Consider the following 125,564-nt stretch of genomic DNA (forward strand, 5'->3'; position numbering starts at 1 on the left):
TTCTGCTTCAACACTGTGTGACTATTGAGGAGCGGTATACTACTGTTACCTCCATTTAATTATTTTTGTCAAATCATAATACAAAATAAAACAAACAAATTGTATCCAATATTTGAGTATTTCTAAAACAATATTGGATCGATACATATACAGGTAATAAATACTAACAGTTAGAAATAAACAAATAACACAGTATAACTTTATGCATCAAAATCGCTTTCCTTGATATCGTACATCAGGAACCTTGAAAACCAAATGTTAAGACGTGAAAGATGTATAAGAATCAACAAACGTACTGCGAAAGAGATAAAAGGAACACAAGATAATTGCGAAACCAGTCAACTTCACCAGTGATAAACACATTAAGATGCAAGCAGCACGAAAAAACGCATAAATAAATATTCATAATAAGCTTGTGATTCATAAATAAAAACTGTAGCAAAATTAAACAATCATCAAAGACCGAATATGTCCTATTTAATACCCAATGTACAATATAAAGGAATATAAATGATGCACAAAACATGAAATGTATGTTGACTAGTATATGTTAAAATGTTTCAGTGACACCATGCCACAATGAACCTTGTAAGCATAATGGTACATGTTCAATTAAAGAGGATTCGTATGTTTGTGATTGTACTGATGGATTCGGTGGACGACAATGTGAAGGTAAGTATTGCATAATTTTTGAAAAATTAAACATTTAAAAACTAGAAAACGTGTTTAGGGAAGATTCAATTTAAACTATCATTTCGTATGATTTGTCTTGAATTTCGGAAGACGTCAACTGAAGGACAATTTTGGTATATGGTCATTTCGCTCGTTATAATACGCCAACCAAGTGTTTGGGTCATAGTCTTTAAAAAAATAACACAATTAACCAAAATCCGCGATCAATTCAAAACGTCCCTATCAAATTACAAAATCAAAAGCACAGCAAACGAATAGATAACAACTGTCAGTCATATTTAGACTCTCATGAAGAAAGTGGTGCATTGAACCTGGTTGTATAGCTAGCAAACACTCTTACTTGTATGACATGCAAAATGAATTCGACTATACTGACAACAACTATGAAGAAAATAAGGATACAGCATTGTGTTGTTAAAATACTGATCAATATGTAAAAAAAATATGTTAATAAAAAAAGGCACAATTGAAAAATCAAATTTACAAAAACAAACAAGTAAAAATTATAAATAAAGATAATGTTTAAGGTTTGAGGGTTTTTACTCTCAACCAATCTCGATGAAAAATACCTAGAAGAGGGACGAAAGATACAAGAGGGACCGTTAAACTCATAAATCGAGGATAAACTGACAACGCCATGGCTAAAAATGAAAAGGACAAACAGACAAACAATAGTACACATGATACAACATAGAAAACTAAAGAATGAACAACAAGAACCTCAACAAAAACTAGGGGTCATCTCAGGTGCTACGGAAGGATAAACATATCCTGCTCCACATGTAGCACCCGTCGTGTTGCTTATGATATCAAACAGGAAAAACATGGAATTTAACAAGCTTATACAATTACAGGTTCATAGGATTCAAAATATCAAAGGTTAAATAAATAAATGTCTCATGCAAATATATTTTTAGTTACTCCATGTAGTAACAACCCTTGTTTGTATGATGGTACATGTACAGTAACTGGGAATTCGTACGTCTGTGTTTGCTCTGAGGGATACACTGGAATACGATGTGAAGGTAATCATTTCAGTGCTATTTCATTATAATTTGGTTAAGTGATCAGGTGTGTTTAACATATTTTTACGATACGACCATTATTAGTACAAAAATGACAGGTTTATTGCTCCGAAACAAGACAAACAGACACATTACAAATTGCAAAGTACTGAATACAAAAGCTAAACAGTGAACAACGTTGAGTCATAGAGTAAATATTTGATTAAAACCCAACACTGAAAAAGTGTATTTATAAAATTTGGACAGGTAAATTATATCCTCTTATTTAGTGTCTGAGTAGAAAGTTGATGAACCAGGGGTATGTCAAAGAACGTCTCGTCCTTTTTCTAAAAAAGTTCATCTGAAGGTACCAAGACCTTGTTGATAAATATTCTGTATCAACTTCTCAAATAATACACGATGGTTATGATGTATAGATTCTGCGTACTGGTATTGTTTACCATCTTAACAACGTGTTTTATTGTTCTTTCACTTGTCTTTGTTCTATTATTAATATTACTTTTACTGTTGAATGGTTTTATGTGATATCCGTTTGACGTGGCTCGGTACTTATACATCTCGTCAATGTGTTTGTATTGGCTTTTATTTTTTGGTGGTTTGTTTTGTATATGCGACTTTTTGTATTTCTTTTGTTCTTATAACGTGACTCTGTACTTTAAAAGATCCCGTCGGTATGATATTGGTCTATTATAAGTCATTATGATATATTTCTATTATGAATTACTATATACGTTGAACCACAAACGTCGAAATCATTCAATCGCATAGTGGAATTAAATATTTTTGGATTCTTATAAATTCTATCTATAACTTTTAGACTAGTTTAAATCTCGGTCTATTTCTGAAATTTATTCTTATATACTTTTAATTTTTTAACCCTGTATGCTTACATTGCCTATGTAAATTTCAAAATTGTTTGTATGCACATTGAACGACAAATTTATGTGACGTATAATTTGTTTCTGGCGTCAGACACTCAAATCAATCAATGTGTTCGTAGATAGTAGATGTTTTTGTGTTCTGTTAAATTGTTCCTTTTAAAATTGTTATACGATGATGACTGATGTACCAATATTTTGACTATTTTATTTATTGTGTCTGTTTATTTAACGCATCGATGTAAATGTAACGGAATGTGACAAGACTGTTATTAAAGTGAGAGGGTTAGCGCTATAGAACCAGGTTTAATCCACCATTTTCTACATTTGAAAATGCCTGTACCAAGTCAGGAATATGACAGTTCTTGTCCATTCGTTTTTGATTCGTTTTGTTATTTGATTTTGCCATGTGGTTATGGACTTTCCGAATTGAGTTTCCTCTAAGTTCAGTATTTTTGTGATTTTACTGTTTAATTGTTGTTTTGTACATGAATCTGGTTCCTTTTTTATGATGCAATACCCTTTTTTTCGGTAATGTCTTTGGAAGGATGCCTCTTGTAGTGTTTAATAAAGACACACAATGAGGACATATTATGTGGGGAATTCATTAAAAACAGGTTGAATATAGCTCAGGACGTTGGCTTTGTTTTCAGAATTAATAATGAAAGACTGCATCGACCTACCATATAATAGTAGTAGTGGAGTGTATAACCTTTATCTTACAAACAATACGAAAATATCGGTATTCTGTGAAATGTCTGTAGACAATGGAGGATGGACAGTAAGCAATGTTTATTTAGAAATATTTTTCGGAAAGAAACCTTCTGTACTGTGAAGTTTTTATCTAGAATGGCCATATTTCTCGATTTCTTAGCTCATTATACTCAAATACTAATAAAAATATTTTCCCTTTATTAAGTTTTATCAAATGGAAACCGTGATTTTCTATCCATTCAAAAATACGTATCATATTGCTCAGAGTTTCCAGCGCGTTACACTTATATATGTATTTCCGTCATTTCCGTCAGTTTAAGAGTTCTGAGTAATAAATTGCCTATACTTAAGAAGCTGCAAAAGACGGGATATGTACAGCTTACAACATGTTTGTACCCTGTCACATGTTTAACATAATTACGAATCTGCACAGAACTGCATACGTTACATATATTAAATCCCATAAAACTTTATTCTAGAATTTTTAAAAATCATTTAACAAAACCCTGCATTTTGACGTATCTAAATCAATCAAAACAACCCTGCACTGTGACGTTTCGAAATCACTCAAAACAACCCTGCAATGTGACGTGTCGAATTCACTCAACACAAACCTGCAATGTGCCGTACCATATCACTCAAAATAACCCTGTACTATGACGTATCACATTCACTCAAAACAACTCCGCACTGTGTCGTTATTGGCATATACAAAAAAATCAAACTATATGATCGTCACTGATGTAGATGTAGACATAAAGCGCGTCTGAATTACATACATTTAAACCTGGTTTATCAGGTGATTTTATTTGATCGTTTGTGAACATGCTATGTATTTTTCTTTATTAAAACACAGTCTTTGAAATATTAAGTTATTTAAACGATTTCTCTGGATTATGAATAACGAATACTGTTTAAGGCGAACGCATGGCAGTCTAACACAGTTTTACATTGCTACACATTACATGTATTTGACTTTATATTGACTTTTACAGGTCGTGCAAAGAAGAACAGATGGAAAATTGGATTTCTTTAGGTTTTGGGACGATTACAAGACCGGTTTTGGTGACCTTAATGGGGATCATTGGCTAGGTTGTTAATAAGTTATATTTAAATTTAGAAATTGATACCCTCATATTCAGTCTAAATATAAACGATTAAAGAGATTGGAACCATAGATACAAATATCTAGTTTAAGTTTACGACTAATCTTCTTTTTTTAAATCCAACAGGTACCAGCAAGAAATATACATTAGACAATGAATTCAAAACGCTAGCCTTTTTGAGTGACATTACTTTAGTGTATCTGATTCATTGATATTTTAATTAACAGTCAATCTAACTATGGGAAGGATATTTGAAATATTCTGGGCATTTTTTGTTTCGGTGGTATTGATATGAATATTCGAGTTATATAATTGCTTCCATTTTTTTCACCGTTATTCCGGCTTAACCTGCCTACAGAATATGTACTCTGTCAAATTCAACTACAGGTTTATAACGAGAAAGGACACACATAGTTACTGCACAGAAATAAAGTCATATAAGAAAAACAAAATAATCAGAAAAAAAGTTTGTTTCTTTTTTGTTTAGGTAAAAACATATTGTCTCTTTCATATTTTTCTAAGTTGTTACAATCAAACATGTATGTTATTGGCGAAGTCTGTCATATTCTATCTTCATACCCTATTGCAGCAGTGTTTTTTCGTGATTATCACAACCTATTTTGTGAAGTACATATAACGTGAACATGCATATGCATAGTGTATTATATGTGTTATGTAAACGCATAACAAAGCGGGTAAATAACTACCGTTGAATGAGAAGATGATAAAAGAAAAACTAAAATGTACACGTTTATCCGATATAATTTTCCTCTTGTTCGGCAGTTTTGTTATAATGCTTTTAATCAAACCATGATTTATAGTCGTCCATCTGTGTCATATCTTGAATAAATTTAAGGGAGCTGGCTTCTCAGTTCAAAGTAATTAACCTTTCAAAACACTAGCATATATTGTAAGGGGATCAATAAAGGAATCAAAAGAGCAAACAAAATGTAAAGGTCACCGTGCTTGTTTTCGAGATCTAAGCCGTTGAAATTTTGGCGGGAAAATTTTCTCTCTTGACTTTTCATAGCTTTATCATTGACAAGTATAAGTCCTCAAACACTATTAAAAAGTAATTAAATTTTATAAGACTTTGACAGACAGCTTATCATTATACATGTAAAAAAAATATTTTCTAGACAAAAAAATATGAACCTAAGATAAAAGGAATTAAACATTTGCACAATGAAAAAGCCAGTAAAATAAGATGTTACATTATATGCATTGCCAATAATTTACAATGCGAAATTAATATACAGCAAATAATTAGATACGTATATAACAACGATTCCGTGTGTGTTACAATTCTCATTTATATACCCAGCGTGTAGAACGCCACATAAGAGGTTTTGACTATGTTTTATACAGGGTGGCAATTTTACAGTTAGTAAAATGATCAATTTAAGAAAAGTGTCAAATTTCTCCCTGTTTATGACGTAGGGTTATGATCTCTAAGATATGTCCAATCAATAAAAGCATACTTCCACAGAGTTCTGTTTTCTCAATCATTTCTCCTCTTTCCATGTCCCAGATTGTGTGATTAAAGTGTCAGGATTAATATAGTTAACCGTAAGTCAAAGGTATTACTACATTTATATAATAAGAAGTTAACATTTTGTAAGCAATACAGTAAAACTGTGTTGTCTTCTTTCAATTAAAACAAATTTATTAATGCAATTTGCGTTTTGTTTTAAGAAATAAATTCAAACGCATCCTCTCGGGAGATTCAGTTCTTTTGTAAATTTACTTTTTTTTTTTAAAACAAAACTGTTCTTATTTCATTGCTATTTGAATACAATGTCTTATCAGGAAATAACAACCTCCATGCCATCATGCAAGAAAAATCTTATACGGTACGGTTTGACCTTGAGGGTTTTGATGGAACTTCAGTGTATGCCATATATGATCATTTTAGTATAAACAGTGAAGAGACGAACTACGCCTTGAGTATATCTGGTTATCATGGAACAGCCGGTAAGATTATTTGTTTGGTTTGATGCATAATGTTTAAAAAAGAAGTCCCTGTATAACATTCGTGAAAAAATATAACATTGTGGAAATTGATATACATATTGTAGATTATGTATTTCCCACAATGTATCGTCAATATATTCCATCAGCGATTTGGATTTAAATGAGGAGGGTTTGAATGGACACTTTCATGTTAACTATATGAATATCGGTAGAATCAGAATAATTGCTTTTTCTGCATGCATCCTACAAATATTTTTTCTTTCTTACTTTGAATCTTAATTTATGATATTTTAATGATATAAAGCTTATCTTTAAAAATGTTTTGTAAAAGGTATCAATATTGTTTTAATTAGCAATAAATCAAAACAAAACTAAATATTACTGTTTGAAACATATCTACATTTGAGAAAGGAAATGGGGAATGTGTCAAAGCGACAACAACCCGCCCATAGAGCAGACAAAAGCCGAAGGCCACCAATGAGTCTTCAATGTAGCGAGAATTCCCGCATACGGAGTCGTGATTCAGCTGGCCCCCAAAAAATATGTATACCAGTACAGTGACAACGGACGTCATACGAAACTCCGAAATATACACAAGAAACCAAAATTAGAAATCATACAAGACTTACAAAGGCCAGAGGCTCCTGACTTGGGACAGGCGCAAAATTGCGGCGGGGTTAAACATGTTAATGAGATCTCAATCATCCCCCTATACCTCTAGCCAACGTAAAAAAGTAAATGCAGAACAATACGCACATTAAAACTCAGTTAAAGAGAAGTCCGAGTCCGATGTCAAAAGATGTAACAAAGAATGAAATAAAATGACAATAATACATAAATAACAACAGACTACTAGCAGTTAACTGACATGCCAGCTCCAGACCTCAATTAAACTGTTTGAAAGGTTATGTCTTCTTCATCATAAGAATATCAGGCACAATCCCTCCCGTTAGGGGTTGAGTAACATACTTTCATGTAGGCTTTTTTACCTGTTTAAATCAAACATGTGATAAAAAGGAAATTAAAAAACTTCATGTGCCACTTTTGGAGTAAAATGAGGTTCAAACTTCAGTTTTTTCCTCAAAATAATGATTTGTTGACATATTTTTCCTTTCGATAGAAAATCATAACTTTTTGTTTTCATAGATAAACACGATCTGTTTTATGTTAAATTATTTGTAATTTATGTGTTATATAAATATTGCATGAATTTGTACATTTTAGTTTTACAAATAACTCAGACGTTCATAAATGTAGGAAAAAAACCATCACTTTTTAAAAAAAAATAATTCCAAATTAATCATTTGTTTTAAAAAATGCACTTTTAACGTTTTCATGAAAATTGGTACACATAATCTTTTTACGTAATTAAACCAATCTTAATTTTAAAAAACAGGGGTCCATCAGTTTGAATTATAAAAATCAGCCGAAAACTGCATCTTTTTCCGATAAGTCATCGTTTGACGTCGCGAAAATAACAATTTACATTACCAACGCCATTACTTCCCCTGTTACTGTATCGTATGCCCTTAAGGGTTTCCTTTTCGTTATAGACAAAAATGCTGAAGATCTGAACAAAGATGGTTTAATACATTAGAAGCTTTTTTCAACATATTCGGCCATATAGGTCTGTGGTTAACAAATATTGGTGCTTTTAATCATTGAAGGGTTTGCGAAAAGATCCACGATTTTTATTGTTTATTTTAGTGGAACAACTGCACACAAACTTTCTTATCACAGGTGATTCGATACAAATATATATGGTAAAAATTTTATGTTCTCATCTTTTCACACAGGTGATTTTATGACAGATATATATGGTAAAAATGTCATGTTTTCGATTTATTTGTGGTGTGATTCGAACACAGATGTGTATGGTTAAAATGATTTTCTCTCAATCTCTTCACAGGTGATCCGATGACAGTTATGTATGGTGAAAATGTTATGTTTTCGACTCGCGACCGTCATGAAATTACAAATAAGATTTGTGCTCACGTTAAGTTGAGTGGTTGGTGGTTTCTTGTATGTACTCAAGCTAATATTAATGGCGTATATGGTGTCGGTTCAAATGCATACAGCAACTATTGGAAACCTTGGAAAGGAATTGATGGACTGAAATCTACTAAAATGATGATCAAACCGAACTGAATAAAGAGTAATAAATTAAGGAGGAGACCGACATCATAATGATAGTTTCTGACTTAAATCTAGAAATCGACAATCAGGGTTGATTGTGAACTGCATTTGATATTTTTAACTATCATGTTTTGTTTGTTCACTCATTGTTGTAAATTTTATTGAATTTTATACGAATGTCATACTATTATTTTACTTTTAAACCCTAGTTGGAAGTCGTCCGTCTGTTTCATTTCTTCGAATAAGATCCAGATATGGTGCAGATCTTTTATCTTCATTTACTTTCTCACTTTCACTTTCATTGACAGTCACTTAATTGTGAAACATATGATGATAAAAGTTCTTAATATACATGAATTAGAAATTAAAGAACTAAACAAGATGTTTATGTTTTGTTGAAAAGGGTTTGTATGAATATTGCTTTACATGAATACAAACAATAAATGGTCCAGTATGTATTGATAAGAAGAAGTCATTAGAGGTTACGACTTTAAAGCAAGCAAAATTAAAAGTAACACCGTAACACAACGATCTTTGTTTGAAATGAAGTTTGTCTAGACAAAAATATAATCTCAAGATAAAAAGAAAAAAATATTTGCACATTGAAATAGCCAGTAAAATAAGATATTACTTTATATTCATTGCCAATAATTTACAATGCGACTTAAAGTACAGGAAATAATTAAATACGTATATACCATCGATTTCGTATGTATTACAATTAATTCTAATGTATACACCTACCGCGTACAACGCCACATTAAGGGTGTTAGCTATGTTTGATACAGGATGCCGATTTTAAAGTAAATAAAAAGGTTCATTTTATTAAAAGTAGAATTTCTCCCTTATTAGAGGTTTCCCGATTTGCTACGGTAACAACCGCAGTACGAACTGTGAGCCGTCATTGAACTTTGAAAATAATTCATATATGTCCTTTTAAATGTCAATGTATGTTTCATATTGTTATAAATGTGAAAAGAAATATAAATAATCTAGAACCCACGAAGGTCATCATTCCACAACAACAATATGCGCAATATGATTGGAAAAAATAAAAACAAGACTAAAATATTTCTATCATGTTATGTAGTCTTATGTAGACGAAACGCGCGTATGGCGTACTAAATTATAATCCTTGTACCTTTGATAACTAATTATGAACAGAGCCTTACACACCGTGTGATTAATAAAATTATGACAACATATCTCATAATAATCAAATATCATTTATATATTTTGTTTCCACCTTCATCTCATATCTAAACACTGAATAAAATCGTTAGGCACATAAAAATGCTCATTTGTGAACAGTCAGACATATGTCACAGTTGATCATTGTGTAATTCTTTAAAATTAGTACAAAAATAGTTTACTATAACCATTAATAATTTTCTTTGTTCGTTCTATAAAGGACAACTAACTGTAACATGGGACTCATCTTCAATAGATTTTGATATATGCAATGTAAATATACAGGACGCCCGACGCGTACGATGCGTTCAAAATTTGTACACCGAATGTTCAAAATGTTAACGTCATGTATTCCTGCTTAGAGACGTGTTCAAAGTTTTAACGTTTGTGTTTCAAATATTAACATTTGTGTCCAGACCGTTGGACACCGGTGTTCAAATTCTGTTCTCGAAAAGAACATAGTCGTTTATCCAATTTTCTATCCTTTCAATTGGCAAATTCATCAAGGAATTCTTTTAAAGAATATAAACAGTGGGATTTCCAGTGACACCAGAACAATAGAAAAGTCACTCTTCTTATGAAAGAGATAGAAAAGGTCTAAAAACAGGAGAGACAATTTACGCATAAAACCCGATATGCATAGGGATGAATATCTCTTAAAACACAAAACCATTATATAACTTTTATACAACCACTATAAATAAAGTATATGTTAAAGCTAAATTTGTTACTATATGATTTTTTAATTGCCAAACATGCTGTAAATTGAACCACCTATTGTTCAACATTGGGGTATGTAAAAAACTGCCACATTTGACTGCATATTTTTCTTTTTTTTTGAAAAAAATATATATCAAACCTTAATAATGTAGCTCTCTGTGTATCCAATTTTTAACGTGTTCCGAAATGTAGTTTCGTCACAAGAATTTTTCAAAGTTGTGTCATTTTGTCTATATGAATGTCGGTAAATTCGTATGATCGAGCACACCGACAAGTATATCGTTGGGACAACTCGATATAATGTAATCAATATACGATTACCTAATGTGAAGTTTATCAAAATCATCATAACATAATTGATCAGCACATTATGTTTGAACAACATGAGTCCTACAATATAAGATTTTAAAGGTGCATATCATTTACATTCAACGTTTTTATTGGATTTTTTTTTACTACAATGTAACCTCGAGGTTCAATGTTGATTGTAAAAAAAAAATCCCAGAAAATGTTTGAATGATATTGTAAATGATATTAACCTTCAAATTCTTATAATATCGGAATAGAAAATATGTGATCCGAATTAACCATGCACGTGTGTTACAGAAGATTATGAACTTTTATGATGAACAGGGGTTTTTCTTAAACAATATTATTATCCCAAATTTAATGAATTTTGTTTGGCAATATTTTAATATAAACACTACATATAGCAAAGTATATATTAAATCTCAATGTATTATTATTAGGAAAAATGTTTGACTCGGTAAAAAAAAATCTCCCCCCTCCCCCCGTATTGCATGTAAAGGTTGAAACCTAAAGAATTCGCACTAACTGCCTAAAAGGGGTCCGCTCCAGTCTTGAATCATTAATTGTGTTTGTCATAAACAAAATATTGTCTCACACTGAAAGGGGCAGCCGGGCAACCTGTACAGCCCAGCTTGTCAAAACAACTAAGATTTACAAAACATTACAGACAAAAACCATCAGTTGGACAATCTTACTGGAATCTGATTATCTCTACTGATAAATAATGCAACACTTATGACACATTTAAGTTTTGGAATGATTTTATTCACAAAGAATGTTTCTCATTGGTAAACATTTCTATGCTCTTGTCTTTTCGGAGTTTATATTGGAAATTAAAAATTGCTGCATGAAAGACACAAGCTCCACATTCCTATGCATATGATTGTCATATGTATGAGAATCATTCTATAAAATATCCGTTTGATATCCTTTCAATGCATGACACTGTCTAGTGATTTTTCTACCACAATTACAAGGAAAACCTGGCTAAACTTGTGCCAAATCAACCACTTGAAGGCATCGCTATTGATGTTAAGCAAATATTTAAAGGGCCTTCCGGAACTGTTGGGTTTTATGACAGTCTTCCTTCCATACAGACCATCGCTGCAAAATAATTTGAACATTCAATTATATGATTATAATATTATTTGGCAATCCAAAGAGAACCTGAAAATATCAGACCACAATTAACAGACCCCCCCCCCCAAAAAAGCCAATTTTACTTTACAATGAAATTGAAAAAGTAGTTAGTTGCATGTCAAATCATCTTTTGGCTATCGACAACAAATAAATAAAATCTATTTTTCGTAGCATTTAACCCCCCCCCCTTTTTTTTACTGAATTTGTTCAAGGTGTGATGGTTTTACCCATTTTCAAATTTCAGTATGTCATGTTGTATATCTTTTATAAATTAGATGGATTTCTAGCAAGTTTCTACGATATTCTTTATCATTTGACAAAATACTATGCATCTGAATAAAATTGTTTACTATTTGAAAAAGCCCGCCTTCTTTCACTTTAATTTACTCCCCTTTATTTCACATAGCAACAAATATTAAAAACTGCCACATTTGACTGCATATCAATTTTTTTCCCCAAAAAAAATATATGTCAAGCGGCATAGTTAACTTTACAAATTGGAAGAAAATCAAGATGTTCCGACTATAGGTTAGTATTAAAAAAAAATAATGAAAGGATGGCAAGATTACAGGTTTGAGCCCTGACGACACTTAAAATCGAAAATTCACTTATTTACCTATCATATGAAAATACGATGATATGGTAAACTTAACAATTAATAATTTACCTGGTGCATTATCATATTCACATTACGTTGACACGTCTTAGTTCGTCTGTGTTAGCTCATTTCAAGCTCGTAAACAATGTACAACATTTTCCGCTGATCTTTACCGATTACCTCTAGTCATAAGAGCGCACTGTTTACAGGGGAGGTAATATTTTGTCACCGGTTCACGCACTGTAAATTGATACGCAGGGTGTTGATCTTATAATATTTTAGTAATTGTCAAATGTTAAACTTCCATGCTGGCATATATGTACAGTTTATGAATTTATTTCATTATTACTAGTTTTACTTATGAGTGAAATAATTATGCATATCAATGAGGACTGTTATGATAATAATGTGAAAAAAATTTGTCGATGTCATACATGTGAGGGGTATAGCTATCAACCAGTTTTAACTCTCTATTTTCATCATTGGAAAATGCATGTACCAAGTCCGGAGTATGATAGTTGTTTGACAGTGGTTTGGTGTGTATGAGCTTTTGATCTTGCTTTTGTTTAAGAGCCTTTCGGTTTTTGTTTTATTTTTATTTTACTATTCACTAAAAAGACAGAAGATTTGAAAATGTGGGCAATAAGTACATGAAAAAGCCAAAAGAAACTTCGAAAGACCTACAATTTTCAAATTTCAAAAACATATGCTCGACGTCACACTGAATTGCCAGAATTTTATTGGAAGTACATTTATAAGATACTTAGTGTAAATTAAATAATTTAGTGTATACACTTTTTTATTATGAAATTGAATACATATTATACAATATAAATCCACATTTTTACTAATAGGAATCAAAAGCAACCATTACGTGTTTATATTAATCTGTCTCCGATTGAGACAAAAAAAATATATTAACATATACGTCTGGGATTTTTAATAGTTTAAACGTTTGAGAACAGTCTCATGAAGCACGATTTATATTTTTGTTTCAACTGAACAGCAACATACAAAATTTCTTATCACAGGTGATGCAATGACAGATATGTATAGGAAAAATGTCATGTTTTAGACTCGCTACCGAGATAATGATAACTCAAAAGACTTTTGTGCTAAGGAAAAGTTGAGTGGTTGGTGGCATGCTTCATGTACGATTTCTAATTTCAATGGCATGTATGGTGTCGTTTTAAAAGAGGGACGAAAGATACCAAAGGGACAGTCAAACTCATAAATCTAAAACAAACTGACAACGCCATGGCTAAAACTGAAAAAGAGAAACAGACAAACAATAGTACACATGACACAACATAGAAAACCAAAGAATAAACAACACGAACCCCACCAAAAACTAGGGGTGATCTCAGGTGCTCTGGAAGGGTAAGCAGATCCTGCTCCACATGTTGCACCCGTCGTGTTGCTTATGTTATATCAAATCCGGTAAATAGTATAATTTGGTAGGTCACATTCATGAAAGGGAAGGGGGTAGTAGTTACGACGTAAGGAACACATCCGATATCATTTGTGGAACGGTTATTCCATAACGGTCAACTAACCGGTGATGGCGTCCGTAAAATTTACGAAGGGATGATTTCAACTGCACCATTTGAAACTCTTGGTTTAATAGCTTCCTTGTGAGCAGCAACCCTCTATCAAAAAAATCATGATTGGAAATGCAAGCACGGAAATATCTTATCAATTGGGAGATATATACCCCGTATGCAGGTGCTGCTGGAATGTGGCTACTTAGATATGTAAAGTTCACAATTGGAAAGCTGAAATCATCTCTTTTGTCGTAAAGTTTTGTTTTCAACCGACCCTCATTGTCAATTTCTAGATGTAAGTCAAGATATGAAGCCAACTGAACTGTATCTGTAGTATCTTTTTTCTCTAGTTTAATGGAATAGATGCGTTCCACATAGTTACCAAATTTTGAATTATTTAGTGAAAGAACATCATCTATATAGCGGAAAGTAGAGTTAAAGGGATACAGCAACCTTTGGAAAAGAATTATATGGACTGAGACGTAATAGAATAATGATCAAACCAAACTGAATAAAGAGGAATACGTAACGAAGAAGACCGATATCATAATGATGGTCACATTATTGATGTATACCTCTTAGGAGTCAAACATTTCTTGAATTTAACTTTTTTCTTAACCTGATTTGAAGGTAGTGTGGGAGTCTAAAATAAAAAAGATAAAATGTGTTCATACTTTGCCAAACCGTAGTATCTATTAATAAAAAAATATGTTCAAAAATAGTTTAAAAACGATAGGTCACAGCGCATTTACTCAAGCTACAGGTTGTGACAAAATGACGCATTTTGTTTGGATTATACAGAAAAAACACCATTTCTTGATTAGAAACATAACAAAACGATAGTAAAATAAATTAGGAAAAAAATGCTTTTAGACAATGTTTTGAGCATATCAAAAGAGAAGATAGGGTCACCTTTCGGTTGTTTTTTTTTACTAAAATACAAAATAGGAAATTCTATGAATAATCCTTTCAAAAAATGTACTGTTTTAGAATTACCTCCCCAGAAAATGCCAATTTAAAAACATTTAAAACAACCAAAAATAATCAATGCTTGTAAAAATAATAATATCTATAAGTTATATTTTTATAAATTTGTTCTTTTAAATTAAAATCCACATTGAATATCTGCATTCCTGCTAGACAATCTGGAACTTAGTTTCTGTGTTTTTTACAATCCAAGATGGCAGAAGACACCCAAACCACCTTAAAGTTGATGTTACTTACTGTGAGAAAGGTATTGATGAAGAAAGTTCATATAAGGTTGCACTTATCATTTAACTATTTGAAAGTATCCTGTTTTAATGACTTTGCCAATTTTCATCAGATGTTTAATGATTATGTTTTTGTCTTTAGTTTTTCGTTGTTCTTTAATGTTTCTGTTGTTTCGTTGTTTTTCTTTTATAGTTGATGTGTTTATCAAAGTTTTAGTTTGTTTACCGAATTGTTTTTCTCTCAATCGATTAATGAACTCCGAACAGCGATATTTGGCTATTCTCATGAAAAAGATTACAGTTTCACAATTTAACTTTTTTTCACTAAAGAATTTAGAGATCCAATATCATTAAATTCAACTTAAAAAAGCTATTGGTAGGCGTCAATATTAGAAATTTTAAACAAATATTTCTGTCATTTTGTCAAAATTGTGGCAGCATATTGCACTCATAACAAATGAATAACAAACAGCATGTGTACCATTTAAAAGTCTAGAAGTGTTTTAGATAAATGAAATATATTAAATGCATGACAATATGATAACATTCATTATTCTGCAGTAGTCAATATACGCATGTGAAAACAAATTTTATTGGATTAAGAGCATGGGTCTATTATTCCCAAAGCCAAAACACGTCATATTAGAATTGGTCATAAAATTGTAATACTCAAAATGTGATAGTGTTTGTGTTTTTCAGTCTATATCTCATCCGATTTCTAAGTACAGAATATTGAGTCATTGTTTATATATAGTCTCGTATGTTTTTTTTCTTCCAATTGTGGTTCATTTATATTTTAGCTGTACATTGTGTCGTCAATATTTGCTGAACTATTGAACATTATTGTTTAGGGGTCATCTGAAGCCCGCGTCCGGTGCGGCTTTTTCTCAGTGTTGGAGACCAATGTGTTGCCATTAGCTGATGTCTGCTCTTTGTTCTGGTTGGTGTCTCTTTGACTCATTCCATGTTTCGATTCTCTTTTTATCTAGTTTTCTATGTAATATTTAATCTATGTCTTTAGTTTATTTAATACAAATGAAATATATTTACAAGAATCAAAATTATTAATAGAAAATTTGATTTGTCCAAGGACAATAACTTAAACACTACTGGTATGTCCTTAACAATATTTTGTAAATATCATGAATAAATGATGGCTTGAGACCAAATGCTATCCAATTTGAGATATTATTTGTGTTTACAGTCACATATTTTTTTTAAACATATTTAATCGAACTTAATCGACACTGAGTTTCAAAATTATCCAAATGTTGTTGATATGAATAAAGGAAAATGTAGTAGACCGTTGTTCAATTGTCATAAATCCATTAAGCAAAACCAAATCCGACTAACAAACTATAACAAAAGGAAACACATCAACCAAAAATATCTAAAAAAAATATACGCCATTGGTGAGTCCTATGCAGACAGAACGCGCGTCTGGCGTACAACATTTTAAGTTTTCGATCTATGATGAGTCTATACACAGACGTACAACACAACTGACAAATAGAACAATTGTACAAAAAAGTATAACAAAAATACCGAAGTCCAGGGAAAATAAGCTGATGTTAATAAAAACTGACAAAATCAAACGATGTCCATATTCCTAACTCGGTACAGGAATTTTCAAAAAAATACTGGTGGAACAAATCTTGTTTGATAGCTAGCTTAACTTTCCACTGGTATTGTAGTAATGTACATTGCCAATATTTGGTGACCAACTACACATACTTAAAAGGTTTATAACACAATAATTGGGAGCCGCCCCAAAACAGTGTAAACATATATTACAGACATACAACACAAACAGAAGGGTAAACAAAATAGAAGAAAAAAACCACTGTAAAAACATGTTTGTCCGAATTGCATCTCAGGACCAACCTGTAACAGGAAAGATAAAAGGTCAATATTCCACCAGTAGGAAGGGAAATGAAAAAAATCACTTCAAATGTCATACAACCAATATAAACACAAAAACACTTAGACAAATAATGGGAAAACTATGACAAAACACTTGCTCATACAAATAAATCTAAAACAGACGCCAACCTCTTTTTAAGTTGTTGATTGTGCATAAAGTATGAAGAATACACTCTCTTTATTTATCAAATATAAAATTAGAAATATATATAAAGTCAAGGGTAAAAATAATGAAAAAAACACTATAAATTGCATATGAAATGTGTTTACTATTACTGGACGAGCAGTTTATGCTTTTCTCAAATAAAAGGAACGGTGATTTTTAGTAAAGTTACAGGAATTCTAAGAAGAACACATTGATGATAATACGCTATGACAGTACGAACTTCTGTCTGAACACCGATATTCATTTTTGTATGTTGTCGACCAATAGTTTAAATCTCGCAATTGTTCTTTGAATTTTGGTACACATATTATCCTAAACTTATACAAAATTCGATCGGTTATGTCTTAAAAAAGTGAAAAGAATATATTTGTTAATTAGATAAAAAAAAATTAACGCACTATAAATCAAATTTCTATTGGTCTTAATTATCTTAACTCGTTATCCTAAAATGCAATGCATTATATATGTTATATAAGATGATTAATTCTTTACAATAACATTACATAACAGATTCATAAGATTCCATAATATCGATTGACTAGGGCATTATATATATAATGTCGACATACAAGTGTGAGGTTTAGCACTATAAAACCAGGTTTAGTCAACATTTTTTTTTAAATGCCTGTACAAAGTCAGGGATATGACTGTTGTTGACCATTCGTTTGATGTGTTTGCCATGTGAATATGCCATTGGATTTGGGACTTTCAATTTTGAATTTTCCTCGAAGTTCAGTATATTTGTGATTTTACTTTTTCTTTTACTGCACGTACTTCCGTGACTACATCAAAACATATATATAGATTAATAAAACTTTATTTCAAAAGCAATACAACTCATAAGCATTACAGAATATTCATTAAGTGATAATACACATATACATAAACAGTATTAGATAACGAATAATGCCAACATACAATAGTTTAATAAATAAATAACAGTAGTATACCGATGTATTAAATTCATACATCGATAGAGAAAAAATAAATCCGGGTTACAAACTAAAACTGAGGGAAACATATCAAATCTAAGAGAACTACGACACAACAGAAACACATTATAATGTAAAACACACAGAAACGAAATATTTTATAACAATGGCCATTTTCCTGACTTGGTTCAGGGCATTTTAAGAAAAACAATGGTGGGTTGAACCTGGTTAATAACAGTGGCGGATCATGGTTCAAACCATTAATATATTTCGATGTTTCGGCAACAAACCAAATTTACCTTAATTATTGGTTTCTTTTACATTTTGTACTGTAAATAACTGAAGTTTTCAGACTGAAGGGTTTCTCTAATGGTATTGTTTTATATATCTTTCACGTACATCTTCATATTTCCTACATTTGAAATAAAACGATTCGCACCTTCAATTAATTTATCGTTGCGCTTTGAACGATAAAAAAACAAGCAAAAGGCTCGTTTTAAATTAAGACATATCATTCTATGTGTCTCTGATGTAACTCGGTTTTTCATGGTAGTAGCCTTTTTTGGGGGTAGTTTTGTAGGGTGCAAAAGTGTTGAGCATTCCCACATTATTAGTATGAAGCGATTTCTAGTTTCAAATTAAATGTGTGTTCGTCCCGCCTTTACACACAAAAATACCGCAAGCATTCAATTCTTTACAACTTACTTTAGTCTCTACTGTCATTAACTTACAGGTTGATAAAAATAACTTTAAATTACAGAGATGGTAAAATTATTTTTTTATTGGAACGGACTGTTTCATTTACGTTGTAACTAATTTATCCTTGTAGTCTCAATATAGGTAGAACACCAGATGATGAATGTCTAAAATCATCTAATTTTCTTTACCTTATTAGTCAACATTTGACATGAATTTAGTGACAGGAATATCTCTGTTTAAGTGTTATATCCATCGCTTTACCTGTCAAACTTCATCTGGTTACCAAATATTGAATTAGCCATACCAACAAATCGATCGTGATCAAATTTTTCACCCACTTATATGTTTGGGTAAATAATGTCTTGTTTGTATTATTATATAACCTATGTATGTTTCTTGAGTAATATATCACTGTTATTTTCGGACATGACATGAAACAAATGAGTTAATGGCGTGTGTCTGGTTAGTCTAATCAATTAGAGATACGTCCTTGTCTTTATCTAGTGCAAAACGGAGATTGGTATTGCAGGTAGTAGATACCCTGAAATATAGTAACAGTACAGTACTATATACTTAGACAATATATAGATATGCTTCTAAAAACATATTTTCGAAGGTCATAGTTGATGAATAAAGATTAATTTGGCAAAACTTTTAGGAATTTTGGTACACAATGCTCTTCAACTTCGTACTTTATTTAGCATTTTTAAGGTTTTGGTATTCGAGCGTCACTGATGAGTCTTTTGTAGACGAAACGCGCGTCTGGCGTATATACTAAATTTAGTCCTGGTATCTATGATGAGTTTATTGTTATACCTTTTATGGGTCAGACAGCATCTTGGGTTTTTATACTTCCCTTGAATATCTTTATATTTGAAACGTTCCGTGAAATTTAGAGTCATAATCTTTAGATTTTTTTTAATCTTTTCCTTATATGATCTGCACATATACTCTGATGAGCTTTATTCAACCTTTACTGCCAGTATGATATGATATGACATTTGAAAGATCTACAGCAAATCAGTATAATATTTTAGCGATATAAAACTTTATTTCTCTCCTATAAACTTCTATTTCTAAGACTCTTTTAAAAAATCAAAAACACTATCTCGTCAATCGAAGCTTACAATAAGGGGTTTGTAAGGGCATATTTTTTATATTTAGCTTCTAAAATACTGATCAAAATCCAAAGATGAATACGCAAGGTTTGAATTCATCCAATTGTCGGATATTTTGACCAACAACATATCTGTTGAGTTTAGTTGAATTATTTGAGCTGACAGTCTGTATTTTTATTAGCATTAGTTGTTCATCCATAAAAGCTGTATAACTTAAACGCAACATAGAGCAACATTCAAACAAAATATATTCAAAGACAAGACATCTTGAAAAGGTTTGTTTTTACCTTCCGATATATTTTTGATATTCTGTTACTCAATAACATCATGGTTTTTGGCGCTTACATTTCATATACTAGTTTTGCAGCGAACGCGAAAAGGAAGATACTTACAAAACGAAAATAGAAGGACTGCTTCATTACTTTATAACTCTAGATATTGAAGCAGATGGCCTATTTCAAAGAAAACAGTTTTTAATTACGGCAATAGCAGTTTAATAATAGTCAAATCTCATTTATTGATTAATCAAGTTAATGAAATAATCATGAAGGTACAATAAAATGGCTGTGTCGACAGACTTATCCGTATTATTAGTTACATAGTGTGTTAGTGACCTAATATGATATAAACAGGGTCACCCCAGCTTTACGTACAATGGGCGTTTTTCTTCTTTGCGTGCAATTTATCAACGTTGACAAACGCTAGACATACGACAACATTTGTTATTTTAACGCCCAATAAACGCGTATATAAACTTCTCGTACGCCCTAAATACGCTGAAAGCTCGTTGTGAACACAATATAGAGATGACTGACTTGTTAGTTGAAAGCGTCTAAAACTTCTGGCGTATTGGAAGTGTACATGTGTTTGACCACGCTCTGCGTACGTCGGTGCTATACGCTGATGTGTGACGCCGACGGGAAAAGACTCATCAGTGACGCTCAGATCAAAATAGAAAGAAGTAAAACAAATACAAAGTTGAATGAATACGCTTTAAATTTGTTTTTTTATAACGGGGTTTTCCGTTTTGAATTGTTCTCGGAGTTCAGTATTTTAAGAACAAAGAATGAACGTATTTTAGAGCATATTTTACAAGTTTTAGATGCTTTACTAGTAGACATATAATTCAAGTACATGCAACAATTAAACAATATTCACAATTACGAGTCCAGATATTTTTTGTTTGTCAAATTCTTTTCTATTTACTTTATCTTGGTATCAATAACATATATATAGAGACGGCCATCTTATAACAAGTGCATTGACACAATAAAACCTTTGTTTTCGGGAATTAATGCACCTTTTAGCTCTGTTAAATAAAGATTTTCAATTTTATCCTTTTTTGCAATCCTTAGTACATTATGTATACTAAAAGGAGTTTTCTTTGTCGTAAAACACTGAGGGGTTGTCAGAGTTGGTGAAATAAAAGACCGACCATAGGGAACTCTTATGGGCAACCCTGACCCTCAAAATTTTGTATGTAACAAGAAAACCTTTAAACATGCGTTATCTGACAGAAATATCGGCAACATATATAATGCTATGCAATATGAAAAAGAAGATATGGTATGATTGCCAATGAGACAACTATCCACAAAAGACCAAAATGACACAAACATTAACAATTATAGGTCACCGTACGGCCTTCAACAATGAGCAAAGCCCATACCGCATATAGTCAGCTATAAAAGGCCCGATAAGACAATGTAAAACAATTCAAGCGAGAAAACTAACGGCCTTATTTATGTAAAAAAAGGAACGAAAAACAAATATGTAACACATAAACAAACGACAACCACTGAATTACAGGTAAACATTTTCTATATCCTATTTTACCGCTCACATTAACATTCTTTTCTCAAGTAACGAGTACATGCCAATTATAATGTGAAATAATCTAGCTTATTATAACGTTAGTCATTACTTTCCAATGACGTTCAAGTTATTACTTTAAATGTGTGAACCAAGAAACAAATGAAATTTGTACGTTGTTTAAAAAACAGAAGTCACTTGGGAAGTTCTTTAGCATAATTATTCACTTGATAAAAGAAAGTGCTAAGTAACAGATAACATTTTAAAAATTTTCAACAAATTATTACTATTAACTATTTTGTTTTATCATTTCTTCGACTTTAAGAATATTATAAAGTTCACGTGTAACAAAAATAAATATTTGGTTATCATATAGTGTAGAAAAATGTTAAAAATAAAAATTATATACAATCTTAATGTTAATGTAGCATGGGAAAGGAAATCCACATATATATCATAGTACGATTTCAAACATAGTGTAAATCTACAACACTGTACTACCATGCCGAACAAGTATGACTTTTGATATCAAGTTGTAAATACTAGTATTTCAGTCTAATTCGCAGAGAAAAGGGCTATTGCGAAACCTTTAATGATGAAAATACAGTAAAAATCACAATTGTAAAAACACATGGTAATTATCAAATCAAGAAATTGTTAACAAACAGGTTTGTTTTGTAATTAGGGTTTAAAATAAAATTACACAGGACATAGTTATGCCTTCAAGTAAATTTAAATGAAAGATCGTATAGTCCAAGTTGTTTCTTCTATAGAACGACTTATCACACTTATCTGAAAGGAAAACTCTTTTAACATAATAATTTTTTCAAATAGTTCATGATTCTGCACCTGATCTTAACAATTATTGGGAGTTCGTGCAAATATGTCACTATGTGAATAAAATGAAATTGCACAAATATCTATCGGAATCAACAAATGTCTATCCATCGTCAATATATCTTAATTCAGTTCAAACTATGTATATGTTACAGGCGTTTTCTAAATTTAGGCATTTTGTAAAATGACTGAATTTTCAGGCAGTTTACAAAATGCCTAATCTTGACAGGCATTATACAAAATGACTAAAATTACCTAGTCATTTTGTAAAATGACTGAAATTTTTAAACAATATTCCACAAATTGCCTGTTCAGTTTTGTATAAAAAAGATATCATATCTGTATTAAGTTACTGAGCGTCACTGATGAGTCTTGTGTATACGAAACGCGCGTCTGGCGTACTAAATTATAATTCTGGTACTTTTGATAACCATTTACTAGTAGTAAACTTATCATTATGTTGTCAAAACGACAGAAGGACAAATTGTTCTTTTAATAGAATAGCATTTACAATGAATTTTTAGAACATCTAGATTTAAAATAGTGATTTGAAACATATGAAGCAGGGAAAACGTTTGTTTATATTTGACTGATTGATGTTTGTTTGTTTCAGTGGCGAATATTTCATGCATTTTTAAAGAAGAAAACCGTTTGGTTATAATTCATATTGACTATTTCTGCAGTGGATTGACATGGGTAAAGAACATGAAATCTAACTGCCGCTTGCTTTTGAAATAACGGTGTTTTGGATAGGGACAAAAAATCCAATTGAAAATGGTCTTAGAGTTCTCAATGTGCAGAGCGTGCTGCAATTTACTGACATGCGGCAATATATTTAATGTTCCCATTCAGAAAGAATGAGAATTTATACCTCCACAAACAAACTTATTCATCTCTTTAGCATGGGTTTTGCCATTCAAGGTCCTTTTTTTTGTTGTGATTCAAATATAAGTATCTGAGTTTCAATAAAAAGAACATATTATTTGTCAGACTTACTACCGGAAGGAAATTTGTGGGTCTTTGCAATCTGATAAATTAACAAAACAGTAGTTAACTGTCAAAAATCTTAAAATTCGCAAAAAAAACCCAGATTTTACGACAAAAAAAGTATTTGCCAAAAATCAGGACAAATATTGTGTAACAGTTCAGTTCTGTCATCCATTTTTTCAACATTTTATTTTATTAAACAAATTTCAGGCATTTTGTGAAATGCCTTTCAATTTTTCTAGGCATTTTGTAAAATGCCTAGAAAAATTAGGCATTATGTAAAATGACTGAATCTTGCAGGCATTTTAGAAAATGCCTAAAATTCTCAGGCATTTTACAAAATGCCTAAATTTAGAAAATGCCTGTAACATATACAGAAACTTTTCTTAATAGGAAAGGACATGAAGAAGAAAAATTAGCATTGCTTCTTTAATACTAGTATATAGACATACGCGAATGTTTTATAATTTGACAATATTAAAAGAACATCAAACCCGTCGTTCTTTATCGGCATGTAAACCAAACAACTTCAGAAAAAACATATAAAAATGTTGAACAACCGATAAAACCAAAAAGAAAAATCCCTACCGGACAATAATTCAGACCTTTGTATGAAAGAGACACATCCCTTTTTAAAAATGATTTAAAAAAAAATATTATATAATATCAATTTATATGTATTATAATGCCAGCAGCAAGTACATTGAACGGTGTTTTTACTGAATACAACCTAAGATTCGACTTAAATCACGGGACTGTTGATTTATCTAGTATGCATTCTTTTTAAAATTTCTCTTTTTGATGTATTCAGAATCATTTAAAATGTTCCATAGTTTATAAATTTATTTTTTGTGTCACAGTCAATAAAAGAGAAATTGACTAAAATTCGATTTGCAATTGATGAAAACAGTCTATTGTATGCAAGGAATATTGCAACTTGTATAAATAAAGGTAGCTTTTTATTCAATATTACTGAATATTATATCTATTTTTAACAGTTTTTATTGTAATTCCTCATTTGATGTTTACAAATATATGATAAAACATCTGAAATTTGATTATTTGAGGATTGAAATCAATGTCAATACCTTTGAATCATTTTAACTTACGTCGGTAACGGCTGTTATTTGAGGCTAAATGTTGAAAGTGTTATTTATTTATTTTATTTACTACAAATTCTTGTTCGGCATGGCAGCCCAGAATAACTTTATAATGTTTTAATTGGCAAACATACAAACACTTTTTCTTAAAGTATTATTTGACAACATTATGATCAGGATTAATCTATGCAGTATCTATTGGGAATACATCTATGAAACTTAAAATTCACATAATTAATTTTTTTTCAATTTATTAGAGCCAGGTTTTCCAACAGAAATGCTTGATGTTATTGAACATGTTTTGTTTTATTGTTTTTCTTCAAGAAAATTATTCAATGCTTCAATATTTATTTCAAAATTTATGTCTCTAGTTTTCTTTGTTATCTTTTGTGTACTGTTGCTTGTCTGTTTGTCTTTGTTTTTTTAAGTCATGTGTTTTTCTGTTTATTTTAGACTTAAGAGTTTGAATGTCCCTTTGATATATTTGGTCTCTCATTTATCTGCATAACATTTTTACCATAATAGTTTGAACTGTCTTATGAGGTTTTTTTTATAATTTTTATTTTTTTATCTATTTGGCAGCATACAATTTTCAATTTATGCATTAAACATAAAATTATCGTCATTTGCTTAAGGTTTATAATTTTAATGCAATGATACTAGTAATTAAATTTCTGCAGGTTTCTAAAACTATTGAATTATATACTATTGCAGGAATTAAGTATAAAAGTTTTAATAAGTCAATCACCTAGAAAGATCAGGGGAGATAATATCAGATTATTACATGGCATTTTTCATATCGCATGTATTATCAGCCCTAGGTTTAATATCAGCCCAAGAGCCGCATGGCTCGAGAGCTGATATCGACCGAGGGCTGATAATACATACGATATGAAAAATGACATGTTATGATCTTTTTATCATATGCTTCAACAGTAAAGAAAAATGACAGACAAAGGTATAAATCCTTTCACGTGTTTCCCGAAGTTTAACTGAGAGTAAAAACGTTCACGGACGTCGGACCCAAAATTTGATACATTCAATATGAAAATTTTCTATCATATGCCTCAACAGAGAGAAAAACAAAACAACAGTTTAATATATACGAATCGACAAAAAGAATTAATTCAACAATATACATAATTATGAACATTAATTGGATAAGTATTTTTTTTAAAGAAACTTTCTAAATTATGTTTCAGAAAAAAATAAAAAATGCATTTATTTAAATTTTTTTTATTTTTTATTTTTTTTTTATTATTTTTATTATTTTACACGATATACTTTCCATTATAATTGTTTTATACACTGCTTTGTACTGTTTTCACTGAAAACGTAGCATTGAAGTGTATTTTCCGGAATTGGCCGAGTATCACCGGAATGACATGTGATAACGTTACGGAAGGGCATGTGATAACAATCGAAGCATGTGATAAACTTTTCATATCAGCCCGCTAAGCACCAATTCGAAAAATATGAAATTTACGTCAATTTAATGCTTTTATCATACGGAAAAATTTATATGTTATTTAGTCTAAGTATATGATAAATAACTATATCAAACTGTTTAACGTGTGTATGCCAGCTAACCATTTTCTATTTAGCACTTCTTTTATCTAAACAACTTTGAATTATGCGGCAATAAAAAGTTTCGATAAATATTTTGTTTGTATAAATAAACATTATTATTGTTTATTATGAATCCGTGTGATTTTTTCATTTCAATAAATATGACCAATAACCTTTGGTAACAGCAAGAAGGAATGATGTTTTCTTAGGGGATTGGAGTGATAATTTGCCGGTGAGGAAATCGAAAGTAAAACCACAAAAGTTGGTGTCATTCTGAAAAGTAATATAAAGAAAAAGGAATCAACATGTCGCTTCTTAGTGGTCATTCCCTACAACTACAGTTTCTATTATGAGCAACTATTGTAGTATTCACATAGCTTGGTATATCTTATTGTTATCCTGCTTCTTCTTTGTAGGTTTTAATTTTTTCGGTTAGGGTAAGTGATTTTGCAAGTTCTTATATCAATACTTAGTATTTGTCATTCGTTAAGAGAGGGACGAAAGATACCAACAAGACATCCAAACTCATCATTTGTAAACAAAATGAAAACGCCATGGCAAGAAACAAAACAAAAACGTTAAAAAAAACAGCATACGAAACACAATATAGAAAACTAAATTTTGAGCATCTCGAACCCTACTAAAAACGGTGGTGGTTTCTGGTTTTCCAGAGGGGAAAGCAGTTTTAATCTACATACAACACATATCGCTTTCCTCCTATAAAATACATTGATAAGTTCAATTGATAATGCATGACATTATAGTTGATTGATTTTTACGCTTATCTAAACCCTAGACATCACAAAATTAATAAACTATCGGTAAAGTTAAAAGCCGTAAAAAGTCATACCTTGAAACTTGACAGACTATAAAAAAAATTAGGATAGAAACACAGTTTTTTGATAAACAAATGTCGAATAAACAAAGATTTTAGAAAACGACATACAAAAATGAAACCGAACTTATAAGTCCACACATCATGGATTCAAATAATATCACTAGCAAATATATGCCAGGCATCCATTATGAGTTTTGACATATATGTTTGGTCTATGAATGTATGTTACATTTATGTTTATGTCAATAACGGAGGAAAATATATCATCTTATTCCGTTTGTCGTTTAAAATGAACATCAAATTTTCGCTACGATCGCAGTGAATTTTATTTTTTAAGTCAAATAAGAGTTTTTGATAAAAAAAAAATTACAAAAACGTGTTAACGCATATCATACATAATTAATGAAATACACGTAGTTGACTTGCCAAACAAAGTAAAGTGTCTCTAAAGTTTAAGCAATGTATGTAAATCGATACGTTTGAGTTGGGTATCTGAATAAGGTTAAGGTAAAGGAATTGAGATAAGAATATACTCAATAACTAAGGAAACATGCATTAATTAACAGTAATGATGACAATATAAATAGTCCATATTTCAGATGTATGAAAAAAGGCGTTGGATTATTTACTAGGTACGCAAAAAATAAATACACTCGCATACTTTTTTATTGATCTTGATCAAAATACTTAATAAATGTTAAGATTGTCTATCAACACAAACAGAAAACGTAATTGTTAAAATAAAAAAACAACTTTCAAAAGGGTGATCAAATTCAAATTCAATCTTTTCCATCACTTGATTGGTATTAATATACTGATATACTACGGAAACTGTACGAAATGGGTTTCGAATACAAAAGAAAAGAAACATTTCCTTTTCTTGTGCGATTCCCTCAGTGTTGTGTGTGTTACTTTGAGTTGTCTCAGTTGTAAACAATCATAAACTACTACTGCCATACATTTCATTAACAAAATGTGTAAATGCCTACACAAGCATCTCACTTCTTGTCATGTTTAGTTGCCAAATTTTTTTTTAAATGATGAAGTAAATGACTCGTACAATTTTAAAGTACACGTAATCTTTTTTGATACTACCTGCATATAATTGTTAACTTTATTTCTGCATTTGTCGTTTTGATACGTCTATAACTAAAACATAAAAGACTTCAACTCAAGTAGTTAAAGAACTTGTTTTATACAATATCATACAACAACGAAAAGCAATATTAGAATCATAAAAATCATATTTTAAGTCATGTAATTTGAATGTTACCGAAATTATCAAAGCAATGCAGGCGTATATTCTTAACTAAGTCGTGTATTGATTTTGTTATATTTAGTTATCAGTTATCATTTTGAATTTTTGAAATTCTAAGACTTTTCTACCTCAGGCATAGATTACCGTAGCTTTATTTGGCAAATCTTTTTAGTTCTCAATGCTTTTCAACTTTGTACTATATTTGGCCTTTCTAACTTTTTTGGATTCGAGCGTCACTGATGAGTCTTTTGTAGACGAAACTCGCGACTGGCGTATATACAAAATTTAGTCCTGGTTTCTATTATGAGTTAATTTACTGCTATTTAATTTTCATTGCACGTTTGTTCATTTCCTTCCATTGCGGTTATATCTAGCAATTGTATTGTGCGGTGACCGACGTTTCAAGGATTTGTAGTTAACAATTGAACAGATACCTGCCAAGATTTCACTCTCATTAAAACACTGGCAATGTTTACACGGCAATAAGCATGCATGTGTTTTCTTTATACATATTTGTGATTGATGAGGTGTGCCAACAACAAATGCCAAATTGCGAGGCAGCCTATTGAATATATGACAAAACAATGTTTATGTGTCTTATCATGTTTTATCCTTTTTTACACGGATCCTGTTGTATTGATAGAACACAAAGAGAGTATTTCATCATTAAATAATTAAACTAGGTGTCAATAGTTTCTAATTCAATGGTTGTCTTTTGAGCAAGTCTTATTGTATTGTTTAAAGTTAGAGATGGTTAGTTTTTCATGTTTGTATTGTTTCACATTTTCTATATGTGAGCCTTTTATTGCTAAGTTTAAGTTTGTAGTTTTCTCATTGTTGAAGACCAAAAAGTAACATCTAAATCCCTCTATTTTCGTAATTCATTTAAACTCTGGTATGTTCCTATTGGCAATCAAACCGCTTCTTATAATTTACATAGATAAATTTCTGATGTTGTTTATGTGAGAGTGACCGTGATTTTGTACACGTATTTTGCTTATTTAGACTAAGTTGACATCTAATTAAAATATCTCACTATTTCATATTTTAATCTAATTTATATATTTTAACAGTTCACATCTAATTAAAATATCTCACTATTTCATATTTTAATCTAATTTATATATTTTAACAGTTCATTTGCATTTTATAATACTTTTTATTATCTGATTAGATAGTTCCTACGTATATAGATATTTCCTACTGTGGTTTTCAAAATATAATCGTACGAAAACTTTAATAGTCAAAGTAGGTAAAGAAATCAACATTTGAATGCTGCACATGTTTTAACATAGATTTTGTTTTCATAAAATAGAGGGCATTTCTATACTCCAATTTCATTACAGGACCAATTTCCTAAACGTAATTTTCAAAAGACGGTTTTGTTTCTTGTAATTTTTTTAATATGATATAATTTAATCAACGAAAGAGCATTACAAAACTAAACACATAAGAATTATCTAGAAAGCGAACACAAAGAAGAGTAGGCAAATAGAAAAGACAAACCAATCTGAATCACTATTGGTTTTCAGTTTTTTCGTGTTTCTTAGTCTTTAATTTGTACGCAAAGTTTGTACAAAACAAGTACAAAGTCGAAGAGGACTGAGGACCAAAAGTTTTAAAGAGTTGTGCCAATACAGCTAAAGTTATCTGTATTGTATAAGAAAATCCTTAGTATCAAGGATAATTCATACATTTTCAAACAGTAAATTTATAAAAATGACTATATACTAAATATAAATGTTAACACAGAAGTACATCGACAATTGTGTAAATTGCATTCAACGAAAACACTGTAATATTAGATTGATTTTACAAGAGACAACAAAAAAGGTATACCCATGAATGTTCGGCTCTCATTTAGCAACCCACTCCCTTCCCACGATCCCCTACCCCCAAAACCACACACACACACACCGTAAACAACAAAAAGATGCAAGTTTCAAAGTAAAACAAAATTGTATAACAGATCATTAGATGAAGTTATTGTATTACAGTCATTCTAGTCATACAATGTAGTAAAATTTCATCAATTATACCAAACGTACATTTGATACCTCAGATGATAGTTTCTCCTACATAAAACCCATTAGTTTTGCTAAAATCAGTACAATCTAATAGTTTACACGAGACAGCTTTTAAAAAAAAATAACAATGTGGCGTTACGGGCAACATCATGATATTTGCTATATATTCTACGAAGAACAATCAGGCAAAAAACATTTTACACGGTACACATGTAAGAACTTTCAAATGGATAAACAGTATTCGCTGACTCGAAAAAAGGACTGCGGAGGAGCCGTTTTTTTGACTGCCGGAGAACTCGAGCAAGACTTTTTGTGATAAGATAAAGATGGTATGAATCCATTATTATATGACCAAACTAAGTAAGTTGAAAATGAGGCCCTTGTATACATTAAGTATCCCCAAAATTATTCCGAGACAGAGATAGTGCGTGAAATATAATGAAGTATAAACAGTATTGTTTTTTTTGTTGCTACGACTTGTACACCACAAAGTATCAGATGTTAACATCTGAATGTATTCTAAACACCAGTGACTAAACGGCAACCTCTAGATATTTTCGTGTGTGTAATGTGAGAACAGTGATATAATATTGTATATAACAGTATCTAAAAGAAGTCAAACCACCAAAATACTGAACTCTAAGCAAAATTCAAAACTGACTGTCTTTCAATGCCTTCATTTGATGATTTGACTACGTATAGTACAAGTTGTATCATCGGAATACTAGAATCAGAGATACCTATGATTTTTAAATACGTAGATATAACTGTTTTAAATGATAGGAGTACTGATTTAAACACATATATAAAAACTTGTCATTGAAGAGAAATACACAAGTAAAATGTATTATAACAATATAAACGAACTTTTTTAAAATGTCATCTCTTCTTGCTATTTATAATATCTATACCTCTAATAAGCATTAGTATGCCGATTATTGTTTCACTTCTGTATTCGTACTGTGAAACACAAATGTATTAATGCTGTAATAAAAGATGAGTAAAATGCATTTGCATAGGTTTCGAAAAACAAAATAATGCAATGATTCGATGGATTTAACGAAATGTCAAATAGAAGGTTATTTTTCATTTTCCGAATCAGACAAAGTGTTCGTTTTTAAATGTAGATATGCATTAAAAGGTCATCTCGCCAATTTAAGTTTAAGGGTTATTTTTGTTTATTTATTATTTGTATTCCTTTTTCTTCTTTTTGATGTATCCAGATGTTTTTAAAGGTTTCTCTTGTGTTCTTAAACTGTATCAATGTTGGAAAATTTAATAATCTAGAAGATGATTAAACTGTCTCTGTTTTGAAATGATTCTATTCTCCAGAAAATGAATGCAATAGTAAAATTTCATTCAAATTATGTAGACGTTTAGTTAATATTTTTTCATGATTTAATTATTTAAAAAGTCATCATTGTAAATCCTTATTTGATTTTTACAATTATTTAAAGTATACATTTAAAGTTTGGTAGTCATGCTGTTATCGTAAATGATCGTAAATCATATGAAAAGAAATTGATAAATGTGAAAAATTTGTTTCCATAAAATGATATTTTAATTAACCTCTAGCAGTAAAGAGTGCAACTTTCTAACTAAGTTTCCTTTAGTAACTGACTATTTTTTGAGTAATATGAAATCAAATTTAAAAAAACCTATACATATGTCTTTTATAGGCTAGTTTTTAATATAAAACTTATGTATATATATTATTTTCTCAAGAAAACTATGATTTGTCCAAATTAAGAAGAATTTACTTTTTTGTTTAATTTGTATGCTTCCAGTAAACAATTCGCCGATATGTTTTACGTATGCAGTGAACTCAGTGTGACCTTTCACGTAAAATTCAGGTGAACGCTATACGCATGGATCTGTCATTGCACACTTCTATTATCATATTGTACATGTTATACGCGTTCTCAATATACATGCTACATTGTTGATAGTTTACAATAAGATGACAATCGGTAAACAACGGCTTTAAAACACGACAATTAATTAGCTACCATATTTTCACATCATAACAGACCGAGAGATTTATTTCTTTTACGCTCATACAATTTGAATGCGTAAAAAAATGAGCAAATCGTGTGTATAAGACTAAGTTAATGATATATTCATTCATCGATTCAAGAATTTGATAAACATTATTTTTCACTAGTCACTCGTTTCATATGACTTACGTATTTTATTTTTTGTTTAATCCCCGCATTTTATGTAGTTGTGATTATAACAGCATCATGAATAAAGATGGCTCAACGTACGTTTATTTTATTAATTGCGCATTTGTTTTTCTATCAACAAATATGAAGTATTAAATAGTAAGATGATGTTGTATGATTGTATAAGAGACAATTGTGCAACATAGACTAAAATTGGCATTCCTTCTAAAGCACAATGAAATGCTTTCAGAGTAAAAGTCATAGTTTAAGTCTGGAATTTCAAATTTGTTTGATACTACAGTTAATCTAGGTGTTACAAAGCGTGTGAAAATTTGTTATGTGTAGAATATCGTTTGGAAATACTTACTTTTATAACCCCTTCAGAATGGAAGTGGAGAATATGCCAAAGAGAAAACAACCCTACCAGTGAGAAGATAACAGCCAAAGGCCGTCAATGGGTCTTAAAGCCTTGAGTAAATCCTGCACCAGAAGGTGGGCCTCATCAGGCCCTTCAGTGAAAATGTGTACTAGTTCAGTGAAAATGTGTACTAGTTCAGTGAAATGAACGTCATACTAAACTCTATAACATATAACTGAACTAAAATTATAAAACTTCCAAAACTAACGAAGGCCAGAGGATCCTGACAGATGATGTCGATACGGTTTAAATTGTTGATTTGTATTTACCTTAAACCGTTGTATAGATGTAGACTGTTTTGCACTTATTTGAGTGGGTTTATTTTAAGCATTTATAAAGTATATGACATGTTGATTTGAATATTGATTAATCACGTGTATGAAAAGTTAAATACCTGTCATCTATTTAAAGACTGTCGATTTACATATTTACTCTTCCGGAAAAAAGTGGGATGAGGTATAACTATATCAAACGGTTTAAAGTGTCATTGCCAATCAAATATGTATTTTAAAAATCACCTATATTTGTGAGGGTTGATGAAAAACGATATATTTTAGAAGCTTCTAATCATAAAACTTTGATTTTTATGTTATTTGGACATATATTGTAAGTATTTTTTCAAGTAGTTTTTTTAATGAAGATGAACAATATATATTTTTTTTAACAATGAAATATTTTTAACTAAGTTAAATATCAAAATTTTGTTAGTTGAAAGTGTCTTCTTGATATTTATATCTTGGTTAATTTCAAAAACATTAATCACCGGTAAATTTTTGTTTTTTGTTTTGTTTTATAATCATTTGGATTCACAATCACTGAGTTCTTATTATTGAAATGCTATAATATTATCCTTGTTTTATCTTTAATATCAGGTTAGTTATAATTAGTAAAAGCATTAATACATGATATTTGTTGATAACTGAATCATTAGTCCTTTCATTTGACGTTCTAGAGTAGTTTGAATGGTACTTCATTATGCTCTCTGAAACAACATTTTAACAATAACAAATTAAAATAGAATCTTTTAAAAAAAAATAAACGTTATATCAAACAACATAGTTTGTTAAGATGGCCGACCTGTTAAAAGCAAGAAAATTAAAATGACACAAGCAAAAATACATTTTATAGGAAAGTAAATCAATCTAGAAGTCATTAAAATAAAGGAATATATCACAATAAAACTCCTAAACCCTTGTTTCGGCTTTATTTTATTTTTGCCTCATAAGCACTTAACCGTGTTTTGATTATTAAATATTTAGACCTCTAGCATCGGTCAAGAAACATATAATTTCTTGAAATTGGAATACACTGCAGTAAAAAATGAACGATTAGTTTGGGAAAAATAGGAATAGACATACGGTTAATTTTGCTATTGTTGTTTAAATATTCTAAATATATTGAAAACAACACGTTATTAATTTCTTGCGTCCGAAGCGCTTTTCTGGATTTACCTTCATCAGGAACGCTCAAAGCCAAACATAAGTGCCCACAATTTGTTTCTCATTTATTTTTCGACTTTTAAAAAAAAAATTAACAGAGTTTTTTTTTTTCTTATTCATAAACTTTTTGAAATTCACCAACGTCTTCAGTTCACAAAATGTGAACACTTTCCAAAATTATTTTGCTCTTTCGAAAATGTATGTTCAGTAAAGAGGGCAAATGCAGTGAGAGATATGTAACATTTTACTCAGACTAATCAATTAGACATTTTACAGTTATCAATACGAATCTTAATTTGAAATATTATTTAACCTTCAATGGATCTTGATTACAAATGCCTATTGAATATTTTTTTAAATTAAAGTATTAAAATTTTAACCACTAAATACCAATCCCGTTGTGAATTTACATTCTTTATGGGTTTTTTTCATCATTTTCCCCATGTCATCATGGCAAATTATGCTTTTTTAATTTAACCTTGGTATTTTTATTCTCTTTACAATAAACGTCTGAGATTTTGATAAATGAGCATAAGGTTAAAATCTACGTGTTTCAATATCGGTGATTAATACTGAGAATTGACAATACAGGAGTGTAAATGATATTGTTGTTTTTAAAAAGCATTGTTCAAAATAGGATAAAGGCAATTAGTTGATTGTACTTTCAATAATCTTTGTGTATACAAATATAAATAAACACACACGAAACCTTCTTTAATGAAGCATTGCATTAAGATTACAGTTTCTCAAAATATGTCATTGTGTGAACCAATAAGTTTGTTTTTTGTGTATTTAAAAAAGGATCAAACAAATGGACTGCGTTTAATGTTGAAATGATTACTGTTGGGATATTTGCACGAATCAGGATTTAAGATAACATTATAAATATTCATATTTCGTAAGTATGCAAACGACGTGGGATTATTGATATGGTGTGGAAAATTAATATACCGGCTATCAAATATGTTTACATAACAGAGAATATCAAACTTTATAGATGTGGTTTTAAAAAGTTAAATAGTTTGAAAAATAATCCATCATAAGAAGTAGACGGTTTTAATTGTAAAAATAAACATTGGTCCTGTGGGTGAAGAATTCTTCACTTACTACAACTTTAAAATAAGGATTAAGCGGCTGTCGTCTCGAAGTGAGTTTATACGGAAGGGATGTTTAGTTCAAAGGTCTAGGAATATAACCCCACATATCTTCCCTGTAATTAACGATGACTACGTTATGTACTTACTGGACTCCTGTCGCAATGACATTTTTCGTTACTTTTTTCAAAAAGAGTAACGACACTTCAAATGCAAAAAAATATCATTAACTAATGCTCGATGTTCCAGCCTTAATTTTCTGATATCCTGACAGTAGATTTGATATTTATGACACATTTACGAAAAGCCAAATGCTAATGATACTCTTTAGATACTTTTAATTTGTGTACCTCAAAATCACATTGTAAAATTTTGATAAAAAAGTGATTACAAAAATATCGAATCACTAGTTAAATTCAAAAAGGGTAGCAAATAAAAACTAACATAATCAGACAACTGTCATATTACCGAATTAGTATAGACATTTTTCATTGACGTTTAGTTAGTTAGCTAGATAAACTTCCTATTTGTATTTAAGTTATATATTACAAAACAAAAACATGATAGCTAGATGCATAAATCCCGAACTATGGCAAAAGACATAGGACACAAAGGAATATTATAACACACAGAGAAAGCTGTTTAGTAGATACAATATGCACATTTTTGAATAAAAGGCCTTCTAATAAGATGTTTTCTTAACCAAAATTATAGAATCATAAGTATCAATTTATCAATCAATATTTGATATTTCATTGCTTATTTGAAAGTTAAAATTGGACGATAATTTTTTGATTGGATTGAAATCGCCAACATTTTTTTTTAAATTTTCCAATAACGTTCATATATAGATGTGTATACTTGGGGGGAATTATCAATTGTTATCTTGTTTTATTTCCTAGTTTTTTTTTGTTTGTTTTTTTATGTTAGAATGAATCTAAATTACGTTTGTTTTTTTATTTATGATTTCCTATTATTGTTTCATTTTTACAATATTTTATGAAATAATGATAACACTTTACAAATTTGGTATGGCTAAGTTCTTTTCTTGATTACCTACATCAAAAAAGTGAAAACCAATGTTGTATGAAAACATAGATACTTGAGGACCTAAATGGCAAAAGGGGACGAACATACAAAGAATGGATAAAGCAATCGACGTTTGTCGTGGGAGCTGAAAACTCTGATAGTTTCCAAAATTATCGACATAGTTGTTTATGGATATATTATGAAATAGAGAATGGACGCGAGGAATGTTTCAAAGAGTCAACAATCCTACCAAGGAACAGAAAACATCCCAAGATCACCAGGTTCAACATAGCGAAAAATCCCCCGCATACTTTTTAAAATACTTTCACCTTGTTTGAACATTGTATTGGTACTTCGGTCCAACACATATATTATGCAATACCAAGACTTTTTATAGTAGTATGATTTATGTCGTGTTTTAATATAGATATAGCCATACAATCCAGTTGATAACGATAGTTCTGCACTCGAGACAGTTCAATTTTCAAACTCCATATTTGACTATCGGGAGTATATAAATATTGTAGTAAACGGGGTCAAGTGGTAGAAACGTTATCTCTTTTGATCTTATGGAAAATGCTGAGTGGATTGCTCCGAATTGATACGGCGGCAAAAAAAAATCGAGACAAAATTAATTAACGTGTGGTTGATCAAAAATTATATAACACTTCAGCATCGGTTTTAGTTTCAGTCAAAATTACATAATTTCATGTCGATTTGAAATGATAGATATTATTCAACATTTTTCGAAAATGAAACATAATTTTGGTATTTGTACGACATCTGTTTAGTTTAGGTACAAGACATAATGTTTGAAATCAAATATTAATTTAAATAATCATTTAAAACCAGTTGCTCATACAATAATTAAAAGTGTATAATATCAAAATAACAAAAATTTAATACAAATATTACCGAGTAGCAAACATTTCGAAGTAAAACTTAATGTGATATCTTGTACTGTTTTATAAGAGAATTGATAACAAGAAAACAAGTATACAAAGATACAACTCCTATGTGATAAACGGTTTAGTTAAACACAGTACGGAATGGCATATGATGGTTTTGAAAAAGTTTCACCCAATCAGGAGATAAATTGCACCTAACTTATTTTTGAAAGTTACTTCTGTGTCATGTTACAACTTATTTCATATCGATTAAAACCAATACACTTTTGTTTATATTAATAGGGAATAAAGTTTGCTATTTCAGGTGTAAAAACAATCAGAAGGTGTCATATGCTACTTAACTAAACAATGATTATAAAAATACATTGTGTTTATGCACTTGGAATGAACTAAGAATATAATTTGATACGTCTCGTTTAAAAAGTTACTTTCGGTATCATGTACTAAGTTATACATTGCACAACATTTAACAAAAAATAAAAACAAAATATTTATTTTCTATGTTTTTCTGCTTGACGTTTTGCCAAAGATTGTATCTACTTGTTAGTTGTAAAAACAATCTACGACAATGGATATCAATAAAAAAAAATCCAAGTTATGAAAATGTATGCTTTTAAAAGAAGTTATGGTTATATGATTTAGAGAAAACTCATACATAAAATCACCAGAACTCTTCGATTAAAATGTATTGGCATTGCGTTAAGTAAAAAAAAATGCCTGTACCAAGTCGGTAATTTGACAACGCGTCTGGCGTGCTAAGTTATTATCTTGGTACTTTTGATAACTATTATTCGTCGGAGTTCAATATTTTTGTGATATTGCTTTTTACAATAAGCCTAAAACATAACTGAAATTAAGAAACTATTGAGTGTTATTCTTGTTGCTTTTTTTGCCCAGTGAACAAAAAATGAGATTATTTGTTGTGCTTTCAGGAAAAGCTTTATACTTAATACGATATCAGAATATAAGTTCTTATTATTGCGATACCCAACGTTTTGCATTATTTGCACTTATAAAACCTCGCAATAATTTGTGAATTTGCAGTATTGGATAACTTATTAATACGTATCATTACCTTGAAGATATTACAGGTTTACATAATCGAGACATATCTTGGTATAATGCAGACATATATTAAACACGATTAAAATTCATCTGATATTATCAACTAAACTTATCCTTATCGTAATATATGTATGTTTAGTAAATTATAAGGTTAGATTTTTTTTACCACAATTACTACAATTTTATTTCTTTTCTTTTAATTTTCTTTTAATTTTTTTAATTTTTTATATACTCCAGGGGCAAATGATTAATTCATCAAATGCAACTAGCTATGAAATGTTTTCAATATCTATCTTTACGATATTGATATTAGTCTTTGACTGAGGTTACATGATTGTATATTATTGCTTATATCCAAGTCCTTTGGTCTCTGATTGATAGTTATGTCATTGACAATCATTAATTACATAACTTTATATTTCTATACCAGGATTATAACTTAATACGCCAGCCGCGCGTTTCGTCTACATAAGACGTGACGTTTAGATCAAAAAAGTTATAAAGCCGAACAAGCACAAAGTTGAAGAGCATTGAGGATAAAAATTAAATTCCAAAATTCAAAGTTGTGCCTATCTATATTAGATTTATGTTATCATTATAAAGTGGATTAGGTTGATTATATTTCAGAGATGCACTGTTAAAACGATGACGTAGAACACGGTCGTCATCTGAATATGAAATGGAGAAGAAATTTATGGAAGTTGAAATTCGTAAAAGAAGAAAAATTAAATTCTGGAAGCTGTGTACACTATTCCTGATAATTTCAACTGTGCTGTGTTTCGTTTTATGTATCTACTATTCCCTTAAAAAAGATAAAGGTATAATACTTAGAATTTAAAAAAAAAAATCTTGTTGTACACTTGGCATTTTTAACATCCACTAACAAAAAATATTTTATTGTTACCTATATTACTTACACTTAAGATTTATTAAACTATGGATGTGTTTAGGTTTCCTTTGTGTGGAAATATATAAATTTGTCATTAATGTATCTAATTTGATAAAATCTGCGAGAGTATTTCCTCTTTATTGCAATTTCCAAACAGAAGTGTAATATTTACTAAAAGGGGAAGACTAAATGGAATCATCTCATGGAGGTTTTGGTTGTAACTAGTTGCAGTTCCATCCTCTTTCCGCCATTGTGGCGTCCCTGAATGAGAATTATCACAAAATTGTAACTTTCAATGAAAAAAACGTTAAACACATAATATGTTATCCCCTCATGAGTTTAATTAGATTTCCGTTGAAGTCTTCAACCTTTTTGGCTTTACACCACACGATTCCAAAAATCACGCTCTATTTGCTATTATTAATGCGATGTGAATTATTTTTACAACCATAAGTTCTGTTCGTACCTGTATTTCTGACTTCTGGTAAATTCTTTTATTTCTAATAAGTAAATTTCAAGTGCTGTCAAAATACAATTAATAAACGTTATTCTTATTCACGATCTCGTAATATTTTATTCTCTCAAAATACTAAATGAAAGAACACTGATAAACATGTTCAACAGATTCATCAAAGACGAGAAAGGTAAAGGTTACAGAAGTATACCGCTGTTCGAAATTCATAAATCGATTGAGAAAAAAAAACAAATCCGGGTTACAAACGAAAACTGCGGGATAAGAGGAGAACTACAACACAACAGAAACACAACATTTATAATAACACACAGTGAAACGAACATTCTCGACATAATACTTAAAATTGCCAAATGCAGATGTGTATTTTTATACCGTTTCAATCACATCTATTCTATATAGGCATAATCTGTATCGGATATGCTGTCTCGAATAGAAAAAGAAATTGTTAGGTCTGAAATTAAGACAATTATCCAAACGAAACGATGAATTATATCAGAGTTTCAACGTTAGATATTCAATTCAATGTGAATCGGGGTTTTACAAAATTTTGACTGTAAATCAGCCTCCAAAATATTTGATTGGATGTCGTGTTAATTAATCGGGGTTTTACATAATTGAAGAGTAATAACTAAACTTTCCGCTACCCGGTTTATATGTTACTGAAGATAAAAAAAATAGCAATATGCATATCACAGGATAATTTTAAATGTTTGTTTTTCCTTTAAACATGTATGTCGTTATATTACAAAATTCACAAGTAAAGTTCAAAGCAATTGTAACAAAATATTCAAATGCTCAAGGGTCATTGACCAAAATGAATGAAAAAGGAAATGCAGGAAGAAGTCAGTACAATAAGTACATTTGTATCTATGATATCTACGTTCTAGTATACAGTAATGCACTATACTGAATACAATAACGTATTTATAAAAAAAATACATAGATCCAATACTTTATATTTCAGAAGATTGCAGTTTACAAAATAAAGGTAAGAAAAGCTGTTTAAAGGTTAAGTTTCAAGTGACACCAAAGTGCATATTCTATATAATTGGCACCTTAGATCACCCCAGATTTTGATAGTATGTGTGTTGCTCAGACTTTAGTTTTCTATGTTGCATAATAAAATTGAGAATGGAAATGGGGAATGTGTCAAAGAGACAACAACCCGACCAAAAAAAAACAACAGCAGAAGGTCACCAACAGGTCTTCAATGTAGCGAGAAATTCCCGCACCTGGAAGCTACTAATGCAATTTTATAGTATTCATTGTAAAACGTGTGCCTTTATCCTGAAATACTGCTATTATAATAGATGAAAAGAATGTAACAAACTGTATGATAAACTTATCGTTCTTATTAATATTAACAAAATCCCTCTGCAATGTTTGGTTGGTGGATAATCAGATATAGAAAATGTTTTATTTATTCACAATTTGAACTACTATATTTGTTTGTGTGTGTCTGAGATATCATGTTGTGAGTCCTAGACCTTGCATACGGTGTTTTTTTCACAATGGGTCTGTTTGATAATTCAGATAAAAGTCAGTAAATATGCATTTTGATTAGGTATATAAATATTGCTTTTTATAATGATATCGACAGAAAAGTTTAAATATTGATAATTCTATATTATTGAACAGTACTTTTGTGGGTCAAGAAATAATGAGTGTATTCGAATGTTACAGATTCACCATGTTCCAGCAATCCTTGTTATTACAACAGCACATGCGCTGTAGTGGACGATGCTCTCTTCTGTATATGCCCTGCTGGATATATGGGAACTCATTGTGAAGGTTTTTATCTTAATGCTTGTTAAATAGTTTTGTTTCTTGTATATCTACTTATGTTATTAAATGGAAGTTGTTAATTGCATTATTAACTGACAATAAAAAATCTACGCTGAAATCAAATGTCTCAAATTTTATTTTTTGTTGTTCAATACTTTAGGTCTTGAAATGATGAAACAAGAATGTAGGATCAGAGCTATTTTTGCCCCTAATATGTGTAGCAAGTACCAAGCAAAATGCAAAAGCTCACCACTTCATACGATATATACATTATTATCATATTAATGTTTAGCTTTTTTCAAATTTTAGAATATTTTAAACCTAACTTTGGTTTCAGTTGTTATTTCAAAGAATTTTTGGAGGCGAATAGTTTTTTGCTGATGGATACAGAAAACTATTCCCGCCTTTCCAAATTATGTTAGCTTTCTTTCACAAATGAATATACTCTGGACACATCATTGCAGAAAGGTCACTTGTGATGTCATAAATGTTTCCATCCTACATAGTTCTAGGGCATGAAAGATATGAGCCAAGGTCTTGCCCATTAAGGCATTTCACAAGCAATAATATCTTTGTATATCTTTTGGGATATTTTTGTTGGGTTAAAACCCTGGCTCATATCTTATTACTAATATCAAGACCACAAAATGAGTCAATTTTGTCAGTGCTACAGTTTTGCACAAAAGAGAAAGGTTTAAGCATCAATGCAGATGTGTAAGACAGAATTTAAAAATAAACAGACGAATTACTTATAAAAAATAGAATATTACGGTTACATTATGGAATCAAAAGGTATAGAATATGATAAAAATATCGTTGTGGATATCTGGAACACAATCCGAATTTTAAAAAAAATGTGAAACAATACGAATCAAGCCAGATCAACTTTTTCTCATCTTGTGGTTCACATAATGTTGTGAAAACTACAAGATAAGAAAAGGAATGAGGGTCTTCTAATAAGACGTACATATTGCACTTTAAAGCGAGAAATAACATGATGATACCTATACACTGTTTCATTTTAACATATATAAAATTTTAACAGCCACCCCATGTACAACCGAACCTTGTTTGAATAATGGTACCTGTACAGTTGTAGAGGAGTCCTATATTTGTGTTTGCCCTGATATATATGGTGGAACGACATGTGCAGGTCAGAATTTTATGTTTTTTACATAATATATTTTGTTTAAGATTAAACATGCATAATAGAGTTTGGTTTTAAATCAAATCAACGTCTCTTTAACATATATGTTTACATTTAGTTCCTTGTTGGTATTTGAGGTTCTTGAACTTTGAAAGATTTTTTGTTTTCAAAATTAATTTTTTTCGTGAGCCTCATAACTTTTTTTCCCGAGTGTGATTACTACATTATTCTTTTTCCCTTGTTTCGTCAAATATTACCGAAACGGCGGGTGCCACGCGTGACTAAGTATCATCTTATTCTCCTGGAGAACTTGAAATTACCCCAAATTTTGCTTGGGTTTGTGTTGCTTGTTTTCTATGTTGTGTGCTGTGTGTTTCTGTTTGTCTGTTTTTCTTTTTCATCCATGGTGTTGTCAGTTTATAATCGACTTATGATTAAGGTATCGTGAATAAGTTGTCATGCGCTTTTCAAATCGTTATAAATGGGGAATATTTTTATCGTGTCATTCTAGTTATCGTTCTTTTAGTTGGGAAAGATAAAAAAAAATAACACGAATTTTGATGTTTCACAAAGCGAACATTTTCTTCTGGCTAGTATATTAACTATAGAAAAAAACAAGAAAAATCATTTTTTCATCATTCCATAAATAATATATAGACGACAATAAAAAAAAATCATAGTATCATTGCCGCGATAACACTACTAGAAGACTTCAAAGGGTAACAATAAGCAAACTAGACATTACGTCAATGAATGCTTTAAATTATCCATACAAATAGCCTATTTATTAGCACTAATGTGAAATATTCTTAATAAGACAATTTTTATAAAAAAAATATGACACGATTAATGGTTAAAAAAAAGGTTCTAAAATTAATTTGATTATTCATTTTAAAATCAGAAAACCCTTGATTTGTATCCCTTTCATAAATTTCTTAGATTTGAACATCGGTATACTACTTTTGGAACTTTATTCCACATGTACAAGTATGACCTTTTGTTTCAGATAGAAAAATAAAAGACTGCAATGACCTGCCCCTAAATAGTAGTAGTGGAGTGTATACACTTTACCTAGATAATAATATGGAAATATCAGTATTCTGTGAAATGTCTGTAGACGATGGAGGATGGACAGTAAGCAAAATTCTTTATAATGAACATTGGTCGGGAAGCCATTTTGCCTTCACAATAAACATTGATTAAGACTACATTGTCTTATCAACTTATCACTGCTACACTCTTTACACAATTATTTTTTTTATGAAATATCTGTTATAACATCAACGTTAACAATTTTCTCATCAGATGCGCATTTTAACAGTAAATATTTCAAAATTTAATACTTGAAAAGTTTATAAACCACAAAGGACACACAAGAAAAGCAAGGTTTTTGCTCAAATAATCAATGTGGTTCAAGAACCTGCAATAAATCAATTTTGAATAAATTATTTTGAATTGACTTTTTTTCAGGTTGTACAAAGAAGATTAGATGGAAAAACGAATTTCCTAAGGTTTTGGGACGACTACAAAATTGGTTTTGGTAACCTCACTGGTGAACATTGGTTAGGTAGTTTATATACTATCAAGATAATGGAATTCTTATACTGTTAGTCCCGGAGCTTGTAAACAGCTCATGAGTCATTATTCATAGCAACTACTGGGCTCATGATACCCTCAGGACTAACAGTTAAAAGCCTTAAATTGATAAATTGTTTTAATTGTAACACTATTTTGTTCGTACCGCAAAAATGATGAAATGGTACGAGATGAATATATTGAGGGACAAAACATACCTTTGAGAAGAACTGCACGAATTGTAACAACAAATAACATGAAAACGATATCGCAAAAAGGCTACACTTTTTATTATGTAACATTGGGTTGATTATGTTTTAGTTCATAAAAAATGAATAGCCAACGTAGATACAAGTAGGTTGTCTTAGGGGGGATAAATCCTACATTTTAAAAAAAATCACTCTGATTCAAACAAAACATTCTCTGAAACTGGCATTTTCATGATGCATCGATAATGTATTTTTTTACGGTTGAAGGACGTGTTTTCCAACAAACAATCACTTTTCCCATCGGATTGAACTGTGGTCCTCCTCTTGTCGACTATTTCCTTTATTCATTGGGGTGGGTTCATAAAGGAACTTCTTAATGAGAAAGAAAAGAAGTTAGCAGTATCCTTTAACTTTACTTTCCCCTATATAGATAATGTTCTCTCAATTAATATTTCAAAATTTGTTGACAATTTTGAACGGTTCTACCCATCGAACTTGAGATAAAGGATTCAACAGTTACAGTTAAGTCTGCCTCATATCTTGATCTCTGGACAACAAATAAAAATTGAAAATGATGGTGGGTTGGAAAAAAATCATTACGATAAAAGAACTTGCCATTTCCATGCAGCAACCTTCCAATAGCGCCCGCATAAAATTTCGTCCCCTTTTGACGAATTTGGCCTACCGAATTAGATTTATTGCCGGGTTTGTAAAAACATGATCAACATGACACATATGTAGCAGGATCTGATGACCTTTCTCGAGCAGAAACATCACCCCATTTTTTGGTGGGGTTCGTGTTGCTCAGTTTTATATGTTGTGTTTTAGTAACTATTATTTACCTACTGTTAAATTGTTCCTCGCCCTGCTCGTCCGAACTTATAAGTATCTAATAGACTAATACTTAAATTCAATAGGCTATACACAAGACAAACAAAGATATAGTATTAGGTGCTCGCAGTAACATATTGTTTTCTCTTTCGATACAATATTTCATTTTACTTTATGTTACAGATTTCTTCAATTCAAACAACATATGAATACACGACATTTGTTCTCTTTCGCATCGTTTCTTTTTGCTCGGCTAATACATCCAACGCCTATATGTACAATAAACATTGAGGCAATTGTAAATATACCAATGTGACCAACTTCTTTTCGACGCAACTGCGAGCATCGTCGATACTATAGATTTAAATGCCAAACTTTATATAGTACCATTAAACCCCACACGTAGAAACCGACAAAACTTTCCTCGTGCCTTAGGCACTTAACATCAAACTTTAAAGATAGTACATTTTATTTTCCACTTATGACTTTGAATATATCTCTGGTGTCGTTGCATCTCTTCAAGATTTGACGATTTTTTTTATAAACTCTCTATTCTTTCTGATAACCAACATGTCAACGAATGAAAAAATAATCAAATATGATATCAACAAGGATCTGAAATTAATGAGATACAGATTTTTTAAAAAAACGGTCTACTACACATTTAAATATTAGACATACATTTTATGTTACAAGTACTTATTTTGTTTTAGGTAATGACCATCTTCATTACATCTTGCTACAAAATGCTTACAAAGTTCGATTTGATCTCGAAGACTTTAATGGAAATACAGCGTATGCTTTATATAATACTTTCAATGTCAGCAACGAGGAAAGTGGCTACACATTGAGTATATCTGGTTACAGTGGAACTGCTGGTAAGATAGTAGCATGCCGCTGTACACTAGTCATAAATCGATTATACTGATTCAAAGCCGGGTCACAAACCAAAAGTGAGGGAAACACAATCAATCATAAAAGGACATTACAGCTCTTCTATAACATGCAAAACAAAATTTTGATCAACTTGCGTTCTATATTTGCTTGGATGTTTGAAAACAATAGATAGGCGGAGTTTCAATTTATACTGGAATTTAATTGGACTTGAAGTGAAATTAATGTTTATTCCAGTATATAGTACAAACTACCTACCTGTTGTTTACAAACAACCAAAAAAATATAGCAAGCAAGTTGATCAATGGTTTGCTTTGCATGCTTTTATAGAAGAACTGTAAAAGGGTGTCCGAATTACAAAAAGTCGAAAAGAAACAATCAACCATGCATGGTCTCGCTAATGTGTATCATCATTTCGTGTGCAATTTAGTATAGACGATATCTAATTAAACATTGAGATGGCCTCTGAAAACTGACGACGGTCAAATGACCCGATATAAACATAGATATCACTGTATTAGAATGCGATCACGTACAACTGGATTTTTCAAGGACGTTTTGATTTTATATTATAAGTTAAATGGATTATAGCTCTTTATCTTTTATTTAAGCTTTGGATTTCAAATATTTTGGCCACGAGCATCACTGAAGAGACATGTATTGTCGAAATGCGCATCTGGTGCAAGAAAATTGGTACCGTTAATTTTATTAAACATATCGCCTCTCCCTTGTTGCACTTTAAGTATTAACACTCGTTTTTTTAAACACTCCTAGTGCAGGCGAAACCCATCTCTAGCTAGAGTTACATTGAAGGTCACATAAATAAAGGCAATAGTAGTATAATGCTGTTCGAAAGTAAAACATCAATTGAGAGAAATTTAATTCAGGTTACAATCTTAAACCGAGGGAAACACTTCAACTATAAGGGGGAAACAACGAAACAACAGAGACACTGAAGTGCAACAAAAAACAAAAGATAATGCAACACACACAGAAACTATAAGATAACGTACTAAATTATAATCCTGGTACCTATAACAACTGCCATTTTCCTAACTGAATACCGATGCAATGAGGTTAAACTTAACTTTTAATTTGCAAGTAAATAATACATCAGCGATGATTTATTTTTTTTAGTTTATTTAACAAATTTGGGCCAAAGTAACTTCTTATAACGTAATATTTTTCAAGTTCTGCTTTTATAACTTCTTCAAACAAAAAACAATTGGTTTTTTTTCTGTTTTTGTTTTGTATAAATAGTTATCAAAAGTACCATGAATATAATTTAGTATGCCAGACGCGCGATTCGTCTTCATAAGTGACACTCATATCAAAATAGTTATACCTTAAGCCAAACAAGTACAAAGTTTAAGAGCATTCAAGATCCAAAATTCCAAGAAGTTGTGCCAAATATGGCTAAGGTAATCTATACCTGGGATAAGAAAATCCTTAGTTTTTCCGAAAAATTCAAAGTTTTGTTAACAAGAAATTTATAAAAATGACCACATAATTGATATTAATGTCAACACCGAAGTACTGACTACTGGTGATACCCTCGGGGACGAAACGTCCATCAGCAGTGGCATCGACCGTATAAATCGTAGCCAAATCCCCTTTAAGTATCTCATAGATTTTGTCAACTGATAGTCGATAACAACACTTAACGGTACAAGTTGTAACAATTTTCTGACAGCTTATTTTATGTTGATTACTCGAAGGATACGTTTTGATATTGGTCGATGTTCTTGAATATATCATACAATCTTAGTCATATCTTAAAACAAAATGCCTACTAACTTCAATTTGATCACTAAGACTTATATGAAATATTGGTGGAACATTAATATTAAACAACAACAACAACAACAAACAAAATCATAATTCGATGAATTTAAAAAAAAAAAAAGATTAACGGTACCGGTGCGCATTTCGACAATTTATGTATATTCGGGGCAATAATATTTGAAAATTTCAAACCTTATACAAATGTTTATGTTTATCGGGTGAAATTTCAATTTGAACTTATTATTCTCCTGCATAGTATTTATGTTTCAACAGGTGATTCTATGAAAGATTCCCAAGGTAACACTCATGACAATTTCATGTTTACCACTATTGACAGAGATAACGATGTAACCAGTAGTAATTGTGCTATTAATAAATTGAGCCCCTGGTGGCATGCTAGATGTACGTGGTCAAATATCAACGGACTTTATCTCGAAGGTTCTAGTGAAACCAACATGCATTGGAATAGCTGGAAAGGAAAATCTGGGCTCAAAACGACCAGAATGATGTTCAAGCCGAGTTGATATAATTGTATAATTGTAATGTATGACTGGTGAAGTGCAAATTTGAACCAAAAAGCTATGTTTCTTCAGATTGAACATGTTAATTTTTTCGAACATTTACACTAAAATCAATTTCCGAGATTAAAATCGAAATGAATTGGTGCAGTCAAAATATGACAATAATTTAAACTAGTTGCAAGGATTAGAAATAACAGAAAACAGTTTTTTCCTAAAATATAAAAACAATAGTTGTCGATGTAAAACTTAATAAATATACATAGAAAGCAGATAAATACTGTTGAGTAATAAGATATTTAACCAAGTAAAGAGGAAACTGATTTGTCTTAGTGGCAGTATATATACAATATATTAATATAAACATCGTTACGAAAAATGTGTGCAACTGAATACCATAAGAGGTTAAATTTCTTCGTAATTATTTCTTATCCTCGGAGAAATGCAATGTTCATATTATTTCCTTACTGCGTCCAGTTTATCTACGAATTTTGTGAAGTTGAGAGAGAAAAGGTTGTTTTTAAAGAGAATGGCAGGCTTAATAAAGTTATACGGAAGCACTACCGAAACTGTACTAAATCAGTTTTACGGCGTCATCGCTTTTTTTTTATTAATAGATACGATTTGTAGGTGTCTCAACTGACAAGCAAAATGTCTTTAAACTTTAATGTATATTGATTTGCATTTATAGCAGCCAGGAGATGCTTATCCTGTCTAAACAGGTTGGTTTGCTGATGTTTGAGTCATACAATTCCATCAGTTTTTTGGGTTTTTTTCTCCATTTGTCTCTTCTTAATCGGTTTGCGAGATTTAAACAACAGTAAACTACTCTTAAATTGATTCAATGAAAGTATACTTTCTCATGAGTTGATAACCTGCTGCCAATACAATGACAAAAAAGACCAAAAGACAAGACACTATACAAAAAACATTGAATCTAAAGATTGAGCAACTGAACACGATTCCACCAAAAACTGGGTTGATCGGATGTGCTACGGAATGGTAGGCAGATCAAACTCCATCATGTGACACCATCTGTGTTGTCCAAATAAGTTCAAACACGTTGATAAGTCTAATTCGGTTGGTAAATACATGAATCGAATAGATAACAACTGTCACATTCCTGACTTGATACACTTGTTTGACAGTCTGATTTTTATTCTGCATTATGTGCATCTTTTTATTGCCATCATGAAAAAAACGGCCTATATCAATCTTTGTCGATTATTTGATGTCGGGTATGTTAGTTCTACTAAACGTAACTTTCCTCAGTTTTCTAACGTTCACAATTTTAATGTGTCCGTGTGGTATATTTCACTTTGTTTCATGATAACCCTTGCCCTTGGGATACATATTGCTGATATTATTCTATACCACATCCTCATACCCTTCCATCGATAAAAACTGTCCAGTGTGTGAAATTGCAGATTCTACGGTGCTGGCAGAAGCTTTTGTCAGTTGATCAAGTCATTCACATAATTTTTCGTTGATAAAACGTTTTTGCATTACTGACAATGACCACCATGAAAAAAAACCAGATTAAATCCATCATTTTCTACATAAGAGGAACATGGCAGTTGTGTGTTATCCATTTTTTTGATGTATTTGAGCTTTTGATTTTGCCATTTAATTAGGCTTTCCATTTTGAATTTTCCTCGGAGTTCAGTATTTTGGCATTTCATTTCTTCTCCTCCTTTTAAACCAGAATGGTATTCAAGCATATCCAAGTGTTATTATATTCATATGTAAATGGTCAATATATATTTATAGACTAATGTCCAATATCACATTGCTACACAATTTTCTGTAGTTTGAAATGCATTTATGTCAAAATCACCAAAAACAATGATTTTGAAGTAACGATTAGTGAAAGCTTCGAAGCAAATTGTAATGTAGATTCAAAGTTTTAAATGCAAAATAACAATTAACAATACATTTTATGCAGATGTGACTGACTTAAATGTAGGTCCTAAGAGCTCATCACCCTCCCTTTAGACTAATTTGTCGATTCCCCGCAGTATGTTAGACTGACTCGGCTAATATAATGGGGACTAGTTCGTTTGAAGATCAGCAATATAGTTAAGTTGGTATTGTTTATCCATCAGGAAGACTGCTCAAAATAAGTATTCCTCTCATGATATATTCATAATTGTATGCTTCAATATTTATTTTAAATCACTTATGACATTATAAACACTTGGTAAATATATGTAGGTAGAATTTGCAAATATTAAATTTGACACTGATACTCGAAATATCAAGAAAAACTACAGATCATTGTGTGTGCAGATTTTATTATGCCTAGATATTTGATTGATTTAATATTGAAATCTATTTTTAACAACTGTCGTATTCAGATATGGGATATGGTACTTCCGAGATTACTCTGACGTCCAACGGACAAGGCCCCAGCTTGTCTGGCGAAACAGCTGTTGGACGTCAGAGTAATATCGGACTAGTGATATGGTTGCCAATGAGACAACACTCCATCAAATTTCAAATGTAGTGGATGTAAGTAATTATAGGCAACCGTACGACCTTCAGATGCGACAAACCTAAACCGTTTAATAGGCTATTTAAAAGACCCCGACATGAAAAATAGGAAAAAAATACCTGAGAATATAAAAGGCCTAATCTGTAACAAAACGAATTAGCGAATCAGATTCTGTGATAATCACAAACATAAACGAACGACAACAATGGAAACTACAGGCTCCTGACCTGGGACGGGCACGTAAGGTGTTTGGCAGGGTTTATCATATTTGAATGCGCCGACCTTCCCCTATCCAGGGACAGTGCTTTTTGATTTTGTCTCCATTGAAAATTGTCTTCTGTGTGTTTAATGTGTTTTCCTAAAGTATTGGGTATTCACTTATTTTCGTGGGTAATAATTCTCGTGGATTGTTGAAAACTTGCATTTTCGTGGATATCTAAGTTTGTGGTTTTGCAAAAGTCTTCATAAACCCTTAACGAAAATATGTAATTCATTGAATTTTTAATTTCTTGGTTTACCTGTAACCACGAAATTCAAGGAAATTGATATCCAACGAATAATAATGAATCCACAGTATCTATGGAAATAATGTGCATAGTGTATAAATGCTTTGTGTAGAAAATAAGATCACAAAAATACTGAACTCCGAGGAAAATTTAAAACGAAAATACTCTAATCAAACACATTTTTGTCATTCAACTTGTTAAATGTTTTCCGGGATTTCAATCTGATTGAAATAAAAATCATGTGTCTTAGCTAGGAACACAGGTGCTTTTGGTCAGATTTCCAGATTTTTATATATATTACTTGTGAATACATTTTAAAAACAAACTTTATATATAATATATTTAGTTTATAAAATCAACCTGTACGTCATTTGAATCTGATTGATAGGTGTCTCATTTGTAAGCGAATCACATTTTTTATTTGTAAATTAAATGAATTAATTCAATCAGTCCGATAAATGGTATCATCACTTTGCTCTATGTTGACTAATGGAAGCGTTTGGAAACGGATCTTTATTTGAGGACGAATTTGTTTAATGATCCTTATGTTAATATGTAGGTGTTCACGTGAAAAACTTATAATAAAATCTATATAGAGGTGCTATTTTAAACATATTATTATAGGTCATTCAACTGGAAACACTCCATTAAAGTTTAAAATAACTGTCGGAAATTTGGAAGGGAAATTTCAAATATTTTATACTATTTATGGCCAGGATTGAACCTTCGTAATATGTCACTTGGAAAACAATACAATACACTTATGAAATATACACACAAAGTCCGGGAAAGTTTTACTTCAGGGTAGACATATTAAATTCATAACCAATAATAATGAATAATATAGGAAGTAGATATAAAGGTGTATACTGTGTCGCGGTCAGGATTACCTACATATAAACATGTGTATTTGATGTACAACGATGTAGATGTGTTGTGACAACAAGGACCAAACAAAGGTTAGTATCTAATTTTACTATTTTATCTTTAAAATCATGGTCAAAAAAGTGTGAAATATTCAGGGTTAAATAATTCATATTAAGTGTTTTACAATGTACTTCATGCGACCTACATTTTATTGATAAGTTCATTTTCAAGTGGTATACTTGTATTTGTATTGTCATTTTCTTTTTCTCGTGCCCTTTCATATGAAGAGTTTTATAAAATTATGTTAATTTCACGAAAATATCTCTTCGTGACGGTTATGTACGTTGTAGATAAAGCTTAAATAATTATTGCTGATTTCAAGCTTCTTTTTATTTTTTGCATTTGACCAACACAAACGATAGACATTACAGTTGCTGTACAAAAAAAAAATACAATTTAGTGTGACTTTTTGGTACTTGGTACCTTTGATAACTATTTGACTCGGAAGAAACCAAATACTAACCTAGATGTTTCATTGTCTGATTTTTAAACTTCAAATGCATTTGAGATACTTGTATTTTTTAAAACCTTGTTGCAATGTTACAACCTTTCTTTCATTTTGAGTATATCAAGAGGTCTAGCAAGTTTTCCAAAAAGCGGGTCCGGTCCATCCTATGAAATGCCTTAACATGGTGTATGTTTTCTCCAATCGAGATAACATAGATTATGAGTTAATCTAGTACCTACAAATGTTGGCTGTCATCATGACTATTGAGTTTTCTGTGCTCATAATGTTTTCAAAAAGCTCAAAAAGTTAAATACGTTTTAAAGCATAAACATATTTTTTGCAAGGTATAAAACCAAATTAATTGCAAGTTTGGATAAAGAGAAATGTAGACTATACCGGATCTGTTCCTTATTTCTTTTTAGTTCAATCATATAAGGATAAGGAAATACGGTATAAATGCAACCAAACTTTCGTTCAATCATATAAGGATAAGTAAATATGGTATAATTGCCTCCGCATGCCCAAGGACAAGGACATGTGTTAAATCATGGTTTCTAAAGTATTCCCGCACTTTTACAGTTACGGAAGACAGAAACGTCAAGTCGATTTGGAGGACTGTTTCACATAAACTGTCAAAAATAAAAAATAAAGAATAATTTTATTTTGAAATATTGCTGGAGCTCATTCTTAAATTCCTGTCAAAACTTCGAACTATAATGTAAATTTTGTTGTAAATTGTAAATTTATGTGGCTTAGTTATGATTTTTCCTGTTTAGAATTGTTTTTATCTTATTGATCAGTATATCGTAAAATGATATTCTTGGTTGTCACATGATTATTGGAATTTGACAAATATATAGTTATGGACAATAATGACATCAAGGTCAAACTCTAGCATTTGGTATGCTAGTATATCCTAGTGGTGGCCTCAAATATCATGTCGTCACTGGAAAACCTAACTTTTCCTTATCAGAGCTGTTCGGTGCTAGTTCTGTGAATCAATATGGACACGTTTATAGTGCTTATATTATGTTTTGCTCGAGGTAAGACTTATTTTTAAAGGATATTGTATCTTAGATATTAATTCCATGAGATAGCCTTCAGTTAACTCAATCATTTTCTGTTGGTGCAGAAAAGACAAACTTCAGAAAACAGTTGGGACATTGCTATATTTTATTTACGTCGTATTTATTGAGAATGTCCTTGTATGCAAACCTTTGCCACACTTCGGCAAATGGAACTTGTTTTAGCTGCTTTGATGTTCCTATATTCCGTATGTTAAACAAGGATGATATCCGGCTCTGTTTACAATGGCTTCGTCAATTTGATAAGTTAATAAACTGTTACGTCGTGGTCCCATTTGTTAAAACCCGGCAACAAATCAGCGCCTCAAAAAATCACAGTATTTGATATATTTATTTCCAAATTTATACATTTTGTATATAAGAAATCTGTTTTGCCGCAGATCGCTGGCAATTAAACTGTCACTAATATAGCTGAAAATATGAGGTTAGCGGCAGATCGCCAATTATGGCAACTGTAGATTACAATGACTACCACAGCTTGTGGTAGTTGTGGTAGTTGGAGATAAGATAAGAACATTTAGATCACCGTTACCGTGGAAACACAGGTAAAGGGTCAAACCTTTACAGTGTTCATCTGTTGTGAAAGATACTTTTTATGAAACAGAATGTTTTGCGATGCAGCGAATTCTGCAACATCGAGGCATAGTTAATTCAGTCTTTGAGGAAAGTTATTTTACATCAATCAGAATTTTTCACGTGTTCATTTATTTAAATACACGTAGGTGTCCAGAAATGTCAACTCAAAAAGTCACCTAAAATTATAACATAAACCAAAGCAGTAGCTAACTCGTAAAATATTTATAAGACAGACAAGATATCAGTATAAAAGTTTTACTAATTTTCACAAGTTTTGACTCTTTTTTTATTTCTTGCATTTCATTCATATCTCAATGATTCGATCATATTTCTTTTCTTATTTTTATTCAGATCCTTCAAATTCAGTTTGATAATGAGAGTCTAGGCACTACTTGATTAAATAGCAACATATTTGTAAAACAATACCAGTCATGGAAATTTCAAGCAATGGTGTTTCTTCTGTGACATGTCCTTAGTTTTAAGTGTTTTGTTACTTCCTTACGTTACTGATTTTAGTATTCCAATGTTAACATTGTCCACATTCGTCGACCAAACAACACAACAGAATGTTAGACTTTAAATGGCATCTGCACCTGCAGGCACAAATCATTATAAAAATAGGACAATCAAACAACACAATTATGTGTCCACACTTGCTATGCTTACGACTGGGAGGGACTGTGTGCTTTTGGTTTAATGCTAAGTTCAATTGTGTTCTGCTTTTTCTTAGATCCAAAATCAGAAGTAATTTTACGTCAGAATTTAAAGTTCAGTAACCACCAATGAGATAAGGGTCTCATTAAACTCAATAATAACCAACATAGCACTTATAGGTGAAAGGTGATTTTCGAATGTAATAGTTTTTACTTTTTTTCATTTTATCTAAGTCACATGGGGGACTATTTGTACACTGTAGGTATATACACGCAAAACATTGTACTTTTGAATAAAAACACAGTTTTTATTATATTGTGTAGTTGTCATGTCCTGTGATAATGTGGTAACCAGAGACCAATGGGGAGCCAGACCTTCGAAGAGCATTAACCTGATGTCAACGCCTGTTGGTTTTGTATTCATCCATCACACAGCCATGAGTTACTGCTTTGACCAGAACGCATGCTCACAGCAACTTAAAGTCATTCAGAATTTTCATATGGACAATCGCAGTAAGTTTGTTTTAACCCCCTGTCCTTTAAAAGATAAGTTTTATGTCTTATTTTTCAGTTTAAAAAACATGGTTATTTGGCTGTTGTTCGGTGGATTGGGATACAAAGTACACTACTAAAATTATGCAAAAAAGCTTCTTTTTTTTTTAAATATACACAAATCCCCCTTGGTGTTTACGTGGTAATGTGCTCTCCTCGAATACAGGGGTAAGTAGGTTTAATACCTGGTCGGGTCTCACCAAAGATTTAATTTATTTATATACTGCATTTCTGCAAAACAGCATTTAGGGTCAGCAAACGAACTATGTATGCAAGTTTGGCGACATGGATTAATGCACACTACATTACCACCACGAAACCATTCCCAGTAAAACAAATATTGATATTACTTTATATATTCTCGTCCTGAATTGCAGACATTAGACTTAAAACACATGCGTATCGGCATCGCCATCGTAATACAATATTGGGGAATGGATATACTTTGACAAGCAGCAGATTTAAAAAAAACATGCAGTAGTCAGTACTTCGGTACTGCCGTACTGGTATGAAAATACGGATTTTTTTGTGTTATTAGAATTTGCTGTTACAAAGTATTAGAAATTATTAGAAATTAAGGAATGTATCTCCCTCATGCAAAGCTCTGATTCCTTTCACGAATTTGGCTATACTTTTTGGACCTTTTGGATTATAGCTCTTCATCTTTTATGTATGCTTTGGATTTCAAATATTTAGGCCACGAGCATCACTGAGGAGACATGTATTGTCGAAATGCGCATCTGGTGTAACAAAATTGGTACCGTTGATTTTATTACTTCCACTGGGTCGATGCCTCTGCTTGTGGACTATTAGTCCCCGAGGGTATCACCAGCCCAGTAGCCAGTACTTCGGTACTGGCATGAAAATACGGATTTTTTGTGTTATTAAAATTTGCTGTTACAAAATATTAGAAATTATTAGAAATTAAGGAATGTATCTCCCTCATGCAAAGCTCTGATTCCTTTCACAAATTTGGCTATACTTTTTGGACCTTTTGGATTATAGCTCTTCATCTTTTATGTATGCAAATGGATTTCAAATATTTAGGCCACGAGCATCACTGAGGAGACATGTATTGTCGAAATGCGCATCTGGTGTAACAAAATTGGTACCGTTGATTCTATTGGACAATGTTATAAAATACTGTCGTGGTGTATTTTTTTAAAAATTTTACTATTTAGATTTTATATTACATTTTTACTACAAATAAAGAAACTGTAACAGCTAATTTGAATTACAACATTATTTTTCAGCATGGGACGATATTGGATACAACTTTCTGATAGGAGAGGACGGTCAAGTATATGAAGCACGAGGATGGGACAGAGTCGGGGCACATACGTACGGCTGGAATGACATTGCAGTTGCGTTTTCTATCATGGGAAATTTTAATGATCGTGTGCCCAACGACAAGGCTTTGACTGCACTTAAGAATGTTATTGAATGTGGTATCAGAATGGGAAAGATAACTCATAATTATAAGATGTACGGACATAGGGATGTAAGACAGACTGAGTGTCCAGGGAACAGTTTATACGCTTTGATACAGACTTGGCCTCACTTTGGTCATACAAAACCAGTAAAACCAACCAGTTCATCACATCACCAGACTCAAACAAGCGACTGATACCGTCATTGGTTGTGTTTGGGAATATTAAAATAATCATGTTTGTCTGTTTGTGTAGTTTTGATGTGTGTATGTGTATGTTTTTGTTTTCAGAAAATTAATCAATGTTATAAAAAAAAATATGTGTCCTTGTGTCTATATGGTAAGTTCAGAAAAATATGTGTAGAGGCTTTTAAAAGCAGAAATGTCATGTTTATGCTCTGACTCTCAAATATACAAGAATTCGTCTAGAAAATACTCATAATATATATGTTACAGGCATTTTCTAAATTTAGGCATTTTGTAAAATGACTGAATTTTCAGGCAATTTATAAAATGGCTTAACTTGACAGGCATTATACAAAATGACTAAAAATACCTAGTCATTTTGTAAAATGACTGAAATTTTGAAGCAAAATACCAAAAATTGCCTGTTCAGTTTCAGGCAATTTATAGAAGAAGGATGTCATTGACAAATGTGAACAAAAACATGATATTTTGCAAACAAATGGTTCCGTAGAATTATTTATTTTCCAAAACCATTCTGGGAAGGTTTGTTTGTCATATGATATGTTCTTTTTAGTAAAGAAAAGTACGTACAATTTTTGTCATATTGTCTTATTTGTAGACTGTAATTTTCTGAATTTTAATACGGTTTACAGTTTATCTCTTGATATGAAAGATAATAACCAAAACTTCAAAAATTCCTTAAAACTGAATTCAAAAGACAAATGACAGTGCTTTGAGAAGATAAGCGTCTCATGTGAAAGAAGAATCACCCATCATGGGCAGACCTGCTTCGCGGTCAGTGAAAAGCTATAAGCCAAAAGATACAAGTCAAACTAATGCTTTGAACTAGCTGTTAGATAACTGCGAAAACTCTCAGATCTGTTCATTGTGTCTTTTTGTGTCGGGATGTATAAGTACCCGGTCACGCCCACTTGTATTTTTTGTCTATCTGATGAGTTAAGCCTTTTTCAACTGATTTTTATAGTTCGTTCTTATGTTGTACTGTTATACCACTGTTCCAGATTAGGGGAGGGTTGGGATCCCGCTATAACATGTTTAACCCCGCCACATTATTTATGTATGTGCCTGTCCCAAGTCAGGAGCCTGTAATTCAGTGGTTGTCGTTTGTTTATGTGTTACATATTTGTTTTTCGTTCATTTTTTTACATAAATAAGGCCGTTAGTTCAAGGCTTTTCTCGTTTGAATTGTTTTACATTGTCTTATCGGGGCCTTTTATAGCTGACTATATGCGGTATGGGCTTTGCTCATTGTTGAAGGCCGTACGGTGACCTATAGTTGTTAATGTTTGTGTCAATTTGGTCTTTTGTGGATAGTTGTCTCATTGGCAATCATACCACATCTTCTTTTTTATAATCACTATATTATGTACTTTGATTTTTGGAACCTATGATAAAGAAGATATTCATGTGTGACGCATGTCCTTATTGCAAACAACAATGGTGTCGAACGTTAAGGGTTTTTCAGTAAAGGTAATGAAACAGCAAAATAATTATGATTCAGGTTTCTCAATCTTTGGTTGAAGTGCTAAGACTAGATTTTACGCCAAACAATGTATTTCGAAAAATCAGGACAAATATTGTGTAACAGTTCTGTCATCCAAACATTTCGAGAAATGATAAATAATTGTAAATTTTTTTGGTATAATTCAGTAAAATTTATTCTTAATTATTTAAACTCTTCTTTTTTAATTCAGTAATTATCATAAATAAAACTGCTGGAATGTTCAAAGCTTTCTTTTCTTTTTGTTTTGTTTTGGAAAATGAGTTTAATCAATAATGTATATAGGTTATCAGTTTATATAGATTAAATTTAGAACATATCTCGGTCGACAATTTCACATGTATAAACCGTCAAAAATCTTTCTATTTCCTTCAATAAACTTCTAAGATGATCATAAATTATTATATATACGTCTGCTGGTGTTTAAGTTTGTTTTAAAATGAATTTGCCAATTTAAATCTTTGAATATGTCCTGAATGCAAGTTTTGTTTGCATTTGAATTCTGCACGAATATTTCCCAGACTTTGCACCAGTTAGCATCCATGCATGTGTTATGATCATAATTATACAGTATTTTAACAGCAGATTATATAATATTAAAATGACCCTAAGCGCTATACATCATATATCAATTTAAATACACAAGTATTTATCATGAATAAAATATCAAAATTGAGCTTATGAGAATCGAACCATAATAAATAAATGGGCATATTTTGTTTATATAGATTGGACCGTTGGTTTTCCCGTTTGGATGGTTTTACACTGGTAATTTTGGGGCCCTTTATAGCTTGTTGTTCGGTGTGAGCCAAGGCTCCGTGTTGAAGGCCGTACTTTAACCTATAATGGTTTAATTTTTAAATTGTTATTTGGATGGAGAGTTGTCTCATTGGCACTCACACCACATCTTCCTATATCTATATAGTAAAATAAAAAGACATAAAAATAGTTCAAATAAAAATGAATTAGAAATTCAAAAGTAGTAAGTTATGAATTTAAAAAAAATGTAATCATACCCGATTCCTTAATTTTTAATACAAAAAAAAAACAACATATATTTAAAACAGTTTTCGCTTCACGAAATAAATTTTAAAAAAATATTCGAACTATAGAATGTCTATCGGGGGAAAAAATCAGAAAAGTACATAATGATGTTGAATTATTGATTAAATAGAATTTCAAGGCTTAAATAAATTTAATCAGACAATGAAAAGAAATTCTCTCAAGCAAAATGTACGAATTCTATTTTAGACAAATCATACCCTTAGAGGTGTAACGAAATCACTAATAACTGATCTAGTTTCTTCTCTATATCAATCCAAATAACGCTGAATTGCTTACCAACGGGAAACACAATCCGATTTCATCTTTTCTTTAAAATACAAATTTGATTGTCCAAAAAACAATTCGACTGTTACACAGTATCATCAACGTTGAAGTTACACTACACACCTATCAAAAAAGAAAATGAAATAATAAATGGCGTTATTTGTGGTTAACCAAAAACAATTCCAAACAATAGAAAATATTGAATATATACCAAGGATTTGTGTAGGTTTAGATTTTGATTGTGGGACTTTTTGTAGCTGACTATAGGCTGTTTTTGGTTTTTCTCGTGGGCTGTACGATGGATGACCTTTGTTGTTAATTCTATGTCATTTGGTCTCTGGTGAAGGGTTTTATTATTGGCACTCATACCGCATCTTCGTATTGTTATAGTTCAAGCTATAAAGCACAGTTTAAAATAAATAATCATGATACATACAAAATCATCATGAATATCATTGATATGTTTACAATTTTGAATTATCTGTTTACAAAACTCGAAACACTATGAGCTGTTTTATAAATAGATGACGTTTTTCCCCAGTAATAGATTACCTTATCTACATGTAGGTGGTAAAGATTTCGGAACTCTGGATCCTCATTAAAACTCTTCAGCTTCGTACTTTATTTTTTTTATTTTATTTTAGCGAGATTAATGAGTCTTCTAACGAAATTTGCGTCTGATGTTAAATTGTTAAAGTTTGTTACTAAGTTTTATCTATGATGAGTTTATAGAATATGTATTGTCGAAATGCGTATCTGGTGCAAGAAAATTGGTACCGTTAATTTTATTATACAGAGCAGACCAGCAAGTCACGCGGAAAGCAACACGATTTTCAGCTATTTAGATATCCTGACAATAGATCTGTAGCAACAAAAAAAGTATGCTAAGATTAAGTACGCATTGTAGAATTAGCATTTACTGCGTATTTAAGTACGCATTGTAGAATTAGCATTTACTACGGATTTCAGAACGCTGTAAAATAAATTATGAGAAAATCAAAACGGCAGAATTAAAACAATACGAGTAAAGAAACATGCATAATCCATTAATGACAAAACGGAGACTAGATTTTTCCAATATTGATCTTCAATAATCAGGGAACTAAGATTCAAAACACAAGATCAAAATTAAAAAAAAAAATAGGAAAGGTTACCCAAGTCTACTTGATTTTTACAGTTCTATGTTTCTGTTATGCTGCACTGCTCTGTCCGGGATTAGGGAGTTGAACGCTCATGATCAAATTTGTTGTGGTTGGTTACTGTCTGTCATAGTTATGTATTTCGTTTATCATTGTAAAAGATATAAAGCACTCTTATTTCTCGTTTGAATTGTTTTACAATCTGTCATCCCAGGGCCATTTTAAAACTGTACTGTTAACTTATACAGTATTTGTTTCGCACATTGCTGACGGCTGTTAGAATACTGTGACGTGTACAGGTTCACATATTTGTCCTTTGATCGTTAATGGATAATGAAAATCATACCACATCTCCAAACTTTTATTTTATCATGTATCTTACAATATGCCTGCAATAGCAAATTGAGAGAAATATGTAATATACATACATGTTAACACAAAATATACATACGAATATAACATTTGATATCATACAGAACATATACATGTGGTGGTGGTATGCCGTAAATACTACACAGACGTTCTTACATTTTTGTAAGAATGAAATTTAGGAGATAACTGTATTGTATTTTAAGATTGGCCTTCGTAAAACGTCGATTTTACTGTCGCAAATTGAGTTTACCTAGCGACGCGGAGCGGTGATAGGTAAACGGATATTTGCGACAGTAAAATCAAGTTTTACGAAGGCCAAGCTTAAAATACAATACAGTTATCTCCATTCTAAACGTATTTCTACCTTTCGTACGCTTCAGAATGGTTTCAATATAGACAAAAAGAAGATTTTGAGGCTCAGAATGTGACAATCTTATTTATTTTTTGAGAAATTACGAGGAAATTACATACCCAATAAATATCGGAATTCAAAATGGTGGCTTTCTTAGTTACGGACTGGTAGAACGTGGAATCTAACCCCTCAAAATAGTTGTCAACGTCCAATGAAAATTGTCGTTACAAACTTATTGCATTAGAATTAAAAATTCTTCTACATTCAAGTCCGTGCGTTTCACAGAGAGTCATAGTAAACAAACATCATAAACACATCACAACTTAAGGCTTCTGCTGAACATTTGAAGTTCCCTTCTATGTATTAGTTACCTAAACTACTCAAACCACCAGTAAAATTTAGTTTCATCTCGGCTTCTAGTAATTGTTCTACAACTAGTGTTTTCAACAAGTTCCTTAACTACTATCAAAGAACTTATCATAAACTATTGTAATAAAATATATGAAAATCGTGGAATAACTATTTTTGGAGTGTACAAAAATCTTGGGATGTTTTAGATAAATTACGTGCTTTTGGCTGTCCTTTTGATTCTGTTAACAGTGTTGACTTTTCTACTCTTTACACTACACTTCCACACAATCTTATCAAACAAAAGTTTTTTCATTTTAAAATTAAATGGTCTGTTGTTAAATCTGAATGCAAATATATTTGTTGCAACTCATGTAAAGCCTTCTTCTCTTATGAGAAAGGTAAATATGCTAGATATACTTAATGGAGGTGTGATGATAAGATCAAAGCTGTTAATTTCCTCCTTGATAATATTTATGTACGTTTCGGCAACATAGTTTATCGACGGCTAGTTGGAATTCATATGGGCACTAATTGCACCCTTTTAATAGCAGACTTGTTTTGTACTGTTATATCAATCACAGTTTATGACCAAACTCAGTAAATACCCGTCTAAATTGCATTTAATTGATAAATCCAACAACACTTACCGTTATCATGATGATATTGTTTCGTTAAATAATCAAGAATTTTGTCATTATGCTGCTGAAATTTACCCAAAGAAACTTACCTTAAACGAATCAAATTTAAACTGGGATAAATCTTCTTTCCTAGATTAAGATATTTCTGTTTTACAAGGGAAACTCCACACTAAACGACAATTGGACGATTTTTCGAACCCTATTGTAAATTTTCCCTTTTTGGCTGAGGATGTTCCTTTTTATCTTACGTTGTTTATATTTCACAACTCGTTCGCTATGCCCTTGTCTGTTGTGACGTTTTTGATTTTCACGAACTATATATTACTGGTTACCAATTCAACACTGTAATTAGATCATTGAATATTGTTTTTACATTATTATATATTACAGTATTAATATTGACCTATTTGAATTGTTTTACATTGTCATTTCGGGGCATTTTAATTCAGTATAGCTAACTATGCGGTATGGGCTTTGATCATGGTTGAAGGCCGTACGGTGACCTATAGTTGTTAATGTCTGTGTGATGTTGGTCTCTTTTGGACACGGCGGTTGTGTCATTAGCAATTATACCACATCTTCTTTTTCATAATAGGTTATCAGTAAATTAAAAGCAAACTAAATATCATGGTTATATATATATATACCCACTCATGGATCTACAATCTGTCGGTGCTCGTATCCTGGCATTGCACGAGGTCATGTTTATCTCTGACTGTTTTTAACTTCTTTACACTAAATCCATTGGATGTTAGAAGTGAACTGATTAATAATTTAATAGTCTTAGATGCATGAGTTTGTTTAATTACGGTTGTTAGTGGCTTTGAACTAGCTGTCAGTAACTGTGATTACTTTCAGATCTGTACTTCGTGTCTTTTTGCTGATAGATGTTCAAGTACCCGGCCACGTCCACATGCATTTGTAGCATTTATATCCTCATCACTCAGCTCGAACAGACGCTGAACGGATGAAAAAATTCTTCCGTTGACAAAACTTTGTATCCGTTGGGTGTCCGTTGGAATACTGACCAAATAAAACGGACGGGTAACGAATGTCTAACGGACATCCACAGGATATGAAACGTTCGAGAAACGGAAACGAACCGGCCAGAACGGACATCGAACGTTCATTCAACGGACGGGTGTCGCCGAAAACCGATACCTTACGCGGAAGAAGATGTGGTATGATTGCCAATGAGACAACTCTCCACAAGAGACAAAAATGACACAGAAATTTAAAACAACTGTAGGTTACCATGCGGTCTTCAACAATGAGCAAAGCCTATACCACATAAATTTACCGATAGAAGGCTCCGAAATGACAAATGTAAAACAATTCAATCGATAAAACTCAAGGCCTAATCATGTACAAAATCTAAATGAAAAACAGTATGTTAGGGAACAACCATTAAACTTCAAGGGTGGGTAGGACTTCTCTGTATATTTAAATATCACCTGAGTCATATTGTGTCAGATATAAATATATGCCGGCAAACCAATCGTATGATAATCGAAATTTCGTATGTTTGATAGGAGAAAAGTGACTGTGGTAAATACACCCACCCTGGTCAACTATCTGCTCTAGATAGATTGAAAATTTGCCCAAAAAAAATCTATAGAAATATAATGTTTCCAAAATTAACAAATAAAGACGCAAAATTACAGCAACACATTTTTTTGCTAATTTTTGAAGTATATATATATATATATATAAAGTCTATTAAAAGAAATATAATGTTTCAAAAAATTTACAAATAAAGACGCAAAATTACAGCAACACCTTTTTTGCTATATTTTTGGCAAAAATTTCAAAAGAAATTACAGAGGTAACTCAACATACACAAAATAAAAAAAATATCATCGGTATTGAAAAAAGTACTGATTTGAAGGTCTTTTAAATTAGCCTACTACTACTAAATTAACAAAGAACATAAGCAATAACATTCTTTTCCCATGCAATCAGTGTTGTTAAGAAATGTCGTTTTTCGTTTATAGTTACTTTGTTAGACAAGCTTTAGCTACATTTGTTGAATTTTGTATTTTTTTTTAAATGTGCCGGTTATAAATAGATTAGGGGAAAACCTAAAACCAATCGTATGACAATCGGAAGTGTCGCTTTGACCACGTCGACTTAGGTGATCTCATTTCCGGTGTAAACACTTGGACTGTTTTCAAGGAAAAATCTAATAGTTAACCACCACAGTGAGGTAACCCGCACACTGAGGTTTTAAGACACGCCTCTTTTCATAAATTAACGCCCCAAAAACGGATCTTTTATTTAAAGGTACAAAAAGCGTTGTATTTTCCGGGATTGTAAGACTTATTTTATTTTACTAAAAGAAAGTGGGAAAATGTAAACAATTTTTTGGCTGTCATTACAGGAGCTTAATCGTCAATAATAATGGACAAATTGACTGTTAATTATACAAAAACTTGTAAGTAGGGATGTTCCAAAGGGATGAAAGTGCCAGACAGCTATTAGCAGTGGCGAATCCAGCCATTAAAAAAAAAGGGGGGGGGGGGGGTGTCCAAACCCAGGACAAAGATGGGGGTCCACCTATGAATCCCCATTCAAATGCATTGATCGTCCAAAAAAGAGGGTTTCAACCCCCTAACCCTCAACTGGATTTGCCACTGATACACCACAATATAAACCATTTGTAAAAACTCATAGTTTGTAGGAACTAAGAACAGTATGTCAATATATATGTTAATTCCTGGTAGAAACAAGCAATTGAAACCAATTGCTAGATAAGGTAATGCATGCTGCTTCTGTAGGGTCTCAGGTCCATTTCGCACCCTACACGTTTGCACCTGACATGTTTGCACTCTAGGTCTGTTTGCACCCAATTTGAATTCCAGTTGAATATTTGGGTAATTAGATTGTAGTTTTAATACACCTTATCGTCAATCCCCCCTGATCCATCCCCTTGTACTTTTGACATGTACAACAATCACTTTTCCATTGTGGTGTCAGATATTTTGTTTTATGACGTCAAAATTTATCGTGAACCTGTGTGATATTCAGTAATGGTGGACAAATAGCGATAAGGTGTATTGCTTGATGTAAATACTGCATGTATTTAGCTTGGTATGAGTAACACATTGAAGATTTAAATGACAAACACGAAATATAATTGTTTTTAACAGCTTACTTAATTGGCCCCTTTGATGACAACAAAAAAATGATAACAATACACTTACCAAACATGATTAAAATTTATTCAACACATCAGAATCTTACTTTATTTTGAAACAATAATTTTTTAAACATGACTGACCAAAGATTTATCAGCACAAAAAAAACGTTCTCACTTTTATTTGAAGCATCGAAAACAAAATATTTATAGCAATTAACTTGCAAAAACTTGATTACAAAGTTATTAGACAAAAAATCAATATAAAAAGGGTGCGAACAAGAAGGGTGGGAAAGTACAAGGTGGAGAATGTGAATGGGCGCTAACATGTTTTTGTAGAGGCATGCAATACCACTCTTCAGACACACTGCCCATAACAACAGGGCTCTTCTCCACCTTGTACAATAAAGTGGTCCACCATTCCATCTTAATCTCCACACCCAAGGAATATGTTGAAGCCATTGTCACATTGGCATTAATTTAACGAGTCTTTAAAGTTCTATGATTCAGTACGTACATGTAATTCATCATTTATATTAACAGGAACTTGACCAGAATGTTAATACTGTTATGCTGCCAAATAAATAAGTATCTGTTTATTAACCCCATGGTGAAAAATAAATACCCCACAAGCGTGTAATTATGTTCTTCACAAACTGAGTCGGTATTTTTTTCTTTCTTTTAGAACTCAGTAGGGATATAAATGTGGTTATTTCTCGTTTGATTTCCTATCTTTATATTTTTCTCAGGAACAAGAGAAAATCCACTGGAATATGATCATGATAACTACCTAGGGCTGGTTTTGATAAATGTTGATTTTACTGTTATATATAGGAGGTCATATTTCTATGACAACTATCCATGACAGATCTTGATAAATAATGAATAAATTATGTATTTTTGTTGTTTACAGAAACGACCATCATCATTTATCTTTTCCAACATTATTGCTGGATTACACTTCACATTTCTGTAAAAAAAAATGAAGACAATGAAAAATTGTATTGGCAGTTTTAAATTTGTTCCTGTGATACAATGTTGTCCATCCATTTTGTTTTGGAAAAAAAAACAGATGCAGATAAAGCAGATTAGTCTGAGTACATGTACTTTAAACATGTTAAAAGCTGTAATTGTGAGGTAATTATAAATTAAAAAATAACCTTGATATGATTTGAATTATTTTTTTCAGTATAAATATCAGTTTGTCAACTTTTATATATTTGTGTCAAATTAAACACAAAGCTATGGTAAGCGATGAAATATTCAAATATCATAGCTCAACTACTATGTACTGATACAAAAGTTGAAATGAGTTTAAACGGTGTTACCATGTACATTGTACTTTCCTTGTTAAGTAGCAAGTAAATGTAGTCTTACTCTTACATTGAGTGTTAATGAGGAAACTCAATTAAAAATTGTACCTTTGATAAAAGTTGATAAACTTAAGCTGAATGTTCTTCGTAACATCATTTGTATTTTAAAGTCAATCAGTAAAAAATCCATTCTTATTAACAATGTTTTGTATCTTCTTATGTTGTTTGATTTAGATGGAGGATGGAAGAAAGCAAACAGAAGCAATAAATACAAGTACCAGTAATTATAAAATTACACATTTAGGATTGACTTATTGCGATTACATGTTTTCATATGTAGTATTTTTCATATGATTTACATTAAAGTTATGTATAAAAAAGGGAATTTGCATCAATTATTGTTTGTTTATAAGAGGAAAAATATGGTGTCCAATGCTGTAACAATTAATTTAAAGTTATACTAACTAGTGCTGACAATTAAAGAACCTCCTCGTTAACTAAAAAAAATAAGGGTTTAAATATAAAAAGAAAAATTGGTATGATTGCAAATGAGACAACTCTCCATGTGAGATCACAAGTGGTTGGTGTCAGCAACTTTATTACTTACCATACATGATACAAATCTAACAAACTATAAAGAGTCACAAAATGACATAGATAAAACAATTTAAACAAGAAAATAAAAAGGCTTGTTGTTACTAAGTTTACTTGCTCATAAGAATAAGCCATCATACTAAGAGAAGAAGTGTATGGTCATGCATGTATTCATGTAGTAAATGTTAAGATAGGTAAACTAAGTTTGTTCTTTGTTATACACTGTATATGTAATATATATACTTAATATTTACTAATATTTTTGCACACTTATGAATAGATTAATGTATGAAGTGCTCCTTTTATAAAAATCCAGGAAAAGAAAACCATGAGCAAGCTTCAAAAGATAAAGTTGATGATAATAAATCCGGTAAGTAGATCATTTATTAAAATGCACCTATGGTTGTAAAAGCCTTGACCTTTTACACAAGATTAGCTCACCTGGCTAACAATTGGTTGTACTAGTATAATAGATCAAAGTACTTAGTAACCACAAAGATGAGGTTTTATATAATATGATCTTTTTATTGGTCATACTAGTATAATAGATCAAGGTAACCACCAGGATGATGTTTTATATAATAAGAGCTTTTTATTGGTCTTACTAATATAATAGATCAAGGTAACCACCAGGATGATGTTTTATATAATAAGAGCTTTTTATTGGTTGTACTAAGTGTAATAGATCAAGGTAACCACCAGGATGACGTTTTATATAATATTATCTTTTTATTGGTCATACTAGTATAATAGACCAAGGTAACCACCAAGATGAGGTTTTATATACGATGAACTTTTTATTGGATGAACTTAGTATAATAAATCAAGGTAACCACCAGGATGAGGTTTATATAATATGAGCTTTTAATTGGTTGTACATAGTATAATAGATCAAGGTAACCACCAGGATGAGGTTTATATAATAAGAACTTTTTATTGGTCATACTAGTATAATAGATCAAGGTAACCACCAGGATGAGGTTTTATATACTATGAGCTTTTTATTGGTCATACTAGTATAATAGTATTAGATCAAGGTAACCACCAGGATGAGGTTTTATATACTATGAGCTTTTTATTGGTCATGCTAGTATAATAGATCAAGGTAACCACCAGGATGAGGTTTTATATACTATGAGCTTTTTATTGGTCATACTAGTATAATAGATCAAGGTAACCACCAGGATGAGGTTTTATATAATAAGAGCTTTTTATTGGTCATACTAGTATAATAGATGAAGGTAACCACCAGGATGAGGTTTTATATAATAAGAGCTTTTTATTGGTCTTACTAGTATAATAGATCAAGGTAACCACCAGGATGATGTTTTATATAATAAGAGCTTTTTATTGGTTGTACTAAGTGTAATAGATCAAGGTAACCACCAGGATGAGGTTTTATATAATATTATCTTTTTATTGGTCATACTAGTATAATAGACCAAGGTAACCACCAAGATGAGGTTTTATATACTATGAGCTTTTTATTGGATGAACTTAGTATAATAAATCAAGGTAACCACCAGGATGAGGTTTATATAATATGAGCTTTTAATTGGTTGTACATAGTATAATAGATCAAGGTAACCACCAGGATGAGGTTTATATAATAAGAACTTTTTATTGGTCATACTAGTATAATAGATCAAGGTAACCACCAGGATGAGGTTTTATATACTATGAGCTTTTTATTGGTCATACTAGTATAATAGATCAAGGTAACCACCAGGATGAGGTTTTATATACTATGAGCTTTTTATTGGTCATACTAGTATAATAGATCAAGGTAACCACCAGGATGAGGTTTTATATACTATGAGCTTGTTATTGGTCATACTAGTATAATAGATCAAGGTAACCACCAGGATGAGGTTTTATATACTATGAGCTTTTTATTTGTCTAACTAGTATAATGGATCAAGGTAACCACCAGGATGATGTTTTATATAATAAGAGCTTTTTATTGGTCATACTAGTATAATAGATCAAGGTAACCACCAGGATGAGGTTTTATATACTATGAGCTTTTTATTGGTCATACTAGTATAATAGATGAAGGTAACCACCAGGATGAGGTTTTATATTCTATGAGCTTTTTATTGGTTGTACTAAGTATAATAGATCAAGGTAACCACCAGGATGATGTTTTATATAATAAGAGCTTTTTATTGGTTGTATTTAGTATCATAGATCAAGGTAACCACCAGGATGAGGTTTTATATAATATGAGCTTTTTATTGGTTGTACTAGTACAATAGATCAAGGTAACCACCAGGATGAGGTTTTGTATAATATGACCTTTTTATTGTTTGTACTTAGTATCTTAGATCAAGGTAACCACTAGGATGAGGTTTTATATAATATGAGCTTTTTATTGGTTGTACTAGTACAATAGATCAAGGTAACCACCAGGATGAGGTTTTGTATTATATGACCTTTTTATTGGTTGTACTTAGTATCATAGATCAAGGTAACCACTAGGATGAGGTTTTATATAATATGAGCTTTTTACTGGTTGTACTAGTACAATAGATCAAGGTAACCACTAGGATGAGGTTTTATATAATATGAGCTTTTTATTGGTCATACTAGTACAATAGATCAAGGTAACCACCAGGATGAGGTTTTATATACTATGAGCTTTTTATTGGATGAACTTAGTATAATAAATCAAGGTAACCACCAGGATGAGGTTTTATATAATATGAGCTTTTTATTGGTTGTACTAGTACAATAGATCAAGGTAACCACCAGGATGAGGTTTTATATACTATGAGCTTTTTATTGTTTGTACATAGTATAATAGATCAAGGTAACCACCAGGATGAGGTTTTATATGATATGAGCTTTTTATTGGTTGTACTAGTACAATAGATCAAGGTAACCACCAGGATGAGGTTTTATATACTATGAGCTTTTTATTGGATGAACTTAGTATAATAAATCAAGGTAACCACCAGGATGAGGTTTTATATAATAAGAGCTTTTTATTGGTTGTTCTTAGTATAATAGATCAAGGTAACCACCAGGATGAGGTTTTATATATTAAGAGCTTTTTATTGGATGTACTAAGTATAATAGATCAAGGTAACCACCAGAATGAGGTTTTTTATAATAAGAGCTTTTTATTGGTTGTACTTAGTATAATAGATCAAGGTAACCACTAGGATGAGGTTTTATATATTAAGAGCTGTTTATTGGTTGTACTAAGTGTAATAGATCAAGGTAACCACCAGGATGGTGTTTATTATAATAAGAGCTTTTTATTGGTTGTACTTAGTATAATAGATTAAAGTAACCACCAGGATGAGGTTTTATATCATTTGATTTTTTTATTGGTTGCATTAAGTGTACTAGTTCATGGTTACTACCAGGATGAGGTTTTATATGATAAGAGCTTTTTATTGGATGTACTAAGTATAATAAATCAAGTTATACACCACACCATGGTCCTAGACTACAAAATTATAAAAAAATGCTACCATGGTTGCACCTGTCCTAAGTCAGGAATCTGATGTACCGTAGTTGTTGTTTGTTTATGTAAAATATACGTGTTTCTCGTTTCTTGTTTTGTTTATATAGATTAGACCGTTGGTTTTCCCGTTTGAATGGTTTTACACTAGTAATTTTGGGGCCCTTTATAGCTTGTTGTTCGGTGTGAGCCAAGGCTCCGTGTTGAAGGCCGTACTTCAACCTATAATGGTTTAATTTTTAAATTGTTATTTGGATGGAGAGTTGTCTCATTGGCACTCACACCACATCTTCCTATATCTACCAATTTGAAAACAAGACTATGTATTACTTTATTTCTCATTTTTGTTATCTTTTTCAGAATAGCTGATGATTATCTTTACTTTTTCCATGCTGGAAGGAGCTTGGTGTGTTTTTGGAGGAATTTGGTGAATTATGTTCTACTACAGAAGAGCATGTAGTAAATATATTGAAGAGGAAACATCCAAAGTAGTAGATCTGTGTTGGCTACACTTCTGACAATTTTATATGTTTCCAATGTCTGGATCATTTTATTTTTAACTACAAATGGATCAATGTGTCCATTTAAGGGGTTGCAATATTTATGTCTAATCAATGTAAAATGTTTGCAATGTCATTGGAAATCAGAGTTTTTTTGTTTTTTTTTTGTATTTGAGATTAATCAGAAGTACAATTGATTTGCAGATTTTAATTAACATCTACAGTTAAATCTTTTACAGATTAATCTTTCTTTCCAAATTCCAGTGGTTTTCTTTGTAGTTTTTATATTGGTGTCAAATTAAATAATTTAATGAAAAGGTAAAAATTGCTAGTATTTCAATTATGACAAAAATAGATAGTCAACTTTAAAAAGTTCTGTTACTTTTTCAAAACATTATATATTGATCCAACTAAATGTCAAGTTATTGGTAGTGTGTTGTATCATGGTCAATTTTAACTTTTTCATCAGTAGGGGAAAAACTGCAATTTCCATGTCAGAAAAAAGTATGACAATAAACTTTAAAGATTTCTGTAACTTTTTCAAATAAACTTGCATATTCTTAAAACTCTACAGTTTACTTTATTACATATTATTCTTACTAAATGCTAGGTTATATAATAGTTTGTTATATTGGTGTCAACTGTAAAGATTTAATTGAGAGGTAAAAAAATGGAAATTTTTCATGTCAGAAAAAGTTATGATATGAACTTTACAAATGTCTGTAACTTTTTGAAATAAACTAGCATATTCTTAAAACTCTACAGTTTACTTAATTACATATCAATCTTACTAAATGCTAGGTTACATGGTCGTTTGTTGTTTTGGTGTCAACTGTAAAGATTTAATTGAGAGGTAAAAAAAATGGAAATTTTTCATGTCGGAAAAAATTATGATAGTCAACTTTAAAAATTTCTGTAACTTTTCAAATAAACTTGCATATTCTTAAAACTCTACAGTTTACTGAATTACCTATTATTCTTACTAAATGCTAGGTTATATTGTTGTTTGTTGTATTGGTGTCAACTGTAAAGATTTAATTGAGAGGTAATAAAAATGGAAATTTTTCATGTTTGAAAAAGTTATGATAGTCAACTTTAAAAATTTCTGTATGGAAATATTTTATGATGTACATGTCAGTCTCACAGGGTTTATTTGACTTTAACCTCATTTAAAGCACTTCATTGCTCTGCGTTTAGTTTCTGTGTATTGGTCTGGTTTTGGGTAAAACTATAAGCAATAGGTCAACTTTATTTGTTGTATGGAAGGATTGTGAGCTGTATATGTCTGTCTAGCAGGTATCGTCTGACCTTGACCTTATTTTGGTGGTTCATTGGTCAATGTTAAGTTTTCATAGCTATTTTTGTTTCTTAGATACTATAGGCAAAAGGTTTATTTAGTACATGGATTGATTGTAAGGTGTACATGACTGCCTGGCATGGTTCATCTGACCTTGACCTTGAACTCATTTTCATTCTTTGATCATTGATTAAGTTAAGTTTAAGTGCAACTTTGAAACTTTTATATGACACACTTTAAACGCCAATACAATTTGATAAGTAAAGCAGGCCGGCAATTTCAGTGAGTGCACTCTTGTTACTCATAGCAAGAAAACAAGTTCAGTGACACCATGTTTTCTTCTAGATTTCTAAAAGTACATTATAAAAGATATCTTCTAGCAATTTTGAGAGACAAAAATCTATACAATAGATTTCTTTCCCTCCACAAATATGTGTTTTCCTGAATGCAAAGTACAAGGTTCTATCTGAGTATATTTTTAGTTCTGATCTACATTAAACTATTCCCCAAAGTTATTGAATTATCGTAGGAACTCATAGATATGTTGACATAGAAAGCTGACTAATTTTATTTTTTTTATTATTCAATTAGCCTGGTGGAAAAAATCCTGCCACATTTCCACTATAATAATTATTTAATGTTCAGTCATTCATAACTGTCTGGTAATGAGATGACAACAATAAATTGGCATATAAATTTCAAATATAAAAACATAAGGCACATCATGATTAACTTTGGTATAAATTTGACCACAACTTTAACTGTCACAAGAGTGCATTGCTGAAATGTCTCACATTTTTAAATTTCTCGCCTTCCTTACTAACCATTGATATTATGTTGATAGTCCTAAATATAAAGCTTTACTACAACTGGGACAACATCCCTAATGCACCTTGAAATGAGGAACTCAAAAGTCACGTGTAAATAAAAATTCTCTGTGTAGTGATATTTGACATTTTTCTATGATAAACAAGTGACTGAGCTTAACCGTTTGAGTTAATTTAGAAAGTAGGGGAACACAGAATAAATGTGTAAAATCTATGGAGCTATTAAACAGCTCTTTTAAATGTGTTTAAAGTATTACATTTTCAAAGAACTTATTGTGTTAAAAATGGGATTATTTACCATGAGGAGCCGCATCACAAAAGGATACTCGGGGTTTGCTAATTTACAGAAAAAGTAATCTCACTTCGTACCCCGAAAATTTAACCACATATGTCAAAATGTCTCAGCTTCGAAACGAGCTATCACACATATCCAAGGTAACGATATGGACTGAGCAACAGAAGAAAACGTTACCATCACCGCATATGGAGAAACTAATGTGCGTCTGTAGCCAACTATGACATAAACTTAACATGATCCAAAAAAATGAGGTCAAGGTAAGATGAATCATGCTAAACAACAAGGTAAATCATACGATTATTCCATACACCAAATATAGTTCAAACATTGCTTACAGTATCTTATACATAATAACCATGCAATTTACATTGCCTAATGAACCATGGAAATTAGGTCAAGGACATATCAAATCTGCCAGACAGACATGTGCACCTTACTGTCATTCCAGTCATTGAATATAGTACAGTTGACTTAATGCCTATATAATCTAGGAAATAAACATCACTATGGAAACCTGTACCAAGTCTGGAATATGACAGTTCTTATCTATTCGGTTTTGATGCGTTTTGTTTTTTGATTTTGCCATGTGATTATGGACTTTCCGTATTGATTTTCCTCTGAGTTCAGTATTTTTGTGATTTTACTTTTAATTGCTTATGGATTGATTGATAGGTGTTGAATACCACTTTCAGCACTATTGTGCTATTTCATGGCAGGCTGTTTTTATTGATGTAGGAAACATGAGTCCCCGTAGAGAACCACTGACCTTTGGTAGGAAAACTGACAAGCCTTGTCCATTGTGATTGAAGAGGGACGAAAGATACCAAAGGGACAGTCAAACTCATAAATCTAAAACAAACTGACAACGCCATGGCTAAAAATGAAAAAGACAAACAGAAAAACAATAGTACACATAACACAACATAGAAAACTAAAGAATAAACAACACGAACCCCACCAAAAACAAGGGGTGATCTCAGGTCCTCCGGAAAAGTAAGCAGAACCTGCTCCACATGTTGCACCCGTCGTGTTGCTTATGTGATTACAAATCCGGTAAATAGTCTAATTCGGGTGGTCACATTCATGAAAGGGGATTGTAGTTACGGCGTAAGGAACATATTAGATATCATTTGTGAAACGGTTATTCCATAACGGTCAACCAACTCGTGATGGCGTCCGTAAAATTTACGAAGGGATGATTTCAACTTCACCATTTGGAACTCTTGGTTTAATAGCTTCCTTGTGAGCAGAAACCCTCTATCAAGAAAATCATGATAGGAAATGCAAGCACGGATATATCGTATCAATTGGGAGATATATAACCCGTATGCAGGTGTTGCTACTTGGAAATGGAAAGTTCACAATTGGAAAGCTGAAATCATCTCTTTTGTCGTAAAGTTTTGTTTTCAACAGACCCTTATTGTTAATTTCTAGATGTAAGTCAAGATATGAAGCCGACTTAACTGGAGTGGAGTCTACCTGATACGTGCAGGATTCGAACTTCTATGTTGAACAGTCAGACTAAAGATACAGTAGTTCAACTACTTAAACCACTTTACCATCGAGGCCACTTTGCCGAATGAAACATGTTCATTGGTCAAGGTTAGATGATCACTATCAGACAGCTTTACATGTTGAGCTACTAGTATTGCTTGTGATTTTTGACGTCCAATATGTGCTCTTCAGTTGTGTTCATTAATGTCTATTAGTCTTTGATTACAGGATATAGGTAGCATTGGGAAATCACATTACATCTCCTTATTTTCATATCAAGCGTGTGTGTATCCTGACTCATAACAACATGTGATTATGTTTAAAAATGTGCACAAAGATGAAAGAAATATACCAAAGTGAGATTCAAACGTCTAAGTCGAAAATAAACTGAAAACGTCGTGTCAAAAACAGGAAAGGACCAAAAATTATTTGCCAACAGCATGAGATACCAAAATACAACAGCACAAACAAACAAAAATACAATTACGGGTAATACAGCTCGGTCTTCAACAATTAGCAGATGTATACAAGCTTTGACTTGTAAATGTAGTGTTTATAATGTAACACAAACCATATCAGCAATTAATATCAATCAAATGGAAAAAAAGCTTTAAAAATAATAAGGTTACAAACTTTAAGTCATACTATGGACACACTATAACAATAAATTACTGTAATCGCCACCTTTCGATAGCACTATTCATTATTGTGTGTTATTTACAGCAATAATTTAAGGCAAAAATGTACTGCAAATACAAGACTCAAATTTTCGCTAAACCACCAGATTTATTGTCTTTGATCGCCGGTCTTTATTTTTGTTTGTTTCAAGAGCCCCGCAATAGATACAAACAAATAACTGTATTCATACCACACTTTTCAAGTAAAGTCCGTACCTTTTGAATAGCTGATAAAGGGTAGACCTCCCAACACGCAAAGAACACACCTTGGATTTAATACTTGCCTCTCACCCATCATTCAAACTAAGATGTAAACATTAACCATTAATAGGAAACGGCGACCATGACATCGTCTTACTTGATATATCATGTAAACCTAGAAATACAACTTTAAAATTTTGATGGATTCAGTCTAGGATTATGCCATGCAATGGACTAAGCGCGTGAAGGAAGACGTAGACACTAGTTAAGTCGGCTTCATATCTTGACTTACATCTAGAAATTGACAATGAGGGTCGGTTGAATACAAAACTTTACGACAAAAGAGATGATTTCAGCTTTCCAATTGTGAACTTTCCATTTCTAAGTAGCAACATTCCAACAGCACCTGCAAACGGAGTATATATCTCTAAATTGATACAATACTCCCGTGCTTGCATTTCCTATCATGATTTTCTTGATAGAGGGTTTCTGCTCACAAGGAAGCTATTAAACCAAGAGTTCCAAATGGTGAGGTTGAAATCATCCCTTCGTAAAATTTACGGACGCCATCACGAGTTGTTTGACCGTAATGGAATAACCGTTTCACAAATGATATCGGATTTGTTCCTTACGTCGTAACTACAATCCCCTTCACTTGCATGAATGTGACCTACCGAAATAGACGATTTACCGGATTTGTAATCACATAAGCAACACGATGGGTGCCACATGTGGAGCAGGATCTGCTAAACCTTCCGGAGCACCTGAGATCACTCGTAGTTTTTGGTGGTGTTCGTGTTGTTTATTGTTTAGTTTTCTATGTTGTGTCATGTGTACTATTGTTTTTCTGTTTGTCTTTTTCATTTTTAGCCATGGTGTTATCAATTTGTTTTAGATTTATGAGTTTGACTGTCCCCTTGGTATCTTTCGTCCCTCTTTAAGCCAAAACCAGTATTAAGAAAGATATACCTTTGGAAAAAAGCAGATATATATGTGAGATAAAGGAAGACCTCGAAACATCCAAGACATCTCTTAAAAACGTTAACAACAGAACTGAAGAATCCGTGTGGCAAAGCTTCAAATCAGAAATTAAAAAAAAAACACTGAGAAGCGAGTACGAACAAAAAATTCTCAATTTAGGCACGCCTTTGCCCATTGGTGAACACAGCAATTAGACGCAAGATCAACAAAAAACAAAAAGCACACAAGAAAGATAGGAAAACCAGAAAGAAAAGAGACCCAGACAGATACAATAAACTAAGACAAAAAGTACAATGGGAAGTAAGACAAGCCATTAAGATATACATTGGAGAAGTCAGCTCCAACTACGAGGACAACTCCAAGAAATTCTGGTCCTATATTATAAGCAAAGGTCACGAATTGACAGGAATAGCACCATTAAAGAACAACATGGGATTCCTCCAAAGTGACAACAAAAGTAAAGTTAATATCCTGAACAACAAACATATGCAACCGTACAGCCTTCATCAATGAGAAAACCCCATACCGTATAGTCGGCTATGAAAGATTTGAAATAAAACTTGTGAAACAATTCTAACGAGAAAACGAAAAGCATAATCAATAACAAACCGATTTACGAAAACAAAAAAATGACAGATGAGAACCACTGTCACTGAACTGCATGCTCCTGTTTTGGGAGAGGCACATACAAAATGTAGCGGAGTTAAACATTATTGTAAGCACTCAAACCCCTCTTACCTGTGATATTGGTGTAACAGCGCAACATAAGAACACAATGTAGGAATCAGAAGCAACTGCCTCAAGTCAAAAGATAAAAACAATAGAAATGAAATCACCGAAATAAGAGTACTTGATGTTACTAAAAGCTATCCAAAATAAACAACTAATAAATATATTGTTCTATCCCAGACTAAAGTAACAATCCGTACGCATACAACGTATTCAGTCTAGTGTAGAGCTTCATAATTAGTACGAAAAACGCGTGTTACCTTGTGCAATGCCACAATATAAGTATCGACAGGATGTAGGATAATGCGTTTCCATAACTACATATATAGCAATATGTATTATTCAATTGTTTTAATAAAAACTAGACAAAGTGATGCCCCGCTATATTAATAAAAAAATCAAAACTCTGACCATTGCACACCTTTAATATATGTATAAATAGCCAGCAAAGTGAAAACTTACCAAAATTCAAACTATTAGGGAATAACTACATACCCATAACAGAACGGACGAACGATCTATTACACTAAGTTCAACCATTAAAAAGCTCATTTCATATAAAACCTCATCCTGGTGGTTACCTTGATCTATGATACTAAGTACAACCAATAAAAAGGTCATATAATACAAAACCTCATCCTGGTGGATACCTTGATCTATTGTACTAGTACAACCAATAAAAAGCTCATATAATACAAAACCTCATCCTGGTGGTTACCTTGATCTATGATACTAAGTACAACCAATAAAAAGGTCATATAATACAAAACCTCATCCTGGTGGATACCTTGATCTATTGTACTTAGTACAACCAATAAAAAGCTCATATAATACAAAACCTCATCCTGGTGGATACCTTGATCTATTGTACTTAGTACAACCAATAAAAAGCTCATATAATACAAAACCTCATCCTGGTGGATACCTTGATCTATTGTACTTAGTACAACCAATAAAAAGCTCATATTATATAAAACCTCATCTTAGTGGTTACCTTGATCTATTGTACTTAGTACAACCAATAAAAAGGTCATATAATACAAAACCTCATCCTGGTGGTTACCTTGATCTATGATACTAAGTACAACCAATAAAAAGCTCATATTATATAAAACCTCATCTTAGTGGTTACCTTGATCTATTACACTTAGTACAACCAATAAAAAGCTCATATTATATAAAACCTCATCGTGGTGGTTACCTTTATCTATTATACTAAGTACAACCAATAAAAAGCTCATATTATATAAAACCTCAACCTGGTGGTTACCTTGATCTATTATACTAGTATGACCAGTAAAAAGATCATATTATATAAAACCTCATCCTGGTGGTTACCTTGATCTATTATACTAGTATGACCAATAAAAAGCTCTTATTTTATAAAACCTCACCCTGGTGGTTACCTTGATCTATTATACTAGTATGACCAATAAAAAACTCATAGTATATAAAACATCATCCTGGTGGTTACCTTCATCTATTGTACTAGTATAACCAATAAAAAGCTCATAGTATATAAAACCTCATCCTGGTGGTTACCTTCATCTATTATACTAGTATGACCAATAAAAAGCTCTTATTATATAAAACATCATCCTGGTGGTTACCTTGATATATTATACTTAGTACAACCAATAAAAAGCTCAAATTATATAAAACCTCATCTTGGTGGTTACCTTGATCTATTATACTAGTATGACCAATAAAAAACTCATAGTATATAAAACCTCATCCTGGTGGTTACCTTGATCTATTATACTAAGTACAACCAATAAAAAGCTCATATTATATAAAACCTCATCCTGGTAGTTACCTTGATCTATTGTACTAAGTTCATCCAATGAAAAGCTCATATTGTATAAAACCTCATCCTGGTGGTTAGCTTGATCTATTGTACTAGTACAACCAATAAAAAGCTCATATTATATAAAACCTCATCCTGGTGGTTACCTTGATCTATTATACTAGTATGACCAATAAAAAGCTCATAGTATATAAAACCTCATCCTGGTGGTTACCTTCATCTATTATACTAGTATGACCAATAAAAAGCTCTTATTATATAAAACATCATCCTGGTGGTTACCTTGATCTATTATACTTAGTACAACCAATAAAAAGCTCAAATTATATAAAACCTCATCATGGTGGTTACCTTGATCTATTGTACTAGTATGACCGATAAAAAAACTCATAGTATATAAAACCTCATCCTGGTGGTTACCTTGATCTATTGTACTAGTATGACCAATAAAAAAACTCATAGTATATAAAACCTCATCCTGGTGGTTACCTTGATCTATTGTACTAGTATGACCAATAAAAAACACATAGTATATAAAACCTCATCCTAGTGGTTACCTTGATCTATTATACTAGTATGACCAATAAAAAACTCATAGTATATAAAACCTCATCCTGGTGGTTAACTTGATCTATTATACTAGTAAAACCAATAAAAAGCTCATATTATATAAAACCTCATCCTGGTGGTTACCTTGATCTATTATACTAGTATGACCAATAAAAAGCTCATAGTATATAAAACCTCATCCTGGTGGTTACCTTCATCTATTATACTAGTATGACCAATAAAAAGCTCTTATTATATAAAACATCATCCTGGTGGTTACCTTGATCTATTATACTTAGTACAACCAATAAAAAGCTCATATTATATAAAACCTCATCCTGGTGGTTACCTTGATCTATTGTACTAAGTTCATCTAATAAAAAGCTCATATTGTATAAAACCTCATCCTGGTGGTTAGCTTGATCTATTGTACTAGTACAACCAATAAAAAGCTCATATTGTATAAAACCTCATCCTGGTGGTTACCTTGATCTATTGTACTAGTACAACCAATAAAAAGCTCATATTGTATAAAAACTCATCCTGGTGGTTACCTTGATCTATTGTACCAGTACAACCAATAAAAAGCTCATATTATATAAAACCTCATCCTAGTGGTTACCTTGATATATTGTACTAGTACAACCAATAAAAAGCTCATATTATATAAAACCTCATCCTAGTGGTTACCTTGATCTATTGTACTAAGTACAACCAATAAAAAGCTCATATTATATAAAACCTCATCCTAGTGGTTACCTTGATCTATTGTACTAAGTACAACCAATAAAAAGCTCATATTATATAAAACCTAATCCTGGAGGTTACCTTGATCTATTGTACTAAGTACAACCAATAAAAAGCTCATATTATATAAAACCTCATCCTGGTGGTTACCTTGATCTATTATACTAGTATGACCAATAAAAAAACTCATAGTATATAAAACCTCATCCTAGTGGTTACCTTGATCCATTGTACTAAGTACAGCCAATTAAAAGCTCATATTATATAAAACCTCATCCTGATGGTTACCTTGATCTATGATACTAAGTACAACCAATAAAAAGCTCATATTATATAAAACCTCATCCTTGTGGTTACCTTGATCTATTGTACTAAGTACAACCAATAAAAAGCTCATATTATATAAAACCTCATTCTGGTGGTTATTTGAATGGATTTTTCAATCATCCACACTATACATTTCAAAATGACTTCAATTTAAACAGCATTAAAAAGTTGGATGATTAACCTTTGGATATATCATGAGTTTAATCATCATTTCATAATTTTCATCTCGGTCGATATCCCATTGATAAGATGGTAGGTTTTTTTTAATGGACTTGATTCGTGGGTCCAGGACTAGGATCCTTTTCCTATCAGACCTAATGATCATCTCAAATAGAAGATAAATCATGTTATTAGCTAAAAGAAATCAATTATTTTCAATGAAACAATTTATTTATGTCGCTTTCTTTGTTTGTGCCATTTTATAACTAGAAACAAGCGGACCCTTTACACCAAAAAAGACAGTAGTTGTTGCCAATAAATCTAGGATGAAAAAAAAATGAAAAATGGCAGGACAGAAGTTTTGAGTTAAAAACAGTCAGGATGAGCAACTTGGCAAAAAAATTGCAGGATGACAATTTATGTAAAAAAAAGGCAGGATGAGCAACTTGGCAAAAAAAAGCATGATGACAAATAATGTAAAAAAAAGTCAGGATAAACTAATAAAAAATGCAAGACCGAATAGAGCGAAAAATAAAAAGACAAGATCGAGATTACAACTAAATAAAAATGCACGATATTTTTTTCATCCTAGCCCCCCCCCCTTTTTTTCTATAAAAAAAAATAAATGGTAGCTCTCTAAACTAGGATATATTTGTCTGACACAGTGGCGTAGCTGGCATGTATGCTCAGATGCTCAAGCATCCACATCAATTTGACAGGAAAAAAAAATAAATAAAGATATATTCGCAGCAGTTAAATTCGGAGATATCCATATGTAACAAGGGTTAGGATATGAGGATAGATTCCAATTATTTCCGATGAAGTATGCGTGATCTTTTATTAAGGATAATTTAGTTCATTTAATAAAACAAGATGGATAAATCGCAGAAAAGTGTTCCCGATTTTTTTTTGTAAAAAGATTACGGCGTCGGCTACAGCAAGTGCAGAGGATGAGGCACAGATCCTTGGACATGTTTCATCTGAAATTGAGCGGCCTAGCGGAGCGATGGCTTCTACAACTGACTAACAACATAACTGACAACTAAAGCACCATATCCTGATATCATTTCCTATGACATGAAGGACGACGTGAAAAAACTAATCTATCAATAAAAGAACAAAGTGCATATGTCCCCTGTATTTCACATAAATTTTTCAAAAAGTTTAACCAAGGAACAACAAGGGCAATAACTAATAAAAAATCATGTTTTTTTCATTTCCTTTTATTTTTAATGGAGAAATAAAAGCTTCAGAGAAAATGCAAAGAGATTTCCGTTATTATTTATATTTCAAAAGGTCAAAGCTTAGGACTTATTTTTGAAACTGTCATTGCTGATGATATAAAAATCTGACAAGAATCGTACACATGAGAGTGCAAACAAGTCCAGATGGACGTTCACCAGGAATTTCGATGATATCCCCTGCGATGCATTAATGGGATCACTTCAGTTCCTATATTCCGAAGTACCGCTGTGACGGGGCCGTTTTTTAGAAATGCTGGGAAAAGGGATCACTTCAGTTCCTTTATACAGATGGCCGCTGTGCTGGGACCGTTTATTTTATGTCAAATATAAGATTGTTGGGAAACTTTTACATTAAATAAATGAGTTACATTCAATTTCGTGAATTTCGAGAAAACATTTATTTAAAATTTTGTTTGAAATATAATTAAATGAATTGCCCGGTATTTTGAAATTAAACAAAAATCTAACCAGTGACGCATTCTAGTAGAGTACATGTGCTTACAGGAACAATGTCTGAAAAAAAATATAATTATCTGCATAAAATAGCCCCCCCCCCCAAAAAAAAAAAAGCGCCCAGGAATTGGTATGTGAATATAAAAAAGAAGATGTGATATGATTGCCAATGAAACAACTATCCTCAAAGGACCAAACATGACACAGACATTAACAACTTTAGGTCACCGTACGGCTACTAGTAAAATGCATCAATATTTTAATAAAATCAAGGATTTTTATAGTAAGTTTTACTATACAATTTCTTGACAATATTTAGGTGCCCAGACTAATTTTGTTTTAGAAATTCATCTACAGGGCTCTTAGGTAAACAAAAGTTAGGTCAGGAATATATATACAGTGTTAGACGTACAGTTCCCATGATAGTTATAATAAAGAATAAACTGCTCGTAATAAAGGCGTATTGTATAAAACCTCATGAATCCTGCTCGTTACCTCAATCTAGCTTACCAAATAAAACAAAGAAGAAGCTCAAATACATCATACCCCGGTAGACTAGTCTTCTCCTGGATTTAGTATACTTACATCTTGTTCTTAATTTCTAATATCTTTTAAATACATTCTGATTATAGTTAACATACAAATTCTTCATGATCGTCATCAACATGCATGAAATATTTGCCACTGGAACCATCAATTAATCAATCAATCGATCTTCGTGCCGAAAAATGTATACACATATATTTTTTACTGGATACACATTCCATAGTCTGATAGTAGAATGATTGCATTAAAATAAAATGCCGAAAGAAATGTCTCACAGTTTTATCAAAATACCCGGATGTTTGTCTTTTTTAAATTAATTTTAATAAAAAAGTAAATAAAAGATGTTTACTTTTTTGTGATGACTCAAAATTTTATTTTAGTGATATTTTTTTTTGGGGGGGGGGGGGGGGTTCACATGTCCCGCCGTGTCTCAAAAATCATAAATGGGCTCATTACGCAGCGGTTTATTGTCTCTGCTTATCCTCACTATAATTTAGAATTTATGTATTTCCATTTATTTTTCTTATTATTACTTCTTTATTAGTATATCTGCTCTTACTTTATTTTCATACTTTGACTGTTATTATGATCGGAACTACGAAGCTTTCTTTTATCTACATAGCTGTCAATCATCGCGTAGTCATGAATATGCATTACCTACCCTAGGTGGTTACATCATTTTAAGGGTTAATTATTAGACACAACCTCTTTTCAACAGATTATCTTACGTCAGATATAAATGTATCAAATTTGTGTATTGTAAATGGGAAGAAGACGAAGCAAACGATGGAATTCGTGTATGATTTGGTTTGCTACGTCGGTTGGAGCACTGTTTTATACGATCAGTTGCATCAAAGCCGCAGATGATATTGACACTTTGAGATCTGTAGATTCTGGAACATACTATGATTTCCCTAGGGAACCCGAAATTACTGGTCAAAGATCATCCTCCTGTGTGGCAAAACCTCCATCAGTTTTAAATAAGTAAGTAGTTTCCACTTTCTTGCTAAAATTGAAAACATCATCTCATAAATCATTTAATTTGCATGATCATCTGACCATGCTGACAGACATACTGGTTTTGTCGCCTGGCATGCTACAAAATGTACATGTAATCAACAGATTGAGAACGAACATTTGACATTTAAAAGATTAGGTGATCTACAATAATAATTAAGCACTGTTGAGATACCAGAAATTATCTCCCCTTGGTTGCTTGTCTTTGTGACTGGTATAAATTTACACTGTTTGTACTTCAAAGTTTTCTGTTTAATGTTTTTATTCTCTCAGAGCATTGACATCTGCTGACATGCATCAAAAGGCTCAAATACAAGTCATGTGTTTAAGCAGGTTTAACTTTTGCATGCAGTTGGCATGTTTCTGCATGATCCACAACAGAATATATACTCTTTTAATATAGACCATTAACATTTACTTATACCGGAGACATATATACACATGTCTCTGCTTATACTGACTGATATACAGAAAAATAATTTTAGTAGTGCTGTGTAGACTATTTACTGGCGAAAAAAAAAAAATTCTTCATTGTTATTTCAGCAAAATTTAAAGGAGATGTGACATTTTTTTTTTTTTTTAAATGTTTGTACTTCCAAAACATAGCGAGCACCTGAATAATCTGGATTTTCAAAGGGATCTGACATTTCAGGGAAATAATATTTTGTAGATTGGTTGATCATCAATATCTTCTTAATATGATGGTTATGACCTTTTAATCCTGTTTACTTGTGAGGCTTCTGACTTTGGGCAGCCACATATTGACCTTTAGATATACATGTACTGTTCCCAGATCCAGTACAAAAAATGTTCAATTTTTTATGTAGAGCAAATTTATAAAACAAATAAATTTGCATGCTTACCTTACATGATAAAAAAAATTCTGTTATGTCTAGAGAATAAACTGTGAACATTAGGATAAAGCTACATTTGCGTAAATTCATTTTTTTTCTATTAAAGTTTCAAGAATTGGTCTTCATGCAAATAATGTATTATTAAAACAAATAAATTTTATGCGTAATGTTGGAAAATTATAATCTGTATCATGTGTATTAAAGAATGTTAAAAATTGAACAAAAACTGCTATACATTTGTACATAGTACATGTACATGTAATGCAACTTTTGTGACATGTAACTGGTTGGCACACATTTTCTTTTTAAAATATGAATCTTTTAATTTGTAAAATTTAAAAATACTCTTTACAATAAGGCATAGAATTAATTCTGGTGACTTGTACATGTAATATAAAATTCAAAGAGAAACTTAATGTAATAAAATGAAATGCCCTCAGTTTCTTTCAAAATTTATTAATTTTTTCTCCACATTTTTTGTTTATCTTAAAGCTTTAATAATTTAATCTGCATTTACCATTTATCATATAATTTAATACCATTAATCATTTCTTGTCGCCTACATGTATTGTATAAACAGTAATTACATGTTCATCCTGATATATTAATATATATATGTATTCAATGATACCAAATATAGAAATAACAGTTCAAATAACCACCACTTTAAGTGAGAAGTTTTTCCTCAAAATTTAAGCTTTGTAAATATGAAGTAGAATATATTTGATAGATATTTTTTTTAAATCAAATCAAATAACTTTTTGAAGTACAGCCTTTTAGAGTTAGACAAAGCCATGAACAATATTTGTCTAAGATTAAATTTTTTACGAAATTAGTAAAGTACTAATGTCTTTAAGTAAACAAATGTTTCTAAAGTATTTTACGTAGACGAATTCACAATATATACCACAGTGGAACTCAATAGGAAAAAGCACTAGGCACTTATGGTACTTTACGTAAAATTTATTACAAAAAATGCTATAATTCAGACATAAGTAAGACAAGGGAAATCCTCAATGTATCAATTTACTGGACAATATTAATTATTAATGTTCCACTATACACAACTAAGATCAGAAATAGTATTTCAAAGGTATTTTTTATACTGTTCCTGTTAAAATGAGTTTCCCATGCTAGGGAGGTTGTGTGGCAGCTAACATGTTTAACCCCACATATTTAGTTTGTGCCTGTCCAAAGTCAGGAGCCTGTTAATATGATAAATCAGTTGTTGTTGTTTGTTGGCGTGTAACATATTTGTGTTTTATTATTGTTTTTAACATCATTTTTGGGCCTTTTATAGCAGTTTCTGTAACTGTTTCAGTCAGACAATTGTTGACATTCTGTATTGAATCCATTCACCATGTTCACTATAAACATGAAATATTAAATATAATAAGGAACAAATGTTACTTTTAAAGAATTGCCAGTTTGTTGTGCATATGTTTCCAAATACAATGTATTGAAGGTTAAAAACGATCATTTATTGTAGATTTCTGATGGTAGTGAGTACTTTAGATGGCAAAGTTTCAGCATTAGATGTACAGGATAGTGGCAAGATACTATGGAGTGTTGATGCTGATACTAGACCATTGTTGTCATCCAGTATTGGTAACATGGAGGTTTGTCCAAATAAAAATTCTTCAAAAAACATGTTGTAGTGTGGAATTAAGCCAGAGTGAAACCTGTCTAATCCAACACCTGAGTATTTTAACATCCTGCTTTAGACGACACATTTTCATGGTCCAAAAATATGCCTATCCTTGAAGTATTCAGACACCCTGCTTAATTTGACATTTTTTTCTTGTCCCCCTATGAGTTGTATATCTTTTGTCTATTCATTCTGGAAAAATTATCTAATACAATGTTTCATTAATATACTTTACCATCATGTATTTTTTTCTTCAGATAACAAGAAATGGGATGAAAACACGACTGATACCCTCACTAGATGGTGGTTTGTACCAGTATGATGGAGAGAGTATCGAGGCTGTTCCCCTGTCTGCAGAAACACTCCTCAGCTCGTCATTTAAGATGACAGAAGATATAACAATGATTGGTGGCAAAGATTTATTATCATATGGTTTAGACCCCCTTACTGGTCAGGTAATAATTTAATCTACATATATTAATACAGTGTTTTCCCCAGATATTTCTTTTAGCATCCTGGTTAAGAGGGAAATTTGAGATACCATCTTGTTTCTAAAAATTATAGCATCACATCCATAACACAATCTATAAGAAAACCAATTCAGATAGCATCAAATTCAAGAAATATAGCATCACATTACCATGATGCTAAAAGACCCTGGGGAGAACACTGTTAATACAGGTGTAAAGATAACACAAGATATTTTTTGTTAAAAAACACAATTTTCCTAAAGATTGATATATATATATATATGACAAAAGACATACTACAGGATATATATATATATATATCTGTAGTATGTCTTTTGTCATGTAAAGAAAAAAATTTCTGAATGTCTCCATCCTGATGTTTACATGGTTTGATTTAGAGATTTACCCCCTTAACACAGGAGGACCACAATTTGTTGGCAACAATGACTATTTTTTTACCATATTTAAGACTTGTTGAATTATTTAAAGGGAGATAACTCATAAACATTTTTAGCTGATATAAATATATATGAATAAAAACAATCAGGTGAACATTAATGAGAAAGCAACCAAACTAATCAAGTTTGACCAAAACAAGGCCAAGGTCGCCATACATTGGTAATAAGTGAACAAAAACTAGTATAACAACTAATTTTCTATGTATGCAATATAAATGATATAGAATATAATAATATGCAAAGGAAGATATTGTAAATGTATTTACCTATTTTGAAAATATGATTAGAGATATTATTAAATTGACTATCTTGTAACCTGTACAAGTCAATGCATGTTATAAAATTATATGTTTTATAGGTTGATATTCACATGTTGGTAGAAAACATTAAAACATTATGTTCATAGTTAGAACAACATATTTAAAAATATTAGATGATGAACTTGCGTTTTATAGTTAAGAAATAAGAAGTATAGACAAATTTTGTGTATTTTTAGTATCATATGTTCATTACTATAGTTGAAGTACACATGCAGTGCTCATGGCTGTCACACGTTTGGTGATTCCATGGTAACGGAGGAAGAAGATGTCCTTGTTGTTACTAGAAATACACAGACTGTAAGAGCCGTTGATTCTAGAGTAGGAATGGAAAAGTAAGTTTGGTCCAAGCACTTCATGATCAGTTACAGAACTTTACCAAAACTGTCACTATCTTTAAGATAATGTTTTCCTCTAATGACCATGGGGAAAACACGTTCATATATTTTGAACATAATTTAATTTTTAAGCTCCCTATAAAATGACAATAAATATGGTAGATACAATAAAACAATTGTCTTTGCTATTATGTGCAGCATATTTATACCCCACGCAACGAGTTGCGAAGGGTATAATGTTTTTGACCCGTCAGTCCGTCTGTCAGTCCTGTTTCTTGTCATCGCAACTCCTCTCAAACCACACAACAGAATTTCACAAAACATTTTCAGATAATAAGGACATACTATGTAGTTGTGCATATTGACGGGAAATTGCAATTCAATTTTTTTTCTAGGAGTTGCGCCCCTTTAAACTTATTTACTTAAATGTACTACTGCAACAGTTTGTCATCTCAACTCCTCTCAAACCACACAACAGAATTTCAGGAAACCTTTTCAGATAATAAGGACATACTATGTAGTTGTGCATATCGACAGGAAATTGCGATTTAATTTTTTTTCTAGGAGTTACGCACCTTTGAACTTATTTACTTTAATGTACTACTGCAACAGTTTGTCATCACAACTCCTCTCAAACCACACAACAGAATTTCACGAAACCTTTTCAGATAATAAGGACATACTATGTAGTTGTGCAGATTGACGGGAAATTGCGATTCAATTTTTTTTCTAGGAGTTACACCCCTTTGAACTTATTTGCTTCAATGTACTTCTGCAACAGTTTGTCATCTCAACTCCTCTGAAACCACACAACAGAAATTCATGAAATTTTGTAGATTATAAGGACATACTATTTAGATGTGCATATTGGCAGGAAATTAATTTTTCTTATACAATTTTTTTTCTTACATTTATTTAATTTCTCCAATGACAATGTGGGGATGTGGGGTACATGTATGTGAGCGTGCTCACTAAGGTTTATTAATTGTGTCTGTCATTCTGATTGCCCATGCAAAAGAATGGAATTTGCAATTGTGTACAGCAGATTTTGATATGTGTTACAGGGTACCTAGGATTAGATTTTATTCCTCTGTGATTTGCATTATGCATGTATGTTCGAGTTAAGTTCTCATTAAAAAGTTAAACCGTATCCTTTAAATTATTTGTCTAGTTTAGATTGGGATCTGATTTTACAATTATTAACAGAGAATATGCAGTACATATTTATATTATATGATGTATAAAAACATGATTTAAATATTGAAAAACAAATAGAAGGGTAAATGTTTTGCATGTCATAACAAATATGTTAGAATAATTAAAATCCTTGTTGTTGCAGATGGAACTTCAGTGTAGGATCTCATGAGCTGGAATTTTTACCAGGGACCAACATTAAACCAGTCAAACCTGTTGATACTGAAACTGATTTTGAAGATGATGTTAATATTGTTACCTGTCCTGCTAATGGTAAGGTCATTCATGTATATCTTATTATCTTGTAAATGTAGGGGCATGAATAAATACAAAGTCTGGTAAAATTAACTTGGACAGAAAATTATGTATTTCTAATGACCTGGTAACCTTAGCTGCATCAGTAAAAGCAAAGTTTGGTAAAATTAACTTGGACAGAAACTTAACAACAAAACCCAATCATATGTAAAAACTTTTTAAGAATAATTAAATTTCACAAATAAATGATAACATTTGTTTAATCGTTTTCAAGATGATTTCTATCATGATTTTTTTTAATTCAGAGGAAGAAGAAAGTGACAACGAACCCCTTCTGAAGATAGTAGTTCCTGAAGGTCTTGTTGTTGGACTGAGTTCTGATAATATAGAAGTTATCAGTTGGAAACATAAGGTATATATAGAAGACTAGAAAAAACAACCTTTATGTTGACACATGATCATAATCTTATTTATAGTCAGTGATTACCATAGATTAAAATACACAATGATTACTAAAAAAATCAACTCTTCAGTGATTACCACAAATTCAAATACAAAATGATTACCAAAAAATTAAATGGTCAGTGATCACAACACACATGCCAGAATCAATTTTTAAACATGTATCAAAAAGAGCTTTTGAAAGTAGACTACCAGTAGTAATCCATTTAATTGAAAGTAATTATATTTCTTTTCAATGTTGTACTTCTGAAAGACTTTCAAAATAGAATTCAATCATGTTCTATGGAAGTTTAAATATCTTATATTTCTATAATTTGCTTTATAAGATTAAAGTCAATAGTGATGTTTCCATATCAAGGGGAGAACACAAACTTTTGATAGGCATCAGTATTCATATAAAATACACATATATTTATCAGTACATTCAATTGGCTAAAATTTAATCTAGAAGGACCATATCAGTCACTTTGTTTATATTTTAGTTTACTAGCCCTGTAGCGAATGCTTGGTTACTGAGGAATGGTATACTTAAACCCATCAGTGTATTTGACAATCAACATGTACCTGCAATGTCATCTTTTGAACCACCACAGAATGCACCCTCTCCTGAGCCATTGCTATATGTAGGTAAGGATGCTTTTGGAACGGATGTAAACTACCAAAAATTCATTGAAAAAAATTTAAATGAGTCCGTGTCATGAATATGCAACAATTATATTATTTTTGTAACTTCTCTTTGTGAAACAATCCATTCATTAAATATTCTTCTTTTTTAATTCCCTGAAAACACAATTGGTTGCTTGCTTTTCTATAGAGAGCTCCTACATTCAAAATTGTACATTCTGTCAACCATCATAAGTTCTCATGCTAAAATTAGAACAAGGAAGTAAAATCCAATAAAGGATAAGGTAGTGGTTGCTGAGTCTAATGGTACTTAATATTGCTGAAATATTTTATAGTTGCCCTATTTTGGAATAGAACAAGGTTGAAGCCAAAAAAATTATAAATATATGAGAAATGCCCTTTGTTAAAAATGCATTAGACAGATAATTGAACAGAAAGGCAGTCTTCCTCCCCAACAGACATATACGCAAATTTTTCGATAGCAAATCCAAATTCATTAACCTTGCATGTTTGATAGAGTTGAGTACTTTCTCTTTAGTCTTGGCTTATTTTCCAATTCAAGTTTCTTTTATCAAAATAATTAGATAAAAGTAGAAACATCTTATATCCTCTAAAATCATGAAAATGAAAAACTTTTGTTCCCTGTGCATTGTCTATAGTTTATTTATGAAATGCACTTTTCTCTGTAGGTAAACATCAAAACCAATTATATGTACAGCCATCTGTAGCTATGAAGGAAAAGTTGGCTAAAGTTGGAGTCAATGCAGATTATACTAGTAGAAATGTACCCAGGGTCACATGGAAACCTTATCTAGCTTCAGGTAAATGTTATTATTGTTAAAGAAACATACTTGGAACATATCTATAATAAAATACAAATGTAGACTTATACATGATCTTTGGTTTTCCTGAGATAAGATGTAGTCAAGAAACTTCCTCCATATTATAAGGCTATAGATGATATGCTAATCACTATTTTTCTAAAAATACATGATGTTTTGTTTATGAAAACTTGTTTTATCCTGACCTCTTAGACAACATCTTTTGACTGAAACTTTTGCTTGATTAAAGTTTGTGATAAGGTCAATTTTCAAGAGAAACCACTAATTGCAAGTCAATGATATTTTGTATGCAATTGTATTAGCATTCAGATGTCTCATTTAATGGATATTATAGGGCTCCTTCCTCAAGGTTAATTAACTTTGAAAATTGTTTATAGTTTACATGTTTAAGTTTGTGTTTAGGTCAGTTTAAATGGAAACACTTATGATTTGTCAATGGTATGTGGTATGCAGTTGTGTAAGAGTTTGAATTTCTTATTTTCGAGGAAATTTTTGGCCCTTTGCCTTCACTCATGGGTCATTGACATTCGATGTTTTTTCATAGTTTTCATAATAAATTATATCCATTTTAATTTCATCATTTGTTTTAAACTATAAAATTCAATTAAGGTGAGATATATCTCGGTGTCAGCAGTTAATGATATGAAGAAGCTAAATTGACAAAATAAAGTGTTTTTTTTAACAGCACCATCTAGAACCCCAATGATGAAAAACAAAGAAGTAAAAATGTTGGAAGAAGGGCGAACTAAAGAGACTGGGATGGTTTTATACAACTATCCATTTGGTAAGTACATTCAAACTTTCAAGTACATGTAATAATCACTGTGCTTAAACGGCCGTGGGTAACTTAAGTTACCCACAGCCCAAGATGGAGCCGCCTGGCTTCGGTTAGGAAGTTTGCTCCTATATAATTACAATACCATGAATACAAAAGAAATGTTCAGTAATTAAAAAGTTATATAAACTTTTAGGGAAACTTTGCAGTGTAAAACGTGGTTTGTTACTACAAAATAAGCAATTACAGCACAATTTTCCAAAACACTTATGATGTCCGTAACCTCAAAACAACTTGTCCGTAACTTTTTTCCTTATACCAATAGGGATGTCCATAACTTTAACATGATGTCAGTAACGTTTAAAAAATCTTTATTTAAAAGCTCAATTTAACACACCAAATGAATGGAAAACAATGGTCATAGTCCTGCCTTGGTACAGGCATTTAAAAGTAAAATTACAAAAATACTGAACTCTGAAGAAAATTCAAAAAGGAAAGTCCCTTATCAAATGATACCAAAGCTCAGCCGAATCCATAACAACTGCCATTTTCCGGACTTGGTACAGGCCTTTTCTTATGTAGAAAATTGTACGGCAAAATTAATGTATCTTACATTCTACTGGCTATATAGATTGTTAACTGCTTAAGTTTTTGATGATAAATCATGACATTAAGGTTATTAATCTCACCATTTCCAACTGTAGAAATTACATTAATAGTGAACATTTGAAAATCACCTAAGGGCAACAAGTTTGGAGGTCAATCCTTAGCAGAAATACATAGATAATCAGTCCAAACCTCTAAAGAAGAAATGTATGATTTGATACCTGATCTTATTGAATCCCTGAGGTCAATGAAACTTTTAGAAGATTTTAAATCTACTTTTATTGCTATAATAAACTGACACCTGTTTAACAATATAGCTTTCCATCTATTCCTAGATATTGGCATTTTTTTTCTCACAATCAACAACACATCACACTAGATATAGTGAAGAGACCATACTGTTTTGGCTAACAATTCAGAAATTATTTAAGGGAAAGGATATCAATTATTTCCGCGACTACACTGTCCAAAGACTCATTAGTGAACAATCTAGACAAAGCTAGAAAAATGTTAGATAAATTTCGCCGTACCGTAAGATCCCGTTTTATCCCAGGAATGATTTTAAAAATTTAACGGAAAATCCTTGACACTCTGATTTGCTTTTTTCTCTTGTTTAGTTTGAAGCATATCATTATTGTATAAATCTATGTAATAATTAAGGGGTTTGATAGTGTTTATTGTCCTTTAAGTGTTAAAATTGTTGATCTTACAATTTTGAAAAAAAAGTTATGCACATCCGAAAATAAAGTTACGGACAGTCTGATTATTTTTTACTTATAAGTTACGGACATCTTATGATTTTTTTTAAAAGTTGGCCTTGCGCTGAAGTGAAGTCAAAATTAACAAATTTGTAGTGATGGTTAGTGATTTCTTTATTCAAAAGTCCTATCAATATTTACAAAGATCACAAAAAATGTTGCAAAAAGTAGATTTTGTATCAACTATCATCTCAGCAAGTTTAGAGTCCGGCCATCTTGGGCTGTTAAGTTACCCACAACCATTTAAGCACAGTGAATAAATGAAATATTTTGGTAAAACAATTTGTCTCGCAATAATTTGTGAAAGATGAAAGCATAGAAAATTTATTGTCTTTCACTTAATTTATTCAAACAACACACATGTGGTTTTAATTATTTTCAAATGTTGTTGTCCATTTTTACACAAGAGAGACTGATAAACTAAGGTTAAAATAATTCTGAATGGAATGGTATGAAACATTGACACAAGTATCAAGATTAAGAAATGGCGTCGGAAGAATTTTATTTTTATGATTGAATCTGTATTTTACTAATAAATGAACTTGGATTATGGCAGTCAATATTACACTTTTGACAGCAGCAATATCAGGCAAGACACAAGAATAAAGGGAACACTTTAAAAACATTATTCTATGGTTATTGATAATTCAAGGAGTTCTTTGCATTCTCTTGTTTATCGTTTCAGATAATGGATATTATTTATACCCAGAATTCTCCTTTTCTGTACCAGAAGATCGTCCTGACAACAATGATACAAATGAACCAGACATGTTGGTTAACATTACACAGTCATTCTGGTCTTACTGGTTAGTTAATTGCTTACATCAGCAAATCTTTCTAAAAATAGGAATTCTGTGGATCCATGAATTTAAATGTTCTACCAATTACAAATCTTCTAAGGGATTATATGCAGACTTCGCCAAAACCAAGAAATTGAATATCCACAAATATGTAATTTTTCCTCAAACCATGATAATTGATACCCATGAAAATAATCAATCCACAGTATATGAGTATAAGCTCTCAGATAAGACTGCATCATTGGAAAAAATGTCTATTTCTTTGCGTTTATTGATGAAAAACAAATAATATGAATGGATCCAAGTCATTTTGAATAAAAAAAAGATGTTGGTTGAATGTCATTGTCAATTAACAAATTATGCAACATTAAGAAGTCTACATATGGTTTTCAATTAGAGAGTCCTTAAAAATATGTCAAGAACTAAGTTGCCCCACACATAGGAAATTTGGGAATAAATCTTACTGAAATTGTCACATTAAAGACTTTCATTTATACAAAATCTCGAAATACAAGGAAAAAACATATGGGATAATCAGTTATTTAATTTTTAGCTGCAAATTAAAATATCTATTACATGTAAGTTATATTTACTTTGCAGGAAGGAAGTTCTTGCCTTCAGTATGTTTTTTGCTGTATTTGTCCATCTGCTTCTGACCAAAGTGGCTGTCAAACAAGGCCTCATTGTGATTAAGGTATGTAGCATACACTTTCAAAAAGAAATTACCCTTATTTTAACCAATTTGAATCTTCTCTGACATAACTGTAAAACCTGATTATCAACCAAAGATTTTAGGTATTATTGAAGGTTAAATAAAAAAACAATAATAAAAAAATATTAACGTAACATACATTCTCATTGTAAACCATTACCACTGGATTAAGGTATCCAAAAGGCTTTTGAATACCTTTATCCAGTGGTAATGGTTTACAATGAGAATGTATTTTACGTTGAAAAGCATAGAAACAGTGATAACAAAAAGCATCTATTCTAATCCCTGTATTGCAAACAAGTATTCACTGCACAATATATCTGCTTTATTTACCGAAGTTTATCTGTAATTTGTTTTCTTTGAAATGCAGTGTTGTTCAAGCTTAAATATGATACAACTTTCAAGTAAACATAAAATGAAAAGTTGTAAGGATAAATGTGTTTTAAAAAGTGTGAACTCATCACATGCATCTTTGAATGGGTACCACCTAGTCCAATTCTGATAATTTGGAGACAGAGAAATCAAATTAAGGATCATATCAGCCTTAAACAGAAGCTACATTACTAGTATTAGCAATCAATATCACAAAACTTCACTTGTCTGCAAAACCTAGAATATAATAAAAATAAGAAGAAATTTACTGTATCTGACTGCCCAGATTGTTTTTCCATTGAATCAGGGTTATCTATATCTGGGTGTGATGCAACATAGACTAGAATGTGGTCTTAAATTATCTATGTGCATTCAATATACATGTAGAAGAAGATTTGATCACTATATTCAGTATTTAACACTTCTCAAGGTGTTAAAACTATGAATGCATATAATGTATTATTCAAATATTTGATGAAAATTTATCAATGCTAGCTGGCAATTGATATATCAAAATAAAGTTGAAACTTAAAAATAATCATATGCAAAATTGGTAACCAATTATAAAGATAATGGGATGCATAATACTTTAATAATGATAAAATTTTGTCTGTTGACTTTTGTAGAAACCAAATTGTTTGGAAGATGTCAATGGCAACAACAAAGATATTGTAGAAAAGAAAACAGAAGAATTTGTTTCAAGGTATGTAAACTCATGACCTAAATATAAAGAAGGCAACCAAAAATATATATTAAAAAAAGAAAAGAAACAAGAACAAGAACAAGAATGTGTCCATACATGTAATACACAGATGCCCCACTCACACTATCATGTTCTTTGTTCAATGGACCGTGAAATTGGGATAAAAACCCTTATTTGCCTTGAAAATTAGAAAGATCATAATAGGGAAAATGTGTGCTAAATTTCAAGTTGTTCAGACTTCAACTACCAAACACTTAAACCTGAAGCAGGACAGACGGACCAATGAAAGAATGAATGGACGCACAGACCAGAAAACATTATCGTAGGTGGGGCATAAAAAGGAATCAAAGGAATAAGAATGGTTCAAAAGGATTTATGAGTGATATAGATTAGAATTATTGATAAACGATGGTGTGTTATCATATCTGTTGTAGTTTTATCTACAGGTATACCTTAGGTTTTGATCATGTATAAGTCTGGGGTCAAGGAGGGTTTGGTATAATGTTGGTATAAAATTGCTGTTTGTTTTTCAGATATGCCTCAGATTTTGACCATAAATAAATCCTGGGTAAAGGAGGGTTTGGTATTATGTTGGTCTAAACAGTTGATGTTTGTTTTTCAGATATGCCTCAGATTTTGACCATATGCAAGTCCTGGGTAAAGGAGGATTTGGTATTGTTTTTGAGTCCAGAAATAAAGTGGATGACTGTGAATATGCTGTGAAAAGAATTACCCTGCATAGGTACTGTTCAACTTATCTTCATATGCTTTAGTGTGCAGATATTGTGTAACCTTACCATTTTAATTCAGTAAAATGGGATCAGTATGTATCCAAAAGTGGAATTGTGGAAATTGCTATTAAGATTTGAACAAATCCTCTAAATTTATATTTTTTTTGTTTCAGTGAGGGATCAAAAGAGAAAGTGATGAGAGAAGTGAAGGCCTTGGCTAAGTTAGAACATAGTGGTATTGTTAGGTATTTCAATGCTTGGCTAGAGTCTCCTCCTCCTGGTTGGCAGGAAGTCCAAGATAAGCAGTTTGAAGACAGGTAATATGCAATTGACAAATTATGAAATTTTGCAATGGTTTTGATCATGTGAATGTTATTCTAATCAGTGTAAAAAAACATTTCTGCTGATATTTATTGCAAAAGAAACTCAAATTTGTATGATGTAATCTGACTTTTATGCTGACTATCAATGATTAACTTTGAATCCAAACCTTATGGTTATTTTATCTGACCGAAACCCTAAAAATCATTTCTCAGGTTTTGCAATATATACAATTCTTGCTTTTCATCAAATCATGAATCAAAAGTGAAAAACATGAAACTCAAAATTGCAAAATACTTTGGTATTTTTTTTTTTTTTTTTATTTTCAAGTTTCTTTTTCTATATTTCAGTGAATGTTTAACATCACCAACTCCATGTAACTCTGTAACACAGATAGGAACTGGTTCCTTGTCCATCAAAATGCCACCATCCCCAGGCTCCTTTGACATGCTGAATCCATTTGGTGGACAAAAGGATTTAGATCTAGCGTTTCAAAAGTCTAAAAAGGCTGGCGGTAGTCAAGAGTTTAGTGTTCACACAGATAGTGTCTCATTTTCAAGAGAGGGAAGTGTTCGTCAAGAAAGCATGTTAGAAGGTTTTGATGAAACTTTGGATGAAGATTCTCTTGATGTTCAGTTTAAATTAGAAAGTGATGACAGTGGCAGCTGTTCTAATAACATTCCGTTTTCAAATGCGAAAAATAATAAAACTGATAACAGTAATTCTTTCAGTGTTTTATTTGAAGACTCAGGTTGTGCAGAGAAGAGTAGTAAAAGTGACAGTGGTGAAATTATATTCAGTAATGAATTCACTGAAAGTAATAACATCTTTTATGAAAATAATGACTTTCATATTGACATATCAAAATCTGGTTCAACAATGCCAAAAGTATCAAATTCCAGTAAAAAGCATTCCACAAGGGACCAAAATACCACATCAGGTTACAAGATGAAAGTACCGACCCCAAAGTTGTATCTATTTATACAAATGCAGCTCTGTCGTAGAGAGACATTAAAGGACTGGTTAATATCAAACAATGGTGAAAGAGACAATGGTGTGGTGTTAGATATATTTGATCAAATTATTGGTGCTGTAGAATATGTCCATAATCAGGGCCTCATGCACAGAGATCTGAAGGTAATTTTGAGTTCTGGTTTTACAACTGTTTTTGGTTCATACATCATTTACATGTACATGACAAAAGACACATTATTCATTGATTGTTTAAATAGACCACTTTCGAGTTCATCCATCACTGGAAAAAACTTGTCAATTAGGCGCACCTGAGTGACGTTATTTACCCGATAGAGGGGATCGCCTGTATCCCTGCACTATTAACGTTCATCAAGCGTCTTAGTGATCGTCATTGTGCAGCATAAACTAGAAATATTTTTTGTTTTGTAGGTACTTAATCACAATTCCTAAATGACAGCAGTGCTTGGTTGTCAATTATGAGAATTTTGTTTGCCAAATAAATTGTGCAATATAGTATAATAATTTGCCAACCACTCGCTCAACATTGGAACAGAAGTGACAATGCCACTAAATGCACGAATGATGTTCCCTTAAACCAGAGTTTTTGACGGAAATGCATTGAACTTGAAAGTTGTCTATTGAATCAAAACTTAGTTAAAAAAAGATGTAGCAGATCAAAAATAATTCTGTATAGTTCAGTACACAATCTGATATCTTGATTTTATAACAGATTTAAAAAAAAAAAAAGCATTATATTAGCATTTTTTTCATTGAAATACAATCTTAACATCTTAGCAGAGTGCAGACCCAATTTTCTTTTGCTTTTATAATAACAAACATGATAAAGAACAGTTGTTTAATTTGATATTTAAATTCTTTTGTAGTTTTGAAGGCTGCATCAGAATAGTTCTCATATTTTATGTCATTTTGATTTCCAGCCTTCCAATATATTTTTCTCCCTTGATGGTGTTATCAAAATTGGTGACTTTGGTTTGGTGACAGCTTTAGAAGATCAAGAGTTAGAACTATATCTAGGGGAAGACAGTCCATACAAAAGACATACAGCTCAAGTAGGAACTCAGATGTACATGAGTCCAGAACAGGTGGGTTCTCCATATATTTTATATTATGTTAGTGGACTGATAATTTGATAATATTAAGGGTAAACTAAAGATTAGCACCAATAATACTTGTCGATTTTAGTTAAAAAATCTCTGAAAAAAATAACCATTGTAACAATAAAGGGTTGACTTGTCATATTTTCAATTCTTCAAAATAAGTATGGAAATGAAAGGGTTAGTAAAAATGTACATAAGACATGCACAAAAGACATAATAATTTCTATCACCAATAATGGATTTTAATCAACACAATTTTGATTTTTTCACAAATGGGAAAATGGTGATTGCCAGCGGAAACCTTTCAATTCAAGCCTTCAATGAAGAACATAAACTCAACCAATTGACTTTAGTAGGAACAACCATATTAGTTTTAATGATTGTTAAATGCCAAGGGGAGGAAATTATTTGAAAGTGTATCTCAGGTTAAATTAGTTCATTTAAATGATTTAAAACAAGCTATATGTATTTCCTGACTTGATAAGAACACTTTTAATGATGAAAGTTTTACAGCAGAGACACTTATTTGTAAGATAGCATCAGATCTTCCTGATTTTATGAATCTATGATTTACTTTTTTAATGAGTTGATATGTGTTTTAAATTTCAGATAAATGGAAAGACTTATGGTCACAAAGTTGATATATTTTCACTGGGGATGATTTTGTTTGAGTTATTTTACTGTTTTTCCACACAAATGGAGAGAGTAAAAACTTTATTGGATGTGAAAAGACAAAGGTTTCCTGCATCTTTCAAGATAGAGTATCCACTTGAGGTAGGCTTCTTTCTGAAGTATTGTAACTCAACACCATACACTCAGAAGTTACTTAATGTAGTAAAATTTTAAATACTTTATTACATTCTAGAAGGGACTTTACAATAAACACTTAAGCTAAGCATTAAGGGGTTATACTATAAATGCTTTAGCACATCCAAAGAGGAAACTACACAACAAATACTTTATTACATCATTGAGGGCTATGTATTAAATACTTTAGCACATCCTAGAACTTCTAGGCTAGAAGCTGAAGGTGGCACGGTAGTATTTCCTGGCCCATAGGGATAATGATAGCCTTTTTAGAATTTTCACCACTTTCTAACTCTGCAAAAAAATCTACATTCACAGTTAACTGAAGTACTTTCATTTTACTATTCAGAAATGATTTTGAATATGTATCATGACCGTTTACTTTTTTTGCTATTTTTAAAAACCTAAAGCCACTAGTACTTTTAGGTCTTTTATGGTGCAGTGAATACAAAATCCTCAAAAATTCATTTTCATCTGTATGTAAAATAATTACATATTTTTCTACACCTGATTCATCCCTCAGTTTGGGAAAGTATGTTCGATTTGATACTGTATTTTTTGTCCAATCACACTGTTTATAAACTTTATATACATTAACCTAAGTAGGGTACACAAAAGAGCAACCTAAATTCTGGAATGCAATTACTACCGTGCCACCTGAATTTACAATAAAAGATACTTTAGCAAAGTAAATATTTTAGCACATCCTAGAAAGGTGCTTTACAATAAATACTTAAGCATATCATTGATATACCAAAAATACTTTAGCACATCCAAGAAGAGGACTTTTTGTAACAAAAAACAAATTCTAAAGGGCCATAAAGCTGGTTTTGTGTAATTGACAGTGGGTGATAGAAGCTAAAAGTCTCTATATTACCTTAATCAGAAATATTTTGTTTTTGAATGAAACTCTTGAAAAGATCAGATGCAAATACAAATATTTAGATGAGAATGAAAAAATACTTAATTGAGTACATGCTATCATAGCATTATTACAATTTATAATGCAAGATATTATTTTTAACAGGCAATGTACATATCATGGCTGTTGTCACCTAACCCAGTTGAAAGACCTTCAGCGACAGAGATTCTAAACAGTGACCTGCTGAAAGATTTCTCTTCTCGTCACACCACATCACGTAATCGTCTCCGTACAACTTCATCAAGTAGCTCAGGATCAATAAACGAGCCAGTAACACAATGATAGAAAGGAGTAGTAGTGTCAGGTGCCTTAGTTCCATAGGTACTTAATGGGAGATAACTCTTCATTTTATAGCAATATTTTTGTCTATTGCTCATACTAACATGCTCAGAATTAGTTGATGAATTTGAGAGCAACCTTGTATTTTTAATACAAGTTTGAGTATATATGAGTGAATGTATTGGTATAACAAAGAAATTACGCTCATACAACAACTTATTGGAGAAAAAAACATGTACATGTAATGTCAATTGTTATAGAAAGCTAGATATAATTTTCTTTCGAAAATATTGTTCTCTTTAGACCTTCTATTCTTATTTGATCATTGTACTTGCATTTTATTCAGATTGTTCAAATGCTTTATGCCATTATTTTTATTTTCCTGGTATGAACATCTTAGCTCTTTAGAAGTTATAGAAAATTTCTGAGCTTTCATATAAGAAATGCAAGATTCAATATATTCGATAAGAAACTGTAGAAAGATTAAGCATAATATTAAAACTCATGAAGTTTAAAAAACAACTGTCTCGTGCACTTAGTGTTTATTTTATAAATTCTGTATAAAAGAAGATACTAAGAAATGGCTGTATAGAATGTTAGTCCAATAAGGGTGCACAACTTTCGGTGATTACACAAATTATGTGTCCATTTTTCTCCCATCCGCCCATTATTCTATTAGAAGATTTTGAGGTTATTATTATTTTTTCTCAGTAAAATTACAAAAAAATAATCCTGAAACTGTAAAATGAAAATAAACCTGGATGGAAGCCATAGGCACGGAGGGAATAATGACCTACAAACTATTTTTTTATATGGTGGTCAAGAAAATTGTACTAAAACAAAAATAGAAATGTTCAGCTACATATTCTCCTATTGGTGCTCGGTGTAATCTTGACCATGTAACTGTGCTAATAGTTATATATTTGTTTATTTTGGCCATAATGACAACATTGTTATTGCTGTATAAAAGTATTGTAGTATTGTAGATATATTGTCAATCCTTTTGAATTCTTATTTTTCTAGTTATCCCTTTTTTGAAAATGAATATTGTGTATGTGCAAGCTATATTGTGAATGTGCAAGTTATATTGTGTATGTGTAAGTTGTATTGTGTATGTGCAGTGATAGTGTGTATGTGTAAGTCTTATTGTGTATTGTGTAAGTGCTTTTTGTAGTTGGTGATGGAAGTAGGGAAGCCAAAGTGACCAATTATTTTACTGTTATTTCTATTGTCCTGTTTTTACAATGTATTTGTAAACATGCATATTTTTGTTAAGTTTTTCACTTGTTTAATTTAAATGGTTGACACAATTAATTGACTTTATAAATGGGTTTACTGATGAGATATAATAAAAGAAATCAATAATAAATTGTTTGATTTGTTATACTGCCTATTTTAAAACATGCAGTCACTCCAGGTTCTAAAAACCAGGTTCAATCCACCATTTTCTACATTAGAAAATGCCTGTACCAAGTCAGGAATATGACAGTTGTTACCCATTCGTTTGATGTGTTTGGACTTTTGATTTTGCCTTTTGATTTTTGATTTTCCTTTTTGAATTTTCCTCGGAGTTCGGTATTTTTGTGTTTTTACTTTTCCCTATATTTCAAATACACAGAAAAAAAGTTTCCACTGTATAATAAAAGAAATCAATAAAACTTGATTAGAATTGTTATACTGTTTAATGATAGCGTCTTGTTATGTGTTTACTTTTCTACATTGGCTAGAGGTATAGGGGAGTGGTTGAGATCTCACAAACATGTTTAACCCTGCCGCATTTTTGCGCCTGTCCCAAATCAGGAGCCTCTGGCCTTTGTTAGTCTTGTATTATTTTAATTTAAGTTTCTTGTATACAATTTGGAAATTAGTATGGTGTTCATTATCACTGAACTAGTATATATTTGTTTAGGGGCCAGCTGAAGGACGCCTCCGGGTGCGGGAACTTCTCGCTACATTGAATACCTGTTGGTGACCTTCTGTTGTTGTTTTTTCTACGATCAGGTTGTTATCTCTTTGACACATTCCCCAATTTCATCTATTAGGCCACTTTTTTTTTATTTGTTGGTTTACAGATCCGCCGACCCTATTTTTCACGATTTTAAAATAAAAAAAAAACGATTTTGAAGATTTTTTTTAATTCCGCCGACCCTTTTCTGTTTGAAGAAATACAAATAAAAATAAAAACATAAAAAAAAAGATCGGTCTTTCTTCTTCCAGTCGGAATACCCTCAGAGTGGATTCAAAATTCCGTGCTGTTCCCTGTTCAGTCAACGTTTCATCATGATCTAATGTGGTGAAAAGGAACCAGTTGAAAGGCGGTTCCCTGTTCAGTTAACGTTTCATCATGATCTTCTGCTGTGAAAGGCAACCAGTTGAATATGGAGGACCAGATACGATTTTACAATAATTAGATTTACACATTAATTGTTGGAGATTTTCGGTGTAAATCTAGCGGTTGAACAAAATGAACATCGCATTCATGAATAATAAAAATGAAATTTAGTTTTGAGATCGTTTGGGAATTTTGGTTTATAAGGTGGGACCACCGCTTATTTGAACTCCTGTTTCAGACAGTCAGTGAGGTTGACAGCGGGTCAACTTTGGTTCAAGTGTTGATCAGAAAGTCTGAAACCCGTTGAAAGGGGCTGTTTTAGTTCCATTACACATATGAGGTACTAGTCCACAAAATTATTACGTCTGGCAAAGCTTCCTAGCATCCCAGATTTGTTTTTAAATAGCCTTGCCAGACGTCAATAAAGAGAACTTGCTGTCAGGGATGAGTGTCTGATTAATTCGCCTTATTATATAAATACCTAAATACCTTCCCACAGCACCCATTAAGATTTAATGGAACAGAGATGGGATATGGTGAACAAGATCCCAACACAAAGTCAGAACATCATGTATTAATGTCATAGAATGCCTGACAATTAAAATTACTTTGACATTTATAAAAAGGGACAATCACAGGACACTCCGAGATATAAGCTAATACTTAGCAGTGTAAAAGAGCATAAAAAGCCTAAAAAGGACGCATTCATGTACCACATATGAATGCATATGACATGCAGAGCGCATATGGTATTTCCTCAATAAGGTTGTATTGTGTTATGAGGAATTTTGTCACTCCCTGATCTAAATTTGATAAATAAATACACAGAGCAAAGAAAAATGAAATGCAATTGGAAAAGACACTTCCCTTTCATCAGGGACATATACATAAATATATATCTGCTTTCATCAATCTACATTGAAATTAAACTCCTTGTAACACATTTAATTTAAATTAAAACAGCAAGAATTAATACCAAATTATGAAACGATCTGCATAATTGGTTAGTATAATACTATTATATAGAGTAATGTCATTATTCGTTTCTCTCCATTTTTGGTAAATAAAAACCAGTATTAATTCCATTTTTTTTTTTTAATTTTCGACCTCCTACCATATATTTTTTCATTGTTTTTATTTTTATTTTTTTTTCGACCTCCTACCCTTCCTTTTTAAGAAGAATCCCATAAACCAACTATTAAAACTAGAGGCTCTAAAGAGCCTGTGTCGCTCACCTTGGTCTATGTGCATATTAAACAAAGGACACAAATGGATTCATGACAAAATTGTATTTTGGTGATGGTGATGTGTTTGAAGTTCTTACTTTACTGAACGATTTTGCTTCTTACAATTATATCTATCATGAACTTTGCCCATTAGTAACAGAGAACTATATTTGGTAAAAATTTACATAAATTTACCAAATTAATGAAAATTGTTAAAAATTGACTATAAAGGGCAATAACTCCTTAAGGGGTCAATTGACCATTTAGGTCATGTTGACTTATTTGTAGATCTTACTTTGCTGAACATTATTGCTGTTTACAGTTTATCGCTATCTATAATAGTATTCAAGATAACCAAAAACGGCAAAATTTCTTTAAAAATTACCAATTGGAGGGCAGCAACCCAACAACCAGTTGTCCAATTCATCTGAAAAATTCAGGACAGATAGATATTGACTTGATTAACAATTTAACTTCTTGTCAGATTTGCTCTAGATGCTTTAGTTTCATAGTTATAAGCCAAAAACTGCATTTTACCCCTATGTTCTATTTTTAGCCGTGGCGGCCATCTTGGTTGAATGGCCAGGTCATCGGACACATTTTTCAAACTAGATACCCCAAAGATGATTGTGGCCTAGTAGTTTCAGTGGAGATTTTGTAAAAGATTACTTAGATTTATGAAAAATGGTTAAAGATTGACTATAAAGGGCAATAACTCCTAAAGGGGTCAACTGACCATTTTGGTCATGCTGACTTATTTGTAGATCTTACTTTGCTGAACATTATTGCTGTTTACAATTTATCTCTATCTATAATAATATTCAAGATAATAACCAAAAACAGCAAAATTTCCTCAAAATTACCAATTCAGGGGCAGCAACCCAACAACCGATTGACCGATTCATCTGAAAATTTCAGGGCAGATAGTTCTTGACCTGATAAACATTTTTATTCCTGTCAGATTTCCTCAAAATGCTTTGGTTTTTGAGTTATAAGCCAAAAACTGCATTTTACCCCTATGTTCTATTTTTAGCGGTGGCGGCCATCTTGGTTAGTTGACCGGGTCACGCCACACATTTTTTAAACTAGATACCCCAAAGATGATTGTGGCCAAGTTTGGATTAATTTGGCCAAGTAGTTTCAGAGGAGAAGATTTTTGTAAAAGATTACTTTAATTTACGAAAATGGTTAAAAATTGACTATAAAGGGCAATAACTCCTAAACAGGTCAACTGACCATTTTGGTCATGTTGACTTATTTGTAGATCTTACTTTGCTGAACATTGTTGCTGTTTACAATTTATCTCTATCTATAATAATATTCAAGATAATAACCAAAAACAGCAAAATTTCCTCAAAATTACCAATTCAGGGGCAGCAACCCAACAACCGATTGACCGATTCATCTGAAAATTTCAGGGCAGATAGTTCTTGACCTGATAAACATTTTTATTCCTGTCAGATTTCCTCAAAATGCTTTGGTTTTTGAGTTATAAGCCAAAAACTGCATTTTACCCCTATGTTCTATTTTTAGCGGTGGCGGCCATCTTGGTTAGTTGACCGGGTCACGCCACACATTTTTTAAACTAGATACCCCAAAGATGATTGTGGCCAAGTTTGGATTAATTTGGCCAAGTAGTTTCAGAGGAGAAGATTTTTGTAAAAGATTACTTTAATTTACGAAAATGGTTAAAAATTTACTATAAAGGGCAATAACTCCTAAACGGGTCAACTGACCATTTTGGTCATGTTGACTTATTTGTAGATCTTACTTTGCTGAACATTGTTGCTGTTTACAGTTTATCTCTAACTATAATAATATTCAAGATAATAACCAAAAACAGCAAAATTTCTTCAAAATTACCAATTCAGGGGCAGCAACCCAACAACCGATTGACGGATTCATCTGAAAATTTCAGGGCAGATAGATCTTGACCTGATAAACATTTTTACCCCATGTCAGATTTCCTCAAAATGCTTTGGTTTTTGAGTTATAAGCCAAAAACTGCATTTTACCCTTTGTTCTATTTTTAGCCATGGCGGCCATCTTGGTTGGTTGACCAGGTCACGCCACACATTTTTTAAACTAGATATCCCAAAGATGATTGTGGCCAAGTTTGGATTAATTTGGCCAAGTAGTTTCAGAGGAGAAGATTTTTGTAAAAGATTACTTTAATTAACGAAAAATGGTTAAAAATTGACTATAAAGGGCAATAACTCCTAAACGGGTCAACTGACCATTTTGGTCATGTTGCCTTATTTGTAGATCTTACTTTGCTGAACATTGTTGCTGTTTACAGTTTATCTCTAACTATAATAATATTCAAGATAATAACCAAAAACAGCAAAATTTCTTCAAAATTACCAATTCAGGGGCAGCAACCCAACAACCGATTGACCGATTCATCTGAAAATTTCAGGGCAGATAGATCTTGACCTGATAAACATTTTTACCCCATGTCAGATTTGCTCTAAATGCTTTGGTTTTTGAGTTATAAGCCAAAAACTGCATTTTACCCCTATGTTCTATTTTTAGCCATGGCGGCCATCTTGGTTGGTTGACCGGGTCACGCCACACATTTTTTAAACTAGATACCCCAATGATGATTGTGGCCAAGTTTGGTTTGATTTGGCCCAGTAGTTTCAGAGGAGAAGATTTTTGTAAAAGTTAACGACGACGGACGACGACGGACGACGACGGACGACGACGGACGCCGGACGCCAAGTGATGAGAAAAGCTCACTTGGCCCTTCGGGCCAGGTGAGCTAAAAAAGTGGCCTTAACATGCATTCATATAGAACTTGAACTTATATAGACTTGACACAGAGATTTGTTTGCCTGTATGTAATTTTGATAGTACATTGTATTATAATGCACACCTTGAAATTTAAATGGCAATGCTTCAACAAGTAAACTAAGCTCAAGTTTCAGTCAATACATAACCATGAGAGATAGGTAAAGTAATCCCCATGTAATTGAAATGAGTAAATTTTAATAGATGGTTTTTTTTTGTCTTGATTTTACTCTCTCATTAATGTATACCTTACATCTATTATTCATTGTATGGGTTGTGTTGCTCATTGTTGTAGTCACATTTTGACATTTAACTATATCTTGTACTAAGTACTTATTAGTCCAGTTTCATACAAGGAATGCACTCCATCCCTCCTTCAAATCAGTTTTCCAACCATTTTTCCTTAGTACTTGAAGATATTGATTTTGACAAGTTAAATGTTTCATCATGACCAGTTTACTATAGTTTCTAAGAAACAGACTTAATCAAGAAAACTAAACATTAACCAATGAAACATGAAAATGAGGTCACGGTCAGATGAATTATGCAAAACAGACATGTACACCCAACAATCAATCTATGCATTTCATGTAGTTGACCTATTGCTTTTAAGTTAAAGTATCCTAGAAACAAACTTAACCATGATAACTTAACATTGACCAATGAACCATGAAGATGAGGTCACAGTTAGATGAAACCATATAACCTACCAGAGACTGGCAGAGAGACATAAACACCTTACAACAAATAAAGTTGACCTACTGCTTATAATTTAAGAAAAATAGACCAAAACACAACAAGAGTGCAAACGTTAAAATGTCTCGCCTTTACTAATCGTTGTTAGTCCTAAATATGAAGTCTCACATAAACTTTAACATTAACCAAAAAACTAAACATTGACCAATGAACCATGAAAAAGAGGTCAAGGTCAGATGAACCATGCCAGGCAGACATAAACAGCTAACAATTTTACTATACAACAAATATAGTTGACCTATTGCAAGGTACGCACATTTATACCAAATACAGTTATCCTATTACTTATAACACTAAGAACTTAATATTACAAAAAATCTTAACTTTTTTTTAAAGTAGTCACTGAACCATGAAAATAAGGACATTGGACATGTGACTGACGGAAACTTCGTAACATGAGTCATCTATATACAAAGTATGATGCATCCAGGTTTTCCATCTCCTAAAATATAAAGCTTTTAAAAAGTTAGCTTTAACCCCTGTTGAGCTTGTGACAAAAGTCGTAGACTCAACAAAAACTTAACACTGAGCATTGAACCTTAAAAATGAGGTCAAAGTCAAAATAAATCCTGGGAAACTGACATGTACATAATAAAATATTTGAATTTCCATACACCAAATATGAGTTGACCTATTGCATAAAGTATTTGAAAAAAAGACCAAAACTGAAAATCTTAACTTAACTTCTGAACCATGAATGTGAGGTTAAGGTCATAAGAAGAAATCTTCTAGTTGGACATGTGCATCTCCATTCCATACACCAAATATAGTAATAAAATTGAGAAAGGAAATGGTGAATATGTCAAAGCGACAACCACCCGACCATAGAACAGACAACAGCCGAAGGCAACCAATGGGTCTTCAATGTAGCGAGAATTCCCGCACCCGTAGGTGTCCTTCAGCTGGCCCCTAAAAATATGCATAATAGTACAGTGATATTTGACGTCATACTAAACTCCGAATTATACACAAGAAACTAAAATTTAAAATCATACAAGACTAACAAAGGCCAGAGGCTCCCGACTTGGGACAGGTGCAAAATTGCGGCGGGTTAAACATGTTTATGAGATCTCAACCCTCCCCCTATACCTCTAGCCAATGTCAATGTAAACCTATATTAATTATAGTATCTGATAAATGGACTTGACTATTAAAAACTTAACCTTATTCACTGATCCATGAAATGAGGTCAAATGAAAGCTGACAGTCATGAGGACCTTGTAAGGTACGCACATACTAAATATAGTTATTTTATTACTCACAATTAAGAAAGTAATTAACATTGCTAAATGTTTTAACCTTTTTTTTTCCAAATAGTCACTGAACCATGAGAATGAGGTCAAGGACAATAGACGTATGACAGACATAATTTTGTAACATAAGGCATCTTTATTCAAAGTATGAAGCATCTAAGTCTTTCACTTTCTAAAACATTTTTTTTTAAAGTTAGCAGACGCCGGATCACTATCTATATGGTTAGCTTTCAGCAACAAAAGTCACATGCTCGACAAAAATTAACAACTACTGTGGATTCATTTATTTTCGTGGATACCAATTTTCGTGGTTTGAGGAAAACTTGCATATTCGTGGATATTTGATTTCGTGGTTTTGGTAAGTCTGCATACATTCCTTTAGAAAATTTGCAATTCGTAGAATATTTAAATTTGTGGTTCCCCTGTACCCACGAAATCCACGAAAAATTGGTATCCAACGAATATAAATGAATCCACAGTAAAATAATCTAAAGCAACTAAAGAAAACTGCTGTATTATAAGAAGTCCATTCCTTGATATTTCCTTTGTTATCACTCTCTTATAAATGTAACATGTATATATATCCAAAATATTAAAACATCACATAACTTCATATTTCCTTAGACATTAATTTATTATTTTACATAAAATACAATGTAATATGTTAACAAATAAAAGTAATTAACAGACAATATAAGATGATAATGTTTGGCTTACAATACATAAAATATAGGAGCTTTAATTGTTCAAATTTAACAAACAATAGAACTATCTTAAACAGTAAACTTTGTGCATTACTCTGACACTGCTCCAACATAGTTACGAATTGTCTCGGTACATTTTGCACAATCTTGTTTAGTGTTCCTGACAGTGGAAACCATATATGGGCTGAACTGTGTGGCTAACTCCACTTCTAACATGTGGCATCTAACTGAAAATATTAAAAATATAAAATTTAGAGAAATATACTACAAAATTAATTATCTAAGATGCTACAACCTCTTTTATTCTAATTTGATAAAGAATATTTTGGAAAACGATCTTTTATACTTTTGTAATAACTTGTAAATAAATAGAAAAAAAATATGTATTGGTTCCATTGTGATTGCTTCTGTCGTTGATGAAGTGTTGTCTGCTTAAAATACACTGCATTTTTTTACTATTAAAAAATGTTAAAACTCATGACAATAGAGAGTATAAATATATGGTATGTGCACACAATGTCTATCAATGTGGAAAGTAGGTTATTATTTAACTGTGTTATTGGGTTGCTGTCTCATGTGACCATAAGTATAAACCTACCACTTGTGTCAACTAGTCCATCTTTAAGTTCCTGTAGATCTTTATTTATCTTATCTATTTCTGCCATGACACACTGATGGTTTCCTGCTGACTGAACTTTCTCTTGTCTAAAGTCTTCAAATCTGAAAGTTATGTCACTATACATTAACTAACATCTGAACACAAATATTTGTTTAGTTTTGAAGCAATTACTGTGAATTCAGAAGTTATTGTGGCTTTTATTATTGTAATTGTTGAAGAATGAACAAAATATGCATCAGATATCAGTATGGTAGTTTATCAGTTTTGTGATACTCACCAAGTCGCATTAATAAAAACCTTGCAATGATTTTAAAATTTACAATAAAATTAATTTTTTTTTGCCAGACATCATGTACATGAACACTGTCAAATCTCTTCTGATTTTGTTATTGACTATAGAACTTACTTACATACAGCTCTGAATTCAATTACTGTAGATTCAGAAATTATTGCGTGCATTTATTATTGCGATTTTGTAATTTCCGACAGAAATGCAATTATAATTTTTAAGATTTTGAGAAAAGTCCTGTTTAAACCATATGAAATATTTTCAAAATGCGAGTTTAAATTATTGCGTTCACAAGTTTCTAGCATTTTTCGCAAAAATAAAAACCTCGCAATAATTTCTGAATTTACAGTATATTAATGATGACTCTTACTACATGTACCTATTGCTGCTGTCTTCCTGGAACAAGATTGGCTTACTGTCTATTGCAAGATTTAAAAAATTTATAAGCCTTATGAAGCCTATATTTAGAAAAATTTGTATCCAGACAGAAATTTTACTTGCTTAGGATTAAGGACTACTAGTTGATAGTGAAGACACTAACTGTTCAAAGTCAAAACTATCTGGTATAAAAAATAAAATAACATACTGGTACTGACCACTGGTTGGTATACAAATAGTCATATTTCTATCGATAACATTTTCAAGTTAATTCAATAATTGGAAAAATAGGATGACTGGTATACTGTAATGCATTAAGCCTCTTGAAATTTTTAAATATGGCTACCATCTGCTAGGATTGATTGATTTTGTTTTGCTTCATAGCCAAGGGGTCCATGGAAATGTATATTATTTTGACATTCATGTTCAGGAAGACTATCAGTTAGGACAATAAGGTTGAATCAGTATCTTTCTTTATGGGAACAAGGTACATGTATGTGTAGCATACTGTATTTAGTATTTGGTTCTTTTGGCTATGTTTGAGCTATTTATCCAATACATGTGTTAGCCTCTGGCTTATAAACTTACCCAGGATTTACAATTGTCGTCATTCTTTACAACTTTTAATATAATAACTGAAAATAAAAATAAATTTAAATGATTATCAAAAAATATAATAATACTTCATTAAAACAATATGTTAAATACTTTTTGCAATGTACATAAGTACTATTTTTAGGAACGTACATGTATCTCAATACTGTTTTTCTTAAGCTTCATTTTTTGTAAGTTTCCAAATGAAATTTGCATTTGCATATATATATTGCCTTTTATAATGTGAATAAACATTCCATTATATTTTTTTCAAATTCATCTAGTGAATTGTTATGCGTTTTCTCCAAGGAAGATAGTATAAACCTTGACTTTATTTTAAATAATCTTCAGGAGCCTGTTATTTGGTGGTTGTTGTTTGTTTATGTGTTACATATTTGTTTTTCATTCTTTTTTTTTTAACGTAAATAAGGCCGTTAGTTTTCTCTTTTGAATTGTTTTAGTGTCACTTTGGGGCCTTTTATGGCCGACTATGCTGTATGGGCTTTGCTCATTGTTGAAGGCTGTATGTTGACCTATAGTTGTTAATTTCTGTGTGGTTTTGGTCTCTTGTGGAGAGTTGTCTCATTGGCAATCATACCACATCTTCTTTTTTTATATTAATGTTATATCTTTTTAGTGTACTACAACAAGGTAAACCTTCATACCAAAAAGCACATGTACATGTATCCATTATCAAGAGAGACAAGATTACATTGAATTTATGCAGTACACAATGCTTTATGAGTTTAAACATATTTCTAATGTTTGCCCCCTAATATGATATTTATGCATAATAATAAATGTTTCTATTAAGTAAAAACCCACTACATTACTTGTGTTTTCATGAAAACAAAATCATGCGCACTTGGTTAATTTCAATGATTGAAAAGGAAATACAAATGTAATGTCAGTCATGTAGTTGAGAGGAAAAATAAAGAACTGAAGAAGGCCAATGGCCGAAACGTCTTGAAAAATTGGTTTATTTATACAATTATATAATTTCATTAATGTCAAAATAATGACTCCCTCTCTTGGAAATTACATGAATAAAGCACACAAGCTAGTGCAGATTGCCTTCTTTTGTCATTATATACATGTAGATAGAAAAATATCTCCTGAATCTGTTCATATGCATGATGCCCTTTACCTTGCCCAAATAATCCCAAAATTAATGTTTTCTCAGACTCTAGTGACCCTGACATGCCTGAGCATTGTCAAAAGAAAATAGTATTTTTTATTGAAAAGTCCTGAGAACTCTGATACTTCTGGTGCAGAAAAATTGGTACTGTTAATGTTATTAAGACCACTGGGTCGATGCCTCTGCTGGTGGACTGTTAGTCCCCGAGGGTATCACCAGCCCAGTAGCCAGTAATTCGGTACTGGAATGAAAATACGGAGTTTTTGTGTTATTAAATTTGATGTAACAAAATGTTAAAAATTATTATAAATTAAGGAATGTATCTCTCTCATGCAGAGCTCTGATTCCTTTCTCAGATTTGGCTATACTTTTTGGAACTTTTGGATTATAGCTCTTCATCTTTTATATATATATAAGCTTTGGATTTTACATATTTTGGCCAAGAGCATCACTGAAGAGACATGTATTGTTGAAATGCGCATCTGGTGCAGAAAAATTGGTACCGTTAATGTTATTAAGGTTATAAAATATAAATTAAAATTATAGGTTCACTAACTAAAAGGAGAATTCAGTGCTTCTTAGACAACAAAAAATCCGAAATATTTCCTTTTCAAAGAAATTTTTTGGTCACTTATTTTGTCTGCTGCTATTACTGCTGAAGATTTTGAAGTAAAATACCATAGGAAATGTGTTTAAGATGCGATTAATGTATGTTTCATAAATTTAGATAGTTGTAATTGATTTCTTCTGCCAGATATATAAATATAGTGCTGTTTGTAATTGCGTCCATATTGGGCTTGCTAGACCCATATACATTGTAACTTAACCAGGGCATGAAAATCTTACTAAAGTATCCCAAGGTAAATAGAAAATTATTTGTGTTATGATTCAAAATGAAAAGCCTTCATACATCTTTAATTCCATGGTACAAACAATTCAAGAAAAGTATTCTACAAAGAAAAAAAATAATTAAAGTTAAAAAATCGTTCGTACAACATGAAATTGTGTCCGGTGAGGCTAAAGTGAGGTCATAAGTCTAAGGTGCATGGATACACATGACAGGTCACTGCACCATACATTTATTTGTTTTTTGATTCAGGATCAAAGTTTAGCTTATATTCAAATACTTGATTATTAACCCATAGTATTTGCAAATAAGAACAAGGATCTCAGTTGTGCTTTCGCATGATACATTTTATTAAATATATAATAAATAATAAAATACATGATACATTTTATTATATAGTAAAAACTTTATATTTATAACTAGGAAAAAAGTTTTCATCTGGCATTTTCCTTGAAAATACAATAACATGAGGAGTTGGAAACATCCTCGTACAACTTTGCCACTTAGGACTAAAGTATATTCCATCCTTTAAAGCTTCCAGTATTACATAGTTTATATTAGATGAATCTTTCACATTCATTATAACAAATTCTTCTTTAGAATATCGATACTTTATATCGTTAGTCTGAACTTCCATTCTTCTGTGCAAAGCTTTGGTTCCTGTGTTCCCATATACTCCATTGTCGTAATATACAGCATCTTTTGTAGACAGAAGGTATCTTCTAAACCAAGATATTTCATCTTCCACTCTGGTTCCACCATTATGATATACCCATACCAGATTCCCGGTAGTGGGATTATTCTCTGTGATATACTTATATATATCCTGTTGCCATTCCAACATAGACATTACAACTTGTAATTCTTTAACTAAAGATTGTTCAATTCCCGCCATTCTTCTATAGAATGTTCTAGAATGTTCTATCAGATCTAGTTTTTCGATATTCTAACTTAAAAAATAAAAAATCATGGTAATGGAAAGAATCGAACATTCAAATATTTTCCTATAGATAAAATCTTACATCATCTGTAACATTTTTGCCGTGGATGATCGATATTTCATTTGGAAAGAATTTTGCTTTACACTTGCAATAAATCAAAGCATTTGACAAACTTTATCAGAGGGTGCACGTAGTAAAGGGTTATTTTTCGTGCAAATTTTTCAGACTTTTTATTTCACGTGTTTTGGTGTTTCATTTCTCGTTTTCTTGTGTTTGGTTCGATGTGCATGCTTCGTGTTTCCCCTTATTTATTTTCCGTGTTTCGTGTCGGTGCTCTTAATTTCTCGTGCTTGCGTTGTTTCCCATTTGATTAAAAAGTAAATTGGAACAAAGTCAGTGTGTTTAATAGTACCTTCTGAAACTTGTGTAATCTAATAGAAATTAAAGTATATTGTTACCATTACACATGTTATACATTGTACTTTCTATTGTATATGTATGATATGTAATAAAGTCCATCAAATTACTATAAATAATTTTAAAAAATCAAATCAGATGCAAGTAGCAGACGCTAAAATGTGACCGCAAGGTCTTCATGCCCATAATGGCTACATGATATCCAATAACAGCTGAGTAATAACTTCTGGTACCTTTTTCCTTAATATTTGCGATTTTATTTCTCATGCTTTGTTTTTCCCCAATTTTTATTTTTCGTGCTACGTTCTTGCAATTTTTATTTCACATATTTCGGTGTTCTGCACACCCCTCAACACCCTCTTATCATATTTTTTCAACCTTTTTGATATTAATTGTAGGTTAATTACAGAGTTCATACACTCTCTAAACTTTTATGTTATCTTCTCGACTTCTGCCAAATTTAAGTTCTGGTAATTTTATTTTTATGAGAAAATATCATATCTTATTCAGTATTCATAAATCTGTAGTCTGTAGACTTTCAACATATCTAGATGATGTTGCTATACAATGTTTAAGACTTAAATAATAAAATAAACCTGAAGTAACCAAAGTCAGGGGGGTCAAGGCAGCTTAGTCTGGAAAATGATAGTTTGTCAACTTCTCATCAGTGTTTTTAAAAGAAATTTTCCCGCCATGCGTCAATTGGACTATATCCATTTTTTAATAGGGGTGGAAGAATGATTTCAAAAGGTGACAATTAATTTAATACGGAGGTAAACTTTCATTTATAGTAAAAAGAAAATGGTTTGTTCAGAAATTATTACAAAATAATTGATTGAATAAGAAACTACACGGCTGAGTATAATGTCACATATCTTTTAAAATAAACACCACTTTCCTATGGACTAAACGTCACTTCCGACTTAGAACTTGCATGCTGCTGATGATGGGAACTTCAGAATCTCTGAAAAGTTAACCGTAGATAGCTTAGTTATTTTAAAAGATATCAAGTGCAAAGCAGACAGAACTAGTACGGATATTATTCTCCTTATTATGCTTATACTTAACCCTTTTTAGACATTTGAAACATTTTGTAAACTGCTTTGACTTGAGGATTGAAACTTTCGTGTGATCACAGTGCCTGAGGCGTTTGAAGAGTGACACCCTACCCTTATTTTAAACCTAACCCCAAAGTTTTTTGGCCATTTTTGATAAAGCACTGTCAAAGTCACAATGTTGCTCCTTTTAGCATTGCTGAGACTCATTGTAAAGAAAAATAATAAAATCCATACCAACCTTGAGCCTGAGTAGAGTGGGGATCGGCGGGGTCCTGATCCCGAAATCGCGGCTTAAAAACATGGAATCCAGAGGTCCCAAATTTATAAAAAAAATTAACCAGATCCCAAACATCGAAAAAAGGAATCCCTGATCCCGAAAGTGTCAATCGCAAAATCATGAGCTTAAAACACTGTTTAGTGGTTTTTTTTTCAGTACATCAGCCACAAGACAGTTATCTCAGATACTTTTTAGCTCACCTGGCCCGAAGGGCCAAGTGAGCTTTTCTCATCACTTGGCGTCCGTCGTCGTCCGTCGTCGTTAACTTTTACAAAAATCTTCTCCTCTGAAACTACTGGGCCAAATCAAACCAAACTTGGCCACAATCATCATTGGGGTATCTAGTTTAAAAAATGTGTGGCGTGACCCGGTCAACCAACCAAGATGGCCGCAACGGCTAAAAATAGAACATAGGGGTAAAATGCAGTTTTTGGCTTATAACTCAAAAACCAAAGCATTTAGAGCAAATCTGACATGGGGTAAAAATGTTTATCAGGTCAAGATCTATCTGCCCTGAAATTTTCAGATGAATCGGTCAATCAGTTGTTGGGTTGCTGCCCCTGAATTGGTAATTTTGAAGAAATTTTGCTGTTTTTGGTTATTATCTTGAATATTATTATAGTTAGAGATAAACTGTAAACAGCAATAATGTTCAGCAAAGTAAGATCTACAAATAAGTCAACATGACCAAAATGGTCAGTTGACCCGTTTAGGAGTTATTGCCCTTTATAGTAAATTTTTAACCATTTTTCGTTAATTAAAGTAATCTTTTACAAAAATCTTCTCCTCTGAAACTACTGGGCCAAATTAATCCAAACTTGGCCACAATCATCTTTGGGGTATCTCGTTTAAAAAATGTGTGGCGTGACCTGGTCAACCAACCAAGATGGCCGCCACGGCTAAAAATAGAACAAAGGGGTAAAATGCAGTTTTTGGCTTATAACTCAAAAACCAAAGCATTTTGAGGAAATCTGACATGGGATAAAAATGTTTATCAGGTCAAGATCTATCTGCTCTAAAATTTTCAGATGAATTGGTCAATCGGTTGTTGGGTTGCTGCCCCTGAATTGGTAATTTTGAGGAAATTTTGCTGTTTTTGGTTATTATCTTGAATATTATTATAGATAGAGATAAACTGTAAACAGCAATAATGTTCAGCAAAGTAAGATCTACAAATAAGTCAACATGACCAAAATGGTCAGTTGACCCGTTTAGGAGTTATTGCCCTTTATAGTAAATTTTTAACCATTTTTCGTAAATTTAAGTAATCTTTTACAAAAATCTTCTCCTCTGAAACTACTTGGCCAAATTAATCCAAACTTGGCCACAATCATCTTTGGGGTATCTAGTTTAAAAAATGTGTGGCGTGACCTGGTCAACCAACCAAGATGGCCGCCACCGCTAAAAATAGAACATAGGGGTAAAATGCAGTTTTTGGCTTATAACTCAAAAACCAAAGCATTTAGAGGAAATCTGACATGGGATAAAAATGTTTATCAGGTCAAGAACTATCTGCCCTAAAATTTTCAGATGAATCGGTCAATCGGTTGTTGGGTTGCTGCCCCTGAATTGGTAATTTTGAGGAAATTTTGCTGTTTTTGGTTATTATCTTGAATATTATTATAGATAGAGATAAATTGTAAACAGCAATAATGTTCAGCAAAGTAAGATCTACAAATAAGTCAACATGACCAAAATGGTCAGTTGACCCCTTTAGGAGTTATTGCCCTTTATAGTCAATCTTTAACCATTTTTTATAAATCTAAGTAATCTTTTACAAAATCTCCACTGAAACTACTAGTTCACAATCATCTTTGGGGTATCTAGTTTGAAAAATGTGTCCGATGACCTGGCCATTCAACCAAGATGGCCGCCACGGCTAAAAATAGAACATAGGGGTAAAATGAAGTTTTTTGCTTATAACTATGAAACCAAAGCATCTAGAGCAAATCTGACAAGAAGTTAAATTGTTAATCAAGTCAATATCTATCTGCCCTGAATTTTTCAGATGAATTGGACAACTGGTTGTTGGGTTGCTGCCCTCCAATTAGTAATTTTTAAAGAAATTTTGCCATTTTTGGTTATCTTGAATACTATTATAGATAGCAATAAACTGTAAACAGCAATAATGTTCAGCAAAGTAAGATCTACAAATAAGTCAACATGACCTAAATGGTCAATTGACCCCTTAAGGAGTTATTGCCCTTTATAGTCAATTTTTAACAATTTTCATTAATTTGGTAAATTTATGTAAATTTTTACCAAATATAGTTCTCTGTTACTAATGGGCAAAGTTCATGATAGATATAATTGTAAGAAGCAAAATCGTTCAGTAAAGTAAGAACTTCAAACACATCACCATCACCAAAATACAATTTTGTCATGAATCCATTTGTGTCCTTTGTTTAATATGCACATAGACCAAGGTGAGCGACACAGGCTCTTTAGAGCCTCTAGTTTGTTTGGTCTCAACTTCAAAATACAGGTCTGCTTACAGTCTTCATGCTGAACCACAGGCCCAGTAGCCCAGGCTTGTAAAATTGCTCTTGGGCCTGTAAATTTTTTTTTCTCCAAAAATTGACTTCAGGGCCTTTTCCATCTTAAAGTTCATTGTGAAGACTGCGTTTAGAAAATTTGAAATTGTTGTCTGCTTGCCTTCAATACATAGTTTGCACTATTTTCCAAATAAATCATACAGATAAGGACATGGAGAGGGGGGCCTTTCTGTAGGAAAAAATTGGTGGATTATATTGGTAATCCCTGGAGCAGGCCTCCCCCCCCCCCCCCCCTTTTATGAAAAGTTATGGATCTGCCACTCAGTAAAAACATGTTCTTCTGTTAAGGATAATTAATCCATTAGTGGCATCACATTACCAGTTGGTTTTCTATCACTGTAAGGCGTCAACATGGTCAAAGCAAAAAAGTAAGGTAACATCACATGACAAATATGCATTATCATCATTCAAAGGGACACAACTCTCACGACTTAACTACAAAACACATACGACCATACAATACAGATACATAACACAGCCTTATATAATATAAAACATCATAATTATTTTGATGAAAGCTATCCAGAAATTTCGATTTTTACTCTTTGGAAGCTATGATGACTATAGACATCTCTGTTATTAAAAATAGTTGGATATCCAATGATTTTAAACTTCCAGAGGAATCTGTCAAGGATGTCCTTTATCAGCTTTATTTTATTTTTTTTGCAGGCAAAATTAATTATTATCATGATTATATCTGAGCAATTATGAAGTAAATACATTCAGTGTTCTTCCCATATAACTTATAAGTCTTTGATAAATTTGCATTTTTGAAAAAATTGTGCAGAATTTATTTTTGTTTTAAATAAAGTAACACTTTGCATGAGTAAAGTTTTTTCCTGTGTAGTACTACAGTAAAAGTTTCACGTAACATTTCATTTCGTATACATGTTTTGTAAGATAAAATTCATAACAAGAAGTAAACCAATCAAATTTTCACCCTTTTTTCCCCCTGTTTCCAAAAATTATTAGTCATGACACCTCAGTTTCCAGACACAGATTTCAAAGGAAAACACACCCCTCTATGGCTGTAGGAAATATCAGTTAATCTGATTTAAATTTTGAAAATTCAATTTGGGCTCAAACTGCAACTTAAAACATAACAATGATTATATTATTAGTATTAGGTTGTTGAGGTTAGGTTCAGTAGCAACTTTTTTAGTAATTTAGTTTTGTTAACTTACATGACTTAGAGTTTCTATTATCAAGTATTATTAACAAACTGATTCATTGAAATATTTGGCAGGGAAAATTACATGTTTTCAAATTATAGTTTTTTTACACGCTTAATAGTCAGGGGTACTACTTGTATAAGTAATTAATTTTTATTTATTTGAAGAAGTTTATAACAAAATATACTTATAAATATAAGTTAATAATAATGTTTGAATAATCTCCCTTTAATTTTTAATTTTTTTTTTTACATATATTAGTAAAAAAAAATTGCAATCCCACAAAAATTCTCAAGTTTTCAGAAGTTTTAATTAAGATGGAGAAACGTGCCTTTAACAGTTTTTCTCAGGTTAAGAAGCTATGGGCATTCCAAAACCTTAGTATAATATGGAGTAATGTACATATATGCTAAATCCTACTCCTAGGCCTGAAGAAAACATTCACCAATTTGATTTTGACTATTGAGAAATATATATTTATAGATTGAACTTAATATTTTTCAGAAAATGGATCATCCATTAGATATTGTCAGTGATCTTCAGCATTCATTAATGAATTCTCATGGTCTGCTGAAGAAAATGAAAGCCATTTCCCGTCAGCTTAATGCCTCTCATACCCTGCTGTTAATGAAACAAAGTACAAGTAACGAACAGTTGTCTGAGTATGTACAGGATATTAGAATGAAACTAGAAATATTTCACGAGGAAATGATGCATGAATTAGCCAGCGCTTTCCAAGAAAAGACATCTTACCTCAACTCATGTTTAGTGCAGTTACAGCGAGAAGAGGCTACAGTAAAACAGCTGTGTTTGGAAACAGAAGGACTTCTAAAGAAAGTGGTCAAAACAGTTAATCCTGCACAGTTTCAGAGAGGGAAAACTCTCCTGGAAGCTTTTAAGTAGGCTATAAATTTCCTTAGAAATGAATGGATATTTCAAATGATTCATTGTTAAATGCTTAAATAATAATTAAAAATGTTTTCTTAACAGACAACTTTCAAGTTACCTTCTTGAACAACTTACATTTGACTTGTAGTAATAATATACTTGTACAAATGTATCATTCAAATATGCAAATCTTCAAAGAACCAACAAAAAGTGGCTACTGGATTATACATGAAGATAGTAACATGACATATCATCTGGCCTTAATGCAGATTTGTGAATATTATTAAAAATGAGCATATACTATGTGCATGTGATTCATTGTGTATGAAAAACTACTTAAAAGAGATAAGGGTAAACACTTCATTGCAACGGCCTTTAAAAATTATCAGATGCAATGTTAACACATGAGAAACAACAATTGTATAATCATAAGGCCACGGTTTTTTAATTTGTTGGTTTACGGATTTTCTCCATGAAAAAGTCAGGTCGGTCGGTCGGGAAAAAAAAAGAAAAAAAAACATCTTTCAAGACATAAAACTGATATGCAAAATAAATATATATATTTCACCTTACTAATAATATGTTTGTCATACTATTTTGTCATCATTCTTAAATTTTAGTTCGATGAAATATTATTGCTCAGCTGTAATAAACATTGCATGACATTGTCTAATAATTTCCCGTAAAAAAGGGGTGCACGGACATAGACGAAATTAAATCGTCATTTCACAGATAATAAAAAGAGATTCACGTCAGTAGCTCTTATTTAAAACTTGTTGGTGAATAATAAATTAATAAGCACGAAAACTGATAGTCAAAAATGTAAAAACGTCGTACGAAAATAAATAAGTTAAAAAACGTAATAGACTAGTCCACTATCGGGTTAAATAATCGTTGTCATGCATTCCCGTTTTTTTTATCAAAATTGACGATTTTTTTTTATCATCTATGAAAACAAGAAAACTTCAAATGATTTGTTAAAATTCAGTACTTTAACTCGATGTCTTGAACTTCCACCTGTCCACATTTGGACAAGTCTATTTCTATGAGAACAGGCATCTTACGGACTGGTGACAAATGAAGGAAACGAACTTATTGTGTAACTGGTTTTAAACACAGGTTTCGTTCCGCAAAATTATTTGCGCAAACGACATTTCAAGGTCATTTATAATTGATTGTCTTTTTTTAGAAACGTAACCTGAAAGTTTCATTTTTCACAACAGAAAGTGTCATCACTTCTGTAAGTGATTAATGCATTTTATTTCATAGAAAAATGATATTTTAATTATTTTTTAGGGATAATGCATTTGTTATGGTCGGCGGGAATAAAAAAGCATGAAAAGTCAATTTTATTTTTATTCTGGAAACCGGCAAAATCGGGTCGGCGGATCCGTAAACCAACAAATTAAAAAATCCTGGCCTAACTTTTATCATGAGTTGATATACAAAAAACAGAAACATCTTTTTGTACACTGACAATTATTCAAAGTAGCCAATGGGCTACAATTTCTTTTTATGTTCATTGACAGATTCAATCTCTATAGTTCTAATTATCATTTTGAGAAATTTGATTATTAAATTTTATGTTATTTCATTTCAGGATAATTTCTAAAGAGAATTCTGCCGACCTTGAACTGGAGGAAGATGTTATATGTTTAGACTTTGTACCTCAGAGACCAGCTGATGACTACTCTAACTTTGGAAGTATCAGAATTAATCATGCTGACAACCTGGTTAACAATAATCAGAAAGACTTGAACCAAAATAGGGTGACACTGTCCAAGTCCAGTCAAACAGAAGTACTGTTTAAAGACTATTGTCCATTTTGTGGACGTACTTACAGTAAAGGCAAGAAAGATGTAGACAGCCAGACTATGATAAGCTGTGTAGAGTGTGAAACACCGTCCCCTGTACATGTGGAGGAGAATGATATTGCTAGTAAATCAGTAAATTCAACTGAACAGGTTTTACAAAATAAATTTCCCAGTCAGGGTGTAGCTATGAACAGTATTTTAAAAAATTTAGATAACAGAAAGATTTTGGAAACTGTTAATCCTAACATCTCTCCTTGTGTCAGGTTGGTACGTAACTTTCTAGAGGATGTTGGTTTGAGTAAGAGATCCACATCAGAGGAGAGTATTTCCTCATATCCTGAAGATTGTAAAATTTCGCCTTCAAAACATCTTAGGAAGGAGAAATCATCAGCAAAAGTTCAAATGAGAAAAACGGCTGGGAAGAAACTGAAAGATAAAAAGTTTGAGGAAGGTTTTGTTTGGAATAGTAGTGATGATGAGATGGCTGAGGAAAGATCGTCCTTAAATGTAAAAA

The 125,564-nt window shown here is 31.7% G+C and overlaps 5 protein-coding genes and 3 long non-coding RNA genes across 14 annotated transcripts in view; 6 read left to right on the forward strand and 2 right to left on the reverse strand.

Annotated features, from left to right (window-relative positions):
• Positions 1–4,310: 4,310 nt before the first annotated feature.
• LOC134714029 (uncharacterized) lies at positions 4,311–8,488 on the forward strand. The gene is made up of 3 exons (XR_010106471.1): positions 4,311–4,402; positions 6,226–6,390; positions 8,300–8,488. It is a non-coding gene; the product is annotated as an uncharacterized LOC134714029 (long non-coding RNA).
• Positions 8,489–11,489: 3,001 nt separating this feature from the next.
• On the reverse strand, positions 11,490–12,710 carry LOC134714030 (uncharacterized). The gene is made up of 2 exons (XR_010106472.1): positions 12,554–12,710; positions 11,490–11,850 (listed from the first exon to the last, which is right to left on the reverse strand). It is a non-coding gene; the product is annotated as an uncharacterized LOC134714030 (long non-coding RNA).
• A 20,827-nt stretch (positions 12,711–33,537) lies between these two features.
• Positions 33,538–49,022, forward strand: LOC134714031 (fibrinogen-like protein A). 2 transcript variants are annotated; one of them, XM_063575280.1, is made up of 9 exons: positions 33,538–33,694; positions 39,251–39,441; positions 40,952–40,975; positions 41,671–41,778; positions 42,818–42,925; positions 43,926–44,053; positions 44,390–44,486; positions 46,248–46,412; positions 48,487–49,022. In XM_063575280.1, the coding sequence occupies exons 2-9, from the start codon at positions 39,303–39,305 to the stop codon at positions 48,735–48,737; spliced, it is 1,020 nt and encodes a 339-aa protein (XP_063431350.1). In that variant the 5' UTR covers positions 33,538–33,694; positions 39,251–39,302; the 3' UTR covers positions 48,738–49,022. The 2 variants fall into 2 exon arrangements, with proteins under 2 accessions (XP_063431350.1, XP_063431347.1); XM_063575277.1 differs by lacking the exon at positions 33,538–33,694 and adding an exon at positions 35,223–35,425.
• A 3,397-nt stretch (positions 49,023–52,419) lies between these two features.
• On the forward strand, positions 52,420–57,638 carry LOC134714032 (peptidoglycan recognition protein 1-like). 2 transcript variants are annotated; one of them, XM_063575282.1, is made up of 3 exons: positions 52,420–52,690; positions 55,745–55,933; positions 57,226–57,638. In XM_063575282.1, exons 2-3 carry the CDS (start codon positions 55,750–55,752, stop codon positions 57,597–57,599), a joined length of 558 nt encoding a protein of 185 aa, XP_063431352.1. In that variant the 5' UTR covers positions 52,420–52,690; positions 55,745–55,749; the 3' UTR covers positions 57,600–57,638. The 2 variants fall into 2 exon arrangements, with proteins under 2 accessions (XP_063431352.1, XP_063431351.1); XM_063575281.1 differs by lacking the exon at positions 52,420–52,690 and adding an exon at positions 54,020–54,149.
• A 7,707-nt stretch (positions 57,639–65,345) lies between these two features.
• On the forward strand, positions 65,346–103,019 carry LOC134715627 (eukaryotic translation initiation factor 2-alpha kinase 3-like). Of its 2 annotated transcripts, XM_063577933.1 has the most exons (19): positions 65,346–65,454; positions 85,347–85,625; positions 88,002–88,131; positions 88,418–88,615; positions 89,607–89,740; positions 91,083–91,210; positions 91,498–91,604; positions 92,137–92,281; positions 92,968–93,099; positions 93,806–93,904; positions 95,945–96,065; positions 96,660–96,753; positions 97,770–97,846; positions 98,469–98,588; positions 98,751–98,894; positions 99,249–100,035; positions 100,812–100,976; positions 101,601–101,765; positions 102,826–103,019. In XM_063577933.1, exons 2-19 carry the CDS (start codon positions 85,405–85,407, stop codon positions 103,000–103,002), a joined length of 3,144 nt encoding a protein of 1,047 aa, XP_063434003.1. In that variant the 5' UTR covers positions 65,346–65,454; positions 85,347–85,404; the 3' UTR covers positions 103,003–103,019. The 2 variants fall into 2 exon arrangements, with proteins under 2 accessions (XP_063434003.1, XP_063434004.1); XM_063577934.1 differs by lacking the exons at positions 65,346–65,454; positions 85,347–85,625; positions 88,002–88,131 and having other exon boundaries at positions 88,495–88,615; positions 89,585–89,740.
• Positions 65,570–73,348, forward strand: LOC134715626 (uncharacterized). 3 transcript variants are annotated; one of them, XR_010106783.1, is made up of 5 exons: positions 65,570–65,724; positions 67,340–67,563; positions 67,974–68,013; positions 68,614–68,703; positions 72,166–73,348. It is a non-coding gene; the product is annotated as an uncharacterized LOC134715626 (long non-coding RNA). The 3 variants fall into 3 exon arrangements; XR_010106782.1 differs by having other exon boundaries at positions 65,571–65,724; positions 67,974–68,019; positions 72,166–73,347; XR_010106781.1 differs by having other exon boundaries at positions 65,572–65,724; positions 67,974–68,019; positions 68,650–68,703; positions 72,166–73,347.
• Positions 103,020–111,974: 8,955 nt separating the features above from the next.
• LOC134715628 (uncharacterized) lies at positions 111,975–118,013 on the reverse strand. Of its 2 annotated transcripts, XM_063577936.1 has the most exons (4): positions 117,883–118,004; positions 113,938–113,984; positions 112,662–112,783; positions 111,975–112,290 (listed from the first exon to the last, which is right to left on the reverse strand). In XM_063577936.1, the coding sequence occupies exons 2-4, from the start codon at positions 113,958–113,960 to the stop codon at positions 112,154–112,156; spliced, it is 282 nt and encodes a 93-aa protein (XP_063434006.1). In that variant the 5' UTR covers positions 113,961–113,984; positions 117,883–118,004; the 3' UTR covers positions 111,975–112,153. The 2 variants fall into 2 exon arrangements, with proteins under 2 accessions (XP_063434006.1, XP_063434005.1); XM_063577935.1 differs by lacking the exons at positions 111,975–112,290; positions 112,662–112,783; positions 113,938–113,984 and adding an exon at positions 116,290–116,878 and having other exon boundaries at positions 117,883–118,013.
• A 156-nt stretch (positions 118,014–118,169) lies between these two features.
• Positions 118,170–125,564, forward strand: part of LOC134715629 (uncharacterized) — a 17,666-nt gene continuing 10,271 nt past the window's right edge. Inside the window, exons 1-3 of the mRNA XM_063577937.1 lie at positions 118,170–118,316; positions 122,853–123,247; positions 124,837–125,564. The exon at positions 124,837–125,564 is cut by the window's right edge and continues 76 nt beyond it. Coding sequence (XP_063434007.1) covers positions 122,856–123,247; positions 124,837–125,564 — 1,120 coding nt within the window. The 5' untranslated portion in view covers positions 118,170–118,316; positions 122,853–122,855. The remainder of the gene's footprint in view (positions 118,317–122,852; positions 123,248–124,836) is intronic.

This window comes from Mytilus trossulus, chromosome 4, assembly GCF_036588685.1.
Source record: "Mytilus trossulus isolate FHL-02 chromosome 4, PNRI_Mtr1.1.1.hap1, whole genome shotgun sequence".
NCBI lineage: Eukaryota > Metazoa > Mollusca > Bivalvia > Mytilida > Mytilidae > Mytilus > Mytilus trossulus.

What these genes read in the sequence shown, in the direction of transcription:
- LOC134714031 (XM_063575280.1), top strand. Translation starts at nt 39,303, where the DNA reads ATGGAGAAGAAATTTATGGAAGTTGAAATTCGTAAAAGAAGAAAAATT. An exon ending in CACTGGTGAACATTGGTTAG is followed by an intron (nt 44,487 to 46,247) that starts GTAGTTTATATA and finishes ATTTTGTTTTAG; the next exon opens with GTAATGACCATCTTCATTAC. An exon ending in TGGTTACAGTGGAACTGCTG is followed by an intron (nt 46,413 to 48,486) that starts GTAAGATAGTAG and finishes ATGTTTCAACAG; the next exon opens with GTGATTCTATGAAAGATTCC.
- LOC134714032 (XM_063575281.1), top strand. Translation starts at nt 54,110, where the DNA reads ATGGACACGTTTATAGTGCTTATATTATGTTTTGCTCGAG. An exon ending in TATATTATGTTTTGCTCGAG is followed by an intron (nt 54,150 to 55,744) that starts GTAAGACTTATT and finishes TATATTGTGTAG; the next exon opens with TTGTCATGTCCTGTGATAAT. An exon ending in TTTTCATATGGACAATCGCA is followed by an intron (nt 55,934 to 57,225) that starts GTAAGTTTGTTT and finishes ATTATTTTTCAG; the next exon opens with CATGGGACGATATTGGATAC.
- LOC134715627 (XM_063577933.1), top strand. Translation starts at nt 85,405, where the DNA reads ATGGGAAGAAGACGAAGCAAACGATGGAATTCGTGTATGATTTGGTTT. An exon ending in CCAGTATTGGTAACATGGAG is followed by an intron (nt 88,132 to 88,417) that starts GTTTGTCCAAAT and finishes TTTTTTCTTCAG; the next exon opens with ATAACAAGAAATGGGATGAA. An exon ending in AAGGCCTCATTGTGATTAAG is followed by an intron (nt 96,754 to 97,769) that starts GTATGTAGCATA and finishes TGACTTTTGTAG; the next exon opens with AAACCAAATTGTTTGGAAGA.
- LOC134715628 (XM_063577935.1), bottom strand. Translation starts at nt 116,823, where the DNA reads ATGGCGGGAATTGAACAATCTTTAGTTAAAGAATTACAAGTTGTAATG.